Below are 104,396 nucleotides of genomic sequence, written 5' to 3' on the forward strand. Positions count from 1 at the left end.
CATTTTGAATTGATTACGTTTGGTTGGAATTTCATAAGTTGTGGATTCAATTCGTTTAACTGTTTGATTGATAACTTATTTATGTATGTTCATTGAGATTGCAAGCTTAATTTTCATGCATAAATATGACGCTAGAATATAAGTGAATTTCACCTAATCGTTATGAACTTATATTCACAAGTAGTAGAGGTTGCTTATAAACAATCGCGTTAAACGAATTCTTGGCATAAGTTTCATGCGTATTCCATAGTAACGAATGCCTCGTCGATGTTTATGATTTCCGTTGAACTTAATGATCTTGGTTAAATGTCTCTATCATGCGTATTCCATAGTTAGGGACTTTGATTAAGAATAATTTGGTTGTAATGCGTATTCCATTCAATCCAACGAATTTAGGGAAATCTGAAAGTTAATCTAAGCGGATCTAATTAACTTGGAGCATTGAGTTTCACAACTTATCGAAAGACCAACTGAGAATCAATTTTGTTTGCAAGTGTAACATGTGTGGAGAAGAACCCCTTGGCTATTCCATCATCCATATTTTTATCACATTCATATTTACATTTTGCCTTTAATTATATTCTGTCTTTTTAATTTAATATCGTCCAACCACAATTCCCCCCCTATTTTGTTAAGTCTTAATCATTCGTATTTGTTTTATTTTTGTATCTTTAAGCTTTTGGAGTCATAAACAATTGCAAATTCGTCTAAATCAAGTTCTAGCTTCTATTTGAGTCAATTTGATTGTTTTAGACAATTTGAGTTTTTCAAAGCCATTCTGAGTCATAGTAGTCTTGTTAAGAGTATTTTAATTTAGTTTTTATGTTTTTAAGTCAATTTAGAAGGTTTTAGCAAGCCCTCCTAATCCCCGGTCTAGAACGATCCCTCACTTATCCATTCTACTACAATTGTCAAACGAGGGTTTAATTTGAGTGTCAAGTAATTCTCGCATCAAATTTTGGCGCCGTTGCCGGGGATTAGCAACTTTGCTAATCCTTTGTCTTTATTTTTATATTTTGTTTTTCGTGCATTCTTATTTCAAATTCTTAGTTTGTTTGTTTCCTTGTTTTTTTTTAGGTACTGTGTATGACTCGTAGCTCTCGGCCTATTATAGAGAACATCTCCGACTTTGACGGTGATTTTGAACGCACTTTGAGGAGAACGAGGAGTCAACAAGAGCCACCACAACCTCCACCACAACCTGGGCTTGAAGAAGACGAAGTAGGTGTAGAAGAAAAGCCCACGGATCAGATTTTTGAAGAAGAACAAGCCATGGCAGCAGATAATAGAACCATCAAGGAGCTTTCGGCCTCGGGTTTGGATAATGCATTGCCTCTTTGTATCCAATACCCCACGGCTGCAGAAGGGAAGACTGAGGAATTTGAACTCAAATCCAGTTTGTTACACCATATTCCGAAGTTCCATGGCTTGTCTATGGAAGACCCCAACAAACACTTGAAGGAGTTCGAGGTGGTTTGTTCGAGCATGACCCCCGTCAATGTGGATGGGAGTATATTGAAGATGAAGGCCTTTCCATTTTCACTTATGGACAAGGCCAAAGATTGGCTCTACGAACTAGCCCCGGGAACTGTGACTTCGTGGGAGAGTATGAAGCGTGCTTTCTTGGAGAAATTCTTCCCTACTTCGAGAGTGATTCTCCTACGGAAGAAAATTAGTGGTATTCAACAGAATCATGGTGAGACATTCCCGGCTTATTATGAGCGCTTCAAGGGCCTTGTAGCTTCATGTCCTCAACATCAAATGAAGGAGGAACTTCTCCTTCAATATTTCTATGAGGGCCTCCTTCCTATCGAACGTCAAATGCTTGATGCATCAGCGGGAGGAGCATTGGTGGACAAAACACCAAGGGATGCCAAGATTCTCATAGCCAACCGAGCGCTCAACGCTCAACAATATGAAGGAGTGGGCCAAAGGGAAGCCTCACGGCAACAAAGTGTAAATGAGGTGAGTGCTATTTCTGAAATTCAATCACAACTTGCTAATCTTACTTCTCTTGTTTCTCAGGTTGTGATTGGTCCAAAAGCACAAGAACACCAAGTTTGTGGCGTGTGCTCAATTCAAGGGCATCCATCCGACAAGTGCCCTCAACTAATCGATAATGGTGGGTGGGAATCTGCCAATGCAATTGGTTTCCAAGGACAAAATCAAAACAACCCATACTCGAACACTTACAATGCCGGATGGAGGGACCATCCAAACTTCAAATGGAGGGAGCCACAACAAGCTGCCCAACAAGGAGGATTTAGGCCAAACCCCCCTGGTTTTTATTCCAAGCCGTATGCACCCCAACAATCCCAACAACCTTCGGCATCATCTCATTCAGGTACGTCTTTGGAAAGTAATCAAGCTATGCAATTACTAACCTCTATTTCGCAGGGGTTGCAAAATCAAAACAACCGAATAGAAAATAACGAGAAGGAGATGATGGATATGAAGAAACAAATAGGGCAGATTTCTGAGTTCCTTGGACAGATTAGAGAGCAAGGAAAGCTTCCTAGCTCAACCACAGTCAATCCAAAGGGAGGATTCGAATCCGCCAAGGCCATCACCCTAAGGGGTGGAAAAGAAGTTGGGACCGAGCCAAACAATCCCAAATCTGCCCAGAAAGTAGATGAAGAGACGACACAACCTGAGGCAGATCACCCTAACTCGGCCAAATCAGGTAATTTAAGTTCAAATTCATGTACTTCACGTCCTAATCTGCCCAATGTACCTTTTCCTCGCAGGTTCATGCAAGAAAAAAAGGAAGAAAGCGAGAAGGACATTCTTGAAACGTTCCGGAAGGTGCAAGTGAACATACCACTTCTCGATGCAATCAAACAGGTTCCAAAGTATGCTAAATTCCTCAAGGACCTATGCAATACAAAGAGAAGAAGGGCAAACAAAGAGGTAGTGAAGGTAAGCGAGAATGTGTCCGCTGTTTTGCAACGTAAACTGCCTACCAAGTGCAAAGACCCCGGTAGTTTCACGATTCCTTGTGTGATTGGACATAATCGTTTTGAACATGCCATGCTTGATTTAGGTGCATCCATAAATGTCATGCCTTATTCTATTTATGCATCTATGAATTTGGGTGAATTAAAACAAGATGGTGTAATTATACAATTGGCTGATCGTTCTAACGCGTATCCAAAAGGAGTTTTGGAGGATGTGCTTGTGCAGGTGAACCATTTAATTTTTCCGGCTGATTTCTACGTCCTAGACATGGAGGATTCAGCCCATTCTACATCTTTGCCGATTCTCCTTGGTAGGCCATTCATGAAGACGGCCCGAACGAAGATTGATGTATACAAAGGCACCTTGACAATGGAATTCGATGGGGAAGTGATTGATTTTAATATTTCTGAAACTATGAGATATCCCGTTGATGACCATTCTTGTTTTTCCATTGATGTTATCGATTCTTTGGCGCAGGTATACCTTGAAGAATTGAACGAGGACGCCCTGGAAACAACCATCACTAAGGCCATAGAGCGCAAAAATGAAGGATTTGGGCCAATGCAAGGCCACGGCAAGGAGGAGGAATTCTTTGCAATGGGTTCTAGTGAAGAAATAATTGAGGTTGTGGCAGCCCTTGAGTCATTGCCACAACAATATGGTAAGGTTCCACTCTCACTTTCAAATTCAGTTTCCACTAAGATGCTACCTTCTGTTGTTCAGGCACCATCGCTTGAACTTAAGCCGTTGCCAGACCATTTGAAGTATGTGTTTTTGGGAAAAGGCGAAACATTGCCCGTCATCATTTCATCAAGTCTCACGGCAATGGAGGAGGAGAAGCTTGTGAGGGTGCTGCGAGAGCACAAAACGGCCATAGGGTGGACTTTGGCCGACATTAAAGGAATAAGCCCTACCACATGCATGCACCGTATACTTCTTGAGGAGGGGGCTAAACCAACTCGAGAGGCTCAACGCCGTCTCAACCCTCCGATGATGGAAGTGGTGAAGAAAGAAATAATCAAGCTTTTGGATTGCGGAGTGATCTACCCTATCTCCGATAGCCGTTGGGTCTCTCCAGTTCAAGTCGTTCCCAAGAAGTCCGGAGTAACTGTTATCAAGAATGATGAGAATGAGCTCGTGCCTACACGCATTCAGACTGGATGGCGAGTATGTATCGATTACCGGAAGCTAAATGCCATGACTAGGAAAGATCACTTTCCTTTGCCATTCATCGACCAGATGCTCGAAAGGTTAGCCGGTCATGCTTTTTACTGTTTTCTTGATGGATACTCTGGATATAACCAAATTGTGATAGCCCCGGATGATCAAGAGAAGACCACATTCACATGTCCCTTTGGAACATTTGCTTTTCGTCGCATGCCATTTGGCTTATGCAACGCACCGGCCACTTTCCAAAGGTGTATGGTAAGTATATTTTCCGATTTTGTTGAAAAGATCATTGAGGTTTTCATGGATGATTTCAGTGTATTTGGGAGTTCATTTGATAATTGCTTGGATAATCTAACCTTAATTTTGAAACGATGTGTTGAAACTAACCTTGTCTTGAATTGGGAGAAATGTCACTTTATGGTGAAACAAGGTATAGTTTTAGGACATATTGTTTCAGAAAAAGGAATTGAAGTAGATAAATCGAAAATAGACCTTGTACGTCACTTACCCTCTCCTACTTCGGTTAGAGAGGTACGTTCGTTTCTTGGCCATGCAGGGTTCTATAGGCGTTTTATCAAGGACTTCTCCAAGATGTCCAACCCTCTTTGCCGATTGCTTCAAAAAGATGTGCCATTCAAGTTTGATGAAGAGTGTAATTCGGCATTTAACCAACTCAAGGAGAAGCTAGTCTCGGCCCCCATTATTGTACCTCCAGATTGGAGCCTCCCGTTCGAGCTCATGTGCGATGCATCCGACTATGCATTAGGAGCTGTTCTAGGACAAAGAAGAGACAAGCGGCCGCATGTCATATACTATGCCTCTCGGACTCTCAATGATGCCCAATTGAACTACTCCACGACGGAAAAAGAACTTCTAGCTGTGGTTTTTGCTTTAGATAAATTCCGTTCATATTTAATTGGTACTAAAGTAATCGTTTATTCTGATCATGCAGCTTTGAGGTACTTGCTCACGAAAAAGGAAGCAAAGCCGAGGCTTATCCGTTGGATTCTTCTTCTTCAAGAATTTGATATTGAAATCCGGGATAAGAAAGGAAGCGAGAATGTAGTGGCTGACCATTTAAGCCGAATGATCCACGAGGAGCATGAACATGCCGTACCTATCCCTGAAACTTTTCCCGATGAGCAGCTACTTTCCATTGAGGTAAGTGAACCATGGTATGCAGATTTAGTGAATTACTTGGTGGCTAAACAAATTCCAAATGAACTAAACAAGCACCAACGTGATAAGCTTAAAAATGATGCACGTTTCTATGTTTGGGATGACCCTTATTTGTGGAAGTATTGCTCAGATCAAATTATACGTAGATGTGTGCATGATTCTGAATTTCACTCAATTCTAAGCTTTTGTCACACATATGCATGTGGTGGTCATTTTGGCACACAACGCACTGCCCTCAAGGTTTTAGAGTGTGGTTTTTATTGGCCGACTATATTTAGGGATGCTAGAACCTTTTGTATGTCTTGTGATCGTTGCCAACGAATGGGTAACATAGGTACCAAGGACCAAATGCCGCAAACCCCTGTCTTTAATGTTGAAATTTTTGATGTTTGGGGCATTGATTTCATGGGCCCTTTCCCTCCATCTTATGGTTTCACTTATATCTTGCTTGCCGTTGATTATGTTTCTAAATGGGTGGAAGCAAAAGCCACCCGTACTAACGATTCTAAGGTGGTTGCAGATTTCGTGAAAACTAACATTTTTGCTAGGTTTGGAATGCCGAGAGTAATCATAAGTGATGGAGGGTCTCACTTTTGCAATCGGACCATTGAGGCGTTGCTAAGAAAGTACCATGTCAACCATAAGGTCTCCACACCTTACCATCCTCAAACAAATGGCCAAGCCGAGGTGTCTAACCGAGAAATCAAACAAATTTTGGAGAAGACCGTTGGACCAACAAGGAGGGATTGGAGCTTACGTTTAGATGATGCACTGTGGGCATATCGTACGGCATACAAAACACCCATTGGGATGTCACCTTTTCGGCTCGTCTATGGTAAGCCATGTCATTTGCCCGTAGAGTTAGAGCACAAGGCACATTGGGCCGTGAAGATTTTCAACATGGACATAGATGCAGCGGGAGTTCATAGGAAGCTCCAATTGAATGAACTTGAGGAGATTCGGAATGAAGCCTATGAGAATGCCCGGATGTACAAAACCAAGACCAAAGCATTCCATGATAAAATGATTCGAACCAAGACCTTCACAGTTGGGCAGAAAATGTTACTTTTCAACTCTCGCCTACGGTTGTTTCCTGGTAAGTTGCGTTCTAAATGGATTGGCCCGTTTGTTGTTACTAATGTTTTCCCTCATGGTGCAGTGCAAATCAAAAGTTCAAGGACGCAGCAAGAATTCAAAGTGAATGGGCATCAATTGAAGCCCTATTACGAGATGTTTGAGGAGCATGTCGTGGAGGAGGTACCCCTCCATGCCGTGGAACCTAGTCAAGCTTAAACGGAGGTACCGTCCGGCTGCAAGACGTAAAAGAAAGCGCTACTTGGGAGGCAACCCATGCATCCGAATAGAGAAGAACTTGGAAAACCCCTTTAAGAGACTTATTTTTATTCCTTTCTTTTTCTTTACTGCCTTACTTTGCTTTCTTTCTCGTATTTGTTTATTTGCTTGCTCTGTTGTGACTTTCTGCTTAAAACATTGAGGACAAGGTTTGATTTAAGTGTGGGGGGGTAAACAATTTGTATTTGCATGAATTTCGTGGGATTTATTCACCTATCACTTAGAATGTTGTTTCTTGCTGTTTTAAGCGTTTTTAGAGTGTTTTATAGTGTCTTGGTATAAAACTTCGAAAATTTGATAAAAAAAATAATAATAAAAAAAAAAAAAAAAAAATTCTTTTGAAAAACCCAAAAATATGTGTTTTTAGAGTCATTTGAGTCATTTTGGTGTCTGCCTTGTTAGGTTGTTTAGTTGTTATTGTTTGTTTGTTTATTAATTGTGTGAGTCTATGATTGTAACATTGAGAAAATGTTTGATTTATTGATAGGCACTGCTAAACAAAGAAAGATGGTGCTTCACAAAGGGTGTTTGCTTGAGGCCCCACTACGTGGCTTTACTCTTGAAGCGGAAGGCGTAGGAACAGAAGGCATCGGAGCGGAAGGCGTAGGAGCAGAAGGCATCGGAGCAGAAGGCATCGAAGATAGAGCATTCCAGGCCTCAATACTTGGCCAAGCGCTGGATGAGCCAGGAAAAAGTTGCCTCTGGAGGAAAGACGAGAACCTTTGACGGTCACTGTGAATCCGACCTTCAGACTCTTGCAGCTCATCAAGCTTCCTCTTCATGCCCGTCGAATAGTTGTTTGCAAGCACGTGCAAACTTCTATTCTCATACTTCAGCTGCTGGATCTCCTGCTTGAGACTTTCCACTTCTGCCATCAATGATTCCACCTGACGGGAGCGGGCAAGCAGGCGTTGGCCCATGTTGGACACAGAACTCGCACACTGAACACTAAGTGCGAGGGACTCTTGAACGGCCAGCTCATCGGACCGTCCTGACAGCAGCCTACTATCTTTCGGAGTGAGGAGGTTCCTAGCTACTATTGTAGCTGTTGTGGCGTCCTGCATCACGGAGTCTTCACCTGTGAGAGGACCGTTAGAAGAAAAGAAAGAAGGGCGCCATACGTTACCTTGACGCGGCGCGCCCGTATCACTGCTAAGGCTCAATTCCAAGCTAAGGTTCGATGAGTTTGCCATTTTTCAAAAGTGTTCAGAAAGAAGGGGTGGTTGGAGTTAATTCTCAAAGGGCCGGAGTCGATTTTTCAAGAATGGGATTTCTTCAGAGTGTATTTGTTGGGGTGATCGATAGCTCCATAAAAAGCCATGGCGACGCGTCCACCGATTCAGAGATCCGGATTTTCCTCCGCAAATTTCGACGACGCTTTCGCGGTTTTTCAGAAAACGCGTTCAGCTTTGTCAAAAGATATCTGACAAAGCTGATAACACGTGGAGGCCATCATCTCAATTACACGTCTTTAGCCGACAAGCGCAAAGTTCGGCGACACTTTCTCAGCTTTTCAGAAGACGCGTGCAGCTTTGTCAAAAGGAGCCGCATCTGCACTACCACGTGTCGTTCAGCACTCGAAGGGGCGCCTGCTCAGAAATCGAAGAGGCGTGTTCAGAGATCGAAGAGGCGCCATTATTTCAAAAAGCCGGATTTGCGGGATCAAAACGTTTGTCGACGAAGGTAAAAAGTACCACCACTTGATATTATCTCTATATATGTCGACCTTCGTCTTTTATGGCAGGGTAAACCTGAAGAAAAATGCCCAACTCTCTCTCACCTCTGAGGGCGCACTCCCAGCAAAGCCTTTTGAATTACTCAAAATTTTCTTCTTCCCCAAAGATGATACCAGATACCTGGAGTACATATGACCCAGGAGGAAATACATGCGCTGATTCCTTCACCGCTTCTTCAAAAGCAAAGGTATCTCATATCATCAAGGTCAAAAGCAAAAGTATCTCATATCATGCTCTCTCCCTGTCTTTTTCTTTGTCCTTGTTCTTACTCGCATGGCAAAGTGAAAGAAGCAATCAGCCGGCACTTGGAGTCAGTCTTCCGATCTGGAGCCAACTGCCTGGAACCTATTCCTGATTGCTTACCTAGCGTTGCTCTCGAGTAGTCATCTTCAACGGTTGATACACTTCCAGAGAAGGGACCACTCCTGCACAGATTGAACAAAGAAACAGACAAAAGGGATAAGCTCAGACCTTCGGGGAAGACCAAAAGAATCCTCCAGCCCAGTAGCACAAAGGAAAATCAATGATGGGCGGAAACCAGTTCGAGAGTAAGCCTGTGGATCATCAAGATCAAGCCTCATTGCAATCAACAAAGAGAAGATGGAATTTACACTCCATAACCAGATTTGCGTCCCTAAACTCTTCTCTTTGTTAATTACATTTTGCCATGTTTAGTATGTTTAAGTGCTTTTTGTGTATTTACTTATGCTTTGTGTGAATCTATGCTTAAAACATTGAGGACAATGTTTGATTTAAGTGTGGGGGGGTAACTAAGTATATTTGATGCAAATTCGTTGGATTTTATCACCTATCACTTCACATGTTGTTTCTCACTGTTTTAAAACTATTTTAGTGTGTGTTGTTTTATAACTCCGAAAAGCACATAAAAATTTGAAAAATTGTTTTGAAAAGCCTAAAAAGAGTGTTTTGAGTCGTTTTTGTGAGTTTGTGTCTTAGGATACCTTCCAACACAATGTTAAGGATTTGGTTTATAATTGCATGACGGTTAGAAAGAGTTATAAACATAGAGAAAAGTTTGATTTACTCTTGGTTTATGCTTAGTTATGGTTATAATATATGACTTCACATGCAATCATAAAAGAAAAATTCGTTTTTGTAACATGCTTGAAGGAAGGAACTCAAACAAACGCTACAACCCTGTGAGACTCGAGCCATTACCTTCTTTGGAGAGTTATTTTCTGTGATTCTTTGTTTTCTAAAGTTGTTGCATGATCTCATTATTCCTTGCTTGGTTACTACTTAGAATGCAATTGTATCATGATAGAACTAAATGCTAGAACTTATATCCGTTTCATTCAAAGCATGACATTGAATTGCATAACATATATCAAGATGAAGTTGTGTAGTTGCCACCATAACCAAATAGCCTTACTTCCCATATTTCGTATTTATTGTAAGTTTTAACCCCGTTGAGCCTCGTTTAGCCTTTATTCTTTGTTAACCCACATCACCCCTTACCTAGCCTAGAGTAGGACTTTCCTATACCCTTGTTCTTAAAGGATAGTGAGCATGACTTAATTGAATTCCTTTTTATTAATATGTTGCAGAAAATAAGTGTGGGGGAAGGGATTTTTGTGTGTATGTATGTGCCTAAGTCTTAAAGGAGGCACGGGAAAAAGAAAAAAAAAAAAAAAAAAAAAAAAAAAAAAAAAAAAAGAAAAGAAAAGAAAAGAAAAAGAGTGAAAATAAGTGAGAATGGACTCACAAGTGTGATTGTTGATGAAAGGGCCCAAAAAGTTTGAATATGGCCCTAAGTGTTGTGACTTCCCCTTGGGTGTTCAAAGTTAACTTCTGCGTTCTAAAGGGAATTCTAAGTGCCTAATTCAATACTTTGCTCACTATTGCTTTAAGAACGTTTGTGTACTCTACCTTTCTTTGTTAAACCATTACCCTTAGCCCCGTTACCTCCCTCAACTTCTATCTTGAGTGTTATGTGTTTCAATTTGCGGAGTTTGAAATTGATATGAGCTTATGGAATCACTGGTTCTCATTCTAAGTAGTAGCATTCCATTCATGAGATCATACCTAAACATGCTTATTAACTCCAGAAATTGCTCTCTTTATGATACATATATGTGAGTGTTCGTTTTCATGTTTACATCAATCTTCTCACATATGACTAGATTAGGGTGTGTAGTTAGAAATTCTGAGTGAAAATCGAGTGCATATCTTGTAAGGAATTGAGCAAATTCTCTAAGGCATGTTACTACATTCAAAACATGGTTTTAAATGCTTAATTGTGAACTAGTATATGGTGACTATGATTAAGAATGTACTTAAGTGTGAAGATGACTAAAAATCTGTGAGAATGATGATTTTTAACATGTCATGTGCATTGGAAATCCCTAAGACGGTTGTTGGAAGGTTTAGGTTGTGTTTTACGTGTTTAGTGTCGTTTTGTTTATTTGTTTTTATTCTGTTTTGCTCGAGGACTATCAAAAGCTAAGTGTGGGGGTATTTGATAGGAGCATATTCATGCGACTTAAATGGCTTGTTCTCGTACATTTACGTTATGTTTCTTTAGTTATTTTAGTTCTTTATGCTTCTTTTGTGTGTTTTCAGGTTCTAAGGGCTTAGGGAGCAAGAAAGTGCATTTTGAGGCCATTTGGAGCATTTTTGGGCATGGATTGGATAGCTTATCCATGGAGCCAAAGTTTGGACGAATTTGAAGGCCTTATTTTCACTTTGGACATAAAACAAAGGGCCTAGCCCATTCTCTCTTATTCTATCCCTTATAGCCATGCAAAGAACCATCCATTCCATCAAAAACAATCCATCAATTCACATGCAAAACCACCATTAACATACATGCACCCAAACAAAGCCAACCTAGCTAACCCTACATGCATTATTTATTAGCATCTTTACAAGACATTATCATTGCATAACATTCCACTTCCACCTCTTTCCAACCTAATTCACATGCATATCAACCCTACATACATTAATTAGTCATTCTTTTCATATTACACTCAAATGCATTCACATGCATTTCAAGAAGCAAAACAACATTGTGCCGTGAGCTTCCCTTGCATTTTCAGCTTTCCTCCTTGCATTCACATGCATAACCAACCTAGTGTCACTCCCATTCATTCCCTTTAATTATTTAGCCATTATCATACATTTATTCTCCCATAAACAACCCAACAATGCCGTGAGTTCCCACTCCCATTTCCAACTTTCCATAACTTTTCCTAGTTGTTTTATTACATACATTCCCCCTTCATTATTCCAAACACATGCACCCATAATCATTCATCCCCTCCTAGCTGCAATATTCCCTCTTTTGTTCCCCCATTTCACCTATAAATAAGCATCCAACACTCCTCAAAATTCATTCACTCTTCCATACACATTTTCAGTTACAAACACTTCCATTTTCTGTGCAGTTTTTCTCCTTCATTGCAGCCACTATCCAACCACTTCCCATCCCTCCAAAACACTTCACATAATCCCCAAAGCTCACCTTAGACCTTGTGCTACAACAACGAGGAAGAAAAGAGTGCTTAAACGTTCATACAATTCAAGTTTGAGTTGTTGGAATGTTTAGGTGTTTCTTTGATTTCAAAGTTTAAATTTAATTCTCTTTGTTTTGTACGTATGAGAAGGGAAGAGAAGAGTGCCTAAACGTTCATACAATTCACGTTTGAGTTGTTGGAATGTTTAGGTGTTTCTTTGATTAAAAAGTTATGAGGAACTAAACCCCCTTTAGCTAGGGGGTGATTCGAAACTATGTTTATATTTGCATTTTGAATTGATTAAGTTTGGTTGGAATTTCATAAGTTGTGGATTCAATTCGTTTAACTGTTTGATTGATAACTTATTTATGTATGTTCATTGAGATTGCAAGCTTAATTTTCATGCATAAATATGACGCTAGAATATAAGTGAATTTCACCTAATCGTTATGAACTTATATTCACAAGTAGTAGAGGTTGCTTATAAACAATCGCGTTAAACGAATTCTTGGCATAAGTTTCATGCGTATTCCATAGTAACGAATGCCTCGTCGATGTTTATGATTTCCGTTGAACTTAATGATCTTGGTTAAATGTCTCTATCATGCGTATTCCATAGTTAGGGACTTTGATTAAGAATAATTTGGTTGTAATGCGTATTCCATTCAATCCAACGAATTTAGGGAAATCTGAAAGTTAATCTAAGCGGATCTAATTAACTTGGAGCATTGAGTTTCACAACTTATCGAAAGACCAACTGAGAATCAATTTTGTTTGCAAGTGTAACATGTGTGGAGAAGAACCCCTTGGCTATTCCATCATCCATATTTTTATCACATTCATATTTACATTTTGCCTTTAATTATATTCTGTCTTTTTAATTTAATATCGTCCAACCACAATTCCCCCCCTATTTTGTTAAGTCTTAATCATTCGTATTTGTTTTATTTTTGTATCTTTAAGCTTTTGGAGTCATAAACAATTGCAAATTCGTCTAAATCAAGTTCTAGCTTCTATTTGAGTCAATTTGATTGTTTTAGACAATTTGAGTTTTTCAAAGCCATTCTGAGTCATAGTAGTCTTGTTAAGAGTATTTTAATTTAGTTTTTATGTTTTTAAGTCAATTTAGAAGGTTTTAGCAAGCCCTCCTAATCCCCGGTCTAGAACGATCCCTCACTTATCCATTCTACTACAATTGTCAAACGAGGGTTTAATTTGAGTGTCAAGTAATTCTCGCATCAGCGTCAGGTAACTTCGTTACTATTTAATGAAATATTCCGTCAATTCTGATGGAATATTCCTAACGTCCGGCAGTCTCTGTCAGGTGTGTGGCCTGCGCGTGTGGCCGTGGGCTAAGCGGCGCATGAGGGCGCATCCGGCCTTCGGGCGGCAAGTGCTTGACATGTACAAGTCCGTGACTTCGTGTAGATCATTTTTGTATATTCAAAACTTCCGTTTGAGCAATGTATGAGAGATTTACCTTATCACATCCCGGCCTAGGCCCTCACCACATCCCAGGCTCGACTCCACTGTAGCACGATATTGTCCGCTTTGGGCCCCAACCACGCCCTCATTGTTTTGTTTCTGGGAACTCACACAAGAACTTCCCAGTGGGTCACCCATCTTGGGAATGCTCTTGCCCGAACTCGCTTAACTTCGGAGTTCTTATGGAACCCAAAGCCAGTGAGCTCCCAAAAGGCCTCGTGCTAGGTAGAGATGGGAATATACATATAAAGCTTACAAGATCCACTCCCCTGGGCGATGTGGGATGTTACAATCCACCCCCCTTAGGGGCCCGACGTCCTCGTCGGCACACTTCCGGCCAGGTATTGACTTTGATACCAAATTATCACATCTCGGCCCGTGCCCCCACCACATCTTGGGCTCGACTCCACCATAGCACGATATTGTCCACTTTGGGCCCTGACCACACCTTCACGGTTTTGTTTCTGGAAACTTACACAAGAACTTCCTAGTGGGTCACACATCCTAGGAATGCTCTTGCCCAAACTCGCTTAACTTCGAAGTTCCTACGGAACCCGAAGCCAGTGAGCTCCCAAAAGGCCTCGTGTTAGGTAGAGATGAGAATATACATGTAAGGCTTACAGGATCCACTCCTCTGGGCGATGTGGGATGTTACTTACCTAGCTTTTTTGAATATGTCCTATTTAATTTATTAGTTTAGTTATTTCACATATAGGTGAAAATTATCTCGAGAACGTACGAGGTCAAGCGAGGCTAGGAGGCTACGATCCAACCACGTACCAATGAGTGGGCATTTTGTTTTCGTATATATATATATATATAAACCTTATAGTTTCCACAAATGCTTTTGAATTGATTTATGCATATCATGCCACTGTTGTTTTTAGATTGATATTACGCCTATTATGCCATGATTAAAGATGCTATAAGAAATGTTATAATGCTATGGAACACTAAAACAATCATACGAGATGCACAGGTAAGTTTACATTGTTAACTAGAATTATTGAATGGTTATGGCATGTTTATATTTATGTAGTCTTCTCATCATTGCTACAACCTGATGTTAGTGCTCGCCCAGGGCCAGTGCTAGTCTTTCACGTGTATGTTCACCTATGCACCGCACACTCGCCTTGGATCCAAGTAGGTGTCGGTCCTGTCGTACAAGTTGTATTAGGCAACTCCGACTCATAGTGACCACGATTATCGCTAGTCTTCACGTGATTATAGCACTAGAGCGTACTTATACATTATGCCACAGTCATGTTCATGTTAGAAACTATTTGCATGAACTCGTGTGCTAGTGTAGATTGATGAGCAACATGTTTTCATTATGCTATTGTTGAGATATCGTAGTTTGGCGCATTTCTGTCATCATTGTTAATTACAGTTGTTTTCATACTTATACGTAGTATGATTTTCTAAAAACTATACATGATTTACAGCGAGGGGTTAGTATGTTCGGAAAATAGATGTGTTTTATAAACCTTTGCTTTTGTGCCCACTCACCCTTTTGTTTTTCGCCCCTCCAGGTCTTAGACAGCCGAATTCTCTAAGGCATACAAGAAACTCCAGCGAATTCTGACATATCTAAATAAATGTAGGGACCCTGTCTTGGTTGTGTATTAAGCACTATAATTAGTTCCGATTGCACTCTTTTGTTGCCTAGGCTTTGAATATTTGTATTCTATGGATTATACCCACTACTGCGCACCCACTTTATTAGTTTAAATAAGTTCTAGTTTCAATTTTATTTTTTTTCACATTTTTACATCACCTACACCTTTGGTTATGTCACTTTCAGGTGACGGCCAACATGCCTCGACTTCAGTCGGGGTGTGTCATTGTAGTCTCAATCCTTATTCACCAATCTACAAAGAACAAAGAAAATGAAAAGGTGAAAAATCAAAACTGGATTTTGGGGATTTTCCCTAGCTCTCTAGATGCCCAATCTCTTTTAACAACACACAATAATCTGTCGACGGACTCTATCTTTATATTTTAGTTTGAGTGGCTTGCATTGTATGGCTAATTATTTCTCACACTATCTAATCAAATGAAGGGGAAAGAGTTTTAGTTTGAAAGATGGTCCTAAATCAACACACACAATCACCAGGCATTGTGTAAGATAATCACCTTTCTAAATTAATGACAAAAAAAAAAAAAAAAAAAACAACCCCAAAATTAGACCCTTGTTTTTTAAATTGGGAAGATGGCAATGAAGGCGGCATAGGTGGAGGAGAGAGAAGATGCAAAGGATTGCATGCTTGGAGGAGAGACAACAGATGCAGCGTACAAGGATTTCTCTCAAATGGTGTGGTAGCAGCGCCAACTAAGTAACTGTCTGCGCATATAAATGGTGGTGGTGGTGTGGGGGGGGGGGGGGGGGTGAGAGATGGGGATGAGATTTGTGAACTACCAAAGCAGAACGTGGATGAAGTAGAAGGACGATCATGGTGAAGCGCGATCTCGTTATGATCATAGGGTGTTGAGGTGAGAAGTGTTAACTGCCAAAACACGTTGGTGAATGAATATTTGTGTTGGACTCAAATACCCTTAGGAATATAATAATTGTTTTTTTTTTTTACAAGGTTGTGTTTTTTTTGTTTTATGGGTTTTTTAGTTCAAAAATGTATGATGAAGTCTTGAGACATGAAACTTGACTTCTGGTTTTCTCATATTAGAGATTAGAGATGTTTGGACTCAAATACCCTTAGGAATATAATTCTTCTTGTTTTTTTTCACAAAGCTGTGTTTTTTTTGTTTGAGGAGTTTTTTAGTCCAAAACTTTTTGGTACCAAACTTGACTTCTAACTTTCTAATATTGGAGATAAAGATTAGTAAAGATATATTTACGTAGAATTATCGTATAAGTTTGCATAACACAGAAGACTATCAATAAAACAAGATCAACAAAGTGATTAAAATCAACAATATACAAATCTCAATACTACTACTTGGTTCGAAGTTCCAATTAGCTGGACAAAAAGGTGCAGGGGCAAAATGAAAAACACTAAAAAAACTGAACCTGACGTGAATCGAACACGCAACCTTCTGATCTGGAGTCAGACGCGCTACCATTGCGCCACAGATCCATACATGCGTACTGCCTACCTTAACCACACATATTCAAAGTTAAAAGTCTAGTAAGCCTTCATCTTTTACTTTTTGTTTTTACTATTGGAACAACGGTTTGATTTTTCCCATTTGCTCATTCCCGCCCACTTCAGTTCTTCCATTCCAAAATTTTTATTTACCCATTTATATAATACAAACAAACAACTAACCCCCAACTCAAGAACCACCCACCACCCACCTAATGGGAAAGATTTTCTTATATCGCCATTTCACCACATGGGTAATCATTTATTAAATAGTTAACTTACTTTTTATACATATGACGATCATTTATTAGACAATGATATTACTAGAACAAAACATTAATTGCATGCCCTTCACCTAATGAGATAACTTACCAAGATCCACAAGTTTTATGGATATGGTAGTTCAACTAATTTGCGACAATAACAATTTGCTAATCCTATATAGGAAGATTTGAAATGTGACCATGAATTCGGAGTAAAATGCTCATCTACTAGAACTAGAACAGCAACCAAAAATGTAAACAATAACATATTCTGAAATATAACAAACAAATTCCCTCTCAATTACAAATTGGCAAATTTTGCCAACTTCATACTAAAACTTTTACACATAATTAAAGAAAATTAAAAACCAACACTATCACCCGTAATGCCTACAAGTACACGGTTAAAAATACGGTATTTCTATTGAGACTATCTGATGAATACAAGTTTACAAAAGAAAAGAATGCAAAATTTCGTCTGACTGCGTGTTCCCAAGGTGAATAAATGTAGCAGAATCGACTTCAGAACAAAAATTTTCAGTACACAAGTTTCCGGCCAACAAATAATTCAATTTTCCAAGTTGTCAGGCCCAATACTTATCTTTATCCACATATCCATCACAGGCATTCTGTGAAACTCGAAAGTTGCGTCATCTCCATGAGAAGTTGCCACTGGGGGAGACTTACTAACCAATAATTTGGACTGGAGAAAATTAAAACCCAGAAGCAGCAAAGTATATAACAATATTACCTTGAAAATTCCCTCTCCTAGTTTTCCCCGTCGAGATTCAACGTTCCATCTCATTGCTCTAAGCTGGTGTTCATCTCAACTAACTTTTGTTGTTCTTCCTCCATCTCTTGTGCTTTTACCTGATTCACAACCTTAGGCTTGTTGCTTGTAGATTGCTGATACATAACACCGCCTAGCATACATATTAACAGCCCCACTGTACCAACAATGGTTGAATGCTTGTCCCAAATAATCAGATTAATCACAACAGTCAATAGCTTGTTCACTATACCAAGAACAGTAAATCCAGTTGCAGAAATTGCCCTTCGGCAAGAAAATCCAAAGAAAGAGATAGATAAACCAAATAAACAAGATAACCCCACTGGCAAAAGCACATTAAAAGAATACCAATCTGATTCATCAGTGATTTCATGCTTAATCTTCTTCAATTCTCCCATTACTAGTAGTTCAATTGGAAACAGTAGAAGAGCCTCGAGATTGTTATAGAGTACAAGACCCCATGTATTTAAGCCGATGGTCATTACCACATGCTTTATGTAGACAAAATCTATCGACATGCTTACCAAGTAAGCTAGAGCCCAACTATAAGCCGTGACTGTGAACTGGTAATCTGTAAGCACATAAATCACACTTCCCCCAAAAATTGTGGCAAGTGAGGCCCATGTCCTAATTGATGGCCATGGCTGGTGCAAGAAGAGAGTCTCTCCTATAGCAACAAAGATTGGAACAACTGAACGAAAGACAATGAAAGTGTCGACATTGGCATGAAGAAGGAGCTCACTGTTGGTGAAGAGAGAGAGGTAGAATATAATTGCTGCAGGTAGGAAGCGCCACATGGTAAGAAGGTCAAGCGAATCATGTTCTAGCAACTTAAGCCAGCCACATACAAGGACCCCCATAGCACTTGTAAAATACTGTAAAGCAGTTAGTGCCCCAGGATAAGGAAATTTTACGACAGCCCATTTGTTGATAATGGAAAGCAATGAGGCAGATAAGCAGTAACCAGCAGCTATACCATAGACTGAGATTTGTTGGAGTATGACACCATACCAGTTTGGTTGGATATTACCAAAGAGAGTTGGGTCACTTGAACCACCCTGGGCCTGATGGCCCTGACCAACTTGAGGATTCTCCACACCATTTCTATTAGACATCTATCGTAGGATAAAAACATCTTTGTAAGTCCACACCATTATTTCATTTATATTTTTGCAAAATTCAGAAACAAATGCTTAACATAAACATCAGGCAAGAATAGCACCTTTCTCATGGACACTTCAGTTTCATCCATCTTGCTGGATTCACCAAGGACCTCCACTTGTTCAAGCAACTTCTTTAACTTTTCCTCCAGAACAAACAAATGTTCAGACTTTTCACTTGACAGTGGATGTGGTAGAGCAGGTTCCACCTCCTGATGACGGCGTTCTCGCTCACGCCTTACTCTTCTATCCAAATCCATAACCTGTAATGCAAGTAGATATGACAAAGAAATACAGGTGAATATTTTATTTTCATTGAGCATAAATATAGGTGAATAATTCTAGATCATCAAGCCCAATGGAAAGATGTGCAACTTACCAACATCTCACAAAACTGAGCAAGTTCGGCTTCAAACTTGGGAACATATGCATCATGCTGTGGTGACTTCTCAAAACTACAATCACAAAATAAAAAGACACACTTAGAAATAAAATACAAAAAAATAATCAGTCCAATAGCAAGTAGAAAAAGGGTGAGGGGAACCACAAGAGCCTTGAAGGGAAATAAAAGGCAGCAGCTGATGGATTTATGATGAAAAGGCAGACAGTAAGCTCGTAAATTTCTGATAAAATGGAACAAAGCATATGTAATGACCTCAGATGATGATCTGATTTTGAAATCTAAACTTCAAGTTTCAACAAAACAATCAAAATACTCTCATAAAAGCTTAGTGAAAGCAATTGTATACCATTTTCCAGATGGTTAAAAATTTATTCTTCAACATTTTCACGTAACAAAAATGAAATAAAAAAGAAGCTCGCAAAAGGCTTCAAGCTCCAGGAACAGAAACCCTTGATAAAATAATAAAGAAAGACAGTAGTAGATATTGGGATGTGAAACATCAGCAAGCAACTATTTTAGTAAGCTAACTTGCTGAAATGGAATGGATACATTTCTATTCCCTTATAGGCAATCAACTATTCTATAAAAAATACCGATAACTTATAGCAGCAGCTTAGAATACCATGGTTGAAGTATTGCGATATTGAATTTTCATTCCACATGTATGAATCTGTTAATTATGCATAAAATAGAGCTTTTGTAGCGAAACCAGTACAACAAATTAACTTAGGATGGAAAAAGAAAACACAATTCCTTTAATTGCATTGGATCTAGATGTACAAAGTACGGCAACATGAAAACCTCAAGAAACATTTCCCTCAAAAAGATCCTAATCTAGAAAAAATGTCCAGTTAGTCACCTTTCTTTCAACTTTGGGTCATGTATTTGAGGGCACTGTCCTGATTCATAAACAAAAGATTTGCTGTTAGTGATGTGTTATACTCTCCCAACATCCGAAAAGCAAATGGTTTGGGAATCGAATCGTGATTCAAACATTTCTTGCTTGCTCTTTCTCATCAACCAAATAGACTGTTAAACAGGTGTAATTCAATATGAAATTTAAAAGCAATGCACCTAGATCGCTTCGAGTATTGGCGAAGAGATCGAACGGGCAAAAACAAACCAAGTAGTGCCCGCAGACCTCCTTATCATCCCAAGTAATTTCCCTCCCCCTCTTTCTCTCTTCCTCCATCAAATTACGAGCTGGAAATTGGAATTCATCAACAGAATTAAAAAAATACACACACACACATTACACACATAAACACATTACAGCAGGAGTAAGCAAAAAATTAATCCAATTAGAACCACTAAATATTACCAAAGTATAATATCTAAAATGCACGAAGAAGCAAAAGAAAATGAGTATGTAGAAAAACAACAATTAGTTAGGGTTTATGTGAGATACCTGTGCCCATAAGTTCGTGTAGCAGAGAAGGAAATTCAAAGGGTTTGAATTTGAAAGAAAAATAAAAACAAACAATTAATTTGAGTTGGAGAATAGGAAATTGAGATTAGGGTTTATAGGAAATGCACAAGTGAGGAATGAACAGCTCCCATGGCTTTTGGGCCCTCTAGGCTCTAGGCTTTAGGTTTGATTTTGAATCTCAAGGAGTAGATTTATGATTGGGAATCTGAGGGAGAACGGGACAGCGACGGTAGTGGTATACATTCCTCATTCTTTGCTAACTTTGATTCAAGGTCATTTTTCGGACAATTACTACTAATTTCCAATTTTTTTTTTAGGGTAAATTTGCTTCTTTGGTCTCTATACTATTTTTCTCCACCTATGCAATCGTGTTCGAATCTTTTCCCTTTACTTTAAAATAGTAAAGTAAAATTATTTTTAAATGTTGAATTATTCTTGTCGGTAAGACATTTCTTCTTAACATACTACGTTATGAGTTCAAACTTTTCTTTCTTTTTAATGTATAATTAATATAGAGTATTGTTCATGCAGGTCTCCAGACCACTTTTCTTTCCTTTTAATGTGTAATTAATATATAGTATCGTTAACGCAGGTCTCCAGACCTGGTCCTTGTCCCACTCTTGCCATGACATCATTGTGAAGGAAGACCCTTTGACTGTGAACTAGATCCTCGTTGGATGAAGAAGACCCATGGCACGTGATAAACCACTTCTTTAGGATGCTCAACCGAGACAACCAAACAAGAGCGCTCTAAGTAGACCACCGGACTAAGGTACTCTAATAAGACCACCAGATCAGGATGTTTTACCAATACAACCATACAAGAGTGCTCTAACCAAAAGTACAAAAAAAAAGGTTGATCCTATATACGAGGATTTGAGGGTGTTGACCCTAGAAATTACAATGCATATGTGACAAGCAAGCCAAGTAATTATGAGCTAACTACATTCTTCTTGTGAATGCAGGTGTGCCAACTCGCAATCGAGCTCAGACAGGCGAATAGAATAGATGTGGTGGTGGTGTTAAATATGCTACTGACTTATGCACCTGAGCAATTACGATCGAGGAAGGAACACATCCCTCGACCTTGGTTTCGAGAACCTAAAGATGAGATTACTATATCACTACGAAATTCAATAATTGTTCGGGTTTCATTATGCTGAACACGAGGTAACCTGGTAACACCTTGCTTCACCAAGAAGCAAATGAGATGACCTTTTTAGGCGAAATAATTGGAAACTCTTCGCCCATCAAGACTTGGATGGATAACCAACCAACCAGAAGCAGTGTTTTTCACTTATCCAAACTAAAGATGTTTGATTCTACAACTTCATTGTTGTTAATCCAAATCAAAGAAGTCACCGGTGGCCAGCACAGAGTTGTTCACTTGTTCGAGAATTGAAGATGTGTTGACGGGAAGGTTAGGATAGTTAGTGTTTTGCTCAAGAGCGTGAGAAAGGTTCCATGTAGTGCGAGGTTTTTGACATGGAGCGTTTGAGTTGTTTGTTGAGTTGAATGGGGCTTTTAATGTTGCAGAGCATCCTTTATTTATAGGCGAGGCTTCCATGATAAACAAGCATGTGGAGGCAGGGTCTTGATGGGACTGTGTTTGCTCAACGTTTACTTGAATATTCTTTTTATCCTTTCTTAACCAAAACTTCATCTACATTCATTTTTGACCTCTTTGATTCCAACTAGGATTATGAACCTAATCACCTTATGAGATTCATTCATCTTTATCCAACCACGTAGCCACTCTAATCCTTAGGATGATCCCTATTTATTCACAGCTTAGTCTGATTCTTGGCAATTTCGATTTGTGTAGGATTCGATTGAGCCACCGCATACTTAATCTTTTCACAGTCCTACCTCCATGAGGACTCGGTCGTACTGATCCTTTTCTTCGGCTAAAAGCCCATTAGCATGAAGGATATTTTCAGGACTAAGAACCATGGTCTTTGAGTCAACCCATATCGGCCCAAGCTGTAATTTTAGGCTTAAACAGAGGGGTTGCCATTTAGAAAAAAAGAATGACCTGCACTCGTTTCTTTGTGTTTCAAAGTGAAGATGACTAAAAAAAATATAGAAAGTTGGATGATATTTTTTAAGTAAATGTCCAAAATAATCAAGAACACATGTCATGTGCACAACACATGACCTATTTTGGATGAAAGATTAACGGACTTTGGGTGAGATGTCAAATTAATGATTTTAGAAAGTTGGTATGACAAATCCCCTAAAATTTTAGTTCATATGGCAAATTGAAAAAATGTGTGAAAGTTCATATAACATTTCAAATATTCTCTTGCAAATATGACACGTGTAGGATTAAGAACCATTAGGCAAGGTTTTACATGAAATTTTAGTCCACGTGAAACCTTATATTGAATCTTAATTATTAATCAAATATGATTTCAGGTTACATGTGTTGATTCGTGAGCAACTCTCCAAATTTATGATTGGATTTTTGTTGAAGCGACAACTTTTATCTTGTAATCATTTTTCAGATATAATCTTTGAGTTATGTATCGGTTCATAATCAACTTTTCATATCTTTGACTAAATTTTTATTAAGGTGACATCTCTTATCTTCAACTTCGCATGTCAATAAATGGTGTGTATTGAGTTCCACATATCACAACTTCATCCCATTCCGTTAAAATTTCTATAATCCCCAGTAATTTGTCAACTAATTCTGCAATGGATAACCACTCATGTTCAAGTTTCGACGTGAAATTTGAATAGGAGGAGCGGAGTTTTGCATTGGAGGTGGTTGCCTAAGAATCTCCAAACCCATGTGAGAGCTATTCCCTAGATATCTGATTCCCATATAAAAACTCAGTTCAAGGGGCATGCCTTTGGTTTCCGGAGCCTTCAAGAAGACGAAAACAAGGGAAATGACACAAATCATAGCGTAAACTCCAAAAGCACCGGCTAGACCTATTGAATCAAGCATCACATGTAGCGTGTAGGTGACAAATTGTCCCCAGTCCAGTACACCAAGGCGCAGATGGCAATGCACATGCCACGCACCCTTGTGGGAAATATTTCAGAGTAGAGGATATTTGGAATTGGCCCATAGGCCATGACAAAGACGCAGAAATAAGCCACAACACAGGGTTGATGGTGCTGCATGAAGAACTCAACCCAAGGTCAAAACGTTGGTAATGACGAGCAACACTATCAACACTGGAATCGTAGTCTGCAACAAGGAATGCAGCAGTTAAGGTTTAAACTCTACACCTGTTCCTTGTCAGTTATGCCAATTTATAAGCAATTTAGTTAACAAAGAAAAGAAAAACTAAAATTAGAAAACAATCATGGGCGATGGACCAAAATTCAGTAAACATATCTCCGAATTTATCACCAATGATCTCCACTAGTTTCTTTTTTGTACCATTTTAATTTTGCATCTTAGTCGTATCAAACATTTCATCAATCTAATAAAACGAAAAGCATTGTCAAACAAAGAACATAATTTAGTGACTCTTTCAATATTATCTACGATTGAATGATACAAAAATTGAATAACTGAGATTAAAAATATAACATCTAAATAGGTATGGAAATTAAACCAACAAACGTTCAATTTCATCCTCATAGTCCTTTGGCAAGCGCACAAATTGCAAACATCACCACTCTATGTTTGAACAACAATTGGTCCTATAGATGAGTGATAGGATTTTTACCGCCTAGACAAATAGGGTTAAAATCACATAAAATACTTTCAAGAGTACAAGGATGTTGTAGTATAGATTCTCATGCAAGGTCGTTCTCCACAAGGACTATTTCAATAATTTATGTAAAAACAATTCCTAATTAATTACTTAAAACTAAAAATTGAGAAAGGGGATTTTAAAATTGGGTAATATTAAAAACAAATTTTAATTAAAAACAAATAGTAAATTCTCCCAAAACTAATACGATAAAAGAAAAGAGTTTTAAATACCAATTCGTTTTATGTATTTTTACCAATTACTTATGATCTACAAATGCCACTTTGAAGGTTATGTTTTCCTAATATATATTCTACTTGGAACCTCCAACATAGAACGTATATCTAACATGCAATCCGTCTGGACGTTTGGATCAAATATGAACATGAGAGACTCATTATGTTTTATGAAAACCATTTGAAAAACCATGCAACCCTTAAGACATGATGTTCATCTTAAGTGAAATTACAATTATTAACCACAATAAGTCAGCATTAATTTCAAGGAACATTTCGACCAAATTTGCATCAAATTACTTTTCTAAATATCCTAATGGTGATCAAGCATTAAGACAACTAAACAGTTTAAAACGGTGATCAATAATTCAAAGCATGCATGCAATCAATCATAAGCAATTAAATACAAATTACATATTCATGCTAAGGCTCAAGGCTTTGCCTTAGCAAAACAAATTAGTTATGCATATTCATAATTAAAATCATAGAAAATATTATTATGAAGAAAAAGAATGAAAATACCTTAAAGTAAAAGTCTGAAAATCTTCAAGCACTATTACAAAATCATTTATTAGTGTCGCTATGATAACCGACAAGAAATGTGTATTATTGTTGGATATTAAGCAAAATCTAACAGAAAATGGATGCAGTGGCGGATATAATAAGCGACAAATTTTCCAGCGTCAGAAAATGAATTTTTCGACAGAAAATACTTTAAAACCGACAGAAATTGTGTCAGATAGAACAGCCAGAAATTGTGTCGGATATAAACAATAGAGAATAAATTAAAACCGATGGAAAATAAATTAATAATCAATAAATAAGAGCATTCTCTGTCGGATAAAACCTACAGAAAATATATAAAACCGACAGAACTTATGTCGTCTGTAACCGATAAGGAATATATTAATAATAAGTAAGACCATTCTCTGTCGGATAAAATCGACTGAAAATATATTAATAATAAAAAAAATATGAAAAGGGCATGAGAGCATTCTCCCTTCTCCTTCTCGTTCTCATTGAGCATTCTTACCCAACATGCTTGAACCAGATTTTGCAGCTAATGAGCAAACCAGATTGAGCTAATAAGGTACACCATATTCTTCAATTCTTCAAGACAGAAGATACTCATGAGAGATTAAGACATCAGCAACATTCAACATTAGCAGTATCTTTTCCCTCTTAACACTTCTACAACTAAAAAATAAAGAGAAAAAATGGCGCACTCGGCCAACATGCTTGAGCCAGATTCCGCATCATCTGTGTCGGCATCATCCTCTTCCTCAGCTTGAAAAAACACGGCACTCTCCTAAACACGATTACTGATTGTGAAAATAATTTTGGACTACTCGGATAAATCCCTAAATATCTATGAAATACCAATAAGATGGAGCCTTTATTGATATCTGCCAAAATATGAATTATTCATATCCAACAAAAACATAAATTAAATCATAGGTGGAAGCATGTGGAAGGACTTATAGCGCTGTAGACATCAAAATTTCGGTGAAATGAATGTTGACCAATAATTAAAATTCAACACTCACGTGTCACATAAATTTTACATGTAGCGTGTGACTCAACGAAAAATCGAAATAAATTGGAAAAGTCATCAAATAGGACACGTGTCAATACCTGGCAGAAATGATTTATTTCATTTGATTATTTAAATCCAAAAATCAAGTTTTGGAATTCTATAAATAGGAAGCCAAGGCATTCATTTTGGGAGAAGAAAAGAAGAAAAAAAAAAAAAGAAAGGAGGGAAGAAAGAAAGAGGGGAATTTACATCACACCAAAACCTTGAAGCCTTGAAACTCTAAAGCTCTCAAGCAAATCCCGAAGGATCAAGAAAACACTCTTCGTTCTTCGTCAAATCCTCCTTCAAGGTCAAGCCCCAACGGCCCTTGAAGAACTTCCACCAACTCAAGATCAAGCCCCGACGGCCCCTTGAAGAAAGTGTTCATCATCCGTTCATCCTAAGATCAAGCCCCAACGGCCCTTTGGATCAACAACCTCAACAAATTCACACATCCAATCATTCTTCAAGATTAAGCCCAAAAGCCCTTGAAGATCCGCTCATCCATCAACCTTCAAGATCAAGCCCAAAAGCCCTTGAAGAAATCCACACAACCATTATTCAAGATCAAGCCCCGACGGCCCTTGAAGAAAGTGTTCATCGTTCATCCTAAGATCAAGCCCCAACGGCCCTTTGGATCAACAAACTCAACAAATTCACACATCCAATCGTTCTTCAAGATTAAGCCCAAAAACCCTTGAAGATCCGCTCATCCATCAACCTTTAAGATCAAGCCCAAAAGCCCTCGAAGATCCGTTCATCAACTGTTCATCCCTAGATCAAGCCCCGACGGCCCTTTAGATCAACAGCTCATCCACAAACCTACACCCTACGAAGATAGAATCAGAGGATCAAATTACAAAGAGATTGTAACCCCAAAATCATTAAACACAAAAATATATTTTGTACACGGTATTCTTGTTTCTTGTTTTCAGGAACTTTTCGTGTTTACAAATTTGGCACGCCCAGTGGGACCATCTCTACCTCTCATCTCTGTCTCCGTTCAAGATATTCAAGCACAGTCCATGGCTTCAAACAAAGAACAAGTCATGACTATCGGCACTACCTCCATTGAAAAACAGCTGGTTCAGATGAAGGAAACAATTGCAAGGCTGATAAAGACTGCAGAGGAGAAAAACTTGCAAACCGCCGGACTCATCAACCGTCTGGAGGCGCAACATGGTGTCATAGTGAAACCAAGCTCTCTTCCAACTAAGAGGACCGAAGAAGGCTTCAACCCAAATGCCTACGAACTCATGTCAAAGGCTAGGCATGACTTTGCTTCCTCTTCAAATCTTGGAAAAAAGGTTTCAAACACCGTCAATGACAAAGATCGCGACCTCACCGAGACTCAAAAGAAGTTGAAGGAGCATGATTATGGAGTTGACAACAACAAAGCTAGACTTGGCTTCACACCAAATGCACCCGTGAAGATTTCAAGCAAAGTGAAGAAAGCTAGCGCTCAACACATCAGCGTGAGCATTGAACAAGACCAAGAAGAGCCTAAACCCTCCCCTCGGACGTCGGTCTTCAATAGGATGAGCCATTCAAGCTCCAGAACTTCAGTGCTTAATCGCATTGGTGGTCAAGACCGAACCTCTGTCTTCAAGAGGCTTAACGCGCCAACATCCCAAAGCTCTATTTTTGAAAGGTTGTTAAAGCCTAAGAAACAAAGCAACACAGCTATCTCTCCTCTGCGACGATCAACTTCAGAAAGATTTGAAGATAATGGTAAGCCTTTTGGAAAGAGGAAGACAACACCAAAGGAAGAAAAGCTCGATGGGTTAGGAGAAAAAGACGACGCTCGAAGCTTGATTCCTTCAAGGATGAAGCGCCAAGCAATCCTAGAGGTCGACACAAAAGGACCACTGAAGGTAAGGAGGCGCATCATCGTCCACACTGGCAAATCTTCATGCCAACAAACCCAAGAGAACGGCACTGAAGAGGAGATCCAAGATGTTTTCTACATCACGGTTCAAGAAGGTAAAGAAGACGAAAGCCCGAGGAAATACTCAGAGTCCCTACTCTCCGACGCTGATCCGAGCGGCAGTACAACCATGCAAGTCATGACCACTGGAGCAACTTCAATCGAGGAGCAGCTAGCTCGGATGAATGAAGCAATCGCAAAGCTCACACGGACTGTGGAAGAGAAGGACTTGCAGATTGCCGCACTTGTCAACCAACTAGATGCGCTGCCCGACGTGAAAGTCGACCCAGATGTTGGCCTATTAAAGAAAGAAGTCGACGAAGAAGAGGAGCCACCAGCGGAGAAAGTTGAAGAGAAGCCGAAGCTAGACCAAGCAACGACATTCATGGGATCTCTCTTTATCCAGCAGCTACAAGAGATGATCGCAAACACTATCAAGACACAGTACGAAGGAAGCTCGCATGACTCCGTACTGTACTCAAAGCTTTACTCCAAGAAGATTGATGCTTTGAAGATGCCAAGGGGTTATCAGCCCCCAAAATTCATGCAGTTCGATGGAAAAGGCAACCAGAAGCAACATGTCGCCCATTTCGTTGAAACTTGCAACAATGCTGGGACAGAGGGAGACTACCTCGTCAAACAGTTCGTGCGTTCGCTGAAAAGTAACGCTTTTGACTGGTACACTGACCTCGAACCTGAGTCTATCAACAGTTGGGACCAGCTAGAAAGGGAATTCCTCAACCGTTTCTACAGCACTCGTCGTACTGTAAGCATGCTAGAGCTGACCAGTACGAAACAGTGGAGAGATGAACCTGTCGTCGACTACATAAATAGATGGCGTTCATTAAGCCTGGATTGCAAAGATCGGCTTTCTGAAACCTCCGCCATTGAGATGTGTGTTCAAGGCATGCAGTGGGGACTACACTACATCCTTCAAGGCATCAAACCACGAACATTTGAGGAGTTAGCCACCCGCGCCCATGATATGGAGTTAAGCATCACCCGTTATGGGAAGAAAGAACAGATCGTCGACTACAAGAATGACAAAGTTTTGGGGCCAAAGGTGGATAAGGCTGCGTGGAAACCCACCAAGGAAGCAATGACGGTCAACACAACTCCAGTCAAAATCCATACACGAAGCAAGGCGATTCAAACCGAAGCTTTTCGTGATCAAGAGATATGTAAACGCACTTTGAAGGAGCTTGAGGAGAAGACTTATCCATTCCCCGACTCTGACGTGGTTGCCATGTTGAAAGACTTGCTTGACAAAAAGGTGATTGACCTACCTGAGTGCAAACGGCCAGAAGATATGAACCGTACTGACAGTCCAAGGTACTGTAAATTCCACCGCTTCATTAGTCATCCGACGGAAAAGTGCTTTGTGCTAAAAGATCTCATCATGAAGTTGGCTCAGAAAGGGATCATCGAGCTAGATCTTAATGATGTGGTGAAGTCAAACTATACCACCGTCACTTCTGGCTCTTTGAACTCAAAATCTTCACCTCAACCGCTGGGGGCATGCTCCAAAACCATGTCAGTCAAGTCAAGTGAAGTTGAAGGATGGACTTATGTCACTCCAAAGAAAATGCACAAGAAACATAGGTCTCCTCCACAAGTTCACCAATCGGAAAGGGGGCAAAGCAGCTACCGTCAACCTTCAAAGCTACATGAAAATGTTGAGGATGATGAAATTATGACACAAAGATCGTCCGTTGCCATTACGATGCGCGATTTTTTCCCAGAAGACTTCTTCAATCACTTAGTCAAGACTCCTTGCTATGAATATTGCAAGGAATGCCTCTCTAAGATCGTTTGACAAAATCATAAAAAAAAACGCTCCTCGTTTGCACGAGCCTAAAAGGCGACAACCAAAGCTCCTTGTCCGCACGAGCATAAAAGGCGACAACAAACGCTCCTTGCCTGCATGAGCTGAAAATGCAAACGGCACCAAGATGCTCCTTGCTTGCATGAGCTGAAACTGCAAATGGCACCAAAAGCTCCTCGTTCGCACGAGCCTAAAAGGCGACAATCAAACGCTCCTCGTTCGCACAAGCCTAAAAGGCGACAACCAAAGCTCCTTGTCCGCACGAGCATAAAAGGCGACAACAGACGCTCCTTGCCTGCATGAGCTGAAAATGCAAACGGCACCAAGATGCTCCTTGCTTGCATGAGCTGAAAATGCAAACGGCACCAAGATGCTCCTTGCTTGCATGAGCTGAAACTGCAAATGGCACTAAAAGCTCCTCGTCCGCATGAGCCTAAAAGGTGGCACCAAAAGCTCCTTGTCTGCACGAGTTAAAACTGCAAACGACACCAAAAGCTCCTTGCCCGCAAGAGCATAAACTGTGTACGGCAAAATCATCATCAAAACCATCACTCATTTGAACTACGTTATGACTTGATCTCTTCTTTGGAAGAGTACGTAGGCAACTTGAAACTTCAAAACTTCAAGTACAGTCACATCAAAATAAATAAATAAATGTTTCATTAAAGAAAGTCAATTTTATTACAAAAGAAAAGAAAAAAAAATACATATGTTACTATGTATTAAAAATATATATATATATATATATATATTTATTCTCTACTAAAAAAAAAATAAAAAAATAAAAAAAAAATAAAACAAAAAAAATAAATAAATAAATAATATATGTATATATATACATGTTAAAGTGGGTTTGCCTACACTTAAGACCCATGCCAACTCAAAGAAACGGAAGTTGAAGTCCACAAAAAGGAGCAGCCGGATTCCACTAGCCCAAATCCAGGCCCAGCTCTCTCTCCTCTCAGTCAGTCGCACACAGAAACCAAAACAAAAAGAAATCCAGGAAAACAGAGCATCTCTCTCTGTGGCTCTCTCGCCTTCCTTTGACAGACGAGACGATGCAGCTGCAGCAGCGGTCTACAATTCTCGACGTCCCATTCATCTGAGACGAATAATCAGAGCAACAGCAACCCCTGATCTCAATTTTTCTTCTTTCTTCCGCAAATGGCCAGGAAAGGTTTCGTCTCCGGGGAGGGAACTGTGACCGACGCCGATGCGCCCACGGCGGCGGAGAAGGCGAAGGCCGTAGAGATAAAGAAGCAGCTGGAGAGGCTGGTGAAGGCCATTGTCGACGAAGATGACTACAGGGTCGAGACAGCCGACGAGGCCATCAGAACCTTGGCTTCTTTGAAAGACTTGAAGTCCCAAAAGTCGTTCTCTTTCAAACTCGCTGAAGGCGGTAGCCATGGCGGCGGTGTTCTTGCGGGCGTTCCTAAAGAATTCATATGTCCCATTTCCGGAGAGCTCATGGCCGACCCTGTTGTCTTGGCCACTGGAGAGACTTTTGATCGACCATTCATTCAGAGATGGTTGAACGAAGGCCACAGAACATGCCCTCAAAAAAACCAAGTCATCTCTCATACTGTCCTTACCCCTAATCACCTGGTTCGAGAAATGATTTCACAATGGTGCAGGGAGCGTGAAATTGAGCTTCCGAAACCTGTTCAGGATATTGATGAGCAACTTGTCACCAATGCAGACCGAGGATATCTGAATTCATTGCTTGAGAAGATGTCATCATCTCTATCTGATCAGAAAGCAGCAGCAAAAGAGCTTCGACTGCTAACAAAGCGAAGTTCATCATTTCGGGCACTTTTTGGCGAGTCTACTGAGACCATTCCGCAATTGCTCAACCCACTTTCACCAGGACATGTTGATGCTCATCCTGATCTTCAAGAAGATCTGATCACCACCGAAGGTTGCTTGGTTGCCAGCACCAACCGTGGCTTCAAAGCTATCAACTTGTCCGGCGGAGCCACCAGTGTATTGCTGAGAGATGGGATGACCAGAGCACCTTGTGTGAGGTTCAACTCTGCTAAGAGAGCTGCCGAGTTGAAGTTCTACTTGGAAGAACCCAACAATTATGACACCTTGTCCACGGTTTTCAACAGGTCAAGCAGATTCGGTAGGCTTCAGACAATTACGTGTGCCATTGTTGGGAAGAACTTGTACATGAGATTCATCTGCAGCACCGGTGATGCTATGGGGATGAACATGGTCTCCAAAGGTGTGCAAAACGTTTTGGATTTCCTCCAGAACGACTTCCCTGACATGGATGTGATTGGAATTTCCGGCAACTACTGCTCTGACAGGAAGCCCGCTGCGGTGAACTGGATCGAAGGTCGTGGAAAATCGGTGGTCTGTACTCCTTGCCTGTGCTCAATGGTGATGGTGGAGCTTTTCCCTCTGTCTCCTCACGCTGCCAACAAACCTCGAGCTCGTCACCCTGGCCACCATGATCAAAATCAACGAAGAGCTTCATTGACCGCTGTCAAACGACTAGTCGGTCTTCAAACTCGACGCCTTACACTCTGCTTCAAGCTCTGGCTGCTTCTGCACTTCCGCCATGGTCGCTACCTGTGAATGTGATTAACAAAAACAAAGTTTGTCAACTCACATCTGCTTGCCTCTGCTGCTGCCTTTGAATGTGATTGACAAAACCAAAGTTTGTCAACTCACACCCAAAGACTTTCTCCGTCTCTTACCTCCTACTACTCCAAGCTCCTCTGCATTTCCTCCCTGCCCCATGTGGGGAATATATATAAAAAAAATAATAATAAAAAAAAAAAAGAGAAGGGAAAAGAAGACTAATGATGAAAGACATAAAAAAATTATAAAGAAAGGTAATTGTGGAAGACATAAAAAAAATTATAAAGAAAGATAATGGTGGAATCCATCAGCCCATTTTGAAAAGAAGAGTAAAAAATTAAAAAGGAAAAAAAAATATAATAAAAACAATGATGGTGCTTCTGGAACCATGTGCAAAAAGAAAAAAAAAAATATATATATATAATAAAAAGAAAGAAAAAAACAATGGTGGTGCTTCTGGCACCATCTGAAATATATATATATATATAAATGAATGGTGGATCAGCGCCACCGAAAGCAAAGAAAAGAATAAAATAAAATAAAAAGGAATGATGATGGACGGTGATGTATATGTTTTATTTGTATTTAGCACAATACACTGAATAAAATAAAGCATGTCCATTAATCTCTAAGAAATTACAAGTGCGTACAAAAAAAAAAAAAAAAAAACAAAAACAAAAAAAAATGGAGCTTTCACAAAGGATGTTCACGTGAAGCCCCATTACTTGGCAAAACTCTCGGAGCGGGAGGCATCGGAGCAGGAGGCATCGGAGCGGAAGGTATCGGAGCAGGAGGCATCGGAGCGGAAGGCATAGGAGCTAGAGCATTCCAGGCCTCAATACTGGGTGGAACGCTAGATGACCAAGGAAAAAGGTGCATCTGGAGATAAGCCGCAAGCTTTTGACGGTCATTTTGAATTCGACCTTCAGATTCTTGCAGCTCATCAAGCTTCCTCTTCATGCCCGACGAATAGTTATTTGCAAGCACGTGCAAACTTCTATTCTCGTACTTAAGCTGTTTGATCTCTTGCTTGAGATTTTCCACCTCTGCCATTAACGATTCAACTTGACGGGGGCGAGCAAGTAGGCGTTGGCCCATGTTGGACACAGAGCCCGCACACTGAACGCTGAGAGCTAGGGACTCTTGAACGGCCAACTCATCGGACCGTCCTGAAAGCAGCCTACTATCTTTAGGAGTGAGGAGATTCCTAGCTACTATCGTAGCTGTTGTTGCGTCCTTCATCACAGAATCTTCACCTGTCAAAGGGCTATTAGAAGATAAGAAAAAAGGGCACCATACATTTACCTGACGCGGCGCACTCAGATCACTGCTGAGACTCAAATCTAAGCAAATGTTAGACGGGTTAGCCATTGTCAAAGGGTTAAAAGAGAAAGGTGGATGGAGTAAAATCAGAAAGGGCCGAAGACGATTTTCACAAACGGGCGATCTTCAAAGTGTGCATGTTAGAGGTGATCGATACCTCTATAAAAAGCCAAGGCGACACGACCACCGATTCAAAAAACCGGATTTTCCTGCGTGAAGTTCGGCGACGCTTTCGCGGCTTTTCAGATAACGCGTTCAACTTTGTCAAAAGATCTCTGACAAAGTTGAAAACACGTGAAGGTTATCATCCCAACTACGCGCCTTTGCCAACAAGCGTGGTGACAGAGCTGCACCCGTGACTACTTTTTCGAAGAGGCGCTCGCTCAGAAATCGAAGAGACGCTTGTTCAAAAATCGAAGAGACGTTTGTCGACAAGGGTAAAAGAACAGTACCACCACTTGCTATTGGGAAATCCCTATATATGTCGACCTTCATCTTTTATGGCAAGGCAGACCTGAAGAAAATGCCCAACTCTTCCTCACCTCTGAGGGCGCACTCCCAGCAAAGCCTGTCGAAATACTCAATTTTTTCTTCTTCCCCAAAGATGATACCAGATACCTGGAGTACAGATGAGCCAGGAGGAAACGGTAGATCGAAGCATGTGGAGACAAGCACAACAAATACATGTGCTGATTCATTCGCCGCTTCTTCCAAAGCAAAGGTATCTCATATCATCAAGGGCGAAAGCAAAGGTATCTCATATCATGCTTTTTCTCTGTCTTTTCCTTTGCCCTTGTTCTCACCTGCCAGGATAAGGACAGAGAAAGCAATATGCCGGAACCTCCACTCAAACTTGTGCTGCCACCAAGAAGTGATGGTCCATTCAAATGCAAAGTTTGCATTCAACTCCTGCATCAGAGGACAAATACTACAAGAGAAAATGCCAAACCTGCATAAGGAAATACCACTTCTGCAAAGGGAGCAAATAAAGCAAGTGAAAATGATACATCGAAGCATGTGGAGACAAGCACAACAAATATATGTGCTGATTCATTCGCTGCTTCTTTGAAAGCAAAGGTATCTCATATCATGCTTTTTCCCTGTCTTTTCCTTTGTCCTTGTTCTTACTCGCATGGCAAAGTGAAAGAAGCAATCAGCCGGCATTTGGAGTCAGTCTTCCGATCTGGAACCGACTGCCTGTAATCTATTCCCTGGTTGCTTACCTAGCGTTGCTCTCGAGTAGTCATCTTCAACGGTTGATACACTTCCAGAGAAGGGACCACTTCTGCAAAGGGGAGCAAGTAAGGCAAGTGAAAATGATACATTGAAGCATGTGGAGACAAGCAACAACTGCATATGCTGAGCTATCCTCTGACCCTCTTCAATACGAATTGGAGAGATTGAACAAAGAAACAGATAAAAGGGGTAAGCTTAGACCTTCGGGGGAGACCAAAAGAATCCTGCTGCCCAGTTCAAGAGTAGCACAAAGGAAAATCAACGATTGGAGGAAACCAGAAAATCTTCCAGTCGAACTCAAGATCAAGCCTCGATGGCCCTTGAAGAAATCTCCAGCCCAGTTCAAGATTAAGCCTGTGGAAAATCAACGATTGGGGAAAACCAGAAAATTTTCCAGTCGAACTCAAGATCAAGCCTCGATGGCCCTTGAAGAAATTTCCAGCCCAATTCAAGATCAAGCCTCGACGGCCCTTGGGTTGACATCTACATTACGGGACTTCAAAACGCATCTTCTACACGTGACAAGCACATGTCTACGACGCGCCTTGAAGTGGGGGCATTTGTAGACATCAAAATTTCGGTGAAATGAATGTTGACCAATAATTAAAATTTCAACACTCACGTGTCACATAAATTTTACATGTAGCGTGTGACTCAACGAAAAATCGAAATAAATTGGAAAAGTCATCAAATAGGACACGTGTCAATACCTGGCAGAAATGATTTATTTCATCTGATTATTTAAATCCAAAAATCAAGTTTTGGAATTCTATAAATAGGAAGCCAAGGCATTCATTTTGGGAGAAGAAAAGAAGAAAAAAAAAAAAAAAAAGGAGGGAAGAAAGAAAGAGGGGAATTTACATCACACCAAAACCTTGAAGCCTTGAAACTCTAAAGCTCTCAAGCAAATCCCGAAGGATCAAGAAAACACTCTTCGTTCTTCGTCAAATCCTCCTTCAAGGTCAAGCCCCAATGGCCCTTGAAGAACTTCCACCAACTCAAGATCAAGCCCCGACGGCCCCTTGAAGAAAGTGTTCATCATCCGTTCATCCTAAGATCAAGCCCTAACGGCCCTTTGGATCAACAACCTCAACAAATTCACACATCCAATCGTTCTTCAAGATTAAGCCCAAAAGCCCTTGAAGATCCGCTCATCCATCAACCTTCAAGATCAAGCCCAAAAGCCCTTGAAGAAATCCACACAACCATTATTCAAGATCAAGCCCCGACGGCCCTTGAAGAAAGTGTTCATCGTTCATCCTAAGATCAAGCCCCAACGGCCCTTTGGATCAACAACCTCAACAAATTCACACATCCAATCGTTCTTCAAGATTAAGCCCAAAAGCCCTTGAAGAAATCCATACACCCAGTCTTCAAGATCAAGCCCAAAAGCCCTCGAAGATCCATTCATCAACTGTTCATCCCTAGATCAAGCCCCGACGACCCTTTGGATCAACAGCTCATCCACAAACCTACACCCTACGAAGATAAAATCAGAGGATCAAATTACAAAGAGATTGTAACCCCAAAATCATTAAACACAAAAATATATTTTGTACACGGTATTCTTGTTTCTTGTTTCAGGAATTTTTCGTGTTTACAAGCGCTTTGCTTGTCTCTATGCTCAAGGGCTTGCATAGCTTCTGCCTTATTCATCCATGGTGATTGAAGTGAGAAGGAGAAAGGGAGAAGAGAAGGAGAAAGAAATGAGAAAATGGGGAAGGGAGAAGCACCGGCGCAAGGAAGAGATGGAGGGGTTTTATTTTGGAAAATTTTCATTAATGTCGGTTAAAACTGACAGAAACATTTTTTTTAAAATAAAAACCGATAGAAAATTTTCATTACTGTCAGTTATAACCTACAGAAACAAAATGGTGGCAAAAATCCGCCCAAAATTTTAAATTCCCCCCCCCCCCAAAATTTTGTTACGATTTTAAAAAATAAAATAATAATTGTGACAACCCGTCCCTAATTTTACGATTTTATAAATCTTAAAATGTGAATTCACGAGAATACCCTAGAGGCGAGGGTATTGATTTTCATTGATCGCTAGTTCATGATGCATATGAACTATTACCTTACCATATTTCAAATATAATTGGCGGTGCGAATGCGTAGACGCACGCAAAAAAAAAATTATTGAATTCGGAACTACGATAGAGGTTTTAAGGAACTATAAATTTAAAAGTACATTGGTGACGATTGTTATTTATTATTTTATTCATTTCTTATAGTTATTGTTATTTTTTTTATTATTTGAGGTGGTTAGAAAAATTAAGAAGGAGGAAAGGGAGAGGTTGCTTGATGGCAACGAATGAGAGGGGAAAAAGAGAGCACCGAAGGGACCGGGAGAGAAGTGGAGGAATGAGGAGAGGAGAGAGAGAGAAAGAACCAATCAGGCAAGAGGGAAAGGAGGGAAAGGAGGGGAAGGAAGGAGGAAAAGGGGAAGGGGATCGGTCGGATCCCCCTCGACCCATGCCAAACCTTTCGACCCGATTCTATTTCCGGCCAAATTATGTCATTTTTCAGGTGAAATTCACCCATCTAATACCTCTAAATTACTCCATAACCTTCCCTCTTCTTTTTCCACCTGAAATTGTAATGAAATTGGTTGTATTTTCGGGGGAGGGGGGAATCTCGACGGGAACCATGGGTGCCGTAAGGACTCTAGTCTGAAATCCACCAAACCTGAAACGATTCCCTCCAATTGACACCACCAATAGACTTCCCTTAAGGTCTAGAACAAAGCCTAAACAACCTTGGAGGCGGTGGAGCACCAGAGGTGACGGATCGAAGTCACCCAAATCTAGGGTTTCAGACGAGTTTTAGCAAAATTGGGGCTTTTCCAGGCCAAATTGGACTTGGTCGCAGGTATGAAAGTTGCTTTACTCACTGAGATATTCATTTTTGTGAAGTTTGAGAATTTGTAGAAATAGTTAAATTTTCCGCGAGTCGAGGCGGCCGACTGCCACCCGTGGCAGCGTGTGCGGCGGCACGTGGCCAGCAGATTGAAGATGTCGTTCTAAGTCATTTTAGATGCCTGAGTTCATAGTTGATATCCATATGATGTGAATGGATTATTCTGAACCTAGTTTCATTAAGGTATATCACTTGATTATTATATGAATCGACGATCCGACCGTTGGATCATTACTAAACTTTAATATGTGATAACACATAATATTTGAAATTATAGGAATTGACGGATCAGGAATCCAACTTTCAGATCTTCCCGAATTGGATTTGCAAGTTTATAAAATAAACGTTAACCGCTACCTTGTTTTGGCAATTGACGGAGATCCAACCGTTGGATCATAGTGAAATTTTAGGATAATGTTTTAGAAGCATAATGTGGATCTTTGGAGGTTTCTAATTGGAAATCTGATGAGCGGATCTTCCGGATTGAGTTACGTAGAGTTATGGACCCTACCGTCGATCCTTGACCGACGATTGACTTTTGATCAATTGGTATCAAATCATTCTAAAACGTCTTTAGGGATGTGTTTTACGTAAGTTACATGATCTATTGATAAGGATTCTGAGATGTGGTTTGAAAATTGTCCTAGGCGCCGTTCGTCCAGGACGCCTCGATGTACATGCTAGGAAAATGATAGGGCAGACTCTAGGTGAGTGAATCTTTTCCTTTTTTATCATATATATATATACATGATTGATAATTGCAAAAATACTTTTAAATTTAATTAAGCAATTTGTGCCATGTTATATATATTTATATGTTCTAAAGTACTACGAGATGGTTGAGTTTAGATTATGTTATGGTATATACATATGCATGCTACCTACAAATAATTGGTGTGAACTGCGATTGGCTTGATCCCTATTTAGGGTACGTAGGCAGTCTAACGAGACGTTAGATGCAGCCATACAATAAATGAGATTAAATAATCGAGACAAAAGCCTTGTTTGGGGAATTGAGCAATGTGAAGGAAGTTGGTGAAAATGTGAGATTTAACCTTAAGATTTTGGTAGTTAAATGTTGGTCATAAATCAATGTGTGAGGAATTGAGAGATTGAAGTAAAGGATTGTAAGCATTGATAGTTAATTTAAAGTAATATTTGGTTGGACTTGTTCCTGATAATTATTCCCGAAATAAATAGTTCGGGAGTGGGGCATTACATATTATGCATATTTTGCCATGTTATATATATATGTATATATTGGTAAATGTTGTGATATGGTTGAGTATTAGATTGCATCATGGCATATCCCTGTGTATACTACCTGTAAGTAATTACTGTGAATGCTTGGAAGTGCGAAGAGGAACGCAAGACGTACAGGTAAGTTCATGTGAGTTTATGGTGTTACTTGAAATGATCGAGTTATGGCATGACTATATTTATGTTTTAGGCAACTCCGACCTTGTCGTATAGGTTACAATGATAGGCAACTCTGACATTGTCGTACAGGTTGCCCATGAGTCGTACATGTTATAATAGTTACAATTAGAGCTCATAAACCTACACCCCAGTGTTAGTTCTCCCACCCATGGCCAGGGCACAGTCATTCACGTGATGTTCACCTTTCACACCTTACGCTCACCTTGGATCCAAGGTAGGTGCACAGTCTTGTCGTACAAACCACTACAGGTGGTTCCGACTCGTAGGTGACCCGCGATTATTCGCACACTCTTCACGTGATCGTAGCACTTGAGCATACTTATTTACACCTAGTCCTGTCGTACAGACCACTAGAAGTGGTTCCGACTCATGTGCAGGGATATGTGATGAGCTATGGATTCAGCCGTACAGGCCACGAGAGGTGGATCCGGCTGACATATTACTTGGATATGTGATTAGCTATGGATTCAGCCGTACAGGCCACGAGAGTGGATCTGGCTGACATATTACTTGGATATGTGATGAGCTATGGGTTCAGCCGTACAGGCCACAAGAGGTGGATCCGGCTGACATATTACTTGGATATTGACTGATGAGATATGGATGAGTCGTACAGATTACTACAAGTGACTCTAACTTATGTACTAGCATTGATTGATGAGATATGTGTGCAGTTGCACAGGTCACCATAGATGACTTCGACTTGCGTGCTAGTATGGGTTATTAAGCACATGATTATTTATATTGCTAATGAGATGCTGTGTTGTGGTATACTTCTGGATTTACTGTTAGTATACTTTTGATTTCATACTTATATGTAGTATGATTTTCTGGAAACTATATAGGTTTTACGGGCGAGGGGTCACTAACTTTGATAATTGAAATGATTTTGAAAATCTTTGTGTTGCTCTCTCACACTTTCTATTTTTGTACCCCTCCAGGTTCTAGTAGCAAAGTTTCGTATCGACGAGGAATTGTGACACTCCCCAGTTTAGGTAGCTCCTTATGATGGTATAATTATTATCTTACCTCACTGTACTTTTCTTATGCTCTGTGCCACGTGTGAAATTGGTCCAAAACCGCTCACCACGCACTCGTGTATATAGGCACTTTTAGGTTTAAATTTATTCACATTTTATGGCTTCGTCTGTGACAACCCGTTCCAAATTTTACGTTTTTATTTTATTTTAAAAGCGTGAATTTACGAAATTGCCCTAGAGGCAAGGACTTTGACTTCAGTTGACCATCGACTTGAAAGATGTGGGACTTATTCTTTTAGCATATCCTCGTAGTACTCATTGGTACGAACTTATAGGCGAAAGCCGTTTGCGAGTCCGGATTATAACGGTATAGTTACGGACGTTCGAAATTGGTTATTCAAGGTAAGTGTTTATTTAAATTAAATCCCCACTTTGTGGGGGAGGCCCAATCAGAAATGGAGGGAGAAAAGAAAAAAAAAAAAGGGAATATGGGTTTTCGTCCACCAGCACCCACCGCGGGTGCCCATTTTCCAAGGCCGATTCCGGCCAACTCCGGTGGAGTTTTTCGATGCCACCACCACCATCTTGAAGCTCTCATTCCCCTCTACAAAACCCACCCAAGAACCACCTTGATTAACCATGGGATGTGGAGTTTTGAGGCCACGAAAGTTGACGAAAATCAATGGTGCTCCGGCCACCCTTCTCGATTTTCCGGCAAATTGGCAAAGCAATGGCCGATGCCACCACTTGGGCTTTGTAGCCCATCATCCCAGGAGCAAAACGCAACCAACCTTGACCCCGTTGGACCACTGTAGACGACGAATCGACGTCGGGAAGTTTTAGGCACCCGCCGGCTTCGTGGGCAAAATTGACAATCTTCCATCCACTTTTGGACTTCGTGGCAGGTATGAAAGTTGCTCCACTCACTGAGATCTTCATTTCTGTGAAGTTTGAGAATTTTTGGAAATAGTTGGATTTTCCGGCGAGCCGGGACGGCCGACCGCCACCCGCGGCCGCACATGCGGCGGCGCGTGGCCAGTGAGCCGCCAATGCTATTTTTAGGCTATGTCGAATGTTTTGAATTCAGTTTTGTCGTTTGAATGACGTAGGTTGATCGTTGGAACCTAAATTCGTTATGATACGTTACTTGATAAAAATGTGAATCGATGATCCGACCGTTGGATCGTCACCAAAATTGGATACATTATAATACGTAATATTTAAAGATTATAAGAATTTACGGATCGGCAATCTGACTTACGGATCTTCCTGAATTGGATTTGTAAGTTAGTAAAATAAATGTTCACGGCCACTTGTTTTAGGCAATTGGCGGAGATCTGACCGTTGGATCGTAATGAAATTTTAATATGTTATTCTAGAAACATATTGTGGATCGTTTGGAGTTGCGGATTGGAAATCTGATATGCGGATCTTCCAGGTCAAGTTATATAGGGTTGTAAACCCTACCGTCGATCAAAATCGACGGTTGACTTGTGGTCAATGGGTATCAAACTATTTTAGAATGTCGTTGAGGTTGTGTTTTATGTGAATTACGTATTCTACGGATAAGAGTTTTGAGATGTGATTTGATAATTGGCCACAGAGACCGATCATTCAGGACGCCTCGATGCGTGCGCTAGAGAAGTATAGCGTGGACCCCAGGTGAGTGGATCTTTTCCTTTTTATTGTGCATATTATTGAGAGTTCTATCGACACTTTTAAATTGATTAGGTATATTACCTTCATATAATTATTGTGAATGCTTGAAGTACCTATATGAACTACGAATGGCTTGATCCCTATTTAAGGTACGTAGGCAGTCTAACGAGACGTTAGATGCAGCCATAAAATATTTGAGACAAAAGCCTTATTTGGGAAATTGAGTAATGCAAAGGAAATTGGTAAAGGCAAGTTTTAGTTTTGTGAATTAGTTAGTTAATTAGTGTTAATTGGGTTGTTATGGATAATTATCCCTAAAAATAAGTAGTTTGGGTGTAGGGCGTTATTGATTGTACACTTCTCACTGTATTGTGTATAATTGAAAATGCTACGACATGGTTGAGTATTAGATTGCATCATGGTATATCCATATGTATATTACTTGCATATAATTATTGGGAATGCTTTCAAGTGCAAAGGTGGACGCAGGACACCCAGGTAAGCTTCAGGTGAGTACATGTTGATGTTAGTGATGGTAGTGAGTACGATTGTGTTGAGATATAGTATAGCTCATAAACCTGCACCCCGGTGTTAGTGCTCCCGCCCGTGGCCAGGGCACAGTCCTTCACGTGATGTTCACCTCCCACACCTTACGCTCACCTTGGATTCAAGGTAGGTGCACAGTCCTGTCGTACAGACCACTTTAGGTGGTTCCGACTCGTAGGTGACCCGCGATTATTCGTCCAGTCTTCACGTGATCGTAGCACTTATTTACACCCAATCCTGTCGTACAGACCACTTTAGGTGGTTCCGACTCGTGTGCAGGTAGACTTATTGAGCTATTGGCTAGCCAGGATTGATGAGATATGGATAAGTCGTACAGGTCACTATAGGTGACTCCGACTTATATGCTAGCCATGATTGATGAGATATGGATAAGTCGGATAGGTGACTCCGACTTATATGCTAGCCATGATTGATGAGATATGGATAAGTTGTACATGTCATTTTAGATGACTCTGACTGATATATCACTTTGTATTGATTTAATTCATTTGGCCTACTTATTAATGTATGGTGGATTGATGGCAAACCGTGGTTTTGGTCATTTCCGAGTATGGTTTGGATATATGTATATATGTTGTACTGTCTTATGGAAAACGATACGGGTTTTACATTTAGGGGCATTACTTTTAAAGAGGTAGTAACTTTGGGAAGCTTGATTTTATTGCTTAATCACACCTTCTGTTTGGTGCCCTCCAGGTTTTAGCTGCTGAGTTTGTATCGACAAGAATCTGTGGCGAATCTTAGTATTGATGGATATTTTTGAGGGTATGATTCTTACCCACATTACTGTACCTTACTTATGCTCTGACATCGCGCGTGAAATGGGTTCGCTCCCACTCGTAGCGCACTCTGGTATTTAGACACTTTTGGATTCAAATTCATTCACTTTTTATACACTATCACATTTTATGGCTTCGTCACCTTCCAGGTGTCGGCCAGCACAGCTCGATTCAGGGTCCAAGTGGACTTTCTGGGTCGGGGTGTGTCATCGTCACCTTCCAGGTGTCGGCCAACACAGCTCGATTCGGAGTCCTAGTGGACATTCCGGGTCGGGGTGTGTCAATAATTGTTTGGTTTAATAAATAAATAAATAATATGTATTTAAATAGAATACATTTTTAAAAACTACATAAATAATTGTTTGGTTTAATAGATAATAACCCATGTAAAATATGCAATAAAGAAACAAAATGATAATTGTACAATGAAAATGTCATCACACAAACTAAATATTGTCTAATCAATACTTGAAAAACATAAATAAAAATTTGGCACAAATTACTTTTCACACTTCAAAATTTAGGCAAATATAACGGAGATATGCATTTTATGAAACTAGTTTGAATGATCTAACTATCAAACTTGTTTGTAGATACTGCAAGATTGCATACATAAAAAATCGCAAAAAAAAAAAAAAAAAAAAAAACATTCAGAGATTAGGTAACGAAAGAAAAGTTTTCGACGGTTATAAACGAAAAATCACAATTTAACGATTATTTTAGCTCTGGTTTTGATGATTTTTTTACAACTACACTCCTCGTGACACACCCCGATCGAGATCAGGGCATGCTGGGCGTCACGTGAAAGTGACGTAACCATGTGCACAGTGCGGAAGCTAATAAAATAATAATGTAAATAGTACGAATAAATAAAATTAGTCTTACATAAAGTAACAATAAACAAGTGTAATGTAAGTGCGACGCTAATATCAGAGCATGAAAGCCTAAAGTAGTCCAAAAGAAAACGACGCAACAGAAGTACACCCGAAGGTGGTTCTACGATGGTGATCGTCTGTCAGATATGCCGGGAAAATCCTCTGGGAAACCACCAAACGTGCTAGCCGACTAGAACCTGGAGGGGCGCAAAACAAAAGCGTGAGTGGGCAAAAACAAAGCTTTTCGAAAACCATTTAATAAATAAGTTCTAACCCCTCGCCGTAAAACCTGTATACTTCCCAGAAAATAGAGTATATATATATACAAATCATGCTCAAGAATATGCTATGCCAAGACCTCAAAATGAAATGCAAGTGCTCAGGTAATATCACGTTCAAATCATATAAACTGTCAGCCGGAGTCACCTAACGTGACCTGTACGGCTGAATCTAGAGCTCAAATCTCTAACTCACTACTGGATGTAAACATAAATCACACTTACCTGGCACTTACTTGTGCGTCCACAACACCAATACATACATATATAAATGCAACTAATCATGCATAACAACCGGCAATATAAAAATGGCATATAACTAATAAACATTTAAATCAATTTCTGGGAAAATATGAGTATATAGGTATATACGGAAAACCAAAAGCCCACTCACTGGCATGTGGAAGGGTCGTAACCCCCCTGCCTCGAGTGACCACGCTCGTCCTCGGGATAGGTATCACCTATATGCGAAACAACTATAAAAACGTTAATTTTAAAGCACATAACCAACCTTTAGAAATAACTTCTCATACAATGCTCAAATGGGGTGTATGAATACACCAACGTGATCTACTCAACCTCAGGAACATCCCCATATTTTTAAAATAATTTTTCACCATCGCACGCGCCAGCCAAGCGCAGGCACATGCCTGGCACGCTGACGGCGTCAGTTGACGCCATCAGGAATATTCCGTTATCCCTAACGGTAACCGTCAACGGCGTTAGGAATATTCCGTCGTCTTCTCCGGCGAGGCTCCGGCGCCGGAAAATCAGGAAAACTTTAAATCACGATATCTTCTTCGTTTTTCAACCAAAATTCACAAAATTGGTACCAAAATGAAGCTTACAATGAGAGGAACAAAATCATACCACTCCCAAGTGCCAAAATCCACGAAATCTTGCCTGGAAAATCACCCCAACTCCGGCCAACCTCGAAACTCGTGATCCCGACGTCCAAAACCTTCAAACGAACCACCCCGAGCCTCCTAAGGACCTCACCAAGCTTCCTACAAGCTTGAAATTCCCAAAAACATGAGAAATTACGTGTGCATGAACAGTACCCAAAATCAGGTATTCCGAGTTCGACGTGAAAACTATGACAACCCGTTCCAAATTTTACGTTTTTATTTTATTTTAAAAGCGTGAATTTACGAAATTGCCCTAGAGGCAAGGACTTTGACTTCTGTTGACCATCGTCTAGAGAGACGTATGACTTATTCTTTTAACATATTCTCGTAATACTCGTGGATGTGAACGCATAGGCGAAAGCCGTTTGCGAGTCCGGATTATAACGGTATAGTTACGGACGTTCGAAATTGGTTATTTAAGGTGAAGCCCAATCAGAAAAAGGAAAGAAAGAAAAAGAAAGAAAAAAAAAAAATCCCAGCATTTCCCGTGGGTTTTCCCACTCACGACCACCCATTTTCCAAGGCCGATTCCGGCCAACTCCGGTGGAGTTTTTCGATGCCACCACCACCATCTTGAAGTTCTCATTCCCCTCTACAAAACCCACCCAAGAACCACCTTGATTAACCATGGGATGTGGAGGTTTGAGGCCACGAAAGTTGACGAAAATCAATGGTGCTCCGGCCACCCTTTTCGATTTTCCGGCAAATCGACAAAGCAATGGCCGATGCCACCACTTGGGCTTTGTAGCCCATCATCCCAGGAGCAAAACCCAACCAACCTTGACCCCGTTGGACCACCGTAGACGACGAATCGACGTCGGGAAGTTTTAGGCACCCGCCGGCTTCGTGGGCAAAATTGACCATCTTCCGTCCACTTTTGGACTTCGTGGCAGGTATGAAAGTTGCTCTACTCACTGAGATCTTTATTTCTGTGAAGTTTGAGAATTTTTGGAAATAGTTGGATTTTCCGGCGAATCGGGGCGGCCGACCGCCACCCGCGGCGGCGCGTGGCCAGTGGGCCGCCAATGCTATTTTTAGGCTATGTCAAATGTCTTGAATTCAGTTTTGTTATTAGAATGACATAGGTTGATCGTTGGAACCTAAATTCGTTACGATACATTGTTTGATGAAAATGTGAATCGACGATCTGACCGTTGGATCGTCACCAAACTTGGGTACATTATAATACGTAATATTTAAAGATCATAGGAATTTATGGATCGGGAATCCGATGTACGGATCTTCCCGAATTGGATTTGTAAGTTAGTAAAATAAATGTTCACGGCCACTTGTTTTAGGCAATTGGCGGAGATCTGACCGTTGGATCGTAATGAAATTTTAATATGTTATTCTAGAAACATATTGTGGATCGTTGAAAGTTGCTGATTGGAAATCTGATATGCGGATCTTCTGGGTCAGGTTATACAGGGTTGTAAACCCTACCGTCAATCTTTGATCGACGGTTGACTTGTGGTCAATGGGTCTCAAACTATTTTAGAATGTCGTTGAGGTTGTGTTTTATGTGAATTACATATTCTACGGATAAGAGTTCTGAGATGTGATTTGATAATTGGTCACAGGGACCAATCATTCAGGATGCCTCGATGCGTGCGCTAGAGAATCATAGCGTGGACTCCAGGTGAGTGCATCTTTTCCTTTTTATCGTACATATTATTGAGAGTTCTATCGACATCTTTAAATTGATTAGGCATATTACTTTCATATATAATTATTGTGAATGCTTGAAGTACTATGTGAACTACGAATGGCTTGATCCCTGTTTAGGGTACGTAGGCAGTCTAACGAGACGTTAGATGCAGCCATAAAATATTTGAGACAAAAGCCTTGCTTGGGAAATTGAGTAATGCGAAGGAAATTGATTAAGGCAAGTTTTAGTTTTTTTGAATTAGTTAGTTAAATTAGTGTTAATTGGGTTGTCATGAATAATTATCCTTGAAAATAAGTAGTTTGGGAGTAGGGCGTTATTGATTGTACACTTCACACTATATTGTTTATAATTGAAAATGCTACGACATGGTTGAGTGGGTTTGCATCATGATATATCCATATGTATATTACTTGCATATAATTATTGGGAATGCTTTCAAGTGCAAAGGTGAACTCAGGACACCCAGGTAAGTTGAGGTGAGTTTATGGTACTAGTTGAATCGATTGCGTTATAGCATGACTACAGTTATGAGTTAGGCAACTTCAATACGGTCGTCTGGTTGCCATGAGTTGCACATGTTATATTGAGATGCATTGAGAGCTCATAAACCTGCACCTCGGTGTTAGTGCTCCCGCCCGTGGACAGGGCACAGTCCTTCACGTGATGTTCACCTCCCGCAGCTTACACTCACCTTGGATCCAAGGTAGGTGCACAGTTCTGTCGTATAGACCACTTTAGGTGGTTCCGACTTGTAGGTGACCCGCGATTATTCGCCCAGTCTTCACGTGATCGTAGCACTTAAGCGTATTTATTTACACCTAGTCCTGTCGTACAGACCACTTTAGGTGGTTCCGACTCGTGTGCAGGTATACTTATTGAGCTATTGGCTAGCCAGGATTGACGAGATATGGATAAGTCGTACAGGTCACTATAGGTGACTCCGACTTATATGCTAGTCAGGATTGACGAGATATGGATAAGTCGTACAGGTCACTATAGGTGACTCCGACTTATATGCTAGCCAGGATTGACGAGATATGGATAAGTCGTACAGGTCACTATAGGTGACTCCGACTTATATGCTAGCCAGGATTGATGAGATATGGATAAGTCGTATAGGTCACTATAGGTGACTCCGACTTATATGCTAGTCAGGATTGACGAGATATGAATAAGTTGTACAGGTCACTATAGGTGACTCCGACTTATATGCTAGCCATGATTGATGAGATACGGATAAGTTGTACATGTCATTTTAGCTGACTCTGACTGATATATCACTTTGTATTGATTTAGTTCATTTGGCCTACTTATTAATGTATGGTGGATGTGATGGCAAACCGTGGTTTTGGTCATTTCCAAGTATGGTTTGGATATATGTATATATGTTGTACTGTCATATGGAAAACGATACGGGTTTTACATTTAGGGGCATTACTTTTTGAGAGGTAGTAACTTTGGGAAGCTTGGTTTTATTGCTTACTCACACCTTCTGTTTGGTGCCCTTCAGGTTTTAGCTGCTGAGTTTGTATCGACAAGAATCTATGGCGAATCTTAGTATTGATGGATATTTTTGAGGGTATGATTCTTACCCACATTACTGCACCTTACTTATGCTCTGACATCGCGTGTGAAATGGGTTCACTCCCACTCGTAGCGCACTCTGGTACTTAGACACTTTTAGATTCAAATTTATTCACTTTTTATGCACTATCACATTTTATGGCTTCGTCACCTTCCATGTGTCGGCCAGCACAGCTCGATTCAGGGTCCGAGTGGACTTTCTGGGTCGGGGTGTGTCAGTTTGGTATCAGAGCATATGTTGGGCAGTATTGTGTTCATCACACGCGTGATGTGAGCACTCTTGGTTTTTGTGTTTGACGTTCGAATGATGCCACTTCGTCGAATATGGAAAAATATGTTAACTTTTCTTCAGTTTTGGACAATTTTGTGGTTTTGACGACATTTTATAAAATCATTTTGGCGGTTGTCCTTAGAATTAAAACGAAGATTTTCCTTGTGGAGGAAAGGTATAAAAGTGAGGCGAGTTGATGGCCTAAGTAAATGTTTTGATAATCATGTATCGCCAGAGATATTACCAAATAATTCTATCATTGTCCTACCGCTGTTAGTATTGATTCTTTAAAGATTGGAAATCTTAGTTAGTCTTGATTTCTTAGTAACATTTCGCGGAAGATCATCTGAGGGATAATTATTGTTCGGTCCCTATTAGCACTAATATCTTCAAGCATACTTGTGTTCATGTTGAATCTTTAGGAGGAAGATCGACTGTCGATGAAGTCTTTTTGAAAGTAGATCTTAAGCAAGGTCTTTTTCTAGCATTGGGATTTTTCAATCATCGCTATTCCTAGATTTTTGCTTTCGTAGTTGTACTATTTAAATGGGTGAGAATAGGCTTGCAAATGTAAGTTGTCATATCCTGGGAGTTGTAGGAATCCAAAAAAAGCAATCATCAAATCCTCCTAGGATCAATGAACTACTTCGCTTGAGCTGAATAAATTAGGATCGTGGAAGCTTAGGAATAAGCTTTGCAATAGGACGGTAAACTTATGATTGTTGTTTTTACCCTATCACTTATTTAGGTAAACGAAAACCCTTTGACTAACCACCTCTCGATCACTTCCATAGGTAGACATTAGAATCGAAATGCGGGATGATATCTCACTGTTAGATTGTTATGAGTGTCGAGGAAACTGTTAAGACCTTTTAGTTCGTGTCGTAGAGTTGGTTAGTAGTACTGTAAATTCGAGGACGTATACTTTTGGCGTCATATCCCAAAAATCTTACCGCGGATACCACCACATTGTTAAGTTGGTATGGCAACATGACGGAGTATTGCTTTTATTTTTCACGATTAGAATCGTTTGAAACGAACCATCTTATTCATTGACCTAAAGTCAACAGTCATCACCTTATTTCGAAGGCTAGATGACACTTCTCGGTGGAGATTTTGATGATGCATAGTGATTGTCGATTGATGTGACAAGTCAATTCGGATTCAGACTTTCTTAGTATGTTAACGCTTATGTTTCTCGGTGGTAGAACCGCTAAAGATGAACCATTATACTTATGACCTAGAATTAACAATTTCTAATTTCATTGGAATATTGATTGGGACTCTTATGTAGAAAAGTGTGTCCAAATCTTCATTGATCCTCAAACTTTTTATTACATTTACTTTTTGGAACAAGCTAAGTTTTGTCAGAGGCAATAGTAGAATTAAATTGGCATCTATGAGTGCACTATGGTGTATCTACTCTCGCACACTTCCAGCCTGTCCTTTTCTATTTAATTGGGAAGTATGAGTATCGATATAGAGTTACCTTTAATCTACCCAGAAATGGTTCAAATGATTTTAATCATTTTGTATGAATGGAGTTAGGAAGTATCTTTTTATATGCTCAGTTCGAGATATGTTGTATATGTAAAGAATGTGAAATTCATTAATCGTGATGCTAAACCAATGATACGCTTATATGATGTTCCAATTGGTAGTTGTTTACTTAAGTAGAAAACAATATTCTTCTTGCTCTAAAAATTGAAGTATTGGCAATAGTTATTTCCTGAAATGGGTGTTGAAATTTCAACAACAAGACACTTGTGAAGACCACTAAGATAGAAGTGGGATGTAGTCAACCTCTTCGGGGGATGTGATCTAGAAATTCTCTTTGTGACGTGATCAAATGTGGAAGTAGGAAAGAGATAAAATCGAGGCTCCCGTTGATGTGTTCTAAATGAATCCTCACTCTAGATGCACCCCACTTTCGATTAATGTTGTGGGGATATTGAGGATATAGAGTTCAAACTTCCTTGGGCAACTACAATTTTCTAATTGCGTCAAGAGGACGATGACTTTTTGAGAAAACTACTCCTAGACTTCTATACAAATTCAACAAATAGAAACCTGACAAGATTATCATCTTGGTGTATTTATATTTCATCGTGTCACATGTTTCACTTCCAAGCCTTTGGAAGTCGTTATGAAGGTTTTGAGTATTAGAAGTTGTTCATTATTGCATTTCTATCCCTAGATTAACGATTAGTTTGAAATGAGTTACTCAGACCTTTGTGGACGAGTTACATCTTGTTTGTCCCACCAGTAGCATGGTTGCAGTATATCCTTATCTCCATTCTAGTCACTTGTAACCACAGTTACAATTTCGGGTTAACTATGGTATCATTGGAGTTGATGTATGAAGATTTTACACACAACGCATATTTAATGGACGCATACTTTTGTTAGAATTATGGGTAACTACGGTTACATTCCTGTTTATGAGTATGGTATCCTTCAAAATATAATACAAATATTGTATGCGCAGCTTGTGATTACAGCAGCTTATTGCGAACAAATATTTGATTGAGATTGTGATGTAGAAAATTTATGTTATTGAAGATGTTGCCTCAGAAGGTAGTGAATGAGTACGATCGAGGTTGGTATGTGTATTTCCCATTGAGGGGCAAGATGGTAATATTGCATCCTCGGGAATTGTTACTTGCTTATCAAGACAACAGTGAATTGTCGGTTTTGTGGGGTGCAGACCGTAATATTAATAACTTATTCGTTGGATTGTTAAGCAAGTAAACAAGTAGATTATTCTACGTTAATATTTGTATTTACTTATTTAATTCGTTAATTGTTATTTGGGCTTGACCCAAAAATATTACATGCTTAATTTCGAAGTGCATTACGCTTTGAACACGTTTATGAGAGGATAGTAGGAATTTGGAGGCATGAAAGAAGAGTCACTACACTCCGATCATGACGGAATGTCATCCTCTTTTATGTAGTCGCTATCACTTTGTGTCTTCCTCGTGTATGTATTTACATACATATATCTCTTTAATTTTGAGTATTCTACTTTGGACTTATGATTTTAAATTTCGAGGACGAAATTTTCTTAAGGTGGGTAGATTGTGACAACCCGTTCCAAATTTTACGTTTTTATTTTATTTTAAAAGCGTGAATTTACGAAATTGCCCTAGAGGCAAGGACTTTGACTTCTGTTGACCATCGTCTAGAGAGACGTATGACTTATTCTTTTAACATATTCTCGTAATACTCGTGGATGTGAACGCATAGGCGAAAGCCGTTTGCGAGTCCGGATTATAACGGTATAGTTACGGACGTTCGAAATTGGTTATTTAAGGTGAAGCCCAATCAGAAAAAGGAAAGAAAGAAAAAGAAAGAAAAAAAAAAAATCCCAGCATTTCCCATGGGTTTTCCCACTCACGACCACCCATTTTCCAAGGCCGATTCCGGCCAACTCCGGTGGAGTTTTTCGATGCCACCACCACCATCTTGAAGCTCTCATTCCCCTCTACAAAACCCACCCAAGAACCACCTTGATTAACCATGGGATGTGGAGGTTTGAGGCCACGAAAGTTGACGAAAATCAATGGTGCTCCGGCCACCCTTTTCGATTTTTCGGCAAATCGACAAAGCAATGGCCGATGCCACCACTTGGGCTTTGTAGCCCATCATCCCAGGAGCAAAACCCAACCAACCTTGACCCCGTTGGACCACCGTAGACGACGAATCGACGTCGGGAAGTTTTAGGCACCCGCCGGCTTCGTGGGCAAAATTGACCATCTTCCGTCCACTTTTGGACTTCGTGGCAGGTATGAAAGTTGCTCTACTCACTGAGATCTTTATTTCTGTGAAGTTTGAGAATTTTTGGAAATAGTTGGATTTTCCGGCGAATCGGGGCGGCCGACCGCCACCCGCGGCGGCGCGTGGCCAGTGGGCCGCCAATGCTATTTTTAGGCTATGTCGAATGTCTTGAATTCAGTTTTGTTATTAGAATGACATAGGTTGATCGTTGGAACCTAAATTCGTTACGATACATTGTTTGATGAAAATGTGAATCGACGATCTGACCGTTGGATCGTCACCAAACTTGGGTACATTATAATACGTAATATTTAAAGATCATAGGAATTTATGGATCGGGAATCCGATGTACGGATCTTCCCGAATTGGATTTGTAAGTTAGTAAAATAAATGTTCACGGCCACTTGTTTTAGGCAATTGGCGGAGATCTGACCGTTGGATCGTAATGAAATTTTAATATGTTATTCTAGAAACATATTGTGGATCGGTGAAAGTTGCTGATTGGAAATCTGATATGCGGATCTTCTGGGTCAGGTTATACAGGGTTGTAAACCCTACCGTCAATCTTTGATCGACGGTTGACTTGTGGTCAATGGGTCTCAAACTATTTTAGAATGTCGTTGAGGTTGTGTTTTATGTGAATTACATATTCTACGGATAAGAGTTCTGAGATGTGATTTGATAATTGGTCACAGGGACCAATCATTCAGGATGCCTCGATTGTATATTACTTGCATATAATTATTGGGAATGCTTTCAAGTGCAAAGGTGAACTCAGGACACCCAGGTAAGTTGAGGTGAGTTTATGGTACTAGTTGAATCGATTGCGTTATAGCATGACTACAGTTATGAGTTAGGCAACTTCAATACGGTCGTCTGGTTGCCATGAGTTGCACATGTTATATTGAGATGCATTGAGAGCTCATAAACCTGCACCTCGGTGTTAGTGCTCCCGCCCGTGGACAGGGCACAGTCCTTCACGTGATGTTCACCTCCCGCACCTTACACTCACCTTGGATCCAAGGTAGGTGCACAGTTCTGTCGTACAGACCACTTTAGGTGGTTCCGACTTGTAGGTGACCCGCGATTATTCGCCCAGTCTTCACGTGATCGTAGCACTTGAGCGTATTTATTTACACCTAGTCCTGTCGTACAGACCACTTTAGGTGGTTCCGACTCGTGTGCAGGTATACTTATTGAGCTATTGGCTAGCCAGGATTGACGAGATATGGATAAGTCGTACAGGTCACTATAGGTGACTCCGACTTATATGCTAGTCAGGATTGACGAGATATGGATAAGTCGTACAGGTCACTATAGGTGACTCCGACTTATATGCTAGCCAGGATTGACGAGATATGGATAAGTCGTACAGGTCACTATAGGTGACTCCGACTTATATGCTAGTCAGGATTGACGAGATATGGATAAGTCGTACAGGTCACTATAGGTGACTCCGACTTATATGCTAGCCAGGATTGACGAGATATGGATAAGTCGTACAGGTCACTATAGGTGACTCCGACTTATATGCTAGTCAGGATTGACGAGATATGAATAAGTTGTACAGGTCACTATAGGTGACTCCGACTTATATGCTAGCCATGATTGATGAGATACGGATAAGTTGTACATGTCATTTTAGCTGACTCTGACTGATATATCACTTTGTATTGATTTAGTTCATTTGGCCTACTTATTAATGTATGGTGGATGTGATGGCAAACCGTGGTTTTGGTCATTTCCAAGTATGGTTTGGATATATGTATATATGTTGTACTGTCTTATGGAAAACGATACGGGTTTTACATTTAGGGGCATTACTTTTTGAGAGGTAGTAACTTTGGGAAGCTTGGTTTTATTGCTTACTCACACCTTCTGTTTGGTGCCCTTTAGGTTTTAGCTGCTGAGTTTGTATCGACAAGAATCTATGGCGAATCTTAGTATTGATGGATATTTTTGAGGGTATGATTCTTACCCACATTACTGCACCTTACTTATGCTCTGACATCGCATGTGAAATGGGTTCACTCCCACTCGTAGCGCACTCTGGTACTTAGACACTTTTAGATTCAAATTTATTCACTTTTTATGCACTATCACATTTTATGGCTTCGTCACCTTCCAGGTGTCGGCCAGCATAGCTCGATTCAGGGTCCGAGTGGACTTTCTGGGTCGGGGTGTGTCAAAAACGAAGGTATTCTTACCTGAAATGGGTATGGTTGGACTCCTACGAGCCTCATGAGCATGGATATGTGCTTGGTTTCTTCGATCTGTGAAGGTTTGATGTGTTTGTGTGTGTGTCCGTACGAAATGGATGGAAATGGGAAGGAAAGGGAACTCGGGACAGGTGCAGGGCAGGGGAAAATGTGTAAGGTGCAGGTTAGTGTGTGTGTGGCCCAAAACATGCCAACAAAAACCCAAAAACAACCACAAAACGTAAAGGAATCGCACTAGGGGCAAAATCGTCTTTTCACGTGTACGTTTTAAAATTTTTCGGAACGGGCTGTCACACCTCGACCCTATAAGAATGCAATGAACAAATTCGATCTTCAATTTAAAATATTTACACTAGTGGATACCACAAAAACTTATTTTATACTTAATGGAAGTATAATATTAACTCTAAGTGTTTGTTTAATCTACCGTTTTGACGCGATATGCATTCTACGAAACTTTTTTCAACGATCCAACCATCAAACTTATTTGTACACACTCCGAGATTGCATACATAAAAAATCCTAAAAAACAAACATTCAGAGATTACGTAACGGAACAAAAGTTTTCGACGGTTATAAACGAAAAATCACAATTTAACGGTTATTTTAGCTTCAATTTTAATGATTTTTTTACAGCTACACTCCTCGAGCCTATAAGAATGCAATAGAATAAATTTGATCTTCAATTTAAAAATATTTACACTAGTGGATACCACAAAATCTTATTTTATACTTAATGGAAATATAACATTAACTCTTAAGTGTTTATTTAATCTACCATTTTGACTCGATACACATTCTACGAAAACTTTTTTCAATGATCTAACCGTCAAACTTGTTTGTACACACTCCAAGATCTACGTAAAAAATCACAAAAAACAAACATTCAGAGATTAGGTAACAAAACAAAAGTTTTCGACGGTTATAAACGAAAAATCACAATTTAACGGTTATTTTAGCTTCGATTTTGATGATTTTTTACAGCTACACTCCTTGACCCTATAAGAATGCATTGAATAAATTTGATCTTCAATTTAAAATATTTACACTAGTGGATACCACAAAATCTGATTTTATATTTGATGAGGAAGTATAACATTAACTCTATTGTTGGTTTAATCTACCGTTTTGATCCGATACACATTCTACAAAACGTTATTCAACGATCCAACCATCAAACTTGTTTGTACACTCTCTAAGATCGCATATGTAAAAAAATCACAAAAAACAAACATTCAGAGATTAGGTAACAAAACAAAAGTTTTTGCTGGTTATAAACAAAAAATCACAATTTAACGGTTATTTTAACTTCGATTTTGATGATTTTTTTACATCTACACTCCTCGACCCTATAAGAATGCATTAAACAAATTCGATCTTCAATTTAAAATATTTACACTAGTGGATACCACAAAATCTTATTTTATACTTGATGGGGAAGTATAACATTAACTCTAAGTGTTGGTTTAATCTACCGTTTTGATGCGATACGCATTCTACGAAATGTTTTTCAACGATCCAACCGTCAAACTTATTTGTACACACTCCAAGATGGCATACGTAAAAAATCACAAAAAAACAAACATTCAGAGATTAGGTAACGGAACAAAAGTTTTCGATGGTTATAAACGAAAAATCACAATTTAACGGTTATTTTAACTCTGATTTTGATGATTTTTTGCAGCTACGCTCCTTGATCCTATAAGAATGCAATGAATGAATTCGATCTTCAATTTAAAATATTTACACTAGTGGATAAATCTTATTTTATACTTAATGGAAGTATAACATTAACTCTTAAGTGTTTGTTAAATCTATCAATTTGATAGGATATGCATTCTACGAAACTAGTTTCAATGATCCAACCGTCAAATATGTTTGTATATACTCTGAGATAGCATGTGTAAAAAATCGCAAAAAAAAAAAAAAAAACATTCAGAGATTATTCTGCCGGCCGTCGTGTCAGTTATATCCGGCCGGGCCATGAGTGAAAATAAAATATTTAAAACATGTGTTTTTTTATTTATTTTTAATCAATATAACATTTTAAAATAATAAAATCAGATATGATAGAGTACACCAGATGTTCATGTGTGTTTATGTGCTAGACAATGTGCTTTGTGAAACATTGAAAAAAATTGTTTGAATTTATTTGTATCATGTTGCTTGCTTGTGAGGGAGCATAATCCTTGTTACAAAAATGATAGAGCTTCAGATTGTAGTCTATTGTTATTATTCTCTCAGAAAATTTATGGCTCGTGGGAATTGGATTCATTAGACTTTAGGGTCATGAGTGAAAAAAAAAATTAAAATATGGGTTTATTTATTTATTTTTAATCACTATAACATTTTAAAATAATAAAATTTTCATTTTTGTCAATTATAACCACCAAAATACTAAAATAATAACTGCCAGAAAGTAAAATAATAAAATAGTCAATTTCTGTCAGTTATAACCGCCACCATTAACTTAAAAACCGCTAGAATTTGTAAAAAATATTTTTTTAAAAAAATTCAAAAATACTGTTGGTTATAACCGACAAGATTTTTTTGATATCGGCCACTAAATATCCGCCAGGACTTTATGTCGGATATAACCGACATGATTTTTCTAATATCTGCCACTAATTAAATGATGTGTCAGATATAATTTATCCGACTGGATTTTTCTAATATCCACCGCCATCATCCGCCACCTAAAACTAATATTGTAGCAGTGAAGAACCCTAGCCAATTTCTCTATCTCCAAAGTCGCATAAAAGAACGTTCATTTAAAAGCTAAGAACGGCTAAGTCTTATATAAAACAAAGTCTATTATTCCAACTAGGAAACTAAATAATAATAAAATATCTTAGAAAATAAAGTCCTAATTAAGCTAGGAGAATCTGTCAGGTAACTGTCCAGCCACGTTTTAGCCTCAAATCTCCTCGAAATTCGACCCATAAGAGCTTGTTTTGAAGATCCGAACGTTCTGAACACATCTCCAGAAGGCCACAAACCCATCAGAGGTCCTCTTGGGCTCCAAAAATGCAATTCAAGCCCAAAAGGTCACTTTTCCAACACCGCACACTGCTCTTTTATTTTATTGCCAGAAAATCACCATTTGGTAGAAAAATCTGATATTTTGAAATGATCAAACCTGACTCACGAACGTCCTCCAATTGAAATTACTCCAAAATTCATCCATTTTGTTCACGTTTTGCTCCAGAGGAAGTCGAAAGTCCTATATTGAAAATACAATTCGAAGTATCAAAATTCTACCAAAATAATAGCCAAAATATACTAAGAATAGGGTTAAATATATAACGTAAAATCTACTCATCAATGAGATTGACTACTAAGTCATAATTACTATAAAATGCTTTCTTCGACAAAGAGAGAGATCAATCACAACCATGAAGGCTTTCGTCGATGGATCGAGTGAGGGACCACTAGCAAAAAACGGAAGGAAAGAAAAGAAATGTATCAAGAAGGATTGTTGTGGTCCCAAGGTCAAAGGCTTGGGTTGGCGAATGTAGGTGACGTCTTTGTTTTTCTCTCGAAAGGCAAGAGTTTGCTTGGACCAGTCTCATTAATACTGTTTGGGGTTCTTACTTAAATTTTGATTTCTTTCTTTATGCATTGTTTGTTAACACAGGGCTCTTTGTTGCCCCATTAAAATCATTATTAATGTTGGGCCTTTTTAGGCCCAAACAGTGGAGTTGGCCAAAAAGGGAACATTAGGAAGCCTAATATGAGAACCAAAAGCCTAAGGCCCAAGGGGCTTAAAGAGGACAAGCCCAAGCACAACGGTCGATCGTCTTTAAACCTAGCTGACCAAAGAACGTAAGAAGGATTATAACTGCTGCAAGCACGTGAGCAGACTGACAACTTTAAGACACAAATTTCCAATGACACATCTCTCCAGATGCCATCATTTCACTCGACAACCACCTTTTAGTGATAGGGATGCCTAGGATAAGATATAAAGGCAATCAAAATGATGCTCGGGCAGGTGAGATTGGATAACCGAGGTCGAGCAGGTGCTCGGCTCGTACTATTCTGACAAGACACACTATCTAAGTTGAGCGCATGTCACTTCCCCACCGAATTTTAGGACCAAGTGAGAGAAACGATGTCGGTACCCTAGGCTGCATAGGTGGCACATCAAATGCCAAGTGAGCTGTGTGACGACCCGTCCCTAATTTTCTATGTAATTTTTCCCCGAATATGTGAATTGACATTTATGCCTTTGTTGGCAAGTGACGTGGATGTGTTTATTGGTTCTTAAATTGTTTTTCTTGCTATCATAATTAAATTCTAGTCATCACTCCGAACGTGTGAACGCATGTTAGACTCGAATCGGACTTGTAACGTTAAAGTTACGCTCCGTTAAAGTGCGTTGACCACAGGTATTCTTGTACACGCGTGTACGGATTTACAATGTCTAAAACATTTAAAGCAATCTGATTTTATACATCAAGGGTTGTACAAACCCTGATAGTCATTCAATCCCACAAAACAAGAATCTATGTTCCCTCTCCCTTACACAATCAACCAATCATTTTTCACAAATCACCATCCTTCATTCCTTTTCCCGGTTTCTCTTCACCACCCAATTAGATATTTTTCCCTCTTCAAAAGCCACCAATCAGATCACCAACTCACACCAATCACCAATCAGAAACTCAGAAAGCTCTCTCTCTTTTCCTTCTCTCTCCTCGAAGGCATTCTCGCACTCTGTAACCCCCTCAAACTTACACCAAACCTCACTAACGTAACCCAAAAACACCACCATCATATTCATCTCGGCTCCACGAACACAACCATACCATTGGATCATGAGTTGACTGAGTTTTGGATGTCAAACTAGGAAGGTCTAAACTCGGTGAGTTTAAGTTCAACGTTTTCAGGCCGAGTTGAGGAGTTTTGAAGGTCCATGAAAGCCCTCTTACAACTCCTCGATACTCCTAGGCTAGTTTTGGTGAGGAGTTGACGTAAAAAACTAAAGGTTTTGAAGAGTTGAGTTTTGGCCATACCTTTCGAGGCATTTTCAGGCCACCTCCATCCACTTTTTGGACTCTAAAAAGGTATAATGCGATTCTACTCTTCATAAGCTTCATTTCCATATAAATTTTGTGAAAAATGGTTGAGAAATGAAGAAGATATGAAGGTTTGAAACTTTCCCAGAAACCAATGAAATTTTCCAGTTTCTGGCGAGTTCAGACGGTGGCGACTGGCATCGGAGAAGAAGACGGCATCAGGTAATGCTGTTAACTTATGTTAAGGATTTAACGGAATATTCCTAATGGCTATTAGGCCTCTGTTAGTCTCTGCCTGCACGTGTGGCTGTGCCATAGCCGGCGGGTGGCGGCGCATCCGGCATCCAAAATTTTTTCTGAAAATTTGTATAGGTCTGTGACATCGAGTAGATCGATTTCATGCATTTAAACCCTAGGTTAGAGCAAACTATAGGGGTTTTATTTAAGTTTCCGTATATGTGTTTTAATTAATTTAAATATAGTTATTTTACATATAGGGAAACGTATCCCGAGGACTTAAGGGGTCAGGCAAGGCTCGGGGGCTACGATCCGTACTTGTAAGTGGGCAGTTTGTTTGTATACCTATACATAGTTATAGTTTCCATAAATGCGTATTTACTTCATTTTTACGCTTATATTGCCAAGTATCATTATTGTGATATTAATTGTGATAAATGCTGTTATATGGTTGGGATATTACTATCATGACATTCATACATATTTGGACATGCTCATCTTGCTACACCCCAGTGTTAGTACTCGCCCCAGGGCTAGTCCTTCACGTGTATGTTCACATTTGTACCTTTCACTCACCTTGGATCCAAGTTAGGTGCCAGTCCTATCGTTCAGATTGCATTAGGCAATTGCAAATCGTATGTGATTGTGCTTCCGCACCAGCCTTCACATGATCGTAGTATTAGAGCATATTGATTACACCTAGTCCTGTTTGTGTCAAAAATTATCTGTACGAACTCGTGTGTCAGCTTAGATGGTTGAGCACTTGTTTATACTTGATTATCACATGATTATATTATTGTGGCATTTGATATATCATGACTTGGCATATTTCTGGTTATATTGTTGTTATACTTTTGTTTACATACTTACATAGTATGTTTTAAGTAAACTATACTTGTTTTACAGCGAGGGGTTAGTATGATAAAAAATAAAGGTTTTCTTACAAACGTTGTTTTGTTGACTTACTCAACTTTGTTTTTCGCCCCTCCAGGACCTAGATAGTTGTACTCTTTGTGACGTTCGAGGAACCTTCAGCAGTTCTGACATTATCTCTATTTAGAAGTATGAACTTATCCACTGTTGTGTAATAAGGGTACTTTAGCTACTTTGACTACTTCACCATAGTCTTATTGTCTATTATGCTATGAATAGTTGTAGTGGGTTCTTCCCACGACTACGCACTCTTTCATTGTTTAATTTAAATTAGTTCTAGTTTAGTTTTAATTTATTCACTTTTTCACACCACTTTTCCTTTATGGTTACGTCACCTCATAGTGACGGCCAACATGCTCTAACCTCCTAAGGTCGGGGTGTGTCAACCTGACTTGAAGCTGATAAAGTTCATTGAGGTCCTATATAAAGGAGCAGATGCCCCAAAATAGGGGGCTAGAGGACTAAGAGAGGAAAGTAAACTTGTATGAGGCGAGCTTTAATTTCAATCTTGATATCAATATAAAGCCTAGCACCACAGTGGGTGTAACCTAGTTTTAAGGGATGAACCACTTACATCTTTGAGTTCGATTCGTTTTACTTCATATTTGAAAGCCATCCAAGTGTTTGTTATTCTAAGTTGTTAACCTACAAGTTTTGAGCATTAACAGTTTGTTAACTTATAGGTTTTGAGAGTTAACAATTTAGCGCCGTCTGTGGAAACTGCGTACGATTTGGTTGTGCTTTCTACCTAGTTGACTTGAGAAGCTTTCCATGACCGTGCTCAACTGAGAGAGATGACCAGTCGAAGAATGAGAGATAGGGTCATTTCACGCAGACCCGAGACAACCTTCTAAAGGAGAAGACGAGAAGAGAAGGCCATGCTCCTCATATTGGAAGAGAAAATGAATGACATACTTATTGGCGTGGGAGAAATGAATGAGGTAAGGAACCTCATCCATGTCCAAAACACCCTGCTCCAGGACAAGAACAACTACCTTTTGGAACATATCAATCAGATGAACGATAAGATCGAGATCACATCCCGAGTAGGGGCCCATACTTGTCATCCTCCTCTGGGGATGTCGAGAGCGGAGTTGAGGATGCCCGCGAAGTCATCAACAAAATGCTCTGAGTAGAAGAAGGCAAGTAGTTGTTTGGAGACTTAGGCGTGGGGCGAAGCGGGGAGACGGAATTACAAATCCTCTCCTTTTCGGGTGTTCTCACTAGGCCTACCTAGCAAAGGATTTAGTTGACATGAGTCCAGCGTAGTCCCATGACACTCAGTCCTTACTTGCACCAAACACGGACTACTAATCCTAGCTAAGTAGTCCTATCTAGTGAAACTTAACGGGGCCAAACAAACGTGCCCTGAGTGACTAAGAGAGCATGCATGCAAATTTCAAATAAAAAGGAACCCAATTCCAATCTTAAATTGAGGTGACGTGAAAATTAGATGAATAAATCTTCCAATGGCGTCACATAGAACAGAGAGAAACCCCAGTTGATCTTGAAAGTTAATTATAAGTAATTACTCCCATGCATCTTGATTAAGGAGCAGCAAATATTCCTCAATCAACAGTAGTATAGATTTAACCAAGCTACCACATTTTATTACAATACCCGTGCATACAAATATATATATATATATATATATATATATCTCGATAATATTGGCTGCCATCCATGATCTAGCATTAATGATTATGCTAGGGTCGGCAAGATTCTCCAGGGAGTTTGATGGGAGGAAGATCTAACATGGTCTGAAAGCCGGCCCTGTCGAAAGCAAATGAGGGAGACGTATCATGAGCATGAACAGTCGCACTCGCGGTGATAGTAGTAGTAGTAGCAGCCTCTGCTGCTGAGAACCCCAGCACACTAGTACTGTAGTCCAAATAATCAAACGGCAGCGGATCATTGTATTGATGACGATTATGATAGGGGGCGTTTGGCTGATACTGATGAGCATGATTCTTTTCCAGCTCCACACCCAAGTTCAAGTTATGCAATTTGTTGCAGGTTCTATTATTATTGTTGTTATTACTGTTGCCCGGTGTTTGGAAACGGGAGAAGTAGTTGGCCAGCTCAGTCTTGCACTGTTTGGGAATAGTACTAGTAGAACTGCTGCTGTTGCAATCTTGGTCGAAAAGGGACTTGAAAAGGAGGGAGTTGGAAAAAGAGGGTAATTGGTGGGTTTGCATGGCATTTATAGCTGGGAAGAAGGGGTCATGATTATCTTGATGAATCGGGGGAGGAAGAACTTGCAATTGCATTGGATTCTGAAATTCATGGCATGACTCTTGCAATACTAATGCTGGAGATGGATCCAGCAATGGAGGCAGGTAATTGCAATTTGAATTTATTGAAGCAGCAGCTTCATGATCAACTAGTAGTGGGCTTTTCTTGTCCCCAGATTTGTGATTTATTCGGCATATCACCCATTCCTCCTGCAAACACACAAGCATATATTATTTAACGACTACAATATCACAAAACTTCATAAATAACTAATTTAAATGATGAGTTAAAGTCGTTTAATAATCTTTTTGTTTTTAATTTTTAACTGTACATTTTAGTTTTCGTTCTTTGAAAAGTAAAAATTAAGTGCTAAATTTTTAAAACTCAATAAAATAGTTATGAAAAATGTTTACAGTTCTCAACAAAATAAGACTAAAAATTATAAATAAAATGGAAAATTCTTAAGATAGGTAAATATTTTATTGTGTAAGAAATATGGCATAGTTGGTCAACTTTTTGGTACCAAAATGAGGATTCTCTTTGTATTTTTTTTTACGAGGATCTTGAAAATTTTCATATCATGTTCGTTCATCGTATATCGTGTAGTCAGAAATTATTTTAAATAATTTTATTTTAATTAAATATAAATAATACCTGATGTAAGATGATCAGATATGATTTAAGATGAAGGCATCCGGCTAATAAATCAATCAAATCGCATTCAACTGAAGAAAAAAATTAAAAAATAAAAAAGAAGGAAAAGAGACTGGTGCTGAAAAGGTGAATGTATAAATAAAAAAAGAAGTGAAAATACTGAGGAAACAATAAGTCAACCCCAAAAAGCGACAAATGAGAGGGTGAAATTTGCAGTTGCAGCAGGTAAATCAATAAAAAGCAAAGCAAAATTTCCAATGTAGATTGGATTCCCACGCACAAACACAGTGACTCGAGACATTAGGTGATAGGTGTGCATGTGCACGTGTGGAGGTAGTTGTTGTGGGGGTCCATACCTTGCAGGCGTGGCGGTAGGAGGAGAAGTGGCCGTCGAGACGGTACTCGTGCATGACCCACTTGGTCTTGTGGCCCCTCGGAGCTCTGCCCTTGTAGAAGACAAGGGTCTTCTTCACGCCAAGTAGGGCTCCGGTGGACGCACTGAAGACTTGTCTGTCTTTGCCGGTGGCCTTCCAGTAGCCGGCTCCGGTCGCTCTGTTGGTTCTCATCCCTGTTGGGTACTTTCTGTCCCTCAAGCTGAAGAAGTACCACTCTCTATCTCCCATCTTTGCCACGTCTACACCACCATTATCATCAAAAGTTAAATCACATAATACTTACATGAAATAAGTTCTTATTGTCATCGTCTCTAGACGCTTCAGTCTAATAATGTTTGTTATATACATAAATAATTACACATGAACAATGTTCATTTTTAGAGCATCACTATAACAGTTGATTTCATATATATGCGTTACTTTCCACGATACATGATTCATGATTGCATGAAACAGATAGCCTAACGTGGCCTAGCCAGGGTAATTAAGCCAAGCCAAAGCCAAAAGAGTCGACACATTTATAAAGTGGTTGTAATTTGTCGGATCCACATTAAATAATGATTGGTGGCTGCTGTGCACTGCTGGGTATGCAATTGCGTGCAGGAGGAGATAGATTTTCTGGCCAGAGCCATACACGCATGCACACTCAACTGCCAAAGATGTATTCAACCGAACAAGGAATGCATTAACTCTTCGCCAGAGATATATACTGTTGCGAGCTACAATGAGGTCACATAATTTTAGCAAACAAAAACTTCATTCGTTGGATTTCTACTGAGTACCATGCCGAGTTATATTGCATATGTTAGTTTTGCAAGGCCTACCCAGTGAAGTTTTTTATCGAACACGAAAAATAGAAGAAGAAAGACAAAGGAAAGAAAGAAGAAAATCTACAAACAATTCATGTGGTTGCACAAAAGAAGCTGCGGTTTATAATTCAATGCTTTTGACTCATTCTTTCGGTTCGGGGGTTATACACAAATATACAGATAAATATATTTTAAAGATAATGAAACTATTGAAATCACGAGCAACTAATGACTCATGGCACTGCCACAGGATATGTGTGTGTGTGTGTGAGAGATAAAATGATTGTTTGTGTCTTGCTTCAAACTCCAGAGACACTTATTACTTTTGTCGATTTGCTAATTGATTAAGCACCACAAGCAGCATCTACAGTTAAAAGATATAACATTGATTTACCAACTAATGGGAAATAATGAACCCGACATAAATTCTACTAATTAGGAACTTGTTGAATTGTCGTCGTTAAGATTCCATGAAGATAGTGCAGATATGATGTTATTAGCTAAGTTGGCCTGGACACTGAAACTCGAATGGCAGCATTAAGTAATAAGAGTATACCTGGGAGCTCCCAAGGCTCGCATCGGTTAAGGTCGACCTCAGCAATGCGTACGCCGCAGAAGGAGCCATTGTAGACCTTGGAAGCCAGATAAAAGGTTATGAGCTCCTCGTCCGTCGGATGGAACCGGAACCCTGGCTGCATACCTTGTTCGTTTACGCCTTCCCCACTCCCATTCATCAGCTCACTCATAATTTCTTCCATTCCCAATATTATACAATCTATTTTCCAAACCAGAATAGCTATATAATTCAGGTAATTGACTAAAACAAATGACTGCTCTCGAGCTCTTTATGCTAATGAAGCTAAGGTGGTGGTTGCAACGTATATATGGAGTGGAGAAAGGGCTGGGATTTGGAGGAGGAGGAGGAGGAACACTGAAACCGAAAAACAAAGTAAATATAGTGAATGGATCAAGGAAATTATGAGTAAGTGCTGGTGGAGTACATTCCCAAAATCCAAAACCGCATGATTAAATTAAACATTTTAAAATTGTGAAAACCAAGAGAGATTGCTGTGATGAGCGTTGAGTTATGAGAGAGGAGGAGACAGGTTCGAGGAAGAGCAGTGAGAGGGAAAGAGCAGGGTCGTGTCGGGGTGGGTGTGGGTCACTCAGTGTTGTAGACTTGTAGTCTTGTAGTAAATGTAAAAGCTGATTGCAGAGATTTATGCGTGCGTGTGTGAGCATATATAATATATATGTATTGTCTTCCTTTAACAGCTAGCTAGGTACCCTAGCTAGTCTATGCTCTCTGTCCTGGCCTATATTAACATTCAACAGTAACGCCACACATACGTATATCATTTGGCCCATCCTATATATAGTACCCAACCTAGTCTATGCTCACATACATCAAAATGCATTACACCATTTCCACTTATTTGGTTGGATTTGAATCTAAGAATAGACTTATGACAGTTATTATTTATTGCTAGAATCAAATTTGCGTACAGTTGTGGACAAAGGCGAAATTCATTCAGAAATTTCCATGATCTTCAACGAGGGGAGAATAAGGTTGATTTAAGAGTGTGGTTGAATTCGAATAGGACTGCATGCATATTTTCGAGAAGGAAAATCAAGCCACGAGTGTTGTTCTAAGAAAGATTAATGGTGTGATGTGCAATACATCATGAACCTTCTTGACGAATAACCTATGGCGAAGCATTAAAAATATGAGTTCTTTATGGACATGCCCACGCATAGATAGCGATGTATGAGAGATAAGCCTATGTTAGGCATATAGAGCATGTGTGTGGTGGTCTTGTGGAGAAGATTAAGAGAATCTCCTTAGAGTCATAGATCATAGAAGACTTGGAAAGTTGTCCCTTGATAAATACCCAGGCTAGAGTATTCGTAGAAATATTGAGAGTCCTTATAGATAAAGTAATCCCCATTAAATGGGGAGATTATATAGGAGAAATTTGAGAGTCGATTGCTTGCTTAATTCGAGCCAACCAAGTTTGGCTAGTCCTGCTTGCTTGTCTATCAAAGACCTGATCTTTTGGAGTTCCGAATCATATTTTAAATCCCTAGCCGAAGTTCCAAATACATAACTAAAAAACTAGATGCGAGGTGTGCCTATACATTCCTAGAAAGACTTAGATGCCTTAGGAAATATTTTGCTAAGTCATTAAGTCTGTTAGAGTAAAACACTTGGAACTTTTCATCATTTGCTTCCTTATCGCATGATAGAGTTTAATCCAACAATCTTTTCAAAGTAAACTAACTTCGAAGTAATCGAGTATTGAGGTGAAACATGGGTAAGCTTGTAGGCCATGGATAGAACTTGAAACCCCCTATATTATAACGTTGAATGGAAAAATATCACCTCCTAAACTTAGCGTTTGTAAAGATTTTCATTGCAATAATCAAAGTACCACCTTACTTTGACACTGGGTACTAATCCCATGAGAACTTTTTGCCCCATATGTGCTTTAATGTATTGGTCATATAAGGATGAGAAAGTGTTCAATCATACCTAGAATGGTCTCTAACTTTTAATGTCAGTCCGACATGTTTGAGTTGACTTGTTTGTTCTTTAATCTTGTTCCATTCTAGGTTAAAAGATTTAAGTAGTTGCAACGTGTCACCAAGAAGAGGCTTCATTCTTAGTCTAAACTGCTTGTCCGTCCGTAGTGAATCATAAACGAAAGTTCGTTAGGGATTTAGTTGCTTGTATGTGGGTCGAAAACACCTTTAGAAGTCTTTTGTCATACCCTACGTGTTGGACCTGAGCATTTCCAGTCAAATTATACTTAGCTGACTTGGCTAAGGCATTTCTGCGTATCAAATCTCTGTTGGAATAAAATTCATCTTGAGGATTTTCTAGTCTATATGCCTCATCCACAGCTGTTTAACACATGCTATTGTAGAACGTACTTCACTTCGTACACTGCTTCATGTTATAAGTAAGTGTACTTGGGGTCGGGAATCATTGTCACCCCTCGGATGATTCCCAAATTGCCCTTTCGATCATTCCCTCGAATGACGTTGAGTCAGGTTTGAATGTTATAACCCACAATCCTTAGGTTGTATAAACTTTTCCGAAGATGGATAGTGCACTAGACTTCCGGGTCAGGGGCCATGTCCACATGTCCGTAGCTCGCTAATCCGCGCTTAATATGGCTCGAGCCTCCTAAGCTGTTAACCCAAAACTAGGGAGTGGGCTAAGGGAGACTTCTCTGACACTATCACTTTGAACTTTTTGACTTGTGATGACACAAAGTTTTAAAGCTGTGTGTTATTATGGAATTTAGGGTATTCCATGTACTGTAATGAATGGTGTAAGAAAGAACAAGCAAAGGTGAGGATTTGAAAAAAAAATCATTCCTAGCTTTGGATTTTCTATCCAGGATACACATTCACTCATGTATGTTATTAAATAATTAAGCAAAAGTACTTATCTCTTAAAGCATTACCATGATTTGGACCAAGGTTGTTCACTAGTCGGATGAGCCTTCAAGTTGTTTTCCTCGTTCGGATTCATGAAATTTTTCTTCTTACTCCATATGGTATGCCTCTTGTCCTTTTCCATTACAAGTTAGTAGTAGATAAAGACAAGTGTGGAGTTGTCATGCAGCGCTTTGCAGGTGACATTTGTTGTTGGTTCATCGGAGTAGTCTACAATTAGTTGGAACCCTTAGGTTAACTATCGACTTGATCATGGTTGTGTGTATTCTAAACTCATAAGTTGTTGCAACATGTTGTATGTCATTTGGTATGAGTTCGGAGGAAGAACTTGAGGAATTCCGTAGAGAATTCCAGCTTGCGCTATAGTGGTAAAATGACAATATAGTCTTCCATGTAGCTCGTAATTGAGTTCCTCATAATTCTATAAAAATATGACATCCATATCTTCGCAATGATGTATGGCATGAAACCCATTTTTCTTCCATCTCATATAGTTTAAAAGAATACTATAGATCCACTTCTTATCTTTTTAGACATATATGGCATGTCTATGGGAAAAATTGGTCTTGAAATCTTCATTTTCTCACGGCTGCGCAGTTCTGACGGGAATGTAGCTTCGGCTATCTTTGTACACAATTGGAAATATTGGTTGTACATAAAATTCTGAAAACTTGACGCAACAATCTTCAGCATCTTCGCTTACATTTGTGACTAGTCTTATGTCGAAATTCATTCGGGATGTCGGTTTTCAGTTAAGAATCATTCAAGTGCGCATAATGAGTTTTAGGTACAATTACATTGCCCCCAGAGCTCTACGAGCACTTGCGCCAGTCGAAGTGTTAATAGACTCAAACTGAGTTGCATGTGACTTTAGACGAGAGGTTTACTAGTCGAATTCATGATGAGGTGTTGGTCCCCAAGGAGCCAAACTTGCCTTCATTTCCTAGCTTGGAAGCTCTTTTTGAACTAGGTCCATGTTTTGTGAATTTGCTTGGATACACTTTTCCCTAATTTCTGGGGTTATCATACCTTAGAATCACGAGATGAGTCGTGAAGAAGAATACACCAATAATCAAATCAGTCATGGCTCATACCAAAAATGTCTAAGCGATGGTAATTGAAAATAATAATAATAATAATAATAATAATAATCACAATGGAACGAGACTCTTCCTTTTTGTAATTCTTGGTGTTGTAGCATGATCGCTACTATACCTTCTAGAACCGTCATGGTTCATATCTAAGTTCAAAACTCTAATGGAACTTGAGATTGAGTTTCGGAGTTAAACTTATACTTTTGTTAAGGGGTGGCTTGCCCCCATATATTTCTTCCCGTGTTGGGACTCTTCTACACTCGTTTGAGCATTTGTGTCGTTGTCCGAGCTACTGGCTCCATCATAATAGTTGACAAAAACGTTCTTGATATTTAGACCTTCTCTATGCATATTGTCTTGGATTTTAAATAGGTGGTGTTATATGAGATTCCCCTGGTCCGCTTGAGCTGGTCTCCATCTTTTATTTTAATGTTTATTATCTTTTTGATAAGAAAGTAAAGCTTCTTGTGGCCCACCAAAGCTTTCTTTCCCTTTTTTTTTTTTTTTTTTTTTTTCTCTTTTTCGTTGATGGTGTGGAGCGAAGATAATCTTTCCCTTAATCCCATTTGGTGTAGTTCTCTTTGAAAGAATTTTTAGTCACCATTTAAGTTGAAATGTTATACATGGTTTGAAGCCTTTGTTGCCTATAGAAGCGTCGCACACACACCAAAGCTCTTGTTGGCATCCTTTGCACATGTTTTCTTTCAGCAATGTATGTGGGTACTTATATACAGATTGAGGAATGAGGCCTTGTTATGCCTTCAGCTTTTGCCTTCAGAATTCTTGTAAATGTTGGGGTAGACAATGCTTGAGGCTTTCAAAGAGCCTATAAATAAGTTTCCTTCAAACCATACCCTTGGGAGGCCAAATAATTTTTCAAAGCCATGAGTTTGACTTTCTAGTATAGTTGGAGGATATGTCAAACAATGCTTCATATTGTGGTTTTCAAACAAAGTCACTAAAGAGGTGAAGCTTATGCGTTGCTTGAAGCTCTCGAGAAGCTATATAAAGTGATTTACCTTCCAACGATGCCCTTGGGAACCAGACCGGGGTCAAATTGTTGCATTTTTTAATAGGGAAAGGTATGAAGCTCTTGTAGGACCATATAAGTTATGTTTTCTTCATTTGGCCTCCTGCAAGACCCTAGTAAAGGTTGGAACTCGCCTTAAGCTTGATGGTATTTGAAGCTTACTGAAAAGTTGCGGCTTGAAAGATTTGTTGAGTATCTTGAGCAGATGCAAGATGGTCGAAGATCTTTGGCAAGTGACCACCATTATTATGATTAAACATGTTGATGGAAATAATCTTGTAAAATTTTTTGGCCTTTGTATACTATGTGTAGCATTCTAGGTTAGTAAAGCTTGGGGATTTTCAATTATTTATTGATGCTCAGAGTCTACAAGAACGAGTTGTACCGTTCCTCATCTAGTTGGTGGGAAAAAGGTAAGTTCCTTCATCACCTGGTTGGTGGGAAGGGTGGCGAGTTGCCAAAGGACAAAATTGTTTATTAAAGTACTGCTTATTTTCTTCATCACCTGGTTGGCAATAGGAAGGTGAGTTTCTTCATCAACTAGTTGGTGGGAAGAGTGGCGAGTTGCCGAGGGACAAAATTGTTTATTAGAATACTGGTACTTACTTTATCACCTACATAGTGATATGATGGTGAGTTCATTCATCACCTCGTGGTTGAGAATGATGGCGAGTTGCCGAGGGACAAAATTGTTTATTAGAATACTGGTATTTACTTCATCACCTACATAGTGATATGATGGTGAGTTCTTTCATCACCTCGTGGTTGAGAATGATGGCGAGTTGTCAAGGTACAATGTAGCACATGCTGAAGGGCAAAAATATATGTTGACACCCTTTTGGAGCTCAGTTGGCTTATGTATTGAAAGATATAATGTTTATGTATAATGACATAAGTGATGCTTATGATATGAGTAATGTTGATGACATGCGGGTTGCTTATGCATGCGTGTTGCTCGTGAATGTTTTGTTATGTATGAAGGAATTCATTGTTTGGACGTGTGACCCATGGTTTGGGCTTAATGAGATATACGAACATTCATCAATGATGCTCTCTTTTCCAACCATGTTGGTTGCACCACTTAGTTTAATTTACTTTGTGTAAAGTATGCATGTTGAAGTTCTGAGTTAGCGTAAAAAGTTAGGTCAAAGTTACACCAAGTGTTTTACTGTTTAAAAATTAAAAAAGTCAGATGAAGTTGTCTGAATTATCTCTTCATTAAGTATTTGCCCAATGGCCTGTGTTACACACACTGTTCTAAAAATTCCCACCTAGTGCCGCCTAGGTGCTACGCGGTTGGCCACCGCCTCAATTAATGCCTAGGCATTTGAAAATTAAGAAAGGGTGCCTAGACCTGCAGAGGCGCCCGCCTACACTGCCTAGGCACCCGCCCAGACCTGCCTAGACACCTGCCTAGGTTGCAACTCACTTAGATAGAAAATAGATAACTTTCCTTTTGCATTTTATTGTTTCCAATAAATTGTAAGAGACTTATTGAACACTTAAATAAACACACATTATATGTCTGCTCCTTATGTTTTCATTATGTTCCAATACTTCATAATATATATTTCATTCTATTTTCTAATTTATGATGAAATTATATATATTTTAAGTATAAACAGACACTTGTTTACACGAAATACAATAGATTTACTTAAATCTGTCTAGTCCGCCTAGGTGCTAGGCCCTAGCCCTAACCCAACTAACGCCTAACATCTTTTAGAACCTTGGTTACACAAGATCCCAAACAGCTGAAGGTCAAAACATTTGTAGTATGTGTACTCACTTATACTAGTCTTTTCTTTAGTACCCAGTGCCCCACTTTGACAAAGCGAGTCTTGTCCCCCAAGAGTCATAGTAGTTGAAGGCATGTTCACCCCTGGTTTTCTCGAAATGTCCTTCACTCTCTTGTTGCAATGAAGTTGTCGAGGGTAAAAATTCTTACCTTTTTTTAAGGGAAGAATAAGTTTGGTGACTTAGTAGGTTGCTAAGTGGGGAATGAGAGGATATAATGGATGTCTGAAAGGTTGAAGCCATCTTCCTTGGAACAACGTAGAGTGTCAAGATTCGACCTACAATGTTACTTTGGTCACCAAGCGTAGGTAATAAGTAAAGAGATAGAGATAGGGAAGCAAACACAAGATGTACGTGATTCACCTTAAGTTGAACTATGTCCACGAGAGTAGATGAGTTCTCATTAAAAATGTAGAGTTTACATGATACAAAGGTTTTAGCATCATTAGTGAGTTCTAATAATGGATTAAGTAGAATAATAGCATTAGGAATTAATTGTGGGAGACTGATCTCTTGTTATAGTTGAGGAGGGTCCTATGTTTTCATTTGCGGTTGATGTGGGATTCAAAGAGCTTTATTCTAGTGTTGACATGTGTCACGTTGTGCTTGGTCTTTTGATTGGAAGGGAACTCATGTGCTTCGCAAGGGTGCCTCATCATGAACCCTTTAGTAAGTATCCGAAGGTATAAGGTTGACAGGTTGACTATTTGTAGTATGGTACAAACACACATATTCAATACGTATTATGTTATTTGTATTGAACAATCAATACAAATAGCATAATACGTATTGAAGGATTCGGTAGTTTTAAGGTTTGTGAAGTATGGTACAAACACGCATATTCTTGTAGAATTTTGTGTGGTGATGATTGCATTATGATTTAGGTTTGGGTTGATCTATATGTACTAGTTTACCTCTCAACTCTTTTTAGCTTTTGTGTCCACAACTCTTGAAAACCTTAGCTACAGAAAACTTCCATTCTTAGGAGCTGAATTTGCATCGCTCATAGAGATGGCTAGAGTAGCTTGAGCCTCTCCACTGATCTTTGATCTTAGCATATAGCTCTCACATAAAGATCTTTAGGTAAAATTCCATTTCAAAGCCTCTCAATCTATTGATGTTCGATTGAGGAGATTTGTTCATTGTTGCTGGTTCCACATTTTGCATCTCAACTTATTCTAATTCTCTCACTGGTGACACAAGCCAAGAGCTTAAGTTCAAACAGCCACAACAGTGAAGACCAAACTCAAATTCAATTGAAGAAGTACAAGTTGCACATAGGTGCAAGTTACTCCTTTAGCCTAGCTTAGGTTCTGAGCATGAGTGTGTGATTGATGTCTCCCTTAAACCTTAAAAATGTTTAAAATAAATGTTTGTTTGAATCTTGGATTGATACCATAATATAGAGCTTAGTTATCTCTGGCAACTGTTATTTGTATTGATTGTTCTTGCTTGACTAGGATCTTATGACCAGTCAAGCCCATGCATGTTGTTTGAGTGTATGAACTTTTGTTGTTGTTTATATGGGTTATTTTGGGGTTTACTTGGGTACAAATAGGCTTTACCCATTTTGTTTCCACACATTTCCAGGTAATTCTGTTTGGTACTACTTTAAGAAGATATAAATAATTGTGAAAATCAAATTTAATGGCTAAAACACCGATAACATTTAATGAAACAATGTATTGAGGTCACACCTAAAATACTAATACACAGAATGATACAAACACATGGCAATGAGTGATGGCGATGTTGACTTAGGATTCAAGTTTTAACATTTTGTGTCGCCTATAATTTGATCGCTCTAAGTTTCTTTGTTTGCTTTACGGCTGCTGCCAATTCCCAATTTCCAATTAGTGCCATATTTTTGGGTAGAATTGATCAAGGAAAAAAAATGAGACAAGTGCCAAATATACATCAGTTTTTTTAGAGTCTGCGTGGTAGATCCTAAAATGTCAAAGGTAAATTGCCACATCAGTTATCAAAGTACAAATTTGCGTAACAATTTTGCCCACTTGCTTGTACACGCTCATTGAACCAAATTCAAGGTTACTAGGAAAATCAGAATATGGACTAAAATCCAAGTGGCATGCTAAAAATTTCCCAAAAGATAAGAAAATTACACAACTGATCTCCATACTTTGACCTAACCTCTGTCGATTCTCTAGACGACGTCCCCATGTGTCAGCACTCATCTAGCATGATTATCTCGCCAAATTCTACACATATGGCATACTTGATCTTGGAAGAGGATCACTCCATTAAACTATGTCCTACTCCTACCAATGCTTTTCTACACCATTTACGGAAGTGGTAGCAAACTAGGAGGTTAGTAACTGGACAAGTAAGAAAACTCTTACCGCTTCGTCGACCATTGCTACATCAAGAATAAATGTAGCTCGGCAATATATATCACGTGTTTTACGATAACTCCTTCAAAAATGCCATCAGATCCAAAGTTCGGTGCAAAGAGCCTTGGATCAACAGGTTCCGGGAGGCTGAAAGAGAGTGTGAATGGTCCAGCTGGGCATAATTGCTGCAATTTCATCTCAAATACACGCGAACGCTTCCTTATGGGATTTCCACCACTTGCTCTTATACTTTTTCAGAAACCTTTCTGACGAATTACCATTTCCATTAGAGATCTTTTCTGTCTTTGTTTCATTGCCATCGTCGTTCAAGCGATTTGCTTCACTTTCTCCACCATCCAGGTAGTCATGTTGATATCGTATAGCTTGACCTATATCAATTCTCAAGACCATTTATACCAGATAAAGATTTGAACTTTTCGAGAGCAGTGTCTTCCATAAATAATGTAACAGGATCGTCAACCAAAACATGAAGATCCAAAGGAAAAAGATGTGTGAACTGGCGCCAACTATCTTTTGCCACCCCTGAACTTGGCAAAGGTAGGCTGCCCTTTAAATACTCATGCAATCCAAATGAAACGCTGAGTATCCCAGGTTATCAATATTGACATCAGGACCCAAGTAATTTCCCATTATGAAGTTGACTAGAAAATGCTGGTCCGCAAACGATGGTTTCAATGAAGTTTTACGAGGGTCATCTTTTGGTTCTAAATCCATGCTCCTAGCTTATTCTTCTAAAATACCAAAAATATTGAGATCCAAGTACGCATGTAAATCCAACTAACTTCATTACAAAAATAAATGATTCAAAACAACGTATTGAAATGAAATTTCTCTTCATGGTATCAAGATAAGTATACATTCCACATGCATAGAATACCTTTGTTCTTACTTCCATACAGTTTAAAACCGAAAGGCGTAGTTTTTAATACAGAAGGTGCATTCGTATCAGTTTACAGTGTTAGACCATGTCAAGGTTGATACTCACACATGGATTACAGGTCAGATATACACATCTAACTCATATCCCAATTGCATATTATTATAAAATTGGGATTCTGGGTACGTAGAATCAAACTCGGGGTGGGCTACATCAAATTCTGGATACAAAAATATTGAAATAAATAAATTTGCGTGTTTTCATTCGTTTCGTTTGGAGTTAGCAAATGCATAACAACGAACTGAGAAAGCAGCAACATTTCAAAAAATAAAAAACTAAAAACAAATGGCAAGCACTAACCAGCAAATGTAATCTACATTAAGCCCTCAATCAAAAAGCAATTAAGTATCAGAAATTAAAGAACTAGAAGTAACCTGGGGTTTGTAAATGAGCCGATTGAAGAAGATAAGAAGAAGAAAGACCGGAGAAAAGGTTACCAGAGAGAGGACTGGAGATGGGTCGGTTTAAATAAAAAACTAACAGGAAGAAGTGAACGCTGCTGTCTGCTGAGGTCAAAGAAGAAGACGAGAATAAAGCAAATGCAAGAGAGAGGGGCGGGGAAGGGGATGGGCTGAGTCCATGTTTCGCAATCACTGAAGAGCAAAGTAAATACGGGCGTGCATAAATCTTTTTCTTTGCACAAAATATTAAGAGGACATTAATTTTCTCTTCGGTTACTCTTTGACTAGATTTCACCGTCCCACTTCTTAAACACTAATTATTGTTCCCAAATTAACTACCTACACTTGTGTGGAAGCCAAATTTGTGGTCATGGAAGGCTAAAATGCCTATGAGAGTCTTCTCGGCTCCTGGAATGGGTAGATAACCGTGAATTGTCACATGTTGTCCCCCTTTTTAAGAGAAAAAAACAAAAAACAAAAACTACTTACAATTCGAGCAAAAAATTATACCAACGAGTACAATCGTATCTCAAAGTCTAATTGTTGCGAATACGTCACAAGCCGAGTTTAAATTCATGCAAAAGGTGTGAAACGAGGGGTATGTGAATTTAAAACGAGGGGTATACGAATTAAAAACAAGGGGTATGTGAATTTACAATCATGTCGTGCTAATAAAATAATAATTTACAAATTAGACATTTCTATAATCGTGTTAAGCTCATGCAAATCACGCATATTTATCATGCGAAGCCATTCTATGATATTAACATAAAAAAGTATACCAATCACGCTACATGCTTGAATGGACCCAAGCCACATAAATGGGTTGCCGAGTAGGTTGTGGTGTGGATGGTTACGAAAATTTACTGGGCCTACGAGAAATAGGATTGTAAAGGACTTTTGGGTGCTTGGGAGAACTAAAAGTCCAAGCGCATGATTTCGGCTTATATGGGAAGGCTTGAGAGAATTGTTTTTGTTCTTTTCCCTTACAAACCAACTAATACATCCAAGAACCAACTAAAACCCAAAGCTGAGTTGACCAAATTAAAGCCAAATCGTGCTTTGAACTAGAGCCGTGCGCCTCCTTTAATGAACAGGGAAAAAACCTTTCCCTTCCAAGCTCGTACAGGAACTCGAGAGGAAAAAAAAAACAGAAGGGAGCGTTGCCAAAGATGGAGTTGTGTTGTGGGGCTTGGTGCAAGAATGATGGAATCTGGGCATTGTGTTTGACCCCGGCACAAAGCTAGCAACCTTCTGCAACGTTATACCAAAGAAGAACTCTATAGCTGCAACTATGGAAAGGAAAAGGGAAGGCTTAGCAAAACAGGAAGAAGGGAGAAAACTAAGGGATTCCCTAGCTGGAACTTGAAGGAATCACTGCACCTATAATTAAGATGCCAGTACGTTGAATAAGGGACAACGAAGAACAATGAGGGAAGGAGGGGATGAACTGGGGCAAGAACATACCAAGCAGTGCAAACTTTCTATAAGTACAGGAAACCCTAGTTCCTGAGTGATAAGCTTTCCATTCTTTCCGAGTCTTTTCTTAAGTTTCCTTAAGCTCTATAAAACTGCCAGGGTGTGTTTGTTGTACCGGACTGTTTCGAACTAGATTAGCTTCAAGGATTAAGCTGGACTGGCTTAGACTAGATTAAGCTGGACTAGTTTAGTGAAGCGTTTGGTGCAGTGTCGGACTAAAAAGTTGGATAATTATCTAACTCAAATATTATATTATTTTATCTATATTTATTAATATTTTATTATTAATTTATCATTTTATTTGTTTCTAGAATCATATCTCCTTCTGTAAGGGCCAAAATCTTTTTATTTATTTATTCCTAAAATTATCTCTCTCTAGCCTATTCCTCCCTTCCTCCGCCATTCTCCCTCTCATCTCCATCTTTTTATTCTGTTTCACCATTTTTCCAGAATATTCTTCCTCTCTCTGCATACTTCTCCCTATTTTCTTCCGGCAACTCTCTCCCTCCCCTCTCCTTTTTTTCCCTTCGTCCACTTTATCCCTAACCTCTCCCTCTTTTACTTATGCAGAAGATTCGCATGGAGGATTCATCGGAGCTCTCCACGTAGCGCCTCCTCTGATTTTCTTGAAAAATCTCAGGATTCTCTGGTGATTTTGCCTTTTTGTTTTGAATTTATGTGGGGATTCGCAGGTGCTTGAGCATTTGGTACGCTTTTGGTCCCGACTTGCGTCTGGGTTGCACGCGAATGCGAAGATTGACGGCGAGCTTCTGGTGATGGTTGTCTGGTGGTGGTCTGGTGGTTTCAACCATGACGATTTTGTTGAGAAAGAGAGTGAATTGAACGAAGAAGAAAGGAAGGGAATCAGTGGATTATTTTTCAGTTTTGTTTGAGGTCTGGGTTTAGGCTTTTAGGTGGGATAGTGAAGGCCCAAGGGAGTGGGCGAAGGTGCGGATCAGAAGGGAGATGACGAAGGAGAAGGGAGACGACGAGGGATCAGCGGCGAGGGAGAGAACGGGACTAGCAGTCCGCTTGAAATCGAGGGGTCTCCTTAAGAACGTTTAGTGAAATGTTCAGTCGGGGCGAGTCCCCTTTAGTCCCATTAAACCTAATCCTTGTCCCGACCAAACAAGGGACTACAGTCTAGTCTAGTCCAGTCCCTCTTAATTCGGTCAAACAAACGTGCCCCCCCCCCCCAAAGTATTAGAAATCTTAGATTAGCCATCCTTAAACCATACATGCAAGCACAACATTTTTCTCATGTTGAACCAATGAACTTTTAACTGTCATACCATGCTTCACCCAAGCAAGTTACAATTTATGTAATTATTCAATCATGGTTGAATCAGAGTCATTGATTCATTTGGAATGCTTCCCAAGCCATGCTAATTCTTTTGAAGTATTTCAGGACTTAGTGCCGGAAACGAACCATGCGAGTGTACAGTTCGTCCGAGACCTAAATCCAACTCGATCAAAAGGTCCCTAACATAAATATCCAACTCAATCAAAGGGTCCCTAACATAAATATCCAACTCAATCAAAAGGTCCCCACACCTACATACCTCGGTGTGAGGCTTTATTATAAAAAACTTTGAGGTCATCGGTAGTAGAACTATAATTATATATATATATATATATATATATATATTATATTATTTTTTTCAGTTTTATAATGTGAGACATTTTTACCTTCTTCAACACTTTATATATTCTTCTTGTTGAGAATGTAATCTCATGTAAAAAAACTAAGGATTCTTGCAAAGGTTTATAAAGGGTTGGAACACTCCTATTACCAATTAATTTTAGGAATAGACACTTAACTTTCTTTATATCTCATGTGTGGTCGTTGGCTTCACTTTATTTATTTATACTTTTTTTAATTAACCACATGAAATATAAACACTTTTGAGTTCATAGGCTTCATTTGATTGCCTTCTTACCTTCTAATTTTGATTAATTTGGTTGTGCTTGTAGTAGGGGAAAAATTGGATAATAAAGTTAATACATCACATTAATTGACACACCCCGACCCCAATCGAGGCATACTGACTGTCATATGAGGGTGACGTAGCCATGTGCGCTGTGCGGAAGTGAACGTGATACGAAAATACGGATAAATAAAAACTTGCTAACTAATTACACTAGACTAACATATTAGTGCGAGTGAAAATGTTTAGAGTAAAGGACACACATAACCAGAGCGTAGGTATCAGAATGCAGTCCATAAGTTTAATTACTAATTACACATATCATAAAAGAAACCCTACACTGGTGAATGTTTGTCAGAACCGTCGTGAAGTCCTCATGAGCCATCGACACAAACTTCTATCTAGAACCCGGAGGGGCGTAAAACAGAAAGTGTGAGTGGGCAAAAACAAAACTTTCAAAACCATTTATCTTTCCAAATGTAATAATCCCTCACTGTAAAACCCATATAAGTTTCCTAGAAAATAATACTATAAACATATATGAAAACTATACTCGAGAATAACCAAACCGTGTGTATGGCATGACAATCATCTCAACCATGAATAAGTAAGCCAGGTGAATTGCACTAATATAAAGTGACATATCAGCCGGAGTCACCTAACGTGACCTGTATGGCTGAATCTATAACTCAACAATCAAATCAAATCTTGCACACGACTCGGAACCACCTCTGTGGTTTGTACTACAGGCTAGGTGTAAATAAGTATACTCAAGTGCTATGATCACGTGAAGGCTGTGTGAAGTATCGCAAGTCACCTACGAGTTGAAACCACCTAATGTGGTCTGTACGACAGGCTGGCACCTGTCTTGGATCCAAGGTAAGCGTATGGTGTGAAAGGTGAACGATCACGTGAAGGCTAGGCCTTACTCTCGGGCGGAGCACTAACACTATGTTGCAGGATATAAATCATTGAAAGCAACTCATCATAATCATACACATTACCATCACAACCATTGCTATACACTCACCTGAAGCTTACCTGAGCGTCCACAGCGTCAAGCGGTAATATGCACAGCTATATTAAAGCATATTCTAATATGCAATGCATACGACATGACATTTAAAATGTAAAAACCATTTAAAGAGTTTTTGGGAAACATAAGGCATATATATAACCCAAAAGCCCACTCACTGGTATGTAGCCGAGTCATAACCCCTAAGTCTCGCTTGGCTGCGATCGTCCTCTGGAAATATCTCACCTATGTGTGAAACAACTATTTTAATGTTATTTTTAAGCACATAACCATCACTATGAAATAACTTATCATATGTTGCTCAATTGGGGTGTTTGAATATACTATCGTGGCCTACTCAACACCCCGAGCATCCCCATATTTTTAGAATAATTTTCCAACGTCCCACGCGTGGTCATGTGCCTGGCACACTGACGGTAACCCTAACGCCGTTAGGGAATATGCCGTTAAATAATAGGATATTCCGTTAAATATACCTGACACATTTAAATAATAGGATATTCCGTTAAATAAATGGAATATGCTCTGACTTCTCTGGTGGTTCGTCGGATTCTGTTGCCGGAAACTGGAAAATTCTTAAATCTTGATATCTTCTTCATTTTTCAACCAAATTTCATGAAAATTATACCAAAATGAAGCTCTAAACGAGTAGAACATGTTCTTACTTGTTTAGAGTCCTAAAACCAACGGTATATGGTTGGAAAATTCTTCAATAGTCCAGCAAAATCTGCAACTCGATAAACCCGAGTGTCCCAACGTCAAAACTGCTCTAAAATTGTTCCAAAGTGCTAGTGGAGCAAGAATAGTACCTTATTAAGTCCCAAAACTAGCTAAAACCTTCGCGATCACATCGGAGAAAATTACACCCCTTGCCGGAGCTTATGGAGTCTTGGGTTTTCGAAGTCAAACCACTTAACAAAAGGTATCACTGTGTTCTAGGGTTTGAGAAGAGTAAGAATATGGAAACACCAAATTCGATCCATAGAGTTTTGGTTTAGTTTAAGGGTGAATGCTCACGGTTGTACGGGCGGGGAAGAAAATTTGAGAAAGAGAGAGAGGATGAAGGTTGCATGTGTGTGTGTGTGTGTGTGGCCACGGGTTGGCCATATTAAAATGGCCTCAAGCCCTAATTGGGCTGCATGCTTTGGATTCATGCAATTAAACCCAACCCAATTCCTTTATTCCTTTACAACATCTCCACTACGTACCTGACTCGGCTCTAATTTGCATCCACGTTCTCGTAACGTCGAATACCACTTACTCACGTCGATGGAAAAATGATTGAAGACTATATACATACATCCACGTCACAAGACCCACAAGGGCAAAATAGTCATTTCAACGCACTCGAGGATAAAATATATTATAATTCGGGACGGGTCGTCACCTTAATTACAAGTGTTACACTGAAAAAAATTTTGTAGTAGAGTTTAGAATTGTAAATTTGTTTTCTTAATTAGAAGTTTAGGGATTGAGAAACTTTGTTAGACACCAGCAAAAACAGTGGGGTGAGAGAGGCTTGAACTCTCAACCCCACCCCAGATATTTCCTATAGCGTTGTTAATTTTTATATTGGTTACAGAGATTTATTTATTCTTCTTTTCATTCAATTGCAGAAGTATCTTGATTCATTCTTCATTTTTTACCACTACAGCCAACCCGTTCTAGTACTCCGATTACTTAATATGTATGAGAAATTGTGTTTTGTTGAATGTGCTAAACTAACTGAATTACAAAGTCTCGTGTAAGCATATTTTATCCTTCAAGTTTGAGTGTAATTGCAATCTTATACATCATCTTAAAAAAATTCAATCTCATACACTAGTTATTATTTCATTTCAATTTCATACAACCATTAGAAAATCAGTTAAGTGATGGCGTGGTAACAATAAATTTCAGATTTGTGCTGACGTTGATGTCCAACTAGAGCCACGTGGCCAAACAACTAATAAATAATTGATTTTTTTGTATTATTAAAAACTTAAATAATAGAATAGGAAAAAAAAAAAAAAAAAACCCTAAAATCCTCCACAGCCACCGTCATTCTCCACCCCAACGCTACAAATGTATAGCCCCAAACTTGGACCCATAAATAAATAAAGAAAGATGATGAAGAAAAGAAGGGGAAAAAAGAAGGACAAGTGGGAGGGTCATAGGCAATGATTCCCTAGAAGCCTGAGCTTCTTGTTCTGGGATGGAAGGAAAAAGCAAAGCAAAACAAAGCAGATGATGATTTTGTGGGGAGTAGCACAAACCAACATGACTCACTTTAGTAGTACTGTTTCCATGTTCCATTCCTTCCCAGGGGTATAAAATGACCTGCGCTCCTTCCTTCCCTCTCTACCAATTGACAATATTTTGTCTATTCGTTATTCTCAAGCATCATGTATATCATCAGTTAATCATTTCCAGTCTGCAACAATATTGTATATATTCTCTCGACAATGGAACGACATAGTTTTATCGCTTCATACTCTGTTATTGATCTAATCATCTAGCAACACGGTTTCCCTTGGCTATATGGTTCATCTCGGAGAGGGTGTGTGCGCGTGGCACCTGGCCAAAAGGGCGGACCCTGCTAACTCAAGAGGATGGTTTTGGCAAACATCCGCGCTTGGCAGGAGCTCCTTCCGAAGAAAGTTGAAGCAATACCATTCGTTTCCGAGTTTCCCAAGACGGAAACAAATGCAAATGATTCTTGTTTGGTTCCTTTAAGCACTCGCATTTGTTTCTCGTGGTTACTCAGGAGGCTCCGTTGCACTGATTCTTGACCTAAGTTATGATCGACAGGACAGGCATGGGCGACTCCGCTCGTAGTTGAGATAACTGTTGATGCATGTGGAGCTCACGACGTGGTGGGCAACTTTTCTAAGCTCAATCTCACTATAAGTCATTTTTCAAACGGAATGATCATTTCTAGTGACTTTGCACCACGTGTAAATAAAATTAAAGCTAGACAATTATGAGGGGGAAAAATCTAAAATCAAAGCATCTTATCATTAGAGAACAAGTCGAAGTTGAGCAGCATAATCTAAAGGATCAACAACAATTACAAGCAGCCAAACGCGTGATAAACTAGATCACTAACTCATCCTAATTAATAATTAATCCTACTAATTAAGTCCCTACAATCACAAGACTTAAAAATCTAATTTCTACTTCACACACACTTCTTGTTACCTGGTTGACACTTCCAGCCGGCCATGCTCCTCTATAAGGTCAAGCTGCAAAGCATTCTGCATTCCTTATTCTACTAGTACTAGTCATACATTACACGATGCAGAAACTACAACCTTTTCCTGCTCTCAAGACTCGATTAAAGAAACACAACATCCGCTGATCATGCCTACTGCACAAATTAGTGAAAAGGCCTGCCCTCAGGTTGCCAAACCATTCACTTCCATGGCATGCTTGACATGCCTTGCAGGTTATTGTTATTGCAGGCCCCTGTGCTTTGGTTAAGCGGACTTCCAGGCCCGCCTGAGGATTCACTCAGAGTTCCACGTGACTGGGGGCTACTTGCTCCTGTTGGACCACTGCCCGGATCAAATTTTGGTGCTACGGACAAAGGGTCCATTTGGTTCGCAGTCTTTGATTCTTTCCGACCATCTGCAACAAAACTTCCGACTACCACCTGCAATGAAATGGGAACCCCCAAAATCACTGGTTATATTAGGTCCATCAATTTTTTTTTCTTTTTTTAATAAGAGCTAAAGATTCAATCATATGAAGAGCTGTATCTGAAAGTGCTCAATTCAAACATATGGCTCGTACTATGTCTAGATTCATAATTTGTAGACCCACACATCGTGGAAGATTAATTTCCTTCAACTATTAATTTTCACATCACAAGTAAAATCTAAAATAATTTAAAAATAAAACGTACCTGAACAGGGCAGGCAGCTGTTAGAAGACCTGCCACGCCACCACCTAAAACTCGGCCATCTGGGCCAGATAATGACACACTTAAGCCCCCAGTTCTACTCCGCTGACCACCAATTTCAGATAGAAGAAACGAGCCTGAGAGTGACAGAATTTCAAACCTCCCCTGCATAGAAAATTCATAAGAGAAAACGGAATTAGCGGGAAATAACTCATAGGTAGATATAATACGTAAGATGAAAACAATCCCTATGGATACTACCAAATAATTAACAGAAAGTTAATGATAATTACTCGTGTAAAAACAATAAACTCAGTACTGCGACGAATTGTGACAGATACTAAATCTTACATCTAATTAAAGAGCAAACATGCTTTTTTACATTACATGCTCCTAGAGTAGAACCCAGATAGTAACTAGTTCATTAATTTAAACCTATGGTGTTAAAAAGTTCACAAACCAAACATAAACAATCATGTCAGAACATGGCGGCATAAACTCATTAGTATAGGCGTAGTATTGTATCCTAAAATAAACATAACTGTTCCTAGAGAGACTTGGAATATTAATCCCCAGTCAATGTTCCCAGAGAACAGCTACTGAGGCCCAACATAGTAACAACAAAACTGTATGAAAACACAATATATGTCACAGTTCAACTTGGATACAAGGAAAGGCCAACAAACAAGACAGCCTGCAATCTCACAAACCTCATATGTTACAGTTCCACCAGATGTGGCCGGTTGGCGAAGAGTCACATTAGAGATGGCTCCAGTTGCAGACAATATGCAAACAGCTCTAGGACCATTCTGAGAGAATGACATTATTTTTGACCATACATCCTGAAAGGTTAAATGCATCAAAATAAAATTTCAATATAGTGCAATCAACTAGAAAAATGATGAGTATGCCAGCCAAACAATAAAGCAGGTGCGCATGTAAAATTAATGACATTCAATCATATTAGCAGCTAGCTCACTGGTGATGAGCTCTTGGGATGGGATCAGACCGTGACATGGGAAATGATATCCTCGGGAGAATTTTGCGATTAAAGTTCTAAATTCCCAGAAAGCTGTGAAGCAAAGCATAATACTCCAATGGCCAATTATTCTCTAAATAGTAAATCTTGACATTCAGTTCCAATGATATGAAAATATAAGAAACCAGAATTATCTGAATTTGAACTCATAAAATAAATATTTGAATTAAATGTACCCAGCATTGCCAACCATTGGATCTAAATATTGTTAATTTCAATAGATGAAGCACTCAGAACTCCAAGTAGACAGAGGAAAAAGGAGCTTAACAAGATTCAGTGAGTGATGTACCACACATGCATTTACCGTATCAAAGAACTTGCATAATCAGCCAAATTAAAGAAGTGCATAATATGGAAGAGATGAGCTACTCAGCATAGAGAGAATAGATAGATATCTATAGTGCAATCAAATAACATTTCTTGCTCAACAACTAGTCAGACTAAGCATGCAGTGATGATCAACCACGGAAGAGTATGAAAACTAAGTTATTAAAGAAAGAAAAGGGGAATTAGAAACCTCTCCAGCTTTTACAGTGATAACATGTGGCGTAAATCCAAATCCCGGAGCTCCTACAAACAATAAAACGAATTAAACCATAGTACAGTTATCATTATATAGTTATTTGCAGCGAAAAAGCAACATTAAAATTGACTTTTAGAAAGATAAAGAATAAAATAAGATCCATTGCCACTGCAAGCATGCATCTATAAGTCATAAAATGAACCATTAAACAAATTTGTTTAGTTGAAAATTCTAGTTTTAGCACTTGATGGAGTTGGAATACTAAATTAAACATTATATAAGAAAAACAGGATGGGGGACTTGTATGCTCAAAAGGAAACTTCCAAAAGCAATTTAATTCCAGTATTGGATATGTTTTCTAAATGCATATTGATACAGTTGTGCTGTAAAATAGACTGTCAAAAGGAGTTTAAAACAAGTAATTCCCTTTGCAAGAAGTACCATCGTTGTAACCAAATACCAAAAGCAATCATATACGCATGAAAAATCATGAATATCAAGGTTAAGTATCATTCTATGAGCCTACACCTACAGTATACATACAATTGCAATATACCAATCAAGGGCAGATAAGTAAATTTGACACATAAGAAGAATCTCAAGCATAACATCCTTTGCTGTACCCTTTTCTATTTCATAAAGTCATCCCCGAATATATCGCTTTTATTAAATCCTTTCATTTCCTGTCAGAAACCCAAACCAAATGGGAACAACTTCCAGATCTCCAACACAGATGATACATAATAAAATCAAATCAATCAAAGCCACTGTTGCGTTACCTCAAGACCCGACCTCTCAAACCCACGTCACACAAATATTTGCTAAACCCAAAATTAATAACAAAATCAATGACCCAGAACAAAAACAAAATACAATATAAGATTCAAAATTTTAAGAATTTCAATAAGTTTTAAGAATTTAGAATGGAAAAGGAAAGAGAGGTTACCCAAAGCATCCAATTGTTGCTTCTTGGAAGAACCAGGTGGTCTGCCTCTTGATTTCTTGGTGGAAGTGGAACTGGGTGGTGGTGAGGCAGAACCTCCCCCAGAAGGAGGAGCAGGAGCAGGAGGAGCAGGAGGAGGAGAAAAGGCTCCGACGCTGGACGAGGTAACGGTCACGGGCGGGGCTGATGGTGATAGAGCCAATGCCATTGTGCCATCCGGCCCGTACTTCCTGGGCCTCCCTCTCTTCTTCTTCATTGGCTCAGTACCCATGTTCATGTTAAGCCCAGCAGTAGCAACAGGGGCCATAACTGCACCCTCTCCGGCAGCCCCCGGGACAACAGCACCTCCGCCGGAAGCGGCGGCGGAGGTGACCGAGGGCTGGTAAGCAGGTGAGGTGGCGGTGGCAACAGGCTTGTAGAGAGCGGAGCCGCCGTCAGCACTGAAGTTCAACCGCAGACTCTGGATGGCGGACTGTGACTGAATAGGACTCTTCTGCAGAAACGGCTCCCTACTCGTCATCACTCCCGTCTCAGATCCTGACATTTTTCTTTTTTATTTTTTTATTTATTTTTATTTTTTTTATAAATTCGCAATTTTCACTTGTACTAAAATTCCATCAAACTAAAATCCCTGAAACACAATAAAAATAAAAAATAAAAAATAAAAAGCAGATCAGTACAAAGAAATTTACCATTTTCTTGTAGCCACAATTTACAAACCCTAATCTACATTCTACAAACTAGGTGTATAAATATATAAAATTTTACTTTTAGTATCTGAATTCTTCAACAACCAGTAAAAACGAAAACGAAAACGAAAACGAAAACCAGAAGAAGAAGAAGAAGATGGTGGTAGATTCCAAGTAAGCTTATTCTGCAAAGTATCTAAACCTAACCCTGACAGCATCTGGGATTAATTTACACAAACCCTAACAACTTCCAGACCTCGTTTTAAACCAACCGGAAAAAGAAAAAAAAATTACGTTTGCTTTTTTCCCCATTTCAGCACAGATCAAGCAAAATATTTAAATACAAAAGCTTAAACCAGACAAGATTCGGCATTTTACTTCCACCAGTCTTTTAGAAAATAAAAGATTTATATTTTGCCAATTTACAGTAAAAGAATCATAAAATAAAATCAGTGAAAATTAAGGAAAATCGAAAAATAAGCCCAAAAATTACGTTCGACTTACCAATAATTCAGAAAAATTACGGCGACGCGGAAATTCTAGGGTTCCGGAACGAAAACGCAGAGCGGCTCCGAAGCCCTTTTTCTAAGAAATGCGAGAAATCTGAATATCTGGTTATATTTTAATTCTTATATTTTTCATTTTCTTTTCGTGCCTTTGCCTCTACGGGCTATTATTAAAAAAGCAAGTAAAAGCCAAGCCCTAATTTGCTATTTTGCATTCTTACCAGTTACAATTAATTAATAATTTAATTTGCATTTACTCCAACGCCTTCATTGCCATTTGCTTTTTCTTTGGGTAGACTGCTGTCACTCGCCTTTGAAATTTCAAATATTTTAAATTTCAATTAAAAAAAAAAGGAAATTTAAAAAATTCCTTACTGCCTACTTGGTCATCCAATCAAGCGAGTATCTTTTATTTCCTGCTCTCCACTATCAACCTGTTTGGATAACATATTTTTGTCAGCTTTGCTCACGTGCTGGTGTATTATGCCACTCTATTTATTAACATTTCATGTGTTTAAATTTAAAATTTGTGTCTATTAGTATTTAGATCTCGAAATTTAATGTTAAAAAAGATGGTGAACAGTCACCATCAATTGAGTGTCGTGAGCGAAACTACTTCCATTTTTTTACTTATAAGTGAAAAGTCTCATATTTGACTTGTTGAAATATCCCAAATCAGCATAATGAGGAGAAAAGAAGAGTTTAGATATTCTAATCTCATTTCAACCAATACTGAGGCTTTTATGATAAAACTTCACATTTGTCAAACTTTGCAGGTGATAATTAACAAGTTAGGAACAATAGTGAGTCATTGGGCCGTCTCTTTGATAATTTGAGACGACTTTAATAGATTACATGTCACATCTCGACTCGCGAATAAAAACTATTTATGAGTTAGGGTGTGAGTCATATCTTAGTTATAGAAATAAATTCTACAACCAAGATATGGTGGAAATTAAAATAAAATCATTTGGAACTGATTACACAATACATCTTATAACAAATTTTGCATAAAATTTATTGGATACAGTGGAATAAAATTTTGCAATGATCACATGGTTCACATATTACTTTTCAAAATATAGGTATGTACCAAACAATAATTAGAATGCAACAATTCTTGCAAATGCATAAAGTATATGCAAATGAAATGCATGAATGTACTCACTCCCTTCTAATCTCACTAATGCATACTGAAGGCACCCAAGCATGCCCGTCCCACTACCATACTTATTCCACTTGGCTCCGAATACCTTAGAATTTGAGTTAACTCATGTTCATCTCTTAAGCCCAATTTTCATAATTGAATTCTCAATTTCCACTTTAATACATAGGCACTTCCTTAGACACCCAATTGTATATTGAAGCCCTTCTCCTTACGCCTGACATATACAAAGTTCATTATTTTATATTCAAGGCATTCTTCATCCCTTGAATATCCTCACAACTAAAACACTTTACACAACTCAACTCTCTTTCTTGCTTTGCAATGCATAAGTATATGTCATGTTCACATAGATATCAATAATCACATTTTCTTTAACAAGCCTGCAAGTTTCAACATAAATTAAATTGATTTGTAACACAAGTAATATAATCATAATATCAACAACAAAGTAATAATTTTTAACAACAACATAAATGATAAACAATAGGTTACCATTTCCTCCTTTTTATTGTTGTTAATTTCATTTCCTCCCTCTTGTTTTCATTTTTCCTTCGTCACTTTCCCTTGCTCTTCTTTAATGTAGCTGAAATTCTACATATGTAATAGGAGTCAAATTGCTAGAGATGTTGGCCATGCAAAGTGGCTGCCCGAGAAGGATAGCTCAACCATACATCAACTGTTCAAACTGGTGTACAAGTTAGCACATATATTGGTTGTCATGATTTTTTAATATGTTATAGAAAATATGATAAGGAACAACTGTTACGAAGGAAGTATCTCTGTTTGAGCTAAAGAGGTTGGGCTTTTGAAGCTCCAAATATGACTGCATGGTTTTCTGCGGATTTTCAAGGTTGTGATAGTATTTTGAGGATCTGGAACGAATGGACCGTTGGATCTTTCTGGGATTTGGATATGTTATGTTAGAGAGGAATAGGAACAACTTTTGTGAAGGAAGTATTTGGATATAATCTATAGATGATGGTGTTTTGGTCTATTAAATAGGCGGGACAAATTTCTAGTTTTCGGATATCTTTCTTTTGATAGATGAATGTGGTGGTGAGTTTGGTGGAGAGATTTGTTCGGTAAGTTCTCATGTATTTTTCCGGATTTGCCTCTGACTTCTTTTGCAAGTTTTTAGAGAAATGTAGACGGAAATTTGAGGGTGCTTCACGGAGTTGGATGATGGTGTTTTATAGGAACTTGATAACACACTCATTCACATAATAGACACAATATTTAAGTGGTTCGTCGACTACATCCACTAGGGTTAGATTTCATTGTATTTCACTATATACGAGAGACTTACAAATACAATGAAATATGACTTAAAGGCTTAACAACATGTAAAAGAAAGAAGGTAATATAAAAGGGAGAATGGCTTTCTATTTGAAGTTGGTTCTTTTTCTTTTTATTCTTCTTCCTCTCTCTTCTCTTCATGTCTCTTATGTTGGTTCTTGCTCCTTTCTTTATAAGGATTGAATAACCTCTTCCTTCCCATCTAGTTTGAGGAGAAAGCTTCCAAGTGTGCCAATAGAAAGACACCAAGTATTGTGCTAATCATTACCATAAAATGTGTTCCAATAACAAGGCAACAAGTGTTGTCCTAATCATTAACAATGATAAGCGTTCAAGTGGCAAAGCAACAAGTGTCAAGTTAATCATGAAAAAATGAATATCATGCAAGATGGATGCAAGCATCAAAGGCCACGTAGAGGTTTATCTCAAGGTAAGCTTGTTGGATCAAAACACATTGGTAAGTCTACAAAGAAATAGATCAATTATGTATTATGATACTTAAATGCATTTAAAATAAACAAAAAATACAACTTTAGCCACAACAGTCGGCACCCACTTTAGTCTTTTCTCATATTTGTTTACATTTTGAAATAGGTCAATATTGTTTCTTGGTTCCCTTTTTTTGCATTTGGATACAGATGTTGCGTTGCAGTGTCTGTTTTCTAGTTCTATTTTTGTCATCACTCACACGCTTCCTACGCTTCACACTTTGAGTGACTCTTGATTTTTACATTTGGATTTAGAAACTTTAAATTATTTTTACATTTGGATTCAGACAATGCAGTATCTGTTTTCTGGTTCTGTTTTTTACATTTCTATTCTGACTGTCTGTTTCCTGATTTTTTTTTCATCACTCACACACCTCCTATGGTTCACACTCGCACAACTCCTGATTTTACATTTGGATTCAAATAGCACAACACAATGTTTGTTTCCTGGTTTTGCATTGCAGACGTAAAACTTTGTGCTCTCTCATCTCACTATCTCTCTCTTGGCAAGCTCTTCTACTTAACTAGACAAACTCTCCTCTTAGTGATGGCTTGGACACACATTTAATCTTATGTAATTTATTTATTCATAGAATTAGGATGTTTTATAAGTTTCCTAACATGCCCCGATCCTGGTGTTTGAAGGACATCGGGATGGCCACGTGTTGGCTGACACCCGAAGGTGATGGAAGCCATTTTATGAATGCATATGCCAAGAACATGTGAAACATGCATACAAATTTTTCGCATAACTACGCAATGTAATATTCAAGTACAACCTTAACAAAATAATATAATAAGTTCAACTGTCAACAAAATAAAAGTGATAATGCATGACATGCTTAGAGCATACAACTAGTTCAGAATAAAAACAGAAGGCGCAACAAAAAGTGTTATTACAAGAATGTCCAAGCGGAGTGAAGGACACAAAGTCACTATGGGAATGCCTCATAGCTCGGATCGTATGCCTCGTTCCTAAGTCCTGAGGGGGCGCAAAACAAAAAAATGACTGGACCAAGTTGATAAATAAGTAATACTGAAATAGTTATTCATCAATGTACTAACCCCCAAAGTTTATGAAAACTTAATAGTATAATATGTAATAGGTTTTTTGAAAACCCTAGCATGCCATAAAACTTCATAAAACATGTATCATATATAGTGTGCTTAGTAGTGGTATCAAAATCGCTTGAAGGCCCTACATCACCCAACTGAAGCCATATATAAATATCTTCCGACCAAAGCCACCTACACATGCTCGGCCAAAGCCATATATAAATATCTTCCGGCTGGCCGACCGAAGCCATATATAAATATCATTCGCCCGTAGGCACATAGTGTGAGTAACCACTGAATAAGCACAATAAAAACATCAACATAATATTTATAAAAACATCAACATAATATTTCCAAAATATATGTATATATCTCAATGGAGCTTAATAGCTCAAATATCATATCTTAAATCATATTCGTGAATATCTCAATAAATGTAAATCCAGTGAAGCATGATATTTCACAAAGCGTAAATCCAATTTACTCATAAATGTTTCATAAAACATAGTCATAAAATCATGCTTTTCATGTATGCATTTCTAATAATAAAATCATGCATTTTAGAAGGGGTCCACTCACAGATACTCCATCGTCGAAGAGTCTTACAAATTAGAGAGAACGGAAACGTCAGTAACAAACGCACCTAAGCACATAAAGGGACCAATTAATAAAACTCTACTAAAATGATTGAATTTCGGGAATGGCCATCATAAACAGATTCAGGACGTCGAAAAACATAAGGGGAACCTAGGGTACCCCACGTGCCGTCACGGGGCAACGACCTGGAAAGCCACGTGCCACTGCAGGCACCGCCACACATCGAGTTGGGTCGTCGAAAAGTTGGCCGAAAAAGTTGCCGACGCTGCTGTGGACAACGGCGGAGCATAGTACCTTCGGTGGAGGTGCATGTGCTCCACACGCCGGCCAAGATAGGCGCCCACGCGTAGCCCTATGTGTGGACCCATGTGCTAACTACAATCTGGGTTAGGCTTGGTTTATGGGTTTGGGCCAAAGGTTTGGGTTTGGGCTTGGCTCAGTGGGTTGAAATTCTGGGTTGGGCCGGTAGCATGGCCCAAAAGTTTGGGCTAGGTAGCAGTTGGGTTTGGATATGGGTTTAGGGTTATCGAGTCGGGTCGACCCTGTTTCAGGCAATGGGTCAGCCAGAATCCGGGCAAAACTTCAAATGCTCATAACTTATTTGATACTCAACCAAATCAAGTGATTCAAAAATGAAAATCATAGTTCCCAATGAGATGAAGAGAATGGTACCTTGCACGATGCCAAACTTAAGGTGGTTTGGCCGAAAAATGCCTTGAAAGTAGAAGTGCTTGCCAGAAATTGGGAAAAGCTACTCCGAGCTATTTCTGCATTTAACACGTGTGTATAACTTAAAACAAACTCCGATCTAACTTAAAACATAACCAAAGGGTTCCTAGAAGCTTACCTACATCAGAAAGTTCACAAAAGTGGTCGGAGTTCGTCGGGGGAGGAATTGAATAGTGAGATCGTCACTGTGGAGTTCCACAGCCAGTCACTGGGTATTCAAAGCTCCTCGATCCAAATGGTGAGGGTGCTTATGAGTGTGAGTGAACTTAAAGAGGAGAGTGAGAGTTCGCAGAGAAAGAGATCTTGGGGGTGTGGAACGGGAATAAGAGAAAAGTGAAGGGGGAGAGAGAGAGTTATAAAAGGAAAGTAAGAAAATCTAAAAAGGGTGGGAAAGGTATCTGTATAGGGTAAGGCTAAGGGGACAAGAATCCCAAGTGGGTCCCTTTGGTTCGCAATTTAAGAATGCATAAGAGTAAACACAAAATATTCGAAAACATTCGACGTTCGAATGTATAATCTTTGTTATACATTCAAATTTGAATTCATTCGTGCCTACTCATTTGTGGCGATAAGCACGATACGAATAAATTAATTAAATTAAGATTACGCGTTTCAAAGACGATCAACGAAAATCAACTCAAGGGTATAATGGTAATTTCATAAATCTGATAGTACAAAATACGATAAATCGAGGACGGGGTTTCATAATCTATCCCCCATAAAAGAATTTCATCCTCGAAATTTACAACCTCAAATAAAAAAGTACGGATACTGACTCCTCATTAGTTTCTCTGTTTCCCACATCGCTTCTTCAACTACATGGTTCCTCGACAACACCTTTACTAATGGAATTACTTTGTTCCTCAGAGTTTTATCTTGTCGGTCGATGATCACTACTGGTTCCTCAACATAACTCACGTCCTAACTCACTTCTAATGGTTCCAGTTGAATAACGTGAGAGGGATCCGATACATACTTCTGAAGCATAGAAACATGAAATACGTTGTGTATTTGCAATAAGTCTGGTGGTAGCTCCAATCTATAAGCAACCACACCAATTCTCTCTATGATTTTGTGACAGCCCGTTCCGAAAATTTTAAAACGTACGCGTGAAAAGACGATTTTGCCCCTAGTGTGAATTTTTGTTGTGTGGTTGTTTTTGATCTTGGTGTGGCTGGTTTTGCACCACACACTTTCCCCCACACATTTCCTTCACCCTTTCCCTCTCGTGCCCTTTCCCTTCCCCATTTCACTTCCATTTGTACGGACATACCCCAAAACCCTTGTAATCTTCACAGATCGAAGGAACAAAGTACATATTCATGCTCGTGAGGTCCGTAGAAGTTCAACCATACCCATTTCAGGTAAGGATACCTTCGTTTTCATGTCGAACTCGGGATACCCGATTTTTGTCACTGTTCATGCACACGTAAATTCTTATGTTTTTGGGAATTTCAAGCTTGTAGGAAGCTTGGTGAGGTCCTTAGGAGGCTCGGGGTGGTTCATTTGAAGGTTTTGGACGTCGGGATCGTGAGTTTCGAGGTTGGCCGGAGTTGGGGGTATTTTCCCGACGAGATTCCGTGGATTTTACCGCTTGAAAGTGGTATGATTTTGTTCTTCTCGTTGTAAGCTTCATTTTGGTACCAATTTTGTGAAATTTGGTTGAAAAACGAAGAAGATAGGACGATTTGAAGTTTTCCCTATTTTTCGGCGCCGGAGCCTCGCCGGAGAAGACGACGGAATATTCCGTCAGTTTGGACGGAATATTCCTAACGCCATTGACGGAATCCGTTAAAGTTAACGGAATATTCCTGACGGCGTTAACTGATGCCGTCAGCGTGCCAGGCACGTGCCCGCGCATGGCCGGCGCGTGCGGCAGTGGAAAATTTTTCTAAAAATATGGGGATGTTCCTGAGGTTGAGTAGATCACATTGGTGTATTCATACACCTCATTTGAGCATTGTATGAGAAGTTATTTCATAAGGTTGGTTATGTGTTTTAAAATTAACGTTTTTATAGTTGTTTCGCATATAGGTGATACCTATCCTGAGGACGAGCGTGGTCACTCGAGGCAAGGGGGTTAAGACCCTTCCACATACCAGTGAGTGGGCTTTTGGTTTTCCGTATATACCTATATACTTATACTTTTCCCAGAAATTGATTTGCAATGTTTATTCGTTTATATGGCATGCATTATATTGCCGTTGTTTATGCATTGTTAGTTGTATATATATATGTTTGGTGCTGTGAACGCACAGGTAAGTGCCAGGTGAGTATGATTTATGTTATGTTCAGTAGTGTTTGAGGTGCATATTGAGAGCTCATAACCTGCACCCCGGTGTTAGTGCTCCCCCGCCCAGAGTTGGGCACAGTCCTTCACGTGATGTTCACCTCCCGCACCACACGCTCATCTTGGATCCAAGTTAGGTGCACAGTCCTGTCGTACAGACCACTTTAGGTGGTTCCGATACCTAGGTGACCCGCGATTATTCGCCCAGCCTTCACGTGATCGTAGCACTTGAGCATACTTATATTACACCCAAGTTTATCGTACAGACCACTTTAGGTGGTTCCGACTCGTGTGCAGGTATAGTTAGTGAGATGGAGATTTGAGCTCTAGATTCAGCCGTACAGGTCACGTTAGGTGACTCCGGCTGACAGATTATATGACATTGATATTACCTGAGCACTTGCATTTTACTTCGAGGTTTTGGCATATCATATTTTTCCGAGCATGATTTATATATATGTATATTCTATTTTTCTGGGAAGTATACAGGTTTTACGGCGAAGGTTTAGAACTTATTTATTAAATGGTTTTCGAAAAGCTTTGTTTTTGCCCATTCACGCTTTTGTTTTGCGCCCCTCCAGGTTCTAGTTGGCTAGCACGTTTGGTGGCTTCCCTGAGGTTTTCCCCGGCATATCTGACAGACTACTAACAGTGTAGGACCACCTTTGGGTGTGCTTTTGTAGTGTCGTTTTCTTCCGGACTGCTTTAGGTCGTCGTGCTCTGAACTTTGTGTTTACACTTACGCTTGCACATGTTTGTTATTATTTTGTGTAGAGCTGGTTTTTATTTATTCGTATCATTATTTTTATTATTATTTTATTAGCTTCCGCACTGTGCACGTGGTTACGCCACTTCCACGTGACGGCCAGCATGCCCTGATCTCGATCGGGGTGTGTCAATTCGGTAGGGACCAACATATCAAGGACTCAGCTTCCCCCGCTTACCAAAACGAACCACACATTTCCAGAGCGACAACTTCAGAAAGACAAAATCATCAATCTCATACTCGCGATCCCTGGAATATTGGTCCACGATGCTCTTCTATTGATCTTGTGTTGTCTTCAAATTCCTCTTAATCAACTGGATGTTAGTATTAATGGTGTCGACAATTTCTGGCCCCACTAACACCCGCTTACTAACACAAAGGTGTCTGGCACGCCTTCCCATATAGTGCCTCAAATGGTGCCATGCCGATACTAGAATGGTAACTGTTGTAGTAGGCAAACTCGATCAATGGCAAATAACTATCCTAACTACCCTTCCATTGGAGAACAAACACCCTCAACATGTCCTCCAACGTCTGAATCATCCTCTCAGATTGACCATCGATTTATGGATGATAGGCAGTGCTATACAATAGCTGAGTATTCATGGCATCATGGAATGCTCTCCAAAATTTGGAGGTGAATCTTGGATCTCTGCCCGAAACAATGGTGACGGGTACACTGTGGAGTTAAACAATATTATCGATGAACAATTGTGCCAACTTCTCCAATGTGTAGGTCTATCGAATAGGTAAGAAATGAACAGTTTTAGTGAGTCGATCCACAATCACCCATATGCCATCAAACCTTGACTGCGTACTCGACAAACCATACACAAATTTCGTGGTATATCCTCCTATTTCCAAGCTGGTATAGGGAGATTCTACATTAGCCATTCAGGTCTCTGCCTGTCCGCTTTCACTTGCTGGCAAATTATACATCTCTTCACATACTTTGCCATATCCCGTTTCATCCTATACTAGTAGTAGGACGAACGAATGGTGTGAAACAATTTAGTACTCCCTGGATGCATGACATATGCCGAAATGTGGGCTTCATCAAGTATTTCCTTCTTTATCACTTTGTTGTCCTTAGGCACAAACAACTTGTTTCCCATCATCAAGGCTCCATCTCTCCAGATCTTCAAATCTCGCCTTGTACCATTCTGCACTTGTTCCTTTAGGTCTGCACACTACTGATCAATCTCCTAAGCTTCCCGAACTAGATCCACAAAAACAGGCCTAATTTGGAAGTGTGACAACAATGCTCCTTGTGAATCTAGCATCACTGCAACGTCAATTTCTCGAAGAGAAAACAATAACGGTACATGGATAGCTCGAAGGGAGGCAAGCTATTTGTAAGATTTCTAACTAAGTGCGTCCGCTACGACATTGGCGTGACAAGGATGATACTCAATAGTGCAATCGTTGTCACTAATGAGCTTCATCCACTTTCTCTGCCTTAAATTCAACTTCTTCTAGGTAAAGACATACTTCAAACTCTTGTGATCTATAAAGATGCGGCATTTCTTGCCTTATAAGTAATGTTGCTAGATTTTTAGAGCAAAGACTACTGCTCTGAGTTCCAGATCATAAGCAAGATAATTTCTCTCATGAGTTTTGAGTTATCTGGAAGCATAGGTTATGACTTTCCCATGCTGCATCAGAAGACAACCCAATCCCGACAAGGATGCATCACTATATATTTTAAACTCACCCCCATTGTCCAAAAGAGCATGGACGGGGGCATGTGTAAGACGCTGCTTAAGCCCCTGAAACTCCATTCGCAATTCTCACCCCAGTCAAATTTGACCTCTTTCCGGGTCAATGTAGTAAGAGGCAGGGCAATCACCGAGAAGTTCTATACAAAACGTTGGTAATAGCCAGCTAATCCCAGAAAACTCCTCACTTTAGCAATATTCTTCGGTTGTTCCCACATAGACACTGCAGAAATCTTTTGAGGGTCCATGCAAATTCCCTCAGCGGAAACTATATGCCCGAGGAAATTGATCTGGTCTAGCCAAAACTGACATTTACTAAACTTCGCATACACCTGATGCTTCCTCAATCTCTCTAACACCAACTTCAAATGTTTCCTGTGCTCCGCATTACTCTTGGAGTAGATCAAGATGTCATCAATGAATATAATCACAAACCGATTAAGATACGGTCTGAAAACTCTATTCATCAAAATCCATGAAAGATGCCGGTGCATTTGTTAACCCAAAAGGCATGACACAAAATTCGTAGTGTCCATACCTAGTGCGAAAAACAGTCTTCGGTACATCTTCGTCCTGGATTAGCAGTTGATGGTAACCCGAACAAAGATCGATCTTAGAGAACACCTGAGCACCCCTTAGTTAATTAAACAAGTCATCAATTTGAGGCAGGGGATAACGGTTCTTCACTGTTACCCGATTAAGCTGCCTGTAGTTGATGCAGAGTCTCATCGACCCATCATTCTTCCTGACAAACAGTACATGAGCACCCTAGAGAGACATGCTGGGTTTGATGTAGCCTTTATCCATGAGCTCCTAAAGTTGAATCTTCAATTCCCTCAACTCAGCTGGTGCCATTCTGTATGGTGCCAAGGAAATAGGGTTAGTACCTAGAAGTAAATCAATGGTAAATTCGATTTCCCTCGTGGGTGGTAACTCCGGAAAATCCTTAGGAAATAGATCAGTGAATTCATCCACAACTGTCACATCTCTAGAACACAGAGAAGGTTCACCTTGCATGACCACGTGAGCTAAGAATCCCACACAACCCTTCTATAGTAACTTCGTCGTCCGGATGGCGAAAATAATACTATTATGAAGGATTTGTCGCTCACCCTAAAACGTGATTGCTGGTCGTCCAGGCCGATCAAAGGACCGGTTGCTTTCTACATCCGATATAAGTGTTGTGCTTAGATAGCCAATCCATTCCCAGAATGATATCGAACTCCACAAGTTTGAAGGGAATTAAATTGGCTTCCAAAAGTTCCCCTTTGACAATAACTGGGCAATCCCTAAACTCCCACTGTGCACAAAATAAATTTCCAGGGGGCAAATGTATAAACATATCATATCCAAGTGATGTAGGCTGTGGGTTTACCACTCGCACAAATTATGGAGGCATGAATGAATAAGTAGCACCCAGATCAATCAGAACACTAGCTTAATGACCAAAACAAGTAATGCATCCATGATAACTTTAGGATCCTGCTCTGCCTCTTGTTGAGTCATGGCGTTGATACGTCCGTGGGCCTGTCTTCCTGAACCACTGTTACAACCCCCACGAGTTCTATCACCCTGATTATTTCGACTTGCTCAGTTCCCTTGAGTACGACTGCTCGAAGCTGTGCCAGAAGACTGCGAATGTCTCCGAGTAGAAAACTGAGTACTCGGATTACTACTCCCACCATAACTCTAAGTACTCGGATTATTACCCTCATCGTAACATGAGCCTGAAGCATAACTCTTGAATGTGTTCATCGAAGGGTAATCACGGACATAGTGCCCAGTGCCACCAAACCTGTAACACGTGGGTGTAGTCACAATGCAATCTCCCTGATGGTGCATTTCACAACACGTCAAGCCGTGATTGTTGGACTAAAGTGGCTGAAAGACTATCCTGCCATTTCACTGCCTGGGCCATCGCTAGAAGATCCCGAACCCTGACCACGTCGTTTGAACGACTGAAAGTGTCAAGGGTTGATGGAAGAAGAAGAAGTAGAAGGCTCCCTCATACTCCGGGTTCGGAATCCACAACTCCGCTGATTCTGATTCTGGTTTTGGTGCTGGTCCTGGTTAAGTCTGTTCCACCGTGATTGTTCGACCCTCAAAGTTGCCTCAATCATCTCCTCGTAGGATGCATACCTCTGTGGTGCCAAAAGATTGCATATATCATTATTCATAGCAATCTTTAGTTATACCATCATCTTCCGAGGGTTCCCATAGTTCCCGTGATGGTATCTCGACAACCGCTGAAATGCGCTATCCAACTCTGTAATAATCAAGTTGCCTTGGCGAAAAATCAAGAATTCCTGTCTCTTCTTTAGCTTATACCCGGGGCTCAAAAAGTGTTTACTGAAAGGTCTCCTAAACGTAGCCCAAGTCATCATCGAGTTATATGGGTGAGAGTCCGTCACTGACTTCCACTAAAACCTCGCGTTACCTTAAAAGAAGTAACCAGCGGTATTTGCTCACTCAGTTGCTGGGCATTTCATACCCCCTAAAGTGTCCCCCATCTTCTCTAGCCAATCCTTAGCCTCGTCATAGGCTCCAACTACATTCAGCTCAGTAACAACGTGACTCCGAGCAATCTCCATATAAGTACGACTCGACCCGCTACGACTAGGAAAAACATTTCGCAGAGTGAAGGTCAACTACTGAATTCCACCCATTAAAACCAAAACGAGGTCGATGAGGCACATTCCCACAATGAGGATCCATGATTTTGATAAGAGGCAAACAAGATTTAGAAGGACGAAAGGTTGTAGCTATAGGAAGGATTATAATTACCAAATGGAAGAATGAAGTCCTAAGTATGCTCTTATACCAATTTGACACGCCTCGATCTCTATGTCCGAAGGACATTGGGATGGCCATGCGCTAGTTGACACCCGAGGGTGATGCAAACCATTTTATGAATGCATATGCCAAGAACATGCATATAAATTTTGTGCATAACTACGCAATGTAATATTCAAGTACGACCTTAACAAAATAATATAATAAGTTCAACTGTCAACAAAATAAAAGTGATAGTGCATGACATGTTTAGAGCATACAACTAGTTCAGAATACAAGTGGAAGGTGTAACAGAAAGTGTTATTACAAGAATGTCCAAGCAGAGTGAATGACACAAAGTCACTGGTATGGGAATACCTTGTAGCTCGGATCATATGCCTCGTTCCTAGGTCTTGAAGGGGTGCAAAACAAAACATAAGTGGACCCAGTTGATATATAAGTAATAGTGAAACAGTTATTCATCATCGTACTAACCCCCAAAGTTTATGAAAACTCAATAGTATAATATATAATAGGTTTTCCGAAAACCCTAACATGCCATAAAACTTCATAAAACATATATCATATATAGTGTACTTAGTAGTGGTATCACAATCGCCCGAAGGCCCTACATTACCCAATCGAAGCCATATATAAATATCTTCCGGCTGAAACCACCTACACATGGTCACCCGAAGCCATATATAAATATCATTCGCTCGTAGGCACATAGTATGCGTAACCACTGAATAAGCACAATAAAAACATGAACATAATATTTCCAAAATATATGTATATATCTCAATGGAGCTCAATAGTTCAAATATCATATCTTATATCATATTCGTGAATATCTCAATAAACGTAAATCCAGTGAAGCATGATATTTCATAAAGCGTAAATCCAATTTACCCATAAACGTTTCATAAAATGTAGTCATAAAATCATACCTTTCATGTATGCATTTCTAATAATAAAATCATGCATTTTAGAAGGGGTCCACTCACAGATACTCTGTCGTCGAAGAGCCGTGCGAATTAAGGACAACGAAAACGCCACTAGCAAATGCACATAAGCACATAAAGGGATGAATTAATAAAACTCTACTAAAACGATTGAGTTTCGGGAAATAGACATCATAAACGGATTTAGGATGTCGAAAAACCTAAGGGGAAACCTTGGGTACCCCCACGAGCCGCCACGAGTTGACGGCCCAGAAGGCCACGCGCCACCACACGCGTAGAGTTGGGTCGCCGAAAATTTGGCTGGAAAAGTCGTCGGCACTGTTGTAGTTGCCGTCGTGGATGGTGGTGGAGCACAGTACCTCTGATGAAGGCAAGTGTGCTCCACACGCCGCCTAAGACAGGTGCTCACATGCTGATTGGAATTTGGGTTGGGCTTGGTTTCTGGGATTGGGCCAAAGGTTTGGGTTTGAGATTGGCTTAGTGGGCTGAAACTCTGGGTTGGGCCAGGTAGCGGTTGGGTTTGGATCCGGGTTTAGGGTTATCGAGTCTGGTCGACTCGGTTTCAGGCAATGGGTTAGCCGGATTCTGGGTAAAACTTCAAACGCACATAACTTCTTCGATATTCAACCAAATCAAGCGATTCAAAAGTGAAAATCATAGTTCTCAACGAGATGAAGAGAATGGTACCTTGCACTACGGCTAACTTGTCGTGGTTTGGCCGAAAAACACCTCGAAAGTGGCGGTGCTCACTGGAAATTGGGAAAAGCTACTTCGAGCTATTTTTGCATTTAACATGTGTGTACAACTTAAAACAAACTCTGATCTAACATTAAAACACAACCAAAGGGTTTCTAGAAGCTTACCTACATCGGAAAGTTCACAAAAGTAGTTGGAGTTTATTGGGGAAGGAACTGAACAATGAGATCGTAATTGTGGAGTTCCACGGCCTATCACTAGGTCTTTGAAGCTCCTCTATCCAGATGGTGAGGGTGGTTGTGAGTGTGAGTGAACTCAAAGAGGAGAGTGAGAGTTTGCACATAGAGAGACATCTAAGGGGTGTGGAATGGGAAGAAGAGAAAAGTGAAGGGAAGGGAGAGAGAGTTATAAAAGGAAAGTAAGAAAATCGGAAAAGGGTGGGAAGGGTATCCGGATAGGGTAAGGCTACGAGGACAAGAATCCCAAGTGGGTCCCCTTAGTTTGCAATTTAAGAATGCATAAGACGAAACACAAAATATCCGAAAACGTTCGACATTTGAACATAGAATCTTTGTTATACATTCGAATTTGAATTCGATCACGCCTACGCGTTCGTGGCGATGAGTACGATAAAAATAAATAAATTAAATTAAGACTACGTGTTTCGACGAGATGGTCAATGAAAATCAACTCAAGGGTACAATGGTAATTTCATAAATCCGATAGTATAAAATACGATAAATCGAGGACAGGGTTTCACGTTTCCCATGTCCTAGGAGTATAGCCAACCATGCCCTTGTCCAATAACCATTTTGATGCTTAAGGACAAAAAAAAAAAAAAAAAAAAAAAAAAAAAAAGACCCAGAAGCAGACTTTTTTCACAATTTCATTTACATAGCCTAAATCTACATAACTTTAGAACATAAATTGCAATATAGTGTCTGATTTGAGCTTCAATTAAAACATGTCGAAACCCGATCCATCTTTTGTCATCCATCCCAAACCTCTAACCTAACCTTAAAAAAAAAAAAAAAAAAAAAAAAAAAAAAACACCTAAAATTCAACTTGCACATTCAAAAAACAAGACCCAAACTAAAATTATATTAAAACTGATTTCAAATTTTCCATTCTTTCTCCTTCCTCCTTCACTTCTCTCTGTGTGAATTCAACCAACAACACCTTCCCCTCTTGATCTCTCATTCTTATTATGAACTTGACCGCTTGTCCAGTCAAGAATTGATGAGATTAGCCAAGGATTAATAAAATTCAGTGGCGGATCGATATACATAACAGTCGACCAACAAATTTAATGGTGGCGATAGAATTTTCTTGCCCATTGCTATGACTGAAGAGATTTTTATTACTGGGCTTTCAAGTCTGGATCATGGATTGCATTTATTCATCAACAAGAGAGAGATAGAGAGAGAGAGAGAGAGAGAGAGAGAGATGATGAGCATTTGGGTTCATTTCACGCGCAGAAACGAGAGCTCTTTTTTTTTTTTGAAGAGATAATCATGAACCTTTTTATGATTTAATTTCGGGCAAAAAAGTAATTTACAACTATTTAGATGGGCTTGAAACCTA

At 39.4% G+C, this 104,396-nt stretch overlaps 4 protein-coding genes, 1 long non-coding RNA gene, 1 other non-coding gene and 1 pseudogene across 8 annotated transcripts; 2 read left to right on the forward strand and 5 right to left on the reverse strand.

Moving 5' to 3' along the window:
• Nucleotides 1-16,383: 16,383 nt before the first annotated feature.
• On the reverse strand, nt 16,384-16,455 carry TRNAW-CCA (transfer RNA tryptophan (anticodon CCA)). Its single transcript has one exon. It is a non-coding gene; the product is annotated as a tRNA-Trp (tRNA).
• A 525-nt stretch (nt 16,456-16,980) lies between these two features.
• Nucleotides 16,981-20,843, reverse strand: LOC137731829 (GDP-mannose transporter GONST3-like). 3 transcript variants are annotated; one of them, XM_068471062.2, is made up of 6 exons: nt 20,489-20,843; nt 20,155-20,283; nt 19,940-19,979; nt 19,057-19,132; nt 18,740-18,940; nt 16,981-18,632 (listed from the first exon to the last, which is right to left on the reverse strand). In XM_068471062.2, the coding sequence occupies exons 1-6, from the start codon at nt 20,496-20,498 to the stop codon at nt 17,529-17,531; spliced, it is 1,560 nt and encodes a 519-aa protein (XP_068327163.1). In that variant the 5' UTR covers nt 20,499-20,843; the 3' UTR covers nt 16,981-17,528. The 3 variants fall into 3 exon arrangements, with proteins under 3 accessions (XP_068327163.1, XP_088544208.1, XP_068327164.1); XM_088688082.1 differs by having other exon boundaries at nt 19,940-19,974; nt 20,489-20,627; XM_068471063.2 differs by lacking the exons at nt 19,940-19,979; nt 20,155-20,283 and having other exon boundaries at nt 20,489-20,791.
• Nucleotides 20,844-30,824: 9,981 nt separating this feature from the next.
• LOC137732960 (3-hydroxy-3-methylglutaryl coenzyme A reductase 2-A-like) lies at nt 30,825-32,372 on the forward strand. Its single transcript, XM_068472191.2, has one exon. The coding sequence runs from the start codon at nt 30,954-30,956 to the stop codon at nt 32,370-32,372; it is 1,419 nt and encodes a 472-aa protein (XP_068328292.2). The 5' UTR covers nt 30,825-30,953.
• Nucleotides 32,373-45,596: 13,224 nt separating this feature from the next.
• LOC148690257 (uncharacterized) lies at nt 45,597-52,234 on the forward strand. Its single transcript, XR_015957578.1, has 3 exons — nt 45,597-46,235; nt 46,923-46,981; nt 48,522-52,234. It is a non-coding gene; the product is annotated as an uncharacterized LOC148690257 (long non-coding RNA).
• Nucleotides 52,235-62,483: 10,249 nt separating this feature from the next.
• On the reverse strand, nt 62,484-66,329 carry CUC3 (NAC (No Apical Meristem) domain transcriptional regulator superfamily protein). Its single transcript, XM_068472192.2, has 3 exons — nt 65,706-66,329; nt 64,302-64,579; nt 62,484-63,500 (listed from the first exon to the last, which is right to left on the reverse strand). Exons 1-3 carry the CDS (start codon nt 65,905-65,907, stop codon nt 62,763-62,765), a joined length of 1,218 nt encoding a protein of 405 aa, XP_068328293.2. The 5' UTR covers nt 65,908-66,329; the 3' UTR covers nt 62,484-62,762.
• Nucleotides 66,330-75,084: 8,755 nt separating this feature from the next.
• On the reverse strand, nt 75,085-75,621 carry LOC137732962 (increased DNA methylation 3-like; annotated as a pseudogene).
• An 8,045-nt stretch (nt 75,622-83,666) lies between these two features.
• LOC137731079 (AT-hook motif nuclear-localized protein 10) lies at nt 83,667-88,576 on the reverse strand. Its single transcript, XM_068470153.2, has 6 exons — nt 88,270-88,576; nt 87,080-87,707; nt 86,128-86,180; nt 85,282-85,413; nt 84,575-84,736; nt 83,667-84,322 (listed from the first exon to the last, which is right to left on the reverse strand). The coding sequence occupies exons 2-6, from the start codon at nt 87,618-87,620 to the stop codon at nt 84,083-84,085; spliced, it is 1,128 nt and encodes a 375-aa protein (XP_068326254.1). The 5' UTR covers nt 87,621-87,707; nt 88,270-88,576; the 3' UTR covers nt 83,667-84,082.
• Nucleotides 88,577-104,396: the final 15,820 nt, after the last annotated feature.

This window comes from Pyrus communis, chromosome 16, assembly GCF_041283825.1.
Source record: "Pyrus communis isolate YQ-2024b chromosome 16, ASM4128382v1, whole genome shotgun sequence".
NCBI lineage: Eukaryota > Viridiplantae > Streptophyta > Magnoliopsida > Rosales > Rosaceae > Pyrus > Pyrus communis.

Bases quoted from the DNA above. Each gene is read 5' to 3' on its own strand.
- LOC137731079 (XM_068470153.2), bottom strand. From the start codon at position 87,620: ATGTCAGGATCTGAGACGGGAGTGATGACGAGTAGGGAGCCGTTTCTG. The intron at 85,414-86,127 runs GTTTCTAATTCC...TTAACCTTTCAG, and splicing joins TCACTGTAAAAGCTGGAGAG to GATGTATGGTCAAAAATAAT. The intron at 84,323-84,574 runs GTACGTTTTATT...ATTTCATTGCAG, and splicing joins CAGCTGCCTGCCCTGTTCAG to GTGGTAGTCGGAAGTTTTGT.
- CUC3 (XM_068472192.2), bottom strand. From the start codon at position 65,907: ATGGAAGAAATTATGAGTGAGCTGATGAATGGGAGTGGGGAAGGCGTA. The intron at 64,580-65,705 runs GTATACTCTTAT...ATGGTGGTGTAG, and splicing joins CGAGCCTTGGGAGCTCCCAG to ACGTGGCAAAGATGGGAGAT. The intron at 63,501-64,301 runs GTATGGACCCCC...GTGTGTTTGCAG, and splicing joins CCTACCGCCACGCCTGCAAG to GAGGAATGGGTGATATGCCG.
- LOC137731829 (XM_068471062.2), bottom strand. The intron at 19,980-20,154 runs GTGCATTGCTTT...TTTATGAATCAG, and splicing joins CAATACTCGAAGCGATCTAG to GACAGTGCCCTCAAATACAT. The intron at 18,633-18,739 runs GTGCTATTCTTG...ATCCTACGATAG, and splicing joins CTGAAGTGTCCATGAGAAAG to ATGTCTAATAGAAATGGTGT.
- LOC137732960 (XM_068472191.2), top strand. From the start codon at position 30,954: ATGGCCAGGAAAGGTTTCGTCTCCGGGGAGGGAACTGTGACCGACGCC.